This window comes from Atractosteus spatula, chromosome 9 (genome assembly GCF_055471065.1).
Source record: "Atractosteus spatula isolate fAtrSpa1 chromosome 9, fAtrSpa1.hap1, whole genome shotgun sequence".
In the NCBI taxonomy this organism is placed as follows: domain Eukaryota; kingdom Metazoa; phylum Chordata; class Actinopteri; order Semionotiformes; family Lepisosteidae; genus Atractosteus; species Atractosteus spatula.
In genome coordinates this window covers 36502730-36642251 of record NC_142714.1, presented here as the reverse complement: position 1 = coordinate 36642251, position 139522 = coordinate 36502730, and the positions used below count along the sequence as shown (strand labels likewise).

The 139522-nt window shown below is 36.7% G+C and overlaps 1 protein-coding gene across 1 annotated transcript; it reads right to left on the bottom strand.

Moving 5' to 3' along the window:
• Nucleotides 1-18161: 18161 nt before the first annotated feature.
• LOC148828512 (neuronal migration protein doublecortin-like) lies at nucleotides 18162-97655 on the bottom strand. Its single transcript, XM_088924724.1, has 8 exons — nucleotides 97601-97655; nucleotides 89795-90202; nucleotides 77596-77939; nucleotides 37921-38023; nucleotides 32377-32430; nucleotides 29434-29532; nucleotides 25566-25660; nucleotides 18162-24844 (listed from the first exon to the last, which is right to left on the bottom strand). Exons 2-8 carry the CDS (start codon nucleotides 90156-90158, stop codon nucleotides 24788-24790), a joined length of 1116 nt encoding a protein of 371 aa, XP_088780850.1. The 5' UTR covers nucleotides 90159-90202; nucleotides 97601-97655; the 3' UTR covers nucleotides 18162-24787.
• Nucleotides 97656-139522: the final 41867 nt, after the last annotated feature.

The following is a 139522-nucleotide window of genomic DNA, read 5'->3' as shown; positions in this document are numbered from 1 at the left end:
GTCATTACCTTGCCCCAGTGTTACATGTTCAACTTTTGTGTTCTTTTTGTACCCTTCTCCTGTTTATTACTCTTGTTTTCCCTTATTTGTCTTCCTGGTTCACTTGTGTTTTTGTGTGAACTTTTGTATATAAGGTTAGTTTAGGTTGTTGGATACACTTTACACACTTAGTTGACTTTGTATTAGTACACTAGTTTAGTACGGGTGAGTGCCATTTGTCTTGTATGGTTTTGGGTAGTCAGTGCAGGTTAGCTAGGGTGTTGAAGACGCCGAAGACCGTGTGTTTTGGGTTTTCTTTTGTAGTCAGATTAGCTTTCCCTCACTGTCCTAGCAAGCTCCATTTTGTTTGTTATTGTTTGTCCCTCACCAAAACCCCCCCTGCTTCCAAAAGAATTATCCTAAATGTTACACCCCTTTTCCCCTAGACACTTGGGGTCGTAACACCCACACAACCGCCCCCGGCGAACACTGGCTCGCTATTTACCTACCCGATGACGATGGAGCAGAATTTTTCGACTCCTACGGATTTTCACCCGAAGCCTTTTTTCTTTCCCAAGAACATTATTGATTTCTTAAACAGAAATGCTAATTCCATATTTTACAACAACAGACAATTGCAAGATTCTTTTGCAGTGACCTGCGGACTACATTGTGTCTTTTTTCTATACCGTAGATGTAAAGGTTTATCTTTTAGAAACATTTTAGAACTTTATTCTACGAATGCAATCCAGAATGATCGCATGGTTGAAATGTTTTTGAAAAACCGACGACGTGTGAGACAGAGACCCCTGTACCCTTTTAAGCCATTTGAAAATACGAATGTTCAATTATGCGGGTGCTTACGCCAATTTAAAACATGTTATAAATGTTAATCGTCCGTCTAAAATAAAAATGAAATCGAACCATTTCATTGTCTGTGTGGTTATTATTTAAAAAAAGAACACAATATATTAATTAAAATCAATACAATATTTTTATTATACATTCACTGTTATATATGGTTATATTAATCAAGCTTTTTTTAATACACATTACATCCAAGCCATTTTATTACAAACATTTTTAACGTAACTATATTGCTCACGCTTTTTAATATACATTTCAATATACATATACCGGGGTACATCTGCCAGGACAGGGTTGTAATCTGTAGTTTATCTCTAGGGTTTTTAAACAGCACCATGTACTTTGTATTTAACGCTATAGTTCTACTTTTCCGACCTTGACAAAACACATTTTGGACGATATACAATGAGATATTTCTATCTCATTATTTTCACACGTAGACTCCATCAAATCATCAACTATAATCAAATTTACTCTATCGGGTGGCAATAGCTGGTCCTCGGAAAACGACGTCAGTAGCCCTTCTATAAACTGAATGTATGGAAATTTCACAAGCAACTCAGCATATAGAGGTTGCCAGCAGCTGTAACACCAGACTATGTTTTCGGGTTTACGAGTCATAACGGTATCGCCGTTCTCCAAGAGTTGTTTTATAAAATAACTTTTACCGCAATTCGAGGGTCCGGACAAAATGCATGAAAAAGGGTGTTTTAACCTGACATCCATCGTGTTAATATCCGTAGGGCAACGATGTAAAATTTTCTTGCAGCACCCGCTTGTCGTACACCACCTTCTGGGTTTTCTTTAAGGTCCGGGTCTCAATGCGCCAATCCTTTTTAACACGCACAATCATCAGCTGTTGAATAGAAATGTGTTTAAACTCCCGGCACTCAACATAAGGGTTAACGCCATAGTCAAAAACCAAGTCCCACAGACTCTCAAAGTTAACTTTTTCACAATCGATTTCGTTGGTCAGCTCACCCAAGTAGTCACCCAGTTTCGGATTCCACTCACCCTCCCGGCTCACAAAGATAACGGAATCTGTGTCGTGGTACAGACAGGGGTCTTGCAAAGCATTTAGCAGCTTGTATAACTCCAAGCGGGCATAGGCTGTTGTAAAGCTAGAGATGAAAATGTTAGTGTTTGAATGGCCTGTATAGTGGTCTTTAGTGTGTTTCCATGTAACACAGGCTGTGTTTTCATCGATAAACTCGCAGGCTGGCACCTCATGATAAGCGCAAATAAGTACCTGAACAATTCATCGGGGTTTCTCACAATGGTGGTCTGTGGTAAATTGGGTCTTTGCCCGTACTTGCCCCACAAACTGTTCAAGGCAATTTTTGAAAGCTGTCTTTTGGCCGGGTTCTTTTTAATGTTGCCGGGGTCCAATCGGACACCCTCTTTTTCATGATATTCGCCGATATATCTTTGTTGTTTCGCGACATCAGTACACCACTCTGGAAACCCCGAAGCTTCCTGTTTCCCTTTCAGATCCAGCTTGATGTAGTCGGAAAAAAGATCATGTGAGGACTTTTCAAAATGCCAAATTTAGTCAATTTTACCCACTCTATACCCCAGATCTAAGGCCGTCTGTAATTCCGGAGTGCACCAGACACCAGTCAAAGCGCGATCTTCATCACTGCACTCGCAGGGAATGGCCTGTTTTGTTTCAGCACACATACGACAATACGTATGTCAATTTTGGTTGGTAGAACTGGAAAGTACAAACATCTGGGTGGGTAAACTTTCACCTTCGCTAAACCGAAATATCATTTTAAATCTCCAAAGTTGTTATAAATTATTTGGGGGGTGACCCAGTGGGTATTTTTTAGTTTTGTTCACAAACAGATACAGACTGGTGAAATCATAGTAATGAATTTTTTCACCAGGTTGTGTGATGTAATGCAAACAAATAGCATTTGTTCTCCCCCCAAAAAGCGAATTGCGCGGTTGCAGAGGCTTTGGTAACTGCGCAACTGCTAGAAATTTCCCCAAGTCTCCATTTTCAACAAGCATGTCTCTGAACTCATGCTCCCACAAAACATGCATGTTAAAACCTCTCATTTTGAGAAAATTAATTTTCACCATCGTCTTTCTGTACAACCAACCAAAAGTAGTGTTTGTCAGCGGATTCAAATCGTTTTCACAATAACAAACGCTACAACCATGAAAAAAGCAACCGTTGAACTCAAAGGCTGTCTGCACTCCGTCAATTACAGCATAACCCTCCAGAAAATATGGTCCAACCTTGAACTCACCAGGTGCGGTTAATGCATGTTGGATTTTAACGTGCTCTGTGTGTTCGATGTACATAAGCCATTGAATGCTGGGTGTAAAAAATCATTTTTGTTGGCTGTGGTAATTGTCATGGGATAGCAAAGCGATCGTCTCTTCATGTAAAAACATAAGTCTGAACATGGCCATGCATACACTAGCGATGGTCACAAACTGAAAGGGGTCAATGCACACAATGCAGGCAGCCTCCGACTCAGTTACATGCGCCTGTCTGGTCATATTCATGACCTCGTCCTGAAACCTGACACAGCCTTCTCTTAGAATTGCCACATCCAGCTGGCAGTAGCGTTTCAACTCTCTCTGTAAGTTAAACACAGTTCTCTTGCATTCTTCATACCGAACCAAAAACTTGGCTTTCTCGCTCGGCAGCATGTAGTTAACACCGTAAAGTTCTGGCGGTGGCAACGGGCCTACATAATTTTGGTTTTCTGAAGTGTTCATCAAGTGTGGAAAATAACCCTTAGCCCCGGGGAACCCCATGCCTGATGGTAATTTGCTTAATTTCATAGGAAGAAAGTTTAGAGAATCGATAAATCTGTTGTTCAGAGCTTTAACGGTCATACACATTATCTTACCACCCTGATAATTAGTTCAACCTCCATCTTTTCATCTAGCAACTGTCTGATTACTAGGTAATTGTCATAACCCTTGCCATTGTGCAATATGAAAGTATAGTTTTTGAAACGCCCATCGATAAATTTACACACAAAATCCTTTAAACAAGTTTCACCATAAAATTCCCAGCTTCGTTTATTGTTAATATGAAGGGCGTGGACGTAATTTGGTATGTGTGTCCCAGTTTCTTGCATGCATTCAAAGTCGAAAAAAATGTACTTGCTTGAAATTTTGGGTTTGTCCAAAGGCTGTATGTAGCACAAATGTGTGTCAGGGGTGTCGATCACATTGTTACAACGCGAGCACAGTTTCTCTTTACATTTGTGACACATTTCTCACAAAAGGACCTCACACTTACTAACACCCATCGCCACATTCTGATAGTGTCTCGCCAAACACTGAGAGCTACGACAAAAGACCTTACAGACCGGGCAATTCTGAATTTATGCTTCAATTTCACAACACTGGGGATCTAAACAAGTTTTACAAGATTTAACACAGGCGTGTGCGTTCTTGTGACTAAACGCGGCATGGCAGTTACTGCAAAAATACGCCACCCCCACAAGAGCTTTAAAATTTAAAACCCCGTAGAAATTATCTTCAGTAGAACAAAAAGTATTTTAGAATTTGGCGGTGTGGGACCCATTGTAAGATATTTCCAATCACCCTGATCATGGTACAAAATTTTAATTACTACCTTTAAATGTTTTTCAAAAGCTGTAATGTCTGACAACCTAATTTTACGATTCTCTGGAAAACCCAACTCTTTGTGCATTCGTTTAGCGCCCTGTAACATTTCCCCATCGGTACAACCTTCATTTAACAAACCGTACACACTCCCAGCAAAACACAGATTACCCCCTGTGTAATGTAAATCGATAAGGTGCGCTTTTTTCCCGCTCAATTACCCTGCTGTACAGAACGGATTTAAATCTTCTGCGAACACATCCCTGCATATTCCTATCGTCACCACTAATCGGAGGCTGTCAGTGAGAACTTCTGTGTGGCTCTGTAAGAGGTCTGAGATGTGGTTTAAAAAATCGCCAGCATTTAATTTCTCCGGGGCGTCTTCTGCGTGAGAACAAGGGTTTGTTAAACCCACCCGAAGACAAACGCAACTGTACAAAATCATTCGCCCCTATGTTTGGAGAAAGTTAATCCAATATTCTCTGGACTGCACCACGCACAGCGTCTATAGCCTGTACATATGACGCTATTCTGTCAAGATTAACAAAACGAAATTCTTCATAGTGCTCTGTTGCTCTAAAATTATTATAAGACCTGTTATAACTACGTATATGCTCCAGGAAAACTAAGGGGCCTCTATTCGCACCGACACCGCCACCAACCTGATTCACATTGTTCATCACAACCGGTTCTCGGTTTTCAAAGTTACCGCCATCCTGTTCTGCTACAGCACCCCTGACTGCTAAGTTATTTTCCACTAATGCATTCTCATTGTGTGGTTCGGGCTGCCCTTGGGAAATCTGAAGCCTCTCTCTGAATCTTTTACGTCTCAACAAACATGCTTTTCCCAGTTTAATTCTTTTATTAACGTACAAACGCTTGATGTTGGTAAGAGTTCGGTCTTTTAAACACTTTTTAGACCGCATGCTTAGTCATTTATCACTGGGGATATTCGTCAATGAACCATGAAATAGTATTATCAGGTTATGAAATCCTGAGTTCAGAGCGCCATCCTCTTTAGAAATTACGTCTAAGAGGCTAGCAGCGTAAACCTGGATCGGTTTTGGAAACACGGAATGTACACTTGCTAAAGCTGCTCTTAGACGCTCTAAATCTTGCTTTTTATCCACTGCATTAGTGCTCACCGTTGATAGTAACTGTGTAATATACCGCACTGAATCTAGCGCATCACCAAACACCAATTCTCTAATTGCGTTATTATTTCTCTCCAAAGGCTTGACACGTTTGGATTTGGTCAGCGTATTAACGGCAGTCTTCGACGCTGTCACCACCTTAGGTCCCGACGTTTCCTCCACATTTTTTTCATCGCTCGTCGATACAGCTGCTGTGTGAATAAAATTAAAAGACTTTTTAATACCACGCCAATGCGTCATATCTCAAAATCAGAAAACTACACTAAATAGGATAAAAATAAAAATAAAAGACTTTTTAACATACCACCCAATGTCCCTGAAGAACCGCCAGGGACTGGTGATAAAGCGTCGCTACAAATGGTAAATATTAAGCCGCCGCTGGCGCGGAGGAAGCGAAAAACCCTTACTCAAAAGAGGCGTTAAATGGTAACTATTTTAGGTACAAAGCATGTCTATTTATTTTGTTAAGCCTTCCTTTTCTTTTTCCTTTAATAGAATAACGAAGAGGTCGACGCATCAATCTTCAAACTACCACTGAGCTTGAATGTTTTGTGTCTATGCTTGTGTGTTCGTCAAAATTTTAATAATGATGATGCTCAACCAGGTTTAGCTAACGATGTCCCTAATACGCGTGATGTTATGGCCCAGATTGTGAAGACGGTAGTTTGTTGCATCTTCAAACACTGTTTAAAGGGGGTTCTGGTTGATGAATGTCCGGCCTGTTTGATTGACCACCCCGGTCAACGGGGTCACACATGCCTGGCTGTCGGCTACACAGATGGGTTTGAAGATGTGACGTTTGCCGCGTTAGAAATGTATAAGTCTCTCAGTTTAGCCCGAATTTTATCGGCTGTTCTGTACATCGCCAGGTGTCTGGGTTCATACACCATTACAAATGACACTGAGCGGAGCATAAAACACTTGGTGAAAAACATAATTGACGACCGCTCGCCACACGAGCATGTGCGCTCCATACTTGAACAGTTAGATGAAAAAATACTAGACGTGACTTTTGATGCTTTGCAAAAGAAACATTTACAGATGCAAAAAAGGATCTATGTAAAACCAGGGCTGTGAAATACACACCATGTGAATAGAGCTTTCACTCTGTTTTACAGACCCGGGTGTGTCATCGTCCGAAGAATGAAGAATTTCAAATGTATACGTCTAAATTCTTACAAAGAGTGCTTTACACACTTCTTTCTACAAAGCTTGATATGAAAAACAAAGAGTCGAATGCTAATGTCCTTAAATTTGTTAAAGAGATAGATGTGTATGTCAAGGACATGAGTGAAATTACTGCGGATCTGATGTTTTCAGATCAGAAACGGAAGCCTGGTGGCTTCTGCAGAGTGTATTCCAAAATAGAACCTGTGGTAACACCATCCCGCTGACCCTGGCTGCAACCGCTCACACCCCGGGATCTCGTGGCCCTCACCAGACTCCCCACGCCGCTGTAACTCCCAGATTCCCTAGGGTTATAATAGAGCGTTCTCAATCCCGCTGCAGACATGGTCACCTTCCAACCCTAATACACGCTTTCATTCACTTATTTATAAATCGAGGGATGAGGGGGCCGGGGCTTTTGGACCCTGAGACTCAGGCCCGCCCGGCACATTTGACCCTTAACGACACACCATTGGCTCCTGAGGGGGCGGGACATGCGCCCATAACAACGCACCATTGGATGACAAAGGGGCGGGACATCCTCCCACCGTGGACTCCCATTGGCTGAAAAAGGGGGTGTGGCACCTGTCAAAAAAGTTTGACGAAAGATGTCGCTTTATACTACTGTGGAGTCTTTGACGATGCTTAGAGCTTTCCTCAAGCACCGTCTGTCATAAATGTCCTGTATAGATGGGAGGGCAACCCCAGTGATGGACTGGGCAGTTTTCACCACCCGCTGTAGGGCTTTGCGGTCACCAATACTGCAGTTGCCATACCACACTGTGATGCAACCTGTCAGTGTGCTTTCTGTAGTGCATCTGTTAATGAGGATCTGGGGACATATCTTAGCCTTCTTCAACTGTCTTAGGAAGTACAGGTGCTGTTGTGCTTTCTTGATCAGACAGGTGGCATTGAGAGACCATGTGAGGTCCTTGGTGATATGGACGCCAAGGAATTTAAAGTTACTGACCCTTTCCACTTCAGTCCCGTTGATGTGGATAGAAGCATGTCTGTTTTGAAGTTTCCTGAAATCAATGATCAGCTCCTTGGTTTTGCTGACGTTGAGGGTGAGGTTGTTGTCTTCACACCACGTTGTAAGGAGATTGACCTCCTCCCTGTAGGCCCTCTCATCATTGTCTATGATCAGACCTACAACTGTGGTGTCATCAGCAAACTTGATGATGGGGTTGGTGTTGTGTTCGGCCTTACAGTCGTGGTTGTAGAGGGAGTAGAGTAATGAACTAAGCACACACCCCTGGGGGATCCCAGTGTTCAGAGTCAGTGTGCCGGAGGTGTGGTTTCCTAGCCTGACAGCCTGAGGTCTGCCTGTCAGAAAGTCCCGAATCCAGTTGCAGAGTGTGGTGTTGAGACCCAGTGCAGTGAGTTTCTTGACTAGTTTCTCTGGAATGATAGTGTTAAAAGCTGAGTTGAAGTCGATGAATAGTAGTCTTGCGTATGTGTTCTTTTTATCCAGATGGGATAAAGCAGTGTGTATGGCAATGGAGATTGTGTCATCTGTGGATCTGTTGGGCCGGTAGGCAAATTGGTACGGGTCCAGTGTGTTTGGAATGGTGTCCTTAATGTGCTTCATGACCAGCCTCTCGAAGCACTTCATGATGACAAGTTTTAGTGCCACCGGTCGGTAGTCATTAAGACATGTCACCGTGGTTTTCTTCAGTATTGGGATGATGGTGGTTGTCTTGAAGCAGGTGAGCACTACGGCTTGGGCCAGAGACATGTTGAAAATGTCTGTGAATACACCTGCCAGTTGATTGGTGCAGGCTCTGAGGACGCGACTGGGTATGCCGTCGGGTCCTGCAGCCTTGCGTGTGTTCACTTTTTGCAGAGATCTCCTTACCTCATCTGCAGACAGTGAGAGCAGCTGGTCAGCTGTGGAGGGTGCAGCTCTGATGGCTGGTTCTGTGTTGTTGGCTTTAAACTGAGCATAGAAGGTGTCGAGCTTGTTAGGCAGGGAGGCATCATGGGCAGGTGCACAGATGTTCTTCCTCTTGTAGTCTGTGAGGGCCTGTATACCTTGCCACATGTGCCTTGGGTCATTAGTGGTGAAGTATTCCTCTAATTCCTGTTTGAGCGTGATTTGAATGCTGCATCCCTTGCTTTGATTAGGATGCGAACCTCACTGTTCATCCATGGTTTCTGGTTAGGAAAAGTTCTTATTTCTTGTTTGAGTGTGACATTGTCACCACATTTCCTGATGAAGCTAGTGACTGACGATGCATATTCCTGTATGTCGGTGTATGATCCCTGTGTGATCCCCAGGAACTATTGCTGAACCTTAAATTCACAAATGTTGTGTGGAGTAACTAAGTTGTGAATTATTGTGATCATTAATACAATACCACTGCTGGAGATATTCAACAGTAGTTACAGAAATTATTCAGTGGAAAACATTCTGTGGATTTAGCATCAGAGGAGTCACTGTACTCTGGCACAGAAGAAGAATCTGTCTCTTTAAAATCTATTAAAAAAGCTTATTTTTCCATTATAAACAACAGGGGTGAATGCCAATACATTTTAAACTGCAGTTACATTGTAATAAAACAAATAAACCTGACTCAGTCTTTTTGCCATAACAAACTAAGACCAATTTGTGAGAGGCTCAGCCCAGTTAAATTAAACCAAATTCTGAAGGGGAGTTTATATAGAAGTATTACATATGCAAGTGTCACGCTCAGTTAAAAACTTGGATAAACCTACTGTGAATGTGCTCTTATAAAGTTTATGCTATGTTATTTTTAAAAATATCTGAATTTCGTTATCCTGAAATGTAAATTATAAGGGATTTGTTTTATTTCATTTAATTGAAGAGATATATTTATTTGGTTCTTTGCAATGTCTGCGATCGTTTCTTTTTTATGTTTTTAAAACCACATGTGATACAGGCTAATTTGATAAGAATGTTTCTAAACAATGTGTATGTGTAGAATCTGCTGTAAGTTATAGTGTGAACATTTATGTTTAGCATCTGATTTCTTGCTACCAACTGCATTAGTATCCTAAAATACTACAGCAGATAAAATAAAGCACTGGGCTGAGAGCTTGTTAGATTCAGCTTTAATTCCTTTTCTTAGAAGGCTGTAGTTTAAATACTATTTCATGTGCTTTTGGAAATGTTTAAAGAAAAAAATAATTAATGTAAGATAAATATTAGTGTATAACACCCAGTCATAAAGTGCTTTATGATCTCTTCAGAGTTACAAAGGGAAATATCATTATTTTCATTATAAAAATATACCTAATTGGGGGTCCCACTACACAAAGTCTCCTTTTCTTTGCAGCAACCATGTGTGATAGTTTGACTCTGGAGCAGAGGTTTTCATTAATGTCTGACTATTTGTCTCACATTGCAATGTGCACCATCCTTCTGAATGCAGGAAATGGGGCAATACTGGAAAGCTGGAAGATGTTTCCCCACTCCAATATTGCCTGTATGCCTGAGAGGACAAATAATGCCCTGGATAATAGCCACTAAATTTTTACTGAGATTATTGTAGGAAAAGACTTGGAAAACACATGGTTTCCAAATTTGGAAATTCTAAATATGCCATTAAGTGATTTTTTTACAGTCCCAGATGTCTGTTACATCCAAATTGCTTGGAGCTATTATGCTACTATGCTTATTTCTGGTGTAATACACTAAAAGAATAATAAGGAACTGAATGAATTATAAATGAATCAAATCAATGCAATACAAACCAGACATGTGGTTGGGTTCTGATCTTCTAGTCCCCAAGTAGTTTTAAAACGATTATGATTTGTAACTTACTTCATAAGTAAATTCCTTCCTTTTAACTTGAGCATACCATATTCACTTGCTTGTTTATTTGTTGTTGTTTTCCTGAGGGTTTACTTATAGTATATCTCCTGGGAGCTAAAGGGACACCATAAATCTCAGTTCAAACTCAGGCTGTGTTACACAGCTGAAAGGCTGGGAAATATCCCCATCCACCCACATAACTAAGGATATGTTCCTTTTAGGATTTGTTTTAATCTCAGAATTTAAAATGTGAAAAGGTTAGTTCCCACAAGTTTCCGATTTTACAGTTTATACTGTTTTATAATAATAATTATTGCTTACACTTATATAGCGCTTTTCTGGACACTCCACTCAAAGCGCTTTACAGGTAATGGGGACCACCACCAATGTGCAGCATCCACCTGGATGATGCGACAGCAGCCATAGTGCGCCAGAACGCTCACCACACATCAGCTATCAGTGGGGAGGAGAGCAGAGTAATTAAACCAATTCATAGATGGGGATTATTAGGAGGCCATGATTGGTAAGGGCCAATGGGAAATTTGGCCAGGACGCCGGGGTTACACCCCTACTCTTTACGAGAAACACCCTGGGATTTTTAATGACCACAGAGAGTCAGGACCTCGGTTTTACGTCTCATCCAAAGGACGGCACCTGTTTACAGTATAGTGTCCCCATCACTATACTGGGGCTTTAGGACCCACATGGACCACAGGGTGAGTGCCCACTGCTGGCCCCACTAACACCTCTTCAAGCAGCAACCTTAGTTTGTCCCAGGAGGTCTCCCATCCAGGTAATGACCAGGCTCACACCTGCTTAGCTTCAGTGGGTTGCCAGTTGTGAGTTGCAGGGTGATATGGCTGCTAGCAGTGAAGTGAAGTGAAGTACAGTGCAGTACCGTAATGTGAATGTGTTTTTCGTTTTACGTACTAGTACAAAAGTGTCAGACAGCCGGTACATTACAAATTTGTTACTGTTTTTCTAAAGTCACAGCACCAAATCACTGCCATTGTTAATCCAAATGGTAACATCTATTCATAAAATCCCTTACAACACTGGTTAATACCATGATACATCTGTCTAGTTGCCTAACACTACTTTTGCCAAAAGGAAACACACTTTTTTGTATTTCTTAAATGTTCTGTTTGAGTTGAGGTTTCGCATCTAGAATGAATGAGATCCATTTGTTTCAGGTGTGAGACTCCTGCTGCATTGTCAGTTATTAAATAAAATAAAAGCGCCCATTGTGTTCTATTCAGATCGCATTCCTGGAGCACCAATGCACTGTAATAATATGAAAACCATGCATCTACACTCACACCAAACTACCTGCCATACAGGAAAAAAAAACAAAAACACGCACACAGACTTCACTCCATACAAACTTCAGAAAGAGGAACATATACTGTATCTGCCTTGTGGTGTGTACTGTACATCAGCCCTTGATAGGCTGAAGACAGTAACTGCAATCACACTACATGACATCATCCTCCCTGTTACTCTGTTCTGTGTTCTTTGAAACAGCACAATGTTTCACCTAGTACATGGCGAACTCAGCACCTTTTTGATTTTTTAAAACCATGAGTGAGAAGGTGGACAGGTAAAGGTCCTGTTGATATTTATTTATCCATGGTTTCTATTAGTGAAATTTCAAAAGAAATTGTTATGAATAGTGATAGCTGCCGCAGTACAGTACCCAAAATTATTTTTCTGTCTTTGTCTCACTAGGCACATGCATTCAATGTACTGTATGTAGAAAAAATATGATTTCTTAAAGAATCAAAAAAATATTATCCCCAACCCAAAAGAGAATCTTTAACAATACAGGATGCTCTAATGTAGAGGTTTGTGACATTAGATAAGGGGCACATTGTAAATTACTATGAGCAAACTCAATGAAAATGATTGTGCTACTATGGCAACAGCGCTGCTGCTTTGCTGTAGCATCACATAACGGTTTTCTTATGAGAATTAGAAAGACGTGGTGATCTAGTGCATGGCTACATCATTAATAAACAGTTGTTTATTTTAGTTTTAAATTGGTGCTCCAGGAATGCGTTCTGAATATAACACATAATCCAGACCTCTGTGTGTATCTCGATAACAATATTTTAAAAGCCCCTTTGAAGCTCAAGGATTCTTAATTCTCAAATTTGAAGCATTTTCATGGATTATGGATAATGCAGTCATAAAGAGAAAACAGAAGAAAAGCTTGTAAAAAAATGTTAAAATGTTACTTGGAGCTAAATGCTATTAGCAGAAGATATAATTAAAGAATTCTCTGGGGCCATATTATCTTATATATTTTAATTATGATTTGAATATATTTAATAGTCTAAAGCTGGTCAAATCACTGGTAGTCTCAAAAACACTTAATGAACAAAATATTTGTAACGCTCACTTAATAACATGCTTCACCCCTGTGAGTAGCAAGAACAGTCTGAACAGATGCTGGCTGTATTCCACAAGGCTTGAAATATTTGCAATACAATCATATCTCATTTTTTCTACTAGGAAGGTTTTCTACTATTTTATATATATTTTCTACTGGCTTGAGTTAGCTTGATGGCTTGATGATTGAAATCTTGGGTTTGTTCTATCTGGGAAAATGTGATGGAAGTTTGTATTATACTCATCAAGCCATCTATGCAATTCCAGCTACTATAAGTCAATTAATTTGACCTGCTGGTCCATATGTGTCAATTTAATATTAATATTTCTATTTCCATTAAAAAGTGATTACATTTTTGTTAGCTTTATTAAAATAATTGATATATATATAGGCAGTGACTTGTATTACAATGAGATCTGTGTTCTGATAATGAATACCATTTTCCAGGTAATTGGCAGCCAGAATACTGTATATCAAGGGAAATCTGTCTGTTATGAAACATTTGATTGTAGGGGTTTCAGGTGATAGAACATGGAAATAGAATCTGGCCTTCCTCTCTACATCATCCACTCTCTAACAAGGAAGCTCACATAATTAATTTAAGGATTATCCTGTTAACTCACTGTTAAGCATTTCTCTGATTTCCAGACATGGGTTGAAGTGAATGCTGCCAGACTCACATGAAAGTACTCACATGAAAACCTAGAAAATATAAGCACACATTCTAGATTTAATGGATGCAGTCTAACTTATGGGGTAATAAAGCTTTTACTGTAACTAACTTCACAACATTGTTTACACTGGTGTATAAAGAAACAAAAATAATTATTTGCCAATATTGTTGAATATACTGTAAAAGACAGAATGAACTACACCCAGGTAGAACAATGGAGACCTGGACAGACTAGGTCATAAAATAGATCAGAGTAAAAGCCAGCTGTTTGAAACATTTTGGCAAAGAAATTGCCTGAACTTTTCTAACCTCTCCCTCGTGACCTACTGTACATTTTGCTGAATTTCTTTTGGTGCTTTCAAAAATATGTGAGATTACAATGAAATGTTGTTTGTATTGTAGTGCCATTTGTATTACCTTTGTATTGGCATTTATGATACACTGAGAAGATAACTTTGATCACCATCTCTCTTGTGCTATACCAAGCTGAGGAATTTTATATTTTAAATGATATGCCAGTGTTACTGAACACTCATGCACGCCTGTCATGTCTATAACTTGGATTCTTACATGCTGCTGTTTCCCAAGTAGCCACTGGATGGAGATACAACACAAGGTATTGAACCATCCAGTAAATCCTTGTGGTGAACAGATTACTCTTATGCTTTCATTCCATATCACCCCATATTACATCACACTTTGCAGTACTTGAAACTCAGATGTTGTTACCCTCTGTCTGACACTAATTAAGAAACTGGCTGAGATGAGATAGTTCTTTCCAATTAAGAAGCATTTGTGGTTCCTAGATGGGATCTGTTTTCATTTAGAAAAAAGTGAACTCTTTTCTTCAACCATCTTCAGTTAAAGTTTAATATTTTGCAAGGCTGTGTGCAGTTTAATGGTAATAAGAAGATGTACTGTATAGGTGTAAACACACACATTCACCTTGAATAAATGGAGAGTTTTCATCAGCAGCTGCCATCAGATGACCCAGATTCTCTTCTGTGGTGTGAAGGCGTTTCATACATCTGCTGTAGATTTAAAATATTGCATAGAGTACGTAGAATTCATTAGGGTGTAGAGAACATACTGGGATCTTCTCATTGACAAGCAGTTAAATGTCACAGCACTGATAGGGAAAAGCCAAACAGGCTGCAAAATGTATTTGATTTCTACTCAAATAACTGTGTGTACTGTGACTGAAGCAATAAACTCAAGACAAAAAAGCTGAAGTTATGCCATTTTTAATAATTGTATGTTCTTGTGTGTTTGAAAAGCAATTCATTTTTTGTGACTCTAGCAAAGGCTTGAAGAAATGTTCTGTGAACACTTAATTTAAAGATGGCTACTGAAAAAGGGAGTGTTATTATCATATTTTATTTCTGGCCACTTCCTGGAAGTTAAACTACAAAACATTTTACACATTTAGAAAGAAAATAGTAGGTTTTTGAAGTCAGAATAATGTGTTTAGGTGAATCCAAGGACAAGAATATAGGTAATTTTTAATTTTTCAACTGAGCAAGAACAATCCTGATTATCAGCATTTCTGTGGGAATTTTTGTGAGGTGGGAATCCTGGAGTTGTGAGCAGTGAGATCATCCAATTGTTCCTATTTTTATGTATTTGTGTAAGGATTATGCATAAAAGTTCCATAATTTGATGCTTTCAAAATCTGCCCCACAGTTTTTGAGTATTTCCAATGCACACATTGACTTTTGTTGTGATTGCCTTTGAAGCAGTTTTTGGTTCCCACAATGCTGAGGTTTGTGAAACCACTTTGGCTTCAAAGAAATTATCTATTGAAAAAAAGGCTTTGACATTGTGTAAAGCCCAGATGTAAAGCAAATGCATAATAGTATGCCATGCTTGCAATGATTGGCCCCAAACAGCCATAGACAACTCTCCTCTTGATATTGTATCTTAAAGTTCTCAAGTAATTACCTAGAAAAATTACAGTTGCTGTACAGTATTTTGGTGATTGGAACTGAAGTTAATTGCTGAAATGTTGAGCTGAAGAACTCCAGAGCAAAAGAGACAGAACAGCACAAAATGGACAGAGAAAAGACTTTATATTATTTCTTCAGGGAGATTTGGTTTAATACCCCTACACAAAAATATTCTAAAAAAAGATGGGGATTCCACTTGTACATAAACTCCCTTGGAGCATAGGTTTATTCTTGTAGTCCAGATATACTCATTTAATGTCTGCACTATGTCACTATCTAACTGGGATTCACTGAACAGCAGTGCCCCAATTGATTATGAGTGTTGTTATATATTGATATAAGTAAGCCAGGTGTCCTTGTTTTGCACTGATCCCTGAGGTCAGTAATTGCTTGGGAACTGCCAGATACTTGTGAGATTGCAGTGTCATCCACGAGCACTGCAGCACTCCTACAATCAGTCTAAACTCTCCTGTAAAGAAAAGGAGAGCAACAAAAATGTGTGTTTCTCTGAGGACAGCTTTCATAATCCTCAAATCTTCCATGCTGAAACCTGCTGTAGCAGACTGAGCTCATCAGTCTTATGATGACAGAGTAAAAAGGAACAAAAGTTACAATATTAAGATAAAAGATCATTAAACAATCATTTAATTGGATGCATCAAAAATCCAATACCACATATTGGTGATAAGATGAAGCACCCAAATATGAGATTTTTAAAACATCTTTTGCTATAGAACTCCTTGGTCGCATATTGTCTGTAGCACCATGCTAACAGTTTAATCAGGTAATCCCATTAGGGTAAAGATGTGCAGACAGATTAAAAGTTCTCTGTAAAACAGTGTTGCATTGTTGTGTTTTCTTGTATATAACCATCTGATCTCCTTTAGTTTTTCTTAGTCATTACTCTAAATAACATTCCAGATAAAAGAAAAACACTTAAGGGAATTTATCTAGCCAGCAAGTTCAAAATTAACTAATGGAAATTAAAGTAATAGATGTAAATAGAAGTCACATAACAAAAACATCACTGTCTCAAGGCTTAACCCAGAAGATCTGCACACCCTGAGCTCTTGGTTGGAGGGACTTTCTAAAAATAGTTTCCAAGACAAATGGGAAATGAGCAATATTTTAAGTCTGGCTTCACTGCAGCTGTTTCGTTGATATCACTCCAGAGTAACATAAGTTTGCACATATATATAACTTTGAATCATGATCATGTTTCAAAGAACCAAAGCATAGACAGCGCTGCTCTTTACTGAAGTTTACTTTGGTAAATGTACCATGAGAATTTTCTTCATACCACAGTTTAACCATAGTTCTTGTTTTGTCACATTCTGACTATATTCACATAGTTTAGTGTAAAACACAGTTAAACTGCAATAACCTAATAGGAAATGTACCAAGACCTGTGGAGAAAATTTAAATTTAAATACTTCCATTTAGGCCTGGCCTGGTTAATACCTGAATAGAAGGTAACTTTACAAGATTAATCTTTAGAAAATAAAGTTAAGTTCTAAAGATTATTTAAAGATATTCTTTCGAGATCAGGCTGTTCTTTGGCATCATATTGTTAGTCTTACATAATAGCTGGGCCTGCTAAGGTAATATTGTAAAATACTCTGCAGGACATAACTAATTTGTGTACATTCTCTAAGATGCCTAATTTTATGTTACATGTGTTTTCTATACAGATGCAATAAGATGAAATATTTAACAGTGCAGTTATACAGCAGTATTTTTCCTTGTGCTGTGAAGTAACCAAGTACTGGGCCAGGTTTGTAGTCTTATCCTGACAATTCTATAAACATGTTGCTAATATCCTTATGCGCCATACAATATCTGTTTTAATGGATATTGCATCTTCATTGTCTGCACTCTGCAGAGTTCCAAATAAATGCGAACTAGGAAACAACTACTGTACCATCAAATACAAAATGATTAATTGTGATAAACACCACAGGAGACAACACTGGTAGTCTAAGATAACCAATAACTGACTAGACATATTAACTCCAGTCTTTCATTTCACACATTTAACACTTAATGATTTGCTTAAATGCTGGTGCAGTGCACTTTTTGCTATTGGGCATAGTCTATATGTGTCTCATTGGGATTCTTTACTTAATGTTAATGGGTACTAAAACACACTAAAACTGTCTGAAATACAAGGGGTAATGTGAATCCATGAAAAGACCCATACAACTCCAGATGCAGTTGCAGTTTCAATATATCTTCAGTTTACATGTTCTTTGGGTTTCCAAGCAATGATGTAGGCGCAAAACATAAATTGTTCTGAGCATCAGATACAAACCTCCAACACAGAGAGTATATGTGCTGGCTCCATATTACTGTATAAGGATCAGAACCTCTTACATGGCTGTTATTTGTGTCTTCTTGTGTGATATATGTGCAACTACTGACATCCTGCTGGGATCACTTTAAGAAGATGTTCCTACTTAAGTTTAATATCATGATGTATCAAGTTTAATGTCATGATGTATTTATCGCATATTAGGTCAACCAACATGACACAACTAAAAGAGAAAAATGTTATCAGTAAGATAACCAAAACAAACTGAGTGTATTAATTAAAAACCAAGCATTTACAATATTTGTAACCAAATTTATTAATTATTTTGATATTACAACACACGCTGAAAATGTACATTAAAAGGAATACAGATCTGAATAAGAAATTCTGCATGGTCACAATTTAAAATTTGCCATCTTCATGGATTGTTAAATACAAGAGTTTCAGTTTTCACTTGTATAGCCTTGTGCAGTTATCTCTGAGCTTTTGAATACTGTACATAAGAAATTTATACTGTTTTGAAACTTTTAGAAAATACCTGTAAGGTAAAGCTGTTAATCTGAATTTGATTAACTTTCAGCGATGATGAAGATAAAGTAAATTTAGTCTGAAAGAAGTATAGTATACAGTATGTCGTTCCATGAAAGACAAACTATCCCAGTACTGTGACCATGCCACAATAAGATATGGACCATGCAATTCGATTCTCTCAAATGTAAAAAAAGCGAAGAAAATGAAGCAAGAGAAAAGCTTGTTTTATTTGCAAGCAACGCGTTTCTAACTCCACAAACCACCTATAATCTAAGTTACAGCATACTACCTATAACAACATACCAGAATTGTTCTTCTTTTTGCATGTTTGCTTAAAAAGTCAATAATAAAATGTTTTTTATGTACAAATCAAATGGCACAATGGCAATTTAAGAAAAAGCGTTTTTTCACCACTGAGAGCAAATGTAGCTAAGACGTGCACGTACAGTATACAATCAAATGAGAGATGAGCGATCCAAAACTGCCATATTATGATTTTGAAAATGAAGTACAATTTTGGCACTAACTTGCTTCTGATGTGTGTATAAAAGTAGTGGCTTTAAAATGTTTAAAGGGAACGCCTTTCTAATACTTCAGGAACCATTTTAAACTAGTATTCGAATTGCTGGACATAGTTACCTGAAGTAAAAAAAAAACATTATCAAAAAAGGGACTGGACCTTGACATGCAGACACTCATACAGTACGTACACACACTCTTTCAAACTCTGTTCACAATAAACCAATACTTAAGAAATCCAATACAGGTGGATTTTTGGACACCCTTGTGTGAGAAAATATGGAGGCACACACAATACATATTCTGAAGAAGAAAACTAAATCCCAAACTGTAAGTTCTTTGCAAGGGTTGAAATGTTACTTTAACAACTGCTTAGATTTAGGAACTCAATACTGCTTTGGTATGAATTTCTAGTTCTACAGAAACAAACAGGGAACTTCTTTGCCTCAAACACAGTATCAAGTAAATAGTATGCACAGAAACCAGAGGGCGTTTATGAGTATTCTTTTCTGTGTAGCAATTTATTAACTAATTAACTGAATAAAGCTGTAGATCTTTCCAGATAATCTGACTTCCATTAACCTAAAATGATCAAGTTAATAGAGATTCCTATTTTACACATATGAAATATGAAAATATGAAAACAAAATTATCTATTAATGTGGTGTGATGCAAATTATAGTAACCAGGCTAGGAATGTAGGTTGCTTACATATTTACAACCCTGTTTAACCTTTGCTGCATTGTTAAAAATCAAACAGTGCATATTTTTCTAGTGCACGGTACTATATAATGTAGTGCTTTAACACAGACAGCAGTCTATCAAACCTTTATTCATTACCTTTATTGTAAAACAAGCAGAACTTGACAAAGTGTTGATCTTTTGATCAGTCCTGAATGGTGCGAAGCTCACTCAAGACCAAACACTGCATACTGTCAGATTCCTCTTAGGATGCAGTCTGTTTTCAAATGTACAGTATTTTACATACTACAAACTTTGACGGACTGCATATTGTATATTTTTATCATCTTTTTTTTAATTGATTGATTTTTCAGATATTTGAGACTATAATAATAACCTGCCATTTTCATTCATGTATCTAGCACTGTGTATATTCTGTATATCAAAGAAATGTTTAAAGACCTTCGGGCAAACAGAAAGCATGTCACTGATTTTTTACTGAAAAAGTAAAGTGGTCCTTTTTTCCTCCAACAATTTGCTTTTAGTACTGTAGAACAGTATGTAATCATTATTTGTAAGTTCACTAAAGGATGTTGTTAACTGGCATTTTAACATTTCAAGTTGTTTAAAAAGAAACAACAATACAGATCATCAGTACAAATGATGATCATTTAAAAATGAATGGTTGTATGATATATTGGAACATCCAATCACTTGTTTTTAAATATTGTCACATTTTTGAAAAAGAAATACTGTACACTTACAATAAGCTAATATGAGGATATCCGGGAAAAGGAGAAAGGAGTGCATTAATAAGCATTGAGCATATGAGAATTAGTGAAGTACTGTAAATATGAACTTTTTATGCTGTTTTATGACTTGACATGATAAAAGAGAATGGTTGTGCTGAACTTTTAATTTACAGTATACAGAGTATGAATAGACCTCTTTTTATGCTTAAAATTTCAAGAGCCAGTGAAATACAGGCTGAGTATGAGGTCAAGGTAATGGAAATAATCAGAATCTGCTTTTGTGTTGTTCAGATTATTTTATTTTTGATAAATCCACTTTTACAATTTAGCACTTGAGCCTTATATTTTTTTTTCATTTTTGATGTAAACCGGGAGTCATATCTGAGCTGTTTGTACAATGTATAACAGTGCAATTTGGAACATCACTAGGATTAAGGAAAAGTCCAGAACCGTTTTCTGCAAAAATGCTTCTGGCATACCACATTGGTATTTTGTGCACCTAAAGTAATGCTATGCATTTGAAACCATCAAGGATGATCCATAAGGATCTAATAGCTAGATTTTATCATAAAACGGGCTACAGGGATAAACCATTGTAATGCTGATTTCAAATGCCACATTCTAAATAACGTTAAGCCTTGGTTGACTAGATGATATAGGTTGTGTTGTATATAACACATAAAATCTCGCACTGTGTGTTTCCACAGCATCATTATACAATCCTCCATCATTTTGGTTTTCAATATATAGTGGTATCGTGCGAAGAAAGAACACAGCAGCATCCATTTTTTTAAGTACAGCTCTGTTTTACAGGTGCTGTGAGATGCTACAGCTGTATGCCAGAACAGACCAAAGTAGCTCAAAGCACCTTTTCAATTTCCAATTCTCCATTCCTTATCTTTTTCATACATTCAATACAGTACAGCTGAATCACAAGCTAACAGCTACCAATTAGTTTACAGTGCAATTAATTCTCTAGACATTCCTGTTTATACTGGAGATTAATGTTTGGTGTTAAAGCAAACCACCATGTTGCCATGGTGACAGGGACGACTGAATGGCAATGCGCTCATGGTTAGAATAGTAATATCACTTTTTGCTGTGTCTGCTTTTTATTTTTTCTGCAAAAAATGCTCTTTGTATATCCAAAAACATTTTAAGGTAGCAGTTTGTTATAATGTTAATCAAAGGAGGAGAGGATCTTTTTATTAAATTACTATGGCAACCTGGTCTGGAACATTGCTGAATCTGGTTAATCAGGAATAAAGAAAAGAGAGTGTAGCTCGCTACTCTATTTTCAAATTCATATAATAGTCAAGGTCAGGCGTCCCCCATTGCAGTCTCAATCATTGCAGAAAGCAGGGCAAGTAAGGGTATACCAGAATAAAAAACCTTACAAAGAGACTGCTGATAAATAATGAAACAAACTAGTCTGGACTGCTAAGCAAATATTACTGACTACTCAATCTCCTTTTGAAATAATAAAGATAAACTATTTGAATCAATTTATTATATTTAATTTCCACATCATGTAGATATTAAGACATGTTGCCACAAAAGGGAATAATTCTAAGAGTCATTTATTTTTTTAGAGGGTCTCAGATGGTCAAGTGTTAAACAGAGAACTGCAACAGAGGTAAATAAACCAGTTATTGCCTGAAATGAAAAAGTCAAAACTCCTGATCTACTATCTTTGATGTACTGTAATCTGACTCAACTCTAGCCTTAAATGTTACAATTCTCTCTATGCAGAAGGTGCTTGAAATCAAAGTGACCTCTTTGGTCCATGTAGGAGTAAAGAAAGACTTGAATTTTAATTCTATTCAAGACTAAACAAATGAACTGCATTAGAACAACCGTTTCCATGTTTTGATTGCAAAATGTAATGGGTAATTCCACAATAAGGTGCATTTGCAAAGGACTAAACAAGGCTTGAACTCCAGTATAGCAATGGATAGTAAAGAAGATATCTCAAATGTGTTTCTAACATCAGAAAAGAACTAGTTTTATAACATTAACACAGCAGACCTACTCTATAACTTGTGTTCTAGTATTCCACAAACTAAAAAAATAAGGTTTTAACAAATCAGACAACATACAGTATGTTGTATTCACTGCTGTTAGCCCAAAATTCCAGACATAAAATACGTTAAAATATTTTACAAAACAAAATGGTTTCCTGTTTACTACAGTATATAAAAACACATACAGTATTGTACGTCTTAAAAAGGCACCTCAGGAAGTGAAATATCTTCACTCTCCACGTTGCATGGCGGTGCTCTCCTTGAGGAAAATTTTGACATTTAATTCATACAAAGTGTAGAAAAAAATATTCCTATGAAAAAGGGTTAGACATTTTACAAATGAACTTCCAAAATGTACTGAAATGATCTCTTTACAAAGTTTGGAGTTTCGTAGTTTAAAAAAGTAACCTGCTTAAATTGTCGTACAAATTTCACAGTGTTCTGTGTTCATTTTAATGTGGGTTTAATTGAAAGACTAATATTAGCTCATTGTTTTCACTGTTTGAATTATGCAAACATTATGTGATTTATTCCATTTTTATATCACTCACATGCAGTGTTAAACAAATTAATAGTTTTAAAGATTTAATCTGGAGGAGGGGGTACTCCAATCGCTTGAGACACTTCTATTAATGCAAAAGTCAATTTGCGTTTAGAGATGATTGTAAAAACATTAACAACAACAAATTGCAAAAACATAATATTCTTAGCATATGCATTTTAAATGTATATAAATGTTTGTATTGCATACAGTATGTCTTGTGTACTCTAAACTACACGTTTCACATTGTGTTTGTTTTGTTTCTCTATTGTTAGCAGTACAACAGAGGAGGTACATGTTTTCTATTGTAGTTTGTAACTTTTTCTCTTGTTTCAAGTCCAAAATGTAAATATTCTGCTGTAATCTATATATACTGTACAGTATATATTAATCAATCAGTTTCATAGTGGGTAGGTTTCATTGTGGTGAAAAAATATTTGAGGCAGAATAAAACAAATTTCTGTTTGCATATTTCACTCATCTGAAGAGGGAACCAAAAAAAAATGGCCTCCTTTACCCTAGAACACTTCATTATAATGGCTGCTGTTATATAAACAAGAACATGATCAGAGTAGATCATAGTTTAGGTCAAATTACTCAACAGCTTGGGAGATATATCTGGCCTGGAAAAAATAAAAACATTCCAACTGTAGCAATGCCTGGAGAAGTAGAACTTACAACATAATAAATGTGAAATTTAAGCCTCCAAATGAAAGTTTAATTTCTATTTAACAAATCAGGGTAGTTTAACTCTGTAGCCTAATGCTGTCTTTTCCCAAAGGGAATCTTAGGAATACCTTTGGTATTAATGAAACTTGTTATACATGTACACTGTGTTTTTGTTTTTGTTACAAGAAAATTCTTTTCTTGCTACTAATCTGTCTAAGCATTCAAGACAGTTACAATTCATTTGTATTGTTTCATTGTTTCTCCAAAAGCGAAAGCATGAAATTTAATTCGATGTAGTGGTTTTACATGTAAAGTAATGAAATCACTGCTGTAGACAGACACTCTGTGAGGTCTTTATGAGAAATTAGTACTGAAGCCCTCTTGCTTGAGAATAGCTTGTACAGCAGATGAGTGTCCTGTAAGTGTAATGCTGTACTCAATTTATGCTATTTACAGTAAATTTGGTGTGCCTTATATTTCATACATATGCACACCATTAAATTTGTCTTATTAAATTCACTGCAGAGAGATACAGCCTTTCCAGGAGTATAAAACAGAAAATGTCACACTATAAACTTAACAACTCCTGTGCCACCAGACAAGTATGCCTTATTAACATTGCTTTAACTCCTTTGAATCTAAGAATCACAAATTGTGCCAGTGATGCTAAAAATGCATGACAATTTTAAACAGGCCTTTTAAGGGAAATGTTATATACTTATATAATATGACCGTAAAGGACAATTAATTTATGGATACAAATATTCCTATAAGCAGACAGTGGTATCTTTTTGTTTTGTTTGTTGTAAAATGACTTTTTAGTCTGATAATCTGGTTACAGCTGACACAGCATAATGGACAACAGTTCTTTAAATCATCATTTACAGTACCATAGTTATGATTTGAAAAAATTGATTTCATGATTTGTTTCCAAGATGATCACGTACTGAACTGCATAATTACCTTTGTACCTCAAGTAAAAACATTTTGTTTAAATTCCTAAGCGTCAAACTGTTTATCAGGCAGTGTTATTAAAACCGGGTAGTCATAGCGTGTGACACAAAGACAATTTATAAAGAAAGTCTATTGGATGCTTCATTTTGGCATTTTCAAGATGGTGAGCACCAAAGATACCTCTGCAAATAGCAGGTCAGATTTGAATTCAACTGCAAGGGTGTTTGTTGTTTTGCTTTCTGGTGATCTGCTTTACATGGAGTCTCCAAGTGAATCAGAATCATCCAATGAAAGGGGTAGATACAGGTCCTAAAGTGAGGAAGAAAGAGAAATAAAAATAAAAGCATTTGTTTTGCACTCTCCCCCAGATCACCTGTTATTGAATTACTTACATGACAAGATTTTCACATTTTCATACAACATTTACAGTACCATCACACTTTATACCTTTCCCAACCATTTGTTCATAATATGGAAACTTGTGAAAGTTGTCAATTGACAAGTTGACAAGCTTTGATGTCAAGATGTGCTTCTTCACACCAGCCATCCATTTTGTAAACAGATTAATCCAATTCAGGTTCACGGGGGAGCCGGAGCCTAACTTGACAAGCAACTTGCTGGAAGTGACTCTAGTCCATTGCTGAGCAGACATACAGACACAAAAAACACCCAAATTCACACCACGGCCAAGTGCCCCAGAAGACAATTAACTCACTAGTATGTCTTTGGACAGTGGGAAGAAATGTCACAGAAGTATGGATTTGGAGGAAGGGCTTAGGGCTTAGTGTGGCATTTGGGACACGGCCTGAGACACCAATTAAACCACTCACAATACCTTGAGAAGGTGGGGGATCTTTCCTGTCAAAAACCACATGATCACATGCTGAGAACATGAACACTGTGCAAAGAAGTTGCCCTTTTCCATAATGCAACCCAGGACTCGGGTACCAGCACTGATCGTCATTCTATCATGCTGCCATTTTTGAATTCAGTGTCAGACAAAGAAAAGCAAACATGCAAAATTGTATACCTTGTGCTTGCGGAGGCAGCCAGGGCTAGTGGGTGTGGAGATAGGAGACTGCTTTGAAATAGGAGTGGAAAGCTGGCTACTGGATGTGCCATTGGCTGTGTAAAACAAAGAAAGAGACAGTTCTGTTAAACAGCAGTTAAATCGTAGGCACCCCATGCTAAGAACTCACAATGAGTGATGATGCCTCCAAAGCCCATTACTCCAATGCCTTGTGTTTTTCTTTTATTTTTAAGATCCCCTTTTTGACCAGTACAGTGTTTCATTCTTTTTCACCCTGCTGGCCAATGCACAGACATTACTCTATTGCATTGGTAGGTTGCTAGGAAACTGCAGGCATCTGTTTACAACAGAAGGTGGTGTGATGGGTGGTGTGGTTGCCTCAGTCCACTAACTGATAGTAAAAACACACTCGAAAAAGAAACAAGAAAAGAAAAAAAGGCTTTTATTTATATAATGAATCAGCTCTCAAGCAAAAGCAAATTCTTCAAACATTGAAAAAGGTCTAAAATGATGGAATTTTGGGTTCTTCTCATAAGTAACTGAATTTTCCCACATAATCATCTGAAGGATCATTAGGCTTCCCTATTTCTCTGCTCTTTCCTACTCATAAATTAAAAATGTCTGAATTAAAGATGTGTTTTATTTTTTAGGCTAAATGATTTATTCAACAAATTCGTTTTTGACCTAATAATTTCAGACAAATCCTTGCTAAAAGAGGACTATAAAAAATTTGAACCAAACTGGTATCTCTCTTTTGGATATATTTATTTATGAAGAGCTTATTTATTTTCTTTCTCTTGTTAAAATGAATTTCACATTTATTTTTTTATTTTATGCTGACCCAACTTGGAACTGTACACCCCTGTACTGCAAAGAAGGAAAAAGAAAATGCCATCCTTCAACATGTCTGTCATAGGCATTCATTATTTGACATGTTGCGAGCTTCATAGTGCCTTACAGAGGTGTTGGTACTGATTTGCGGAGCAGGACATTTCTTCTAGATATGCTATGTGGAATAAACTTTTTTCCTTTAATGCCAACACAGCCCTTGTGGTACCACACTATTGGGAATCCAACATCAGCCCCAGCTAGAACCAGAATCACCTGGACTAGGTTTTAACTAGCAAATTGACTGTGCCTGGCTTTTCTTTTTTTAACAAACTCCACTAGTACAGGCTAGAGTAACAACTTTAAAGTAACCTTAAAGTGCAGTACTCTGTCCTGTCATTTTACACATTTTGGACAGTATGTGGCAAGAATGTCACTTAATGCATCTATTGAGTTGGAATGGGTTTTGAAAATGAAAATGAGAATGAAAATACAACACTGTAGGTTTTAAAGAACACGTGTTGTATTGTGTTTTTCAGGCACTCCAGAGAAAGAAGCACAATGGGCAAATAAAAACAAGTGGAACACCTGGGTGGCTGGAGTGGCCCATGAGCCGTTCCTGCCTCATTGTGTAGAAACTTAGAGAGTGAGTGGACTTTTAAAAATTTTTTCTTCAACGCATTTATTGTAGGTTGTTTTTTAATCCTAGGAATACTAGTATAAGCCAATTATATCACATGGATGTACACTGGCTTCATTCATTCTAAAACAGAGTCTGTTTGAGCCCTGGAGAAAAGACTGCTTATCTTCTCAATAGAGCTTAGCGAACAGCCACCAAAATTTCCAGGACCTAAGCTGAGCCAGCCAGACATTGCCAACTGCTGACTGTCTGAATTCAAACTAAAGATTGTACCTATTCAATCAAAACCCTTTTCCACAGAAAAAGTCTTAAACAAGGAAAGGGGGCAAACAGGAGAACAGACTAACATCAAATTGAAAACTCAATTTCTTTATTTTGAAAGAAAAAGCAGTGCATTTAAATCGAATGTACAATTACAAGCAAAGACAAAACGTTATAGTGCAAATGTAACAGGCTTTCAAAATTAATAGAAACAATGTTATAATGTGCAAACCAGCAGTGGGAAGATGTAAGGAAAGCGTACTCTTCACTAAAATAATGTGAAAGATTGGAAAGCTGTAAAATGGTCAAGGTACACCTTAAAATAAAGAGGAAGTGTACTGTAGCTGAAACTGACATTTAACAAAGTATCAGTTAGATGTCACAAAGAAAACAGTGCTTCATTTCCATGTAAGTTTCCTGTCATGATTCTAACAATATAATGGCTCCAATTTCAGATATAAACAACGTCTGAGCTCTCAATACTTAGCTCTAGGATTAGCTCTGCTTTCCTTGCTGACAGCAGACACATTTCTAGTAAATGATGAAGCATATCAACACATGTTCAAGGTCATTTCACAGCTCAATTTAAAATTATACCTAAAGAACTTTTTTTTAAATCTTGGAAACATGTCTGGGCTAAAAGAAGGCTAAAAAACAAATATTTGAGAACACTGGGCATCAAGGAGAAAAACTATAATTTTATATTTTACGAAAACCTTTCAAAACTAACATGCTTATACAGTGTACCCATTATATACTTTGTATATTGCTCCCACAGCAGTTATCCCAATTTCTTTCAAACTTTGTAAGAAGAGTTAAAAAACATCAAACTAACTGTACATACTGTACTACCTATATACTGTACCACCTTAAAATATAAGACAGAAATGGTACGTGGTTTTATTTATTTCAAGAGATTAACAATATTGGGGTTACAATTCCAAACCTGTGGTTTGGCAATGTTTCCCCTCTGTAAGGTAAGGCTGACAGGACATCTCCCTTCAGCTCCTATAAACTTCACCCACTCTTTAAATTCTTGAATGTTCCCTGAATAGACCTTAGGAAGGACTAGCATTTATTTATTCATTTATTTAGTTAGTCGTTTTTTTATCTCTGCTACCAGCTTTAAATGACAGAGAGACATTGGCATTTGCCTGATGGAGCCACAGAGTGCCACACTGAATCAGTGTAAGGCCATGAGCAACTTGTAATAGATCAGAGCTTCCCTGGGTGCAATAAGAACAGTGCAAAGCTGGATCTTAATTAATGCCCTGTTTTATATTTTGCATCTTCCCCAGTCTGGCCCTTTCTGCCTCCCTAATTTGGTTTGCATGACTGCAGTCTGCAAGCCTTCAAGGTGACTTCTTCATTCAGAGCTGTTTCCTCATAGACATTGTTACAGAGCCTTTCTCGTGTAGGCATTTACTGTACCTTTGTCTAAGGGTTTTATAGGAGAGGACCCTGCAGTCCCTTGTTTAACAAAAATGGTAAATAAACTTAGATCATCTTCTGATCATTTGGAAATATGTAATATACACTAGTTAATATAGATCTGGTCTGTTGTCAAACATAGTCTGGATTTATCTTACATTTGTCTGCAGGAAAACAGGTTTGCTGGAATGTCATTACCATTTTAGTGTTAAGTGAACATGCACTTACAGTACAGTCTTTAAAATACAAAATATTGTCAAAGTACCTCTAAAAGTCCTGTGCACCAAACTGTTCTTTAATATTTTCTTTTTTTTTAAATGAAGCAGAGTAGGTGGAAAATGCCGACTGTTCAAATGTGCCATATTGGCTGATATGTTGAAATTCAGGACAGCAATGTCCGATTCTAGTAAACGAAGCCAATAAAGTTTCCAATCCACCATCAAATTAAGGAGAAAAAGAGAATGACACAATAAAACATAAAAGGAATACTATTATAAAAACAGCAGTTGTGCCATGCTATGTCCTGTTACAGAAGTTTTGCTGAAGGATGGTGTGCACGTACAAAGCAGTTCCTGATGTTTACCCACATCAAATTTACGATAGCTAAAGAAATGAAAAAAAGAAATCAACAAAAATTTAAAAAATGAAAAAAAAGTTCCATTTGCAGTCAGCATGGTGAATCAATAAATCAGAGGTTAATCGTCTCACTCGATTCAGCTGGTGACTTGCTGCGTCTGGCAGGTCCTGGACTCTTTGCCATGCTCTTCTGAGCACCTCCTTTAGGGTTTCCCTTCATGACACGGCACTCTGGAGGAAACAAAAACCGCAGGCAGGGAGTTCACACATCAGGATAAAAAAATGGCCATGCCTCAGGAAACAAGAAAAACAGGAGCAAACATTAAGCTCCACACCATTCAAACAGACATTCATGACAAAGAAACATGGCTGAGTTCATGTGAACCTTCCATCCATTTGTTCTTGTGAAGTGTATACCCATCTGTCCAGCAAATTACTGATCACATGAGGTGTTGGATGTTATCTAAAGATATCGTTTTGGGAAGAAACCTCCTGAAACGAATTTGTATTATTGCAAATCCACCTGACAGACGCTGCAATTGAGCAGCTTAGTGAGCATATTGGCTTTAACCCACTTGGCTAATTGAATGGCTGCCTGTCTATGGAGATGAGCAAAACGAACCTCTTGTCCCTAGTAGAAGGTTTTAGCCAGGAAACATCTGGAAGGACAGTGATGGAATGGAAGAATGCAAAATGATTAACTTTGGGAAATCTTTATTTGATACCCATATTTAAAGTTACATAGTCATTCACATGATAACACCCACCTTCTTATTTTTACACTAATAAGTATTTCAAGTTAGCATGTTGAGATTGATGGAATTTCCAACACCAGGTCATACTTTCCTGGGGTACTTACAAATTTCTTCAGCAAGGTTATCTACTCCTACCCGAGAAAGGTGAATTGCATGTTTTTTCAGAAGTGTGGTCAAATTCTAACAACACTAAATGATCCAACAAATCTGAAGGGAGTGTACTTAATACTTTGGAGATGATGTGTCCTTGCCTTGCTGAGGACATGGCAATGCTGGCTGACGATTTGTACAAGTTATGAGCCAGAAAGGCAGCTGCAAGGGGGTAGAGGGAGAGGTGCTAGAAAAGATGATCACAGAATTCCGGGCAGCCTGCTGACGCAGCTACCCACCTGAACGTATTTATATGTAGGAGAGTGGAAGTGCAAAATTAGAATTTCTGTTCCTTAACATCTGTTAAATAACACTATTTTAGTAGTTCAGTCAACTTCTAATAATAAAGAAATAAGCCAATGAATATAATAGAAGGGTATACTTAATACCTTGACATTAACTCACTTGGCTGATAAAATGACAGTACTGGCTGAAGATGTTACAACCTCCAAATGTTTCCCCAAGAGTGAGTTGGTTTGACAGCAAAGTTTCATAGGAACTGATCGTAGAGTATTGAGCTGGAGAACGGAGTGAGCAAGAAGCAAATACTGTATGATGCAATTTTAAGCTTTGTTTGATCGAGTAGATTCATATTTGCAATTTTTTATAGGAACACCGATAGAGAATAAAGTGAAAGAAAATCATGTATGATGCTGGTGATGTAATGCAAGTCAAGGACAATGTGGCAATACTGCCAACAAACCCTAGCTTGTTTGAGAATGGCATCCTGTCTTGGGCAGTGGAAGATACTGTGGTGCCCGGGAAAAATAGCTGGAGGTGACCAGGATAGGAAACAGTTGCTGGACTTTGCTAGAATGGATGAGGATGGATTCCAAGTAGAACCCCCAGAAGAAGAAGAAATATTTGCATGTGGATGCTTGGGGGGAGTCTAGGGCAAACACTGCACCAGTTGGACACCAACAGGGCAGGTGACCAGGGTTCAAGCACCATGGACAGCGAAGGCTGAGAGTGAGGAGGCTTGGACCTAGTGCAGACAATGTCATGCTCTCAGACCCTGGGGCAGAGTGAGCATCAGCAACTGGGCGATCTCCTGTGGATACAGTGTAAAACTGGGGAAAAGGAAGAGACATAATTAAAGAGACATAAAGTAACATTAAGAGACAAATAATTAATATTGACAGGGGTCACAAGTGCAGTTGGTTGGATACTCAACCAGAAAGAGAGAGATAAGGGGAGTTGGAGGGAGATAGTGGAGTGTGCAGAAGTAGGAGAAGAGAAAAGGAGACAAAGTTGATCAGAATTCCAAGGGGGGTTGATGGCATCAGGTGAATTGAAAAAAAAAGCAGACAGTATGGCAGGTGTACAGCCGGTTGTTTTCCGTAGAGAATTTGTGGTTGAAGAGCTGCTTGTTAGAAAAGAGGCAAGAAAGTGACTATTGTCCTGTCTGGTACAAGCCAAATGTGATAAAGGTAACGTCTTAGTAACACCAAGTGTTGAAGAAAGTGTTTCTAACGATACAGAAATGTTGAGTGCTACAAAAGATATGTGGGGAATTTTGTGCAGCCAGTGAGTATTAATAAATAAGGGAGCATAGTGTGAGATTAGGATTTGATCTCCTCCTGAACTTCTGTTACATAACACCATACTGTAAGTGTCAGAGAAATTGTTTCTGTAACATTTGAGCTGGTACTGATATACTGCAAGAGAGTTATAATGAGAGACAAAAACTTTTTGTTTCATTTTTTTATTTTATATACATACGTTCAGTTTCTTATTCTTTCGACAAATACAGTATCATACAATTTTGTTGCTATGATCTGCGGATGTGCAAAAAGTTGGTGGAGAAACTCCACTCCTTTTCACAAGGCTTTTTTCACATTTTCATATCGTAAATTGTTTCAGTCAGGAGTGGCAGCCATGATCCATTCCAGATGTAGCTTTATCATTATCATTTTAATTTCAACTGGGGTACTGCTCTTTAAAACTTAGAGTAATGGATATACAACAGCATAAATACACATTCACCTTTTGTGCCACCCTAACTTCCACAATACGTAATTCTAGGATGCCTGGTCTACTTCAACATTATACATTTGCAGATAAAGTGTGTTCAATTTTGTAATATTGCAGTATATTCAACAAAGGGACCCCATCTCTCTGTAGATCTCTTCAGACATTTCCTCAGTTTTTTTAACAGATTTCCACTAACCTTGGTTATACCCCCCCTGGGCTGTTTTGGATTTGGTTCCAGAGGAAAAGCGTGCTGAAAGAAAGTAACCAAATAATTAACGTGGCAAACTTATTTCTTCCGTTTTTACATGTTTAAAGAAACCCAGTGTCAGGGTTTCACACAAGGGGTCTTCAATGCCAACATTATATTTTACAGCTTACACCTGTTTACAACTGCTAGATACATGACTCATGCTTCATATTGGAGGAACAACAACCACAAAAACAGAGGCCTTGCACTTTTTTTTGGGGGGGGGGAGGTTTAAATGTCAGAACTACAGATGTGTCATCTTAAATTTCATTCCACCCTTGAAATAAATCAGACTCCTGCAGAGAGAGTGTCGTCTTGCTAGAGGAGGTAGGCCAACTGTCTGAGGCCTCATGTGTTCTTGTTCTCTTTCTCAAAATGCAGGCATGAAAAGCCACAGGGGATTGACAATACTGCAAGCAGAGGTCTCATTATCTGTGCTGAAGAGTAATGCCATAGTTGCTTTTGCCCTAAACCTGTCATTGAGAAATTCATGAGAATCTTTTTCCTTTTATTTATATTTGCCAAGCACAACACTTATTTCATTCCATATTTTTAAACAATTCTGCAGCCAATTACTGAATTAAATCGATACTATTGACATGAAATCTAGCAGATATGGCAGCTCCTTCCACAATGAATAATGTGAGCTTGTTAAGGTTGCTTGTACTTAAAGAAAATACAGAATAATTGTAAACAAGTGACCAGAAGAGTATTTTCAAACATACTTATACCCTTTTCTTTATCTCTACATTCAGATTGACCACTTTTAAAGATATTGCTAAAATGTACTGCATATTTGACTTTCTACATTATATGCATTTTTAAAATGTGTTCACCTATATTGTCAAACTTGTGACCAGTTGTGGATGTGAGAAAAATGAGCAGGTCTTGATAACAGATGGGTAACTATGCAAACAATTGAGAATAAAGTTCTTCAAGCAAGAAACATTTTTTACACAAATTTTTATTTTTATTTTTTGATTTGGAAGATGGTGATACCACAAGGAAGAGAAAGTGGTATTAACACACTGAGTAAGTGCTGTCAATACATAAACAGTGCAACCACACGAGTGTCAAAAGAAGTGCTACTAATTAATGTGCAACATCAGTGCTAGACCTGTTTTACTGTAGTGTGAATCACCTGTCCCTTGAATGATGACATACAGTACTTTAACTGTAATGGTACATACTTTAGGAAGAGCACTAAATTAAAACAGACAGCAGGTAGGGCCCTTTCCAATCTTTTTATTATAGACCTAATGGAATTTGGCAACACAATACTGTTGTCTTCCCTCCCACACCACTCATAGATCTAATTAATTAAATTTCTTTGAGGTCTGCTTGGTACTATATTTGCATAAATTAAATGTGCATTAGACTAACTGATATGGGTGCAGATTAATTTTTTTAAATTTAATTACTGTATTTTAAACTCACATTAAAAAAATAATAAGAGGGGATTAAAAAGTACAAAATCAAGATCTCAACTACTAAGTCAAAGGCAGAGCAAATATCACTTTTTAAGCTGCTGATGCCCATTTTTAAAAGATTTGAAATATTTGCTCTGCTTCCTTTTGTCAGCTGTAGGCCAAATCTGAAAGCAGATAGGCGTGTGTATCCCACAATTTGCTGCAGAGTTCAGTTGTGGGTCATGTGGCACTAGGAAAAATTGACAGTAAGCCAAAATGTTTCACAGCAGACCTCCCCAAGGCCAAGCCACAAACAGAAAATTAACTGAGACAATTTCCTGAATTGTAATGTGCTCATTAGTGCAAAGATTTATGTTCAAATGGTATCACAAAAACAGTGGCATTTGGCTGTTGCTACACAAATGATACACGGCAGGCACAGAATGTCAAGTGAATTAAAACCTCAGACTATCCAATTCAATTCACCATCTTAGTCTCTTTTTTTAAAAATGTAACCTGTAGAGCTATTAATTTCTTACCGTGATTGGAACAATGCTCATTTTCCTAACATGTTTAAACATAGTTTTGAAAATTAACGAATAACTTATGAATTTTAAGGTATTTTTATACGTAAAAAATAGACAGAAATATCTGGAAAATTACTAATCTAGAGCTTTCTAAAACACAGAGCAAATGTCAGCTAATAATGAATCGGTTCTAGTATGGAAAACACCATATACTGGATTTGATTTTTTTGGGACCTATTATTTCCTGTAGAGAAAGTTTTATACCTTGGCAAGTGAAGCCTTTTCTTTCTCAGAAGTAAGTATTCTGCATCCCTCACCAGTACAAACAGACTGAGAATGGGCAGATGGATGTAGAATTAAATATAGTTCTTGGAAGAATTCTTCCAATCTCTTGGAACTGCAGTAAACAAACCATCACTGGTTCAGTAGCGGACAGCTGAACTTTCACATAGATGTACATAAATGTCAAAGTGCTTAGAGTAAAACTTGTACAGGCCCAAATGTCTCTGAACCTTTTTTTATATTCTAGCACATTCTGAAAATGTATTTTTATATGAGGTCTAGAAATGTATGATAATTTATCAAAAGTGTAGAATGACAAAGAATGGTGAATCTATTAATCAACTCACAACTTGATTTATGAATTTCTATTTAGAGATATTTTCGACAAATTGTATTGCAAATTGAGGCCTTTAATCTTGACCTCTTCAAGACACGCCTAATCTGCATTTCAAGAACTTTCCTTGAATTCAAATTTGCAGCCAAACCTAGTAATGTTAATTAGTAACAAATAAATGCATAACCTACAGTACTTGAACCAAGACAGTGTAGCATAATATTCTTATTCATTCTTCTGAACAGGTCTAAATGTGTAATTACAAAAAAATCTAAATAAGAAAAAAAAGGTTAACCTTAATGCTACAGACCTCATAAACAAATCTGCTGAAACAAAAAATTAATCTGCTGATTTTTAGACCACAGTCTAAAATTCATTGCAGTCTTAAACAATTTTCTCATTCTGAAATGCTGCAAACTCATAAGTGGAATTCTGAAATAAAATGAACTTTTTATTCCTTTTGCCTTTCCCTGCTCTTAATTGTAAATAAAACTATGGTGTATTAAGGGAGAAGTACTGTATAAAGAAGAAGCTGTAGGATTTTTGTCGTAATATCCCTTTTCACATAAAATGTAATGTATTGCATCTAAACAAGACTTTGCTCTTCTTTTGGCATTCCCATGGATTTCTCATGGATAAAAATAAGACACTACAAAATCACTTCATATTCTGGCTGCTGTATCTCCTTTTATTGAAGCAGAAAGAACGTCCTAGGAGCCCACGTATTACATTCTGTGTGGAACAGATCCTCTCTAATTTGCTTTTGATCTTCTTTCAACAGATGTCTGTCAGTGTCGGTGCCAAATGTGATTTCGTGTTTAACGTGAATTTACAGTACATTTGGTATGATGAGCTCCATGGCCAGTTTATTGGATAAAAGAGAAACACCAGCAAGTGATTTAAGATGCAAAAAGACTGGGAACAAGTGCTGTCAGGGGCACATATCATTTCAAATGTGACGCCAAACCAGATTATCCACAACTGCTGTTCATAAGATCTTGTGAAGATGCGATTTAAATTTATGAAACAAATTTTAAATTAATGCATTGATTGCCACTAGTATTTTCTTCATCTGAGTTTCCATATTCTCAGAGAGGGGAATGGGAAGCTATGTTTTGTATTGTATTGGTTTATATTAGGACTAAAGGTATTGAATCAGCCTCTTAGGAGCAGGGAGAAACTGTTACATTGACACAATTAAGCCATTGCTGATCTGATTAAGGTAATTAAAAGCTGGGTTGTAATGAAAACCCACAGATAAGCCAGCCCTCCAGGACCAGAATTGGAGATCTTTGGTTTAGTGTATTTTTCAGATTTCAGTATCTACACTGCTATGCACAAGAGCTAGACAAAATTAGCAATGAATATATTGTATACTCAGTGGTATTAAAAACAAAAGTTGTTGGCTCCAAAGCCTCCACAAGTGTTCTCCGGCATTATGACAATACTGATTATTATTGATATAGTTTATTTTGGGAGAGAAGAAACCAAAGCTTGTCATTTAGCAATCTTATATTCATATTGTTCAGTAATGTTCAGTCCAGTAAATTTACAAATCAAATATTTTTTTTGTATTCATTGTAAATTGTTCCTCAAAATTAACAGAATTTGTTCCTGTCTACACATCCATGAAGCTACATTGCAACTTTTGCACCACAAACTGCAGATCTATGAGAATTAACTGTTGGTTTCAAACTAAATAAAAAACATCTCAGTAGAAGTTTACTATTTACGTTTCTGTAAGAAGTATAGGAGGAATAATATTGCAGAAAAGAGCAGAGCAATGCCACATATTGAAGACTTCTCCCAGTGATGTATATCCTGGTAGATACTCTGTTTTACAGTACCAGAACAGAAGGCTGTAGATCAACAATTTTTTTGGCTGTTCTGATACTAATTTTTACATGTATTTTTTTTTCCACTGATACCGACAATAGATCCAGCTCATTGACTTCCTGGACACATCAAATATTTTTATAACGTTCTATGTAATAAACAGTTCTTTTTTAATTAAGCCATGGCTTTCTTCAGCCAAATGGGTTTTAAGACTATTCAAGCCTATTCTAACTTCCATCTGCAATGTCAAAATCACAAGATTAGTACTAACAGAAGTGAAATTCCATGAAGGGCAGAAAATAGTACTTCTCTGAGAACTGTAAATACAGATGGTATTCTCAATGAAAATATTATTTTTTCTCTTCATAGTGAAACAAAACTGTCAATGTGTTCTGAATTAATAATGTAGAGACAAATATATGTCACGACTATCAGTAAAAAAATTGGAGCAAGAAAAAAACTTATTTACTTTGCTTTTCTGATTGTTCTCAATTTAACAATTTAAATAATTGTGTCTCACGATATTACATGCATGGACCAATACAGAAATATGACATTTATGTATTCATGAAACAGAATATGAAAACAAATGAATTGAATGTATTGAGGCTCTAGAAAACCACATGGCTCTAATATTAGGCTAGCAGATCATTGCTAACAAGAAAAAAAACCATGAAATACATACAGTATATTGTAATTATTTTGTGTTGGTCTTCCTTTCTGTGTTAATTTTTCAACTTTTTCAGTCACCATTCTCTTGCTATTGCTATAATTGCTATTGATCTATTGCTATAACTTTTTACACTTTTATTTTACTTATTTAAAATCCCTTCCTTTTTATTCTAAACTAAGCTCAATTAATGTCAGCATTCCAAGAACATAATTGTGACATCAGGAGACCCAATAAGAGCAGTTGGTAGAGAATTAAATTTATATACAATAAATTTAACACAAAATCTAGACAAATACTATGCATAAAAAGGAATAAAAACAAGAGGATACTTGAAAAGCGATAGCATACTGATTGCAGTTGACATGAGTAGTGCTGAAATCATCTGTCATGCATACTGACTCTTGTACTTAAGATAAAGTAAGTGAGACTTACCATTCTCATCCAGTGAAAAATCATCTTGGGCATAACGAAACTTTTCAGGGCCACATGCAATAAAAACATCATCATCCCCAAAGAAATCCTGGAGGCATGTTACCTAAAACACAGGAAGGAAATTCATATCTATGTTAATCAGAAGCAAAGTAAGAAACAAGCCAAAAAAACCTGAACATCCTGTAGCTGCCTAAAAACTGGCAACAGTTACAACTTAATTACAATTAAAAGCAATTGAGTTTGCTTTGTAAATAAGCTACTGGACACCAAATAAATCAGATAGAGCAAATGGCATTCTCTCTTGGGCTTTTAAAACTGTCGAGGCTTAATGTCACCATCCTCACACTTGCTGTGACACGCTTAACAGAACTGCTATTAAAGTAAGAGAACTTTTTCAAGTATAGGCAAATATGCTGAGAACAAAAGCAAGACAAAAGTGCAGGATAATTATATCATATGAGAAAAAGTAATGGTATACCCTTCAAAAGTCTATAATTGGAAGACTTCTTTTTAAATGAATACGAACATTTTTAATTGAGGAGTAAGTGTATTGAGGGAGATCAAAATTCAGTACAGTACGCTAGAAAGGAATGACTTTCTTCTCCATCCCTCTGCCAAGTCTTCAAATTAAATTTCTAAGAGCACTAATCTGGAGTCTATAACATTAGTAGTGTCAGATTTCTGTGAATGCTAAACAAACCTTATTAATTCTGGCCAATCGACAAGCATATTTTCAATTTTGTAATAAATTATTATATCCCACTGTTTGTGTCCTCTTACATGTTTTATCACATTTCATATGTGGATGTCCCTTTTCTGCATCTTTTCAGTACCTTTAGCATAATGCCTGTTTGATCTCTGTAAAAACCCAAGAGGGCATACAGCATGGTTTCTACCTACTGTAGATGCTTTACTTTATTAAGCGTTAATTAGAAAAAGAGACTGTGAAGAAGGCGCCATAGCTGAAACACTGTTTTACTACATTCCTTTAACTTTTCAACATGGTATTAACCCATAATTGTACTGTATATGGTGCACTTTTCATTTCATTGCATTTTCATTTCTTTTTCAAATGATTCTAAATCTTGTGTTTCCAATATTTCTGGGAAATTCAATTATTATTATTTTGGCTTTGCTTAGGCTACAGCTAAGAACACACAGAAACTAATTACTCAGTATTAATGCAAAGGCTTTAATACATTCATCCAATTTACGACATAATCCCTGGTCCCACCGCTTGTTGACACTTGTTGAGCAGCTTTGTGGGATGATCAGTATGTTGCCCTGTATTGTATGTAGTCCAGTGTTCCATGTAATCAAGAAACACTAATCTGTTGGGCTAGTGAGTGCCTGAGCCCTAAACCTCAGATCCTCTCACTGCATCGTGGCAACAGGGACATCAAGGTCAATGGCTCAGTCAAGTACTGACCTCCGTCATTTTACATTTTTAGGCTCACTTAAGCTAATCCAGTCTCCCTAGTTCTAACAGCTGCCATATTGTTTACAGACAAATGAATGCTATAAGTGGAGAGAGGGGCTGCCTCTGTGGCGCCAGTCAGCTGTGTCCATTTTCAATCATCTTAAAGCATAACAAGGCCAGGGTGGACACATCAACATCTTTAGAGAATTACTATAGTGTTTGTGCTTGTCTTGTATAATCCTCTTCACTTACCAGGGAACATGGTATTATCATGAGAATAAATATGTAGTTGGGACAGGAACTCTGTTAACAGAGTAGTATCGTATGGAACCTAATAGTAAACTTGTAAATACAATGTAAGTGAAGTTCTGTTTAAACTGGCCTAAACTAATCCAGTTTTGGGTGTGTATATGTTGCAAAGCTTGTAGCATTGTTTAGAAAATGCTTTCTGTGTTCTTAAAGAAAACAAATTCAAGGGAAAGATAAGAGTGTTGTTTTCAATATCGATCCATTTTCTTTCTGCTTTATCTATGGAGCTGAAGCCTATCCTAGCAAAGCAACGAACACAAGACAAGATACACCCTGGACAGGAAGCTAGTCCATTGCAAGGCAGACACACAGACACAAAACACACAGGCATTCACACCAGGGCCAAGTTTCAACAGAAGACAGTTAATCCACCTGTCTTTGGACTGTGATAGGAAAGCAGAGCACCCAGAGGAAACCCACACATACACAGGGAGAATATACAAACTCCACACAGCTAACCCTTCCCCAGGTCTGGAATTGAACACTGGGCCCTACTGCACAGCAGCAAAGTTAACCACTGCACCACGGTTCCACCCCATTTTCAGCATCTGATGTAGAAAATCCTAATACAGAATACATATACTGTAGTTTTTTAATAAATTCAACTTGATTTCCTGTACTCTTTATTATGGTAATAATGATCAATTATTTTTAGACAAATGCAGTTTTTTTAAGTGGCATTTAGTTAACCTATGAAATGGCTCACAATGGTGGTAATTAAGTGCTGCCTATCAGGCTATCAATTACATTGCTGACTGACGGCAAAGGAAATCAGCTTTCCGTCCCTGCAGACTGATTATATTCCCTTCTGAGCTTCCTTCCAGCTGTATCTGCAGAAATGGGATGCAAATTGTGTACCCTAGGGCTCTCCAGTGACTTTCACCACCCATGAACAAAACATAATCAAGCCTCTCTCAGAGCTGATTTTAAATGGAAATGTGGCCTTGTCTGAACCAAAGGTTTCAATTCTGCAAGTGCCACAAGTTAATAATAAAATACTGTGTGATTCTAAAAAGGAAGCTGAGAGCAGTTTTAGAAGAGCAAAACTGAAAAAGACGTATTTTTCTTAGACACAATGAGTCATAATTTATATATGTTATCAACAACAGCAGTTTATTCAAAACCAACAGTAGTGTTCACCACTATTATTGAAGTAATTTAACAATATTTAATTCACATTGAAAACTCAATTTAAACTGTATCTGAGCAGCAAGTGTGAACTGACAGGAGTTGCCTCATTGTCGTGTTCATTCATTAGGCTCTACACATCTATAAAGTGTAAAAGCTAAAGATCTATCAAGATTAGTGCTTAATTTTAAACAATAGAGTTTCAGTAGAAGATCTCAATGTTGTTGTTTTTTTGCCTAAAGAAGGAAATATATATTGAGTTAAATAAAACATAACTGTACATGATTAAAAATAAATGAGTAACAATTCAGTTTAGGAATTGCAAATTATACTTTATAAAAGTTTAACAGATAAGTTATTAACACTAAAATATTTGTAAATAAAGAATTTATGTTACAAGTTTTTACAAGGACATAAAGACTCTGTTAAGGCTGAATTTAAGTATTAAGTATAACAGTAAGGAATTAATAACTCACAAAAGAAATCTGAAGCCAATAACCTAAAGTTCACTCATACTGTATATCTTACTTAAATACAGTCATTTTAAAAGACATTTAAAATTTTAATGTCTCATAATACAAAATTGAAAATAGCTGATAAACTGGTTCTCTAGTAAAAAAACAGCTATAATAACTTTCTTTCTTTAACCACGTTATTAGATAATGATTAGAACATGGTTGCATGATCTTGTACTGATAAGTTCTGTTCGATACTTCTGTGACTTAGTTACAATGTTCATGCATTTAACATTTAATATGTCACATATTTAAAATTCAGTTTTGCAGCATAAGTTGCATACATGGAACATATAATTTAATATAATTGACTATTTTTAGTATTTTAAACAAACCTTTGTTTTGAAAAGAAAAACACCTTCCAGCCGTTCCCCTTTGTTTTTCATTAATGTTCTCCTTCAGAAAACTAATGTAAAACGAACTTTTTGTCCAACAATAGAAGTATGATATTTAATAAAGGTAATCTGAAGTATTGCATACTGTTCATTGGTCCAAATGTTTTCCAGGGACTTTTTAATTTAATTTGTTTTATCATGAGACTTCTGGACTGAGCGCTCATCATAATGATGGATTGTCCAGCCATCTCCAGAAATTTTAAAGATGCCATGAAAAATATCAAGAGTGTTAATGACATTGCTGTGTTGAACCTTATTTTCTCTTTCTCAATTTGAGCATCTTTAAGACTATATTATGCACAGTACATAAAGCCTTTGTGACCAGAGAGTAGCTGATATTCATTAATCAAAATTCGTTGTTCTTCAGTGAACTACCAGTGAACTACCAGTTTTACAGTTCAACCTAAGTTTAACAGATTTTCAGGATATCTGCAGATTGCAGAAAAAGAGTCCTGATGTTGCAGAAATGTTTCATATTAGAATTGTTGGTGTCCATTAATTATTTGATTACTTAATGAAAAAGGGATTTGTGATATAAGTGAGCTCCTTATTGTTGTCGATTACAGGACTCTCACCAAAACTGCTTCAGCAGTAAACATAATTAATCCAAGTGCTACTAAGGTGTACCTTGTTTGAGGTACCTTGTGTTCAACACCCCAGCTCAAAATAGAGATCAATTGTTGTGCACAATTTTTAGGACACATTACAGTCTTGTGTTTTTCTAGACACAGCTGTAATCACAGCAGTAATCACTATTCACAGAAGATTTGCAATTTTTTATTAGCTAAAACAATTAAAAGCCATGGTCTTTTTGGTATTAAAACAGTTTATATGAATAAATGAATGGGTAATTAATAGGAATTTATAACATTAAACAGAAAAGCTCTCAGCCCTCCGGCAAAATGGAATATTCAATTCACAGGTGTAAAAGCTGCACGAAACAAAAAAAAAGCATCTTAAAAAGTGGAATTTTAATTATGATAACATCTTACAAAAAATATTCAAAAACAGGCAAGGTTATACAGTGTAGGTTGCTTATAAATAACTTTAAACTCAATGGCATCTTTACACAACTTGCAATGAACAATGAAAACGTATACAAATGGGATCTTGTTTCTATTGAGAACAATTACATAAAACCAACAGAATTCTGGAAAGTGTGCTACTAATTTCATAATTCATTTCTTTGTAGGTCCTGGTAATGTCATTGCTCTCTGGTATGTAGTGGTTTTGTATATACAGTACATTATTTTATAGCTCTGCTGTGTGCAGCTGTCAATATGTACTGTAGTAGCTGCATCAGTAAGCATCAAGCACATAAAAGGAACATTATTCTACCTGCCAGGCACTCATATAGTCCATTTATAGCTTCTTTGCTGTCATGTCTTTGTCTTTGTGAATATTTTGCATATGTTCACTAAAAGCCAAGTCATTGCAAGAGGAAGAGAAGCCCTTTTAAGTTTCAAAGCCAAATATTACACAAATTTGCATTATGACTTTGTTTGAATATTGCCCTATACTCAAAAACAACTGCCTAACCTAGTTAGCTGCCCTCTCTGTGCCCTTCAGAATGACTGGGGCTTTGGGAGGCAAATAAAGAGCTCAAGCATGCACACAGAGCCTTCTCAACATCATTAAAGAACTGATATTATGAAACCTAAAGCAGGGCAATTTCCTGCTTTAGGATCAATGTAAAAAAAATACATATCATGTCAAGCAGAGAAATATATCCCAGTTATTTGGGAGGAAGGCAACAGCAGTAATGCTACAATGAGTCATCAGTTTGATTTTAATTTCCAACTCGCACAAAGAGTAGGTGTTTTCTTAAGCTGTAAAGAACATGTCTTTTATTTTATTTCACCTGAACTCTTACCAAATTAACCAAGCAATTGTTGACTTCCTTTATGTAATTTCCACTGTTTCCAAATGCTTAATATTTTAGATTTTTAGTTTACCCATAAAGCCTGTCTCTTATTTTTATGACTTCATTAACCTTTGAAGTAATTCATCCTATTCGTCTTTCACTTAAGAATATATGTTCATGCTCTCCAGGACTGGTCCAAATTTAATGAGAAGTCAATTCCACTACACTGACAGCACAGTAACATCCCCCCAAAAGAAAAGATAAAAAAAATTGCACACACATCTATTTCAAAATGCTAAATTCATGCAAACATCAAAGAAAGTGTAGAGACCCGATATCTATAATGGTCATGAATAATTGCTCTCATCTAAAACAGAGATGCACCATCAGAGATCTGTAGAAAATGATGTAGTTTTGTATTAGTAAATGATTAATGACACAGAAATGGCTTGGAGATTATTCAGCAAATTGGTCCATGCCACCATCCAGACTATGTAGTTATTGCCAGTGACACCAGTCACTGAGTACACTACTTTAAACATTGTCTTGGAAAATTTGGTATTTCACAAATGGTGTTTGATCAGATTTGAATTGAGAAATGAGAAAAACAGCCAATCAGAGTAAATCAGAGGCACATAGAAATAAGTGTTAGGGTCAGTGCAAGGGTTAATCATTACAAGAAAGAAGATGCTGTCCTTCTGTGATTGAAAACACAGTACAAGCAACAATAGGTCTGAAAATGAGGGTCACATGGGTGGAACACATCACATCACATATATATTGATTTTTTCCATTTTTTCCTTGCTCTGTGCACATTACATGACAAATATGTATCTTTTCTTACACAAGCAAAAAAAAATCTAGAAGGTGTAAAATGTAAACTAATCAATTGGGCTAACGTTAGTCTTTGTTTTACATCTCAAAGTAATGTGAATAAGAATAAATGTTTTTTGTTTTTATTGAAATATTGTATTTAGAGAAGAATAAAATAACATTAAATTTAAAATTTACCTCACAGTTAAGTGGATATGCAACCAATGGAAGACCTGCCTATTTTTATTTTTCAGGGAAAGGCAGAAAATAATTGTATAAGCAGCCATAAAAAATGTTTTGTAAAATACTGTTATTATTTTATGTTTACAAAGATAATTAGCTTAACATCTTTTGATTCAGTTCCCACAAGCAAAAATGTGTAGGTTTTTGATTTACAGTTTTACTTATCCAAATTGTGTGCAAACTAACAAATGAGTCTGTGAAATACAATGTTAAAAGCCATAAAATACACATTTAAATAAGTAAATATACATTTACTTGTATGTAAAAAAGATGAGAAGATGACACTTGAGCAGCAAAAGAAACATAAGGGAGACTGTAGTTCCATCTGATTCTGGCTGCTTAGAGATCCAAACTAATTTATATTCAACCCATGTCTGCTGTTAGCTCTGGAGCGGGCAAATTATTTTTGGAATAGCTCCCAGATTCAGCTGAATTTCTCAGGGGGTGTCTTGACTTAAGAGCTTGATAAAGGCTTTCTGTTTACTCTATCACCAGAGACATTTGTTTGTTGCATGAGATGAGACTGATATGTAGAATTATTGCTGAGAAGGTTGTTGGAGTAGTTTTGTATCCAGTCACTTTGCTAGTACATGTATAGGTCTCTCTTTATGAAGATTCATAAGTACAAAATGTCAAGCACTTCCCAAACGAAGCAGAGCAGAGTGTTTCTCCCTTTAAACAATGCCAACCAGTCCCTCATCCCATTTAGAAACCAGTGCTTATGCTCTGCCATGTAATCCCATTAAGACTAATCCTTGCCCTTCTTATTGTTTAATTGTGACATATTGCACTATATTCAACAGTCTCCTTATGCCTTTGTTGTTATTTTGTGTTGAAAACCACATTTAAGGTCACTGATCCAACAACATCCTGGTTGGGTGTGAAGTTTGCACATCAACCAGTATTTGTATGTAATTACACTTTACACATTGCTAATTTGTTTTTCGGACAATCCAAATTTGTGTAATCCTATCATTAACACATATTATATCATTGTGAAAGCATTTCAACTAATAATGTTGCAGCATAATGGAAGTCCTTTGAGGTAATGCACAGGAATTTCCTTTTAAAAGAATATGATTCTGAACAGGCTAGTTTAACCTTACATAAAACAAACAATGCCTACTTTTTCACAGTTAAGTAGTGTTAATAATAATAATAATTCACTTCTCCTTCCCCATGCATACAAACCATACAGTAAATAAACAAATAAATAACTTGTAAATGACCAAGTAGAAATAATGAAAAATACAGAATATGCAACATAAGCATGGTTAATTCAATGACGTCATTGGCAAAAATTCAGAAATATACACTCTGAATTAATTAACCATTAACTACTAATGTTATATTTCACTTTAGAGTAAAGGCACATCGACACTATCAAAATAATAATTCCAGAGGAACAGGATAACAAAAAGAATGAGACTGCAGCCATTTTTGTTCTATGAAAATGCAGACTTTTTCAAGAGACATGCATTTGCATTTGCTTTTTAATTTCCTTTAACTCATTCCTCCATCGCCCATACAGGTCTCCCTGTATTGGGCTTCTAGTGAAGGACCACTAAGATGAGTCAGGCAGTTAATACAGAAGCTTCGTATAAAGGGCTGTAACTGCGTCTGCAGCCGTAGCCCAAACTACCATTGTCCCCTTCATGGATGCTCTCCATGTATGCTCTCAGTCTAGAGCTCCATATCAATTCTGGGACCTGGGCCCAGTGAGGCCAAGGAAGGGAAGGCAGAGGCTCCAAACACAGCACTAGTGTCTGTTCAGTCACAGTCGGACCAGCAAATCAGTTCCATTTCTATCACTGTGAAAGGCTCATTATCCAGAAAGAGCACTAAGTGTATAGAAGAGTACCAGTAACAAGAGTATCTTTACAACTGAAAGTATATCTCTTAATTTTAAGATTTTAATTTTACACTTGGTTTGTAAAGCACTTTGAGCTGCTATTTGTATGAAAGGTGCCCTATAAGCAAAGTTTGTTATATATTATTATTACCAAGGGAATTCAATATATCTATTTATAAAAACAAAGAAAAAGATACCTTTTTTTTTCAAAATGCAGCAAAAGTACACCTCTGAACTCTCTCAAAAAAATAAAAAGGAAAATGTTAAAAGTAGGCTGCAATTCCCACCCACCTCCAGACAGAGCAAACACAGAGTGAGGGGGTAGAGTCGTATGATGTCAACAAAGAGTCAGATACACTCTGGGAAGGGCATACGAGTGGATGATTTTAGAGTTACTGTTTTTGGCAGTGAAGTCTAGATCATCCAACAAAAAACCTTTACCTGCAACTTTAATGGTTTTCTTCTATTGATTGAATGGAATAATGTATTATGACTCTTTAGTACTACAGATTCTAGACGATACATGTGGTATGCGATTGCATGGAAAATAAATATTAAAGCCTTTCTTTCTTTCGCTGGGGAGTCCATTAAGCAAAATCTAAATACATGCTCAGAGACGCAACAGCCTCTTGTATTGGTAGACTATAGCACTACAGCAGTCTCATCAACCAGACTAAATGGCCTGTTGAATTGGGTAGGATGCAAAATGATGAAAACCAGGAAAGAGGCAATTGCTACTCATACAGTATTTATACTGAGCTGTGCATGTCCTAAGTTTAGGTCCTCTCTCCTGATCTTTTAAGACTGTAAATAATTTCATAACACATTTTGTACACAAAGTAGTTTATGTGTCAACGGTATCCCCAACAAACAGTAAATTACAAAATTTTCTTTTAAATATTCTATTTGAAGTGCAAATTAATATGAAACCCCTTAAAACATTAGTAGATGGAAATGGAAATCCTGTGTCTTTCATAGCCTTTTTATTTATACTGGTGATAAAACGTCTGTTATTTAGAATCATTCTGAAGAGGCTTTGTAGAACGCAGTCACAAACATCTTGAGCAGCAGACCTTTCCACAGCTAACAGAGTCCCACATACAGGGGAGACAATGTTGGGATTGTGAAGGGACAAAGAGATATCTCAGCTAAAAATAAATACACATTATGTGCTTCAGGATGTTACTTTTCATCTGTCCTCAAACACAGTACATTTTATACTTTGTTAAAAACCTGTACTGTTGTTTAGAAAACATAATCATTATGGAAATGCAAAACAATTAAAAACATTTTTTAATCAGTTTTTAGTATTACAGTATGTTGCTCTATGTAGATTCCCAGAGATGATCCTTTTTGAAGCAGAAGGCGAATAATTTGTCCATAGTTGTCAAACAGTTGCTCAATTGCTCAACTCAATGTCTGTGCTACTACTTATTTACATAAAAAAGCCAGGCTGGAATTATGTGCTGTATTTACTTTGCATACAGTGGACTGCTGAGCCTAGCACAGATTCCACAGCTACTTCCTGTGGAATTAAAGCCCTGTTCCTATTTCACTTATCTCATTACTTTTTATTTCATAAATATTTTTTTTTAGAAAATGGCAAACACCCCAGTTTCAGACCCCAGAATCCTTCTGAATTAATTCAGCCAGAAACTGTAGGGTATACAATATATTGATGTTTCCAAAATACTACATATGCACTGGTATAAAAAGTTGTGTTATAAAGATTCAGCCCTTACATAATTTAGAATATTTAAAAACTCCAATATACAGTATGTCACCTTACATTTTTTAATATATATTTGCCATGAAAGGCATATCACCTCAGTTTGGACTGCTGAGACACATTAGGTAATATACAGTATTCCACCTCCAGTCTTTATATACCGTAATTCATTTCAGCAGAACTGCTACCTTTCACTGTGGTCTTATTGTAACATCCTATGTATTTATATGATACTTTAGCCAAGAAATGAAAGAGGCTTAGTCATATACTACATGCTGCTAATGTGAGCCAGTTGTTTCGGTATAGAACACAGAATTTAAAAGAGGCTCTTTATAATCAATCCATAACATACACTTTTTGTCATGTTGCCTCACTTCGGGACAGTGAGTTACTGTATGTAACCTCTGTATAATGATTTCATTACTTATTTTTAATGCCCCTTTCTGTGTCTATTCTAAATTGTATCCATGCACTTTTAACAGAAACCATATCATATTTGAGCAGCAGCCTAAAAGGAAGACAATGGGGACAAAACAGGATACAACTTGTATGTTATATATGTCCATACTTGTGTTTTTATAAACAAAAACAAGTATTACATTTTGTTCAAAGGTTTAACTGTGATATGCTGTGCAGAAAAACCCTATATACCCTATAACAGGGATTTTCTAATATTCTTTGTAGCAGTTCCTCATAATAATTAATGAAGGGATTTTTCTTTAATTAATTGCTTACACTTATATACAGTAGCACTTTTCTGGACACTCCACTCAAACCGCTCCACCTGGATGATTCGACGGCAGCCATAGTGCACCAGAATGCTCACCACACACCAGCTATTAGTGGGGAGGAGAGCAGAGTAATGAAGCCAGTTCATAGGTGGTGATTATTAGGAGGCCATGATTGGAAAGAGCCAATGGGAAATTTGGCCAGGATGCCAGGGCTACATCCCCTTCTCTTTTTGAGAATTGCCTTGAAATATTGGAAGGAACTCAGTTTTACATCTCATCCAAAGGATTGCACCTTTTTTACAGTATGGTGTCCCTGTCACTATACTAGGACATTAGGACTCACATAGACCACAGGGTGAGTGCCCCCTGTTGGCCCCACTAACACCTCTTCCAGCAGCAACCTTAGTTTTTCCCAGGAGGTCTCCCATCCACGTACTGACCAGGCTCACACCTGCTTAGCTTCAGTGGGATACTAGATGTGAATTGCTAGGTGACATGGCTGCTGGCAACTATTAAAAGCATGACAAGACACAGAACTAAAACAGCACCAATATTTTTTCTAGAACTCGTACTGAATGAAACTGGCAGAAAATGATGGAAGTCATTAATACATAAAAGTACTGATAAATTAACTGTGTTTTTGTTACACTGCCATTATACTGCATTAAACATTTACACATGTTCTAACGATAATAATTTTGTTTTGGAGTCTCATCTAGTTATGGTTCTTTTTTAAAAATATATTTCATATATATTTTTAATAATTGGATAAAAAGAACATTAATTTTTTGTAGAGTTTCTGGATGAAATCTTTACACTCTAAGCATTTTAAAATCACTGACCTTTGATGTTAGAAGTAAGTCTTGGAAAGTAATAGTTTGTGCATAAGGTGGCTGCATTTATTTTAAATATCTTAAGTATGAAAATGTATTAATCCTTTTTTTATTACTAGGAAGAGAAATTCATGGTTGCGTGAAATTGCCCATGTCTCACCATTATCTCGATCTTTTTTCAAGGTGACTGCCTTCCAAAATTCCACAGACATAGAGGATTTAGTATTTCTGTAACTCATGAATAAAGAGAGGGTATAATAGATGCTCAGCATCTTAACATTTGTACTGTATAAGGTGATCAGAGAATTAAGGCTACATCCCAGACTCCACAGTCAGTCAATTTGTGGGTATACAACACTAAAGCACATGCATCATTATCTCTATATTTAAACCACTATAGTCTTGTATGGTAATGGGGGAGCATGTTGGTTCTATGCTGTTTTCTGTATATTTAAAACATACATCACTTTCTTTTTCTAGTACAAATCAGTACAAAAAAACTATACACTATTTATTAATAACAGAACTGCAACATACCTCTCCCTGCCCTATCTTCAGACCTACCATTCTCCTGAAACTTCACCTTAATTCTTGTTTCAACAGCTGTTCATGTTTCCAACTGAAGCTATACTCAAGTTGTTACATTAAAAAAATGGTTCCATACATGATATAACAGTTAAATTGGAACAACAATCTCTAGCTCACAGTAAACGAAGCAAAAACATCCTCAACCAATGTTCAGATCTTAATGCTAGCGTCAGGGCTTGCCATCAAAAACTGAACAGCAACTGAAGAACGTAGATTTACTTTGCACACACCAGTTAGTTTTGTGTTCAAACACTTGTCAAACCTTAGCTTTACAGTTGCTTTTAGTGGTCAAAGAAGTTCTGTCATGCTACGTTTGAAAAGTACTTACAGCTATAACCTTCTCTATAACACCCTTGAGTTCTAGGTTTATCTAACCAATAAAAAACGTATTGTGACATGTGAGATCACAGAGCTGAATAGCTGGTTTTATGTTACTGTTTTTTAGTCACAATCAACATTAAGAAACAAGAATCTATTGACATACTGTACGTATGGATGACTAAAACAGTTTCAAAGTTCTTATGCCTGCTGAGGGATTTTTCATGTTTTTTTTGTTATAAAATACTGATTTCAAGACAGAGAAGGAGGTATTCCAAGCAGTTCATACAGTTATTTCCTCAGGGTGCAAGTTGAACCCTTTGGTCCACAGGACTCCAGTTTGAGCCTGAGTTGTCATTAGCTGACAAGTGATTGTGCAATGCTGGCTTACGTTAGCTGTTTAGGAGCTGCTACCACAATTTCTGTAGTATGTTTGGCCACCTGCAAGCTCCAAGGGGTGTCAGTGTAAGACAAGCCACTCCTCCAGTCACTAATAATTCTCCTGTAGAGCACTATGGAACTTGCAATATGTCAAAAACATGAATGGCCCTGGCTTTTTGATGGCTTGCAAAGCCTCTTCTCTTAAGGAAACCTTTTCACGTTCTTATGTTGAATGCCAAATTAAATGTGTAGACACCAAAAAACTGTATTTTTGTACAGTATTTTCCAGAAAGAAAAATAACATAAGCTTATAAAACAGCTGTCATCTTCGTACCGCCATTGCCAAATTAGCTTTAACTTTTGTCTCAGCCTTCAGCTTTGTGTGCTAGTGCTGACAGATCAGACCAGAGACGTGAAGAATCATGAGGGGCAGGGGAATGGCAAAGTGTTGAATGGCTGTAAACTCATACTATATTACTGACTCCAGCATTTATCTGGAAACTGCAACAGCCCACACTAACACAGCCAATTCTCTAGTTAATGGAAAAACATTCTCAGACTTAAACAAGTCTCTGGGTCTGGCACAAACTGGAATATGTATTCTTTTCCATATTATTAAATAAAAAGCCAAAAACTGCTTCACAAAGTAATATCTTATTGTAATTGTAACAACCACTGCACTTATACATGGGTTCTTATAAAGACCCAGAAGGCAGTAATTTACTGAAATTACTAATTATTTGCAAATGTCTTCTGCTCTTGAGTAAGTGGTACTGTGCATAAAATATGGTTATGAGATGTAGAAGAAACTCCAGGATCCTCAAATAAAAAAACAAAACAAACATATATACTTTATCATTGCCTTTTTTAGTCATATATTGTGATATATCTCTTAAATTACATTTTATTCAGTATCCTGTATGTGACTGACAGTATAGTCTTTAGCTATATAGTCTACTAGTAACTTTAATAAAAATTCTCAAACTAAATTTATTTTACTTTAAAAAATGTCTTCTCAATGAGACAGTTGACTGAGAGCACGGATCTTGTTGATGATGTTTCATGTTTAGCTATAAAAGAAAAATGCAAATGAAATGCAATCACTTCATTTGCACAACTTTCCTAGTGCCCAAAACAGGCTCAGCAGTATTTCAAGCATGCATTACCTATATGATTTCTTTTATTATTGTTCATAGAATATGTTGCTGGCTTAACAGCATTTTTTAAAATAAGGAATCCAGATTCCAAAATGTGATCAAATATCTAATAAAATATAAAACATCACTGTTCACTAAGAAATGAAAAAGAGAATATGGCATCAAAGGCATTACCCTAAGACAACAATCTGAAACCACAATTTGTGCTCTTAATATTGTACTTAACTTGCTAATTTTTTTTCTGGCAATAAAAATCTATTGTTCTTTTCTTAAATAAATGTATGTATTCATATTTTAATTATAGTTGAAAATAAATTAACAAAAGACAAATCCCAAAAACGCTGTCAGAGCCTCTTCATGTTCTGTCGCCATCTCTCATTGACAATTTAGCCTTAGGCAGGCATGTTAATTAGTCTCCATGCACACTTAATGCAGAAAAATTACTGCGGCTTTTTGACTAACTAATCTTTATTGGAAGCCTGCCACAGCCTTTCTTTTATTCGAAGAAAAGACTTTTATTTATGCAACAATCACAACGTGCATTTGTCCTTGCAGGTTCTCAGCAAGAAAGCAAAGGTCCGGGAAAACAGCAGTATAGGAAGTACAAAGAAAAGTATTACCTGATGAGCTGTACATTGTAAAAGAAATATATTTTAATATCTTGACTGCAGCTTTTTTGTGAGTTGTAAGGTTATATTTTTTTATGTTTTGCCCACTAATGTGACTATCCACACATGTATCTTAAAGATCTATGAATTCATTGGGATCTACTTTGTAGTTCAGTTTCAGTAATTGGGGTGCTGTCCACAAAGTTACCACCTAATGGAACAAGTAATAGGTTTATTCCATGCTGAAAAAAAGAAGAAAGAGAACCTTCTTTTCTTCTTTTTTTCAGCATGGAATAAACCTATTACTTGTTCCTTTGCAGCCTACGCATGCTGACGCAGCTACCCACCTGAACTATTACCACCTAATGTACTGAACTATCTCAGCCGAGAACTCTTTTTGTCTGGCATCCAGCAAAAAATGTCACATGCATCACTTTGCAAAGCCAAGCGGTGCTCCTTAACCAAAGAGGCATGATATATCATTTTTTTTTTCTGGATGCATATTTGACATTTTGTTCTATTTGGCTGCCATTAACACCAGATATGCCATTAAAAGGAAGCAACAGTAACTAAAACATTTAAATCCCAGAGTAGCACTCCTATCAAAAGTGCTCTGTAGCATTTAACATTTATTACTATCGAAAAGCTAGGTGGGATAGTTTTATCCCTCCCCCAGGTGCATTAAGGCAATAGAAAAAAGGAACTGCAGCGTTACCTACTGTATATGAAAACTATTTTATGTTTTGACATCTTCATAATAGCACTAAGGGAAAAAAGAAACTTGTTTTAGTAGGCTATATATTTATATATATGCCCAACGTCTGACACTTACTTGAAAGAAAGATCAGTTGTTCTAGTGCCATATGAATCATGCAGTGAAATTCCAGTGACTTTGTATTTAAACTATTATGCCCCCAAGAACAGCAAACATTCAGCTTAAAAAACAAAACAGTATATATAAAATTAATAGCTTGCTAATATAAGTTTCTCCTATGATTCTATTAATTGATGTATAAAATTACCTACCTTATGAGTGAAAACAATTATTTGAGTGGCTTCTGTTTGTGTGCAATAATAGTCGTTCACTTGGTTTCAAAATTAATGCATTTATCTCTGTAAGGTCCCTCAGTCGGGTAGGGAATTTCAAGCAAATATTCCACCATGAAAACCAAGGAGTTCTCAAAACAGCTCAGGGATAAAACTCTATCAAGGTACAGGTAAGGAGAAAGTGATAAAAATATTTCAAGGACAAAGATCTCTTTGAGCATGTTGTTGTCAAATTTATAAGAGGTGGTAAACAACGTTTCTATAAATCTTACCCTAGATCTGCAACCTCAAAACCCACGTGAGGTTTACAACAAAGTACTTAAGTGATATTGTAAACATGTTGCAAAATATGGCAAAATGTATTTTATGATCACACAAGACAAAATTTGAACTGTTTGGTTTAAATGCCAAGTATAGTATAACGTCTGACACAAACCTAACTAATGCATCGCTCAGTCAGCACCCTAGCTTCTGTCAAGCATGGTGGAGGCAGAATTATGTTATACTGTAGTTTCTAACACTGGGAAGCTTGTGAGGACTGTTGGGAACATTGATGGAACAAACTATATTCAAATCTCAGAGGAAAACCTGCCTCACACCTGCTTCATACCTAGAATTGGAACGAAAATTCACATTTCAACATCCAAAGCACAAGGCCAAAGCTTCACTGGACTGGCTTAAGAATAAGAAAGTGAATGTCCTTGAGTGTCCCAGACATTACTTGAATACTATTGAGTATCTTTGGAAAGACTTGAAAACTGCTGCCTGTAAGCACTTTGAGATAGCTTGAGCTTATCTGCCAAAAACAGGCAAAAATTGCATCAAGTGAGTATACAAAGTTGGAAGAGATTTACTCCCAAAAGACACGTGACAGTAATTGCTGCAAAGGGTGCATCTACCAAATATTTAGTTCTCAAGGCTGTATATTTATGCAATCAATACATTGAATTTTTCTTCAATTTTGTTTTGTTGATATTTGTTGTAACTTAAAATATTAAGCTTAAAAAAGGTATGCAGGTGTAATTTAATTTAATGAGACATCTTGAATACGTTTAAAAGCCACTGTATGTGAGATATGTGTCAGGAAACCAATTGGTAGAATACAAGGATCCTTATGCGTAACCGTGAGTCTCGCAGAATGAGGAGTAGCACAGGGACAATCCAAAAGACGTAATCCAGGGGTTTGGTGAAATAGGGAGGCAAAGAGTCCGCTAACGAGGGAAATCCAAAAATGACAATCCAAAAACAAAATCCAAAAGGCAGGAGCAAAATTAGGTACCAAGAGATCAGTCAAAAGGTTTGGAAATGCACACAAGAGAGTACAACTGGAGGCTTCTCAATAATGAGCAAGGGTGGGTGTGCGAGGGAACTTTAAATACTGAAAGGAAAGGGATGTGGTTGGATAATTGGTTCAGGAGTGAGAATTTGTGGAATCTAGTACATGTGGGAATGCGATGGGTTCAATTAGGAATGAGATTGTGAAACAGTGGGTTTGGGAATGCAATGCCATTTGCGAGGGAGAGTGTGGGGCATGACAGGAATGGATCAGCGTTTGCGAGGGAGAGTGTGGGGCGTGACAAGATGAAAGAAATGACAAGGCAGCTGCACTTGCCTTTTACCCATTCATTCATTTTTTCAAGCACTTCATGTAATTTAGGGTCATGAGGGAGCCAGAGCCTATCCAGCAAGCAATGGGTGCAGGGGTACACACTAAATGGGATGCAATTCAATTGCAGGACACAAATATACAAAGAGATGCACACACTTACACCAGGAGCAATTATTTCTACAAACCGATTAACCTAACAGTATGTCTTTGGATTGCGGAGGGAACACAAGGCGAACATGCAAAATCCAAGCAGATAGTACCACTGATCCAGAATAGAACTCAGGGGTAAATACTCTGCCACCTTGCTCTTTGTAATTTGTGTTAATTAGGATATAAACTGCAAATGGATCAAATCGACCAACAAAAGAATAAAGATAGAAAAGCTGCCACTGCTAAAATTGAAGCATATCTAGTTGAGATAGAACTCAGATGACAAAGGACAATTGAATTTCAAAATCAACAAATGCAGGTAAAGTACAGTATATTAGGCTTAAACGGGATATAGTTTTAAAATGTGGTCCTTTGTGGCACTTATTTTCCACTGTAAATTGAACTAATGTAATGACAGACTCTCATAATAAATGAATTAGATGGGCAATTTGCTCACAGTTTGCCTGCAGTGGAAAATCTGTCCCCTTATGTTCTCATGTCAGTGCTGATAAATAAATAAGCTTTCTGAAGTGGAATTATTTCACAGATGACTTTGTGTATGATTTGAGAAGACAAAAACCTTCTCAATTTTTCAGACTCTCGATAGATATTCACAACATATACTGTAGGTATATGGGGTGGGGCGGTGGCTCTGTGGCTAAGGATCTGCCCCTGTGGCTGGAAGGTTGTGGGTTCATATTCTGTGGCCAGCAGAGGAATCCTACTGTTGGGCCCTGCATAAGGCCCTTAACTCCAGGGACACCATATAAATGGCTGAGCCTGTGCTCTGACCTCAAGTTTTTATCCCTGTTTGTGTGTTTCATGGAGAGCAAGTTGGGGTATGTGAAAAGATAAACTCCTAATATGAGAAATTGTATATGGCCAATGAAGTGATCTACTCCTATAGGACTTTCTGTATTTCTCTGACTTTTTGGATGTCCTTATTTATCAATATTTAATTGCATTAAGTACTCTTAATGACTTTGAATGAACAGCTGAAAATAGCAATTAAAAACTTCCATTCATCTTATCATCCCAGCTATAGATGATAATTACCAGGTTCCGTAGCTTCATTTGCACTATCTTAATTCAATGAAATGGTCTTTCATTCCTCTTAGTAAGGGAAAAACATTAATTACATTCATTTCTTTATGGAACATTATTCTGTATTTCAGCTTTCATTAAATATATTCCTTTAACATACGCAAATGGAACTGTTCGAATACAGACTTATTTCTATATGAAAACACTTAAAGGAAAGATATAAAGCTTTTTACCAATAGCCAAGTTTCCAGATGTTTAGTTTTAGGAAGATGTAACAGCTGTGCAAAAATCTTAGACATCTTAAACACAATTTAGAGTTACAATATGTGTTTTATTATTTGCATCAACAATTGACTTAAAGCCTCCATTAGGGTTTTTACTATTATGTTACCTATAACTGTTATTAATTCAGCTTCATTTAGCAATCTTTATTTCCTGTTGATTTTTATTTCAGATTGATCAGAATCTTGACATTTAAAGGACAACAACAGAAAAGCAGCCAATATGAAGTGCTGTAGCAACTAATCCCTGACATTTGCCAATCAAATCTCCTTGACTCATTGTCAAAGAGTCATTGTCAGGTCATTCTCATCATTAATTTTATATTTTTCTCTTCACACATCCATAAAGCTAAAAGGCTTCTTTCTGTTCTAAAAATACAACTCTATTTTAATTAATTCATCCATTTTCTGGGCTTTTTATCCAGTACAGGGCTGTGGGGGACACTGGAACCTAACCCAGCAAACAATGGCCTAAAGGGAGAGTACACCCTGAATGGGATGCCAGTCTATCACATACACACACAGACATGCTCACACTCACACCAGGGTCAATTTTCCCAGAAGCCACTTAACCTACCAGTATTTATTTGGACTTGGAGAGGAAACCAGAGCCCCCAGAGGAAACCCATATGAACACGGGGAGAATGTACAAACTCCATGCAGATAGCACCCCAGGTCTGGAATTGATCCTAAGGTCCCATCCCCATAATACAGCAAAGCTAACAACTCTGCTTGTCTGCTGCCCATACACATGTCTTCAAAAACCCATCCACCTAGTTTCTAACCACTCCTTTCAGTTCAGGGTTGTGGGGGAGCCAGAGTCTATCTCGACAAGAAATAGACGTAAGGACGCAAGCAAAAGACTCACCCACGCATCACTGGAACATGAAAGAAAACATGTTAACAAGGAGATCATGACTGAGGATGCATCAGTCCAGAATTTAATGCAGGCGGGATCCAAGACCAGGGAAATAGTAGTCCTAACAAATGTTCCCTCTAAATTCTAATGGCCTGTGTGTGCAAAAATTTCAAGTTGTGCAAATTTTTTTCACCAGCGACAAAAACTTGTCCACACTAAATTGAGTGTATGTAAAATTGTAAACCTGAAATCATTTTTTGTTAATATAGTCATTCTCATAGAAGCATAGAGATCCAAAAGACCGGGACAGCGATTCAACGAGCCCGGTCATAGAGACTGAGTGTCGAGTGAGCATGAGCAGTGAGGTTCGAGATTACGAGAGCATAGATATCGATTATCGAGTAGCAGTAATAATGCACACAGCCAAGTTGGGCCTCTCGCAGCCAGTCTCGTGGTCAATTAAGCATCTTTCAATTGACAACCGTGTTTGTCTTCTTATTATCATCTTTCTTATTTAATTTTTTGTGTGCAGTTCAATTTCCTATGTGCGCTGATTTCATAACCTGTGTGTGTGCGCACCCGCGCACAGCTTAGAGGGAACATTGGTCCAAACCATCTTCAGGATAACATATTCTTCATACATCCTGATTTCTGTCTTTCTGGTGTTAGCAGTACTCTATTTAAGGGATCTCCAGCAGTGTTCCTCAATATGATCTTGTAATCTTATAATTTGACCTCAGAATTGATCTACAAAATGCCCTATTAGAAATGATGATTCCATCCCCTTGACCTTTCAGTGTGAATTATAACTGGATAAATAAACCTCTGGAATGAACAGCAACATGTGCATACCACATTTCATTCCTTTTTAATTGTATTTTTATTCTTGTGGGATGGATGTGATTAAGTAATCCTTGAATTTTATTTTAAAAAATCACAGATGCTATACAGAGCCTAAGTCACATTTTTGCTGACCCAGCTTTAGCTGGGTCTTCTCTAGCAAGTACACAACATAAGGTTCACTGGAGAACAAGAGACACACAAACATTACCGTTTCTGCTTCACAGCCATCATTTTTTTAAGACCACATTACCTCTAATAATATTTTGCTTTTACGTAGTACTCTAAAAATCCTTTTTTGGAACGAAAGTATTTTGTTAGGTCGTCTCCCTTTTGGTATCCTGAACAAACATAACCATGGCATACATTTAAAACATTTTTTGTTTACTTATGAAGCAAACAGAATCAGAATGAAACTTTGAAAAAATAATGTTCATAACAAATATCTAGACTAATTATTGGTGATATCCTACCAAAAGTAAAAGCGGGTATTACATTTGTTGTCAGGTTTTTAGCCAAAAGAGACAACAGAACTATTAGTGTTAGGATTATATACAAGATCAAATAACCTTTGAAAATAATTAAATTAAAACAATGCATGAAATGATGGACTGTTTATTCTTTCTGCCATCCATTATCAGAAAGGTGCTGCCACCTGGTAATGGATACAGCAATCTGTTGCTAATCAGGAACATTTTTAAACTTTTAAACTCTTTTCAACTGGTCAGAGTGAAGGACAGGGGGCTTATGTGGGTGACAGCTGATTGTTCATAAGTTTATTTAAATATTTATTTAAAGAGGTGGGAAAAAGAAAAAAAAAGAAAGAAAGGTGAATTGTGAGTTAAATACATTAAGAGCAAAATAAGAGATATATGTTTAATAGTCAGGTTTTACAAGAAGAAAATACTCCAAAAATGCCTTTTCAAACAGTTAAAAAGATGGGGGGGTGGTATATTCTACATAAGATATTATGAAAATAGCATAGGATTTTTATTGAAGTTTTGATGAGGGAAAGAGATTGAAGAAGATAAACTGAAAATGTTATTGGGTGGGATGATGGAGAAGATGAAAATAGAGTCTGATTTAATAGAACATTTAATGATGGAGAATATGTTTCTTTCTTAAAGACTTTTAAACTGGGAAAAACATCTGGTGGTGATGGGTTTCCACTTGAATTTAATCAATATAATTATAGTAGGAAATTAGAGGCCAAAGAGGCCAATGTCTTCTAAGTTTTGATTCTAACTTGTTTGGTAAAATGTTAGCATTCAGTATGAGAAAGGTTTTAGTGGATATCATGTACATAGACCAAACATGTGCTATGCCAAGCCAAAGGTTAACTCTAGCATGAATATTATAAATTGGGTAAGTCTGTTGTATAACAGTGTTGAATGTACGTTTTTGATAAATGGGATTTAAGTGATTAAGTAAATAGAAGTGTAGTATCAAACAAGACAGTCCAATGTCCTCTTTTTTATTTTTGTCTGGCATGGAACTTATTATGCAGGCCTTAAGAGCAAACAAGGATATTAAAGTTTTTTTTTTTTTTTACTTCGGGGCAGTAAAGGACTGGAGGTAAAATGCATATTGTACATGGATGATGTTATACTTTTATGTCCTGATACTGGGTCCTTTTGGAGGAACTAGAGGATTTTGGAACTGCATCAGGGTCCCTGTTGAACAGAGACATTTCTGAAGTGATGTATTATGGAAAATGGGTGGGTGGGTCAGATTTTGGTGTAAGCGTCAAAACTGATCTTATTAAAACACAGCACTTCACAGTTTTCAAAATAAGTTCAAAATGGGAAAAAGATGAAAAAAGACACAATTTGTCATAGTAAGATAAAATGGGTGAAAGATTTGGAAAACCTGATCTTGTGACAATCGTAACTGAACATTTTATTTTGTTTTACAGGCAGGAATGCGAGCATTTTATTTTATTTGTTTATGGGGCCCTGCTTAAGATTTCTAAAATTAACCACATTTCCATTCACTGTACCAGTTTGTTTTTCCATATCTTTACAAACTCTACTGGAACTTAATTGTTTAATCATAAGGCTTTACTTTCTGTTATACAAAAGTGAAGGAAAAAATATGTCCATACAAAATGAGCAGACTTAAATTGAAAAATACTGAAGAAGAAAGAAACCAAAACTGTAACTGTTAACCAACCAAGAATGATTCACCCAAGAAAGTCATGTACATTAATAACCAAAACTTTATCAGGACTATCCAAGAACACTCTAAAACAACTGTTGGTGAATATTTATATATAACATCTTTTAGAGTGCAGAGCAGAAGGCTTTGAAATCTACAGTTTACAAAAACCTGAGGTTTCAGAATTGCAAAAGGGAACACCACAGGTTTTAAAGCTTTCATCAAAGCCACAAATTTGCTCACAATTTTAAAGATGAGCCAACAGAGTTTTGAAGTTTCTTTTGGACAGATGAGACCAAGTGTGCAGAAAGAAAGGAACTGCTGGTGCTCCAAAGAACACCATATCATCTATAAAGCTGTAATGTCATCTGTATCATCTGTAATCCTGAAAGTAACTTCCTGGCCTAGGCATACATTATATGGCTACCTGTGCAACTGGTTCACTTGTCTCTAGTGATGTAACTATGGCAACAGCCAAATGAATTCCTCAGGAGTGGAAAATAGTCACCTTCCCAATTTCAATCCAATTTTATATATACTTATATATAGAATAGGTAAGAACTCCACAGGCCTTGGCAAAGCTTTTCAAACAATTGCACACATTGTACTGAAATTTACTTCAGGTGAATATGTTCCAGTACTTATGGCCACTTGAAATTACTACGTTGTACACAAAGTATGATTTTTGTTCCAATATGATTAAGTGTATGCAGGGAATTAACCAGAAAAAAACATATATTACACTGCACTTATTCAGGTCAATGAAACAATTTTTAAATGTAAGGATTCTGTGGAAAGGAATATTGCGCGCAGACACAGTATCCTATGAACATTCTTCTAACGTCAATACTTTTTTGCAAGAAGGCAGAAGAACAAGGACCATTCAGTAAATCACTTTCTTTTATCCAGCTGTTAAGAGCATCCCTTTTTTCTGTAATTAATTTCCAACACACCATCCCACACATTCACACAAAATTGGGAATCAGCAGCTTTGCAGACTTTAGTTTGGCTTGCCCACAGCCATTCCAGCTCCCCCTTGTCAGCACTGTTCTAAGTTAAACATGGTATATGGAAGATACGAGAAGCGTGACATATTGTTTGCTGTTACTATGAATACAGAACAGAATGCAAAACACTTCATACCAAGAAAAGCATTAAATTCAGTGATGAAAAGGGGATTAAGAGGTTTTAACTCAAAGGTATGAGAATACACTATCTTGACAAACATTCTTCATTTTATTTATTGCCTTATTTGTGTTTTTAGCCTCCATCTGAGCTTTCATATTGAAGTCTTTTATGGACACAAAAATAAGAAGAAAGTGTAGTCACGTAATAGAGATTAAAATTCAAATTTCCAAAGATATCACAAATGCACACCTGTTTTGCTGCCAAAGAACGAGAATATAAAAAAATGACAGATCTCCTATTGAATTTCGGAGGATACTGCAGATATGTTAATGGAAAAAATCCTGAGTAAGATTAACACAAATCTACCAATTTGTTTCTCTTTTACTTTGTTTCAGTGTTACAATCTCCTTTTAGTACTTCTCATCTATTTGCCGTGTAGCAGACTTTCCAACGACAAATATTGAAATTACACTGTACTGTGTCAGCATACATAGGCTGCAAAGGAACAGGTAAAGATTTATTTCAATATTGTCAAGAAAAGAAAACAGACACAACGTATCACACCTGAAGAAGGCTCCGCAGCTGAAATGTTGTGTGTTTTTTTCTTTTTGACATTGTACTTTGTCTCGTACATGCATTACTAGGAGTTGAACAGGATATTATACAAGAAATGAGCTAAGATTTCATTTTGACATCTTTTTATAGCTATCAGATAAAATCATGTACAAAATACATCGTGAAAATGTGATAATGACAATACAGAAATCTATACATTCTAGAAAGGCAAAACATTTTCAGACATTATTTATTATCCCGCACTAACTAATCAATCTATCGGGGTCGTACGTACCTGTAAATGTTAAAGCTCACAATTCATTTTAGACATTTGTGTTACCTCCTGAATATGAATTGCCAAAACATTCTTTGGAGTTTATGTTTGCAAAGGTGATAAAGGGCAGATTGGTCTGCCCTGTTTTAATTAACAAGAAAGAATGATCTCTCGAATCATTGCTGGTAGGAACACCACGCCACACACAAGCAGCTATACTACCTACTGAGAGAAAGAATCCATGATCAACTCAAACTCAAAACAGGATCACCATCTAAGAGATTGTTTGCAGAAAGTGAAAGCTTTAGGTGCTAATACAATTGTGTGTATCATACTATCATCATTCAACTCATAGCTGCAGGTATCCTATGTAGGTGCCTCAACAACAGTATCGTTACTGTAAGGAAGGAAACGCAATGTGATCTGAAATTCTATGCTAAATTTAAAAAAATAATAATTCTGCTCTAGCTCAATTTTATTAGTGCTATTTTTCCTGTGAATAATTGTTTTAAGTAGAGTAAGATTAAGGATGGAGCCACCTCCTTCATACACCAGAAGAGTTTGTGTCTTCAAAATAAGGTCAGAAAGAACAGAGTGTTTGTTAATGCAGAGTGACACATCAAACAGCACCACAAAATAATACTAATGCACTAACACAAAATAGGTTAATTGCAAACTGAAAGCAGCATATTAACTGATGATGAACTCCATGTTAATACGCAGCTCTGTACTAAACTACTATAATAGGTAAAAACAAATTGTAATGAACTTAGCTCTTGCAATTACCCAGCTCCATACAAAAAATATTTGAAAGAGTTGAAACGAAACCAAAGTAACTGTAGCTGCTGCCCTCAAGAGGATACTAAAGTACGAGATTGTTAGTACGACGTTTGCTATAAGCAATTTAGTGGTTTCTTTTTTTATATAAGTCTGTTACATAACAACTCTGTAGTGACTGCTGTGACTTTGTAAACAGTACCGTAAATTGTGTTGTGGTGTACATTCGTGGTATAACCACCACAACAAATAAAAACATCAGTGGCAAAGAACTCAGGGTTAACAAAACTTGGAGTGTAGTGCCCAAAGGGTGTCTCCCTCTAGCCTTGGATTTTTTTGGAAAATCAAGGTCATTATTTAGAAAAACTGAAGAGACCCAGCTACTCCAAACAGTCAAGTTCCACAGACATAAGTTAGAAAACATTCTTAGATGAAGTGCAACAAATGAGGCAAAAGTGTACGAGGTTTGCTATTATATTATTTTGTAAACATAAATGTAGTCTATCATAAAAAACAGTGTGTTCTCTTGAGAATATAGCATTAAATTATCATGAGTATATAATTCAAATATTCCCATTCAAAGCTTTTCACTTCCAGCTTGGTAGAGCAACAGCTTAATCATTAGTACTATACTAAGGAAGGGTGTAGCTGGTCTCTAACTTTTTTTATGCTGGTTTATTTCTTGCAATTGTGCAGGTATCTGGGGATGATGCAGAGACAGTAGCACACGAGCTAGTACTCAACAAAAATCAGAAAGTTTGTTGTAATTGACCCACTGTGTGTACAGACTTTTTGAAATGCCCCAACTGTATTTTGTTACAAAGCAATAAACAATGCAAAAAATAAATTTCTATGTAAGACATGGCATGTGCTGAATATTAAAACTGACTGACTGACATTTTTTTTAGAATATACAATTTCAAAATGTAATTTACAAAACATGTATCAGGGATTAATATGAAACCCTTAATAACAAGGTATGAAAATGATTAATTAAAGAAAATGGTACAGATCTCTACAGTCATTAAAAATGCTAATGGAAAGGTAGCTTTCTGTACATATAAATTTTCATAGTCACAAGATTTGTATTCTGGGTTCAGTTCATCCAGCTTTGACTATATTGCGCTTTATTTATCCAATTAAAAACAAAGAATAATACAAAATTGTTCAGAGGTTAGCCTTCCCTTTATAGTTAAATAAAATGAAGAGCAAACAAGATACTACAGTATACCACATAAATTAAAATGAATGCACATCAATCAGTAGAGGGTATTGACTCATAGATGTAAAACTCAGGAAGGGGAAATACCAGAAGATTACATTTGAAAGAAGACTAACACAAAGGCTTTTAGACTTTCAATAACTAGAAACAATTTTGAAAGGAACAGAAGTATATTAAGATTGCATTACGTTTTTCGGTGCTGGAAACAAATAAATTGTGATGAAAGACATAGAATTTAATTGTTCATCTTTCCTAGGAAGGATATAGAGCTGTACAGTATGTTTACTTAGCATAGTAAGTGATTTGCTTTCATAGAGTGTATTTGTTCTTTTCATGTGTGTATATCCCATGTGACTTTTTGCTTTTTAAATGTTCACTTTAATGGCATAATTAAGGTAGTACAACTTTATTTTATAGTTCTAAGTATCTACTGTATGTTTCCAAATTTTCCTCACCCTCAGAAAACATGTATTTATTAGTCCTTATCTCACATTCTTGTACATGAAAATGAACTTTTGCAGAATTCCCTTTTCCGTCTCTGTTTCCTCATCCTTCCAAGCACAGCCTTTTTAATAATAATTAATTAAATAATAACTATTAATCAAATCTGGGGTCTGCACTTTGACACAATACCTGATATACACCAGTTCTACCCATTCCTATGATCTATACCAGCCTTCCCACAAAAGGCTATTGAGGAAAATTAAATATTTTCTTATTTCCTTCTGCCTTCAAAGCTGGCTCAGAGGAACACAGCTGTCCAAAAGGGCACTGGGAGGACTCAGTACCATGGACAGTACTATGAACAGAGAGTCCTCTTTAGAACATAATGGCATTTGTCCATAATTTTCTTATAGTATTTTTAAGTTATGATTATGCTGAAACATATTTAGACCTGAATAAAGTCTGTCCTTTTTTTCTCAACCCTTATCGCCTTATCGTAAACATATACTTATTAGTTAACACTATGAAAGTACACAAATCAAATAATCAAATAGAGAACAAATTTGTGAAGGCCTTCAACATAAGCAGCTGACTGATTTACATTAATTCTGGAGTCGTTGTTACATTGTGGATAACATCCTTTCTCCCTTTGCATCCAACAATTATTGAACATAATAACAATCCATGTTACATACTCAAAAAGATATGAATGAACCTCAGTTTAATTCTGCATTTTTCTGGTTCGAATATAGGTTCTTTTACACCAGTCTTTTCAAGTATAGTCTCAATAAAGGCATTGACTCTGAGCAAGAGATCCAGAAACTCAGTGTGCTATAAAAATTGAGAACTTGCTCTTAATTTTCCTCCATCCTTTCCTACCATGTTTAGAGGGTCAGAAAACCAATCTATGGAGTCAGTGCATGAGATCTCCAGAGCAAATGCCTTTTGGGAATGGCTGGGTAATAAATCACAGACTGCACTGGATGCTGACTCCGACTGTAAGCCACGACCAATCTCCAGGGGAGCCATGTGCCACAGGGACAGAGCCATATTAATGAACAAATGATCTCAGAAAAAAAGTAGATCGGGCCTCAAAACGATGACACTGCAGCAGAGAACGTGACTTGAATCTGTTTTTATCTCCCAAGAGCAGGCTGCTTGCCATAGCCCAAGAAATCCACCACATCATCACCACCCTTTAATCCTGTGAATCATCATCTGTAGCTCTTTGTTGGGTTTAAATGCCGTATGTAGACAAACACCTTCAGAGAATTAAAGGCTGCCAAGATGGAACATTAAGATGTGTCATTCATCTCTTTGCAGCCCTCTGTATGCAGTAGTGTTGCTGTTTCCTCCTGTCACATGCAATGTCAAGTTTTCTGGATGTCATAAAATCTGGTGTGTGAGTTTTTTAAAGCATGTACATATTATGGCTAAAGTCCAGAAGTACATCATGTGCTAACTGTATTATTCAGCTAGTTTAACAAATTATAAACCCTTCAGTTAGTTATCAGCTAAATAATTATTTTGCCTTATCTAATATGCCCTTTTCTCCTTTTGATTTATCAGGATTCTATCCCTGAAACTGAAGGGCAGGGAACCATATAAGACAATTATGATGCACAACTTGTGGAGTTCATGGATCGCAGCTGGTACCTGATGTTTAAATGCCCTCCAGGCCCACTCTGCTGAGGTGATGTCATACAAATGGTCTGAATTGTCTCCAGCTCCATTAAGCATCCTCCTGCAAGTGTGTCATTGAGCTGTTGCTATGGTGACACCCTATCTCTGTTAAGTTCTAGCAGTTAATATGATTGATGCTATTGGGGCATTATTAGGAATCTAGCAATTTCCTCATGGGCTTATCTCACTTGTAGATGGAGAGGTTGATGCAGGGCAAGAGAAGAGTCCAAATAATTGTGAAAAATTTAGTTCTAGCTTGTTGTCAATCAAATTCAAAATCCCCTTTTGATGATTTTTAAAAGCAGGCCTCATTTTTCTTTGTTCTTTTAGGTGCTTTACAGTTTGAAGACCTTTCCCATATAAATATATATTGTTGATGCAGAACATTTGTGACCAAAGGTGTAATGCTTCAAAAGGTGGGATTAAAAATGTTTAAAAAGCATCCAGCATGTCTGACATGATGCAATGAAAATTCTTCACATGAACACATCTCCATTTAAGCGTGTCCTGCCTTTCACTGCATATTAATATTAAGGATAGTCCTAAGAGCAGACTCAGCACATTGTGTCATTGTCACTGATAAAATTTACTCCATTACTGAGAAGCAAATCACCATGGCAACCCCATCTGCTGTCTGCTTTTACCGATAGAGTTCTTTCTACTGAACCACCCAAATGTCTAAAACCGCAAAAAGTGGTTACTCTGTTCAAAATTGATCATTATTAAAATATTACATTTTTGGTCCCTTATTTTTTCCTTTTCTGTTTCTAATTTTGAGAAAAAGAAAAATGCCTGAGGATTTCATTTTGAGTTACAAAACAGACAATTAAAGTCTCTTCATTTAAGAAAGGCTGATTCACAGGTATCGAAGATTTTTAGATACCCCATTCACTTCCCTTTCATACCTCTTTTTATTTTTTCTATTCAAATAGAAAACATACTGTAGAAGAAGAAACTAAAAACAACTGGGCTAAGCTACTGTATGATAACGGTTTAAAGCCCATAAAGAGAGAAGACACAAGAGGAACATAAAAGACAGAGAACACCAGCAAAAATGTCACAAAAAGTCACATCCAAACTGAACTTTCACTTAGTGGTAATACTGATGAGCTGCAAAGAATACAATGACAAGTACAGCTGCCCCAAGGGATGAGGGGGTGGGGGCATACTAGGGACTGTTGTCCTTGTAAAAGGTTAAAACCTTATAAAAGGTTGCCATTTTTTGTTTTCAATCAGAATTGTTTTTTACTGTAACCCTAACTACTGTATATACTGTATAGGTATCTTAAAATCTGACAATTTCAGAAAACAGATAACATCAAATTAAATAGATACTGTAACATAGTGGTGGTGGTACAGTATATCTTAATTTGGTCTAAGGAAATCAATGACTAGCTTTTACGATTACCAATCCATTGATCTGCTCAAAGATGGAGCACTAAAGAGTATAGTTAACTATCTAAAGTAATTTGCTTAAAAAGACATACTGTATGATCAAATGTAATTTTACACAAGGCAACTGACCATTGGATCAGAGGTTGAAAAGCAGATCTTTGAAACTGCTCAATACAAAGATGAATGAATAAGGATGCCATAAATTTTAGTATGATTCTTATATAAGACAATTCAGACTAAAAGAAATGTTAACATTGGGAGGACTTTTAATCTCTTCTGACTAAGACTGTACAGTTCATTGATCACTGTGAATATCCTGTATCACCTTGTATAAATGAATACGCTAAATGAAAATTATACATAATGATCATTTTCAAAAGGGGTCTTTAACTGATGCTCAGTGTAACATTGTAACATTGTCCAGCAGTAGAGGAAAAATGGCTGCTAAATAAGATTTTCTGCATTCCTCTTTTATTCATCATGCAGTGGAGTCTTCAAGGACAAAAGAAGGAAATGTACATCACTACAGTAGGGAGATGAATCATTTTGCATTGTTCTTGATACTTAACGACAACTATCTTCACTGCATGTTTTAAAAAATGAAATCATTGCTAATTTTCTGCCAGCTGAATGAATTTGCATGTTCTGTCTGAGTGCACAGGCTGCTGATGGCTGATGAGAAAATAGATAGAATTTGCTTGCAATTAAAACTGATTGTGCCAACTCCTTTCACAGCAGTGGTGAATAAAAGGAAACAAGTGAAAAAAGTACCGGGCATGCGCTCACGCACACACACATGGGGATGAGGTGACTGACAGACCAGCCCCCTCCAGCTGGGGTCTCTTTGTGCTGCGGATGTGGTTCCCTAGCAACCAGTCACACCAGCTGTCAGAGCGGAATGGGGAGAGAGCATTGCGGAAAAGCACAGAATCAGAAAGGGGTGGGGACTGCATCAGACTCACTCCTCCAGAAAGCACCAGCAACTGGCTGGAAACAAAGGAAAGAATCTCTGAAAGACATTGTCTAAACTCACACATACTGCAGACACTCGAAAAAAGAAAGCCTTCACTTTACAAAGGTCCTTCTCTTTAAAAAAATTCCTGTGGCAAAAGGAAACCTCAGAAATCGTTGGTTAATCAGCTAGATACTACGTATTGTGTTTTAAAACGCTAGAAAGGATAGGCACTTACATTTTAGTATCATGCAGCAGAAACAGTATTTTGCAGAGATATCCAGACCTTTCATATAGTGTCCTATTTTGTGAAATCAAAAAATGGTCCACACACATTTTTTAAACATAATATTTTAATCAAAAGTGGAAGGCACAATCTGAAGGGCAGGATAAATTATAGTAAATGTCAGCAAAAACTAAAGGCAAAAAACTGAACTAAACAGTACTTCCTCCATCCATTTTACTCTGACAGACTTGACATGTTTCCCAGTGCCTGCTGATGGGAAGCAGAAGGATAACATAAGGATGCCACCATGCTTGAAAGTACAGGGTAGGTGTGGTAAAGACGCTCCTTTGTACAGTGACTGGGATATTGGTGACCCATGGACTTTTTCCAAACTCTAGCTCTTTCAAAGTCACTGCTGGCCTCACAACTCCTGAACCTGTTTCCTCCTTGTCTGGTTACTCAGTTTGGAGGGGCCGATTCATGCAAGTGCCTCCCACTTCAAATGATTGACTTCAACAGGGTCAAACAGACATTTAAAGAGTTTGAAATGTGTTATACCCTTATGCTGATCTGTGCTTTTGTACATCTTAATATCAACTTCTTATTGATTGACAACAGAATGCTCAAAGAGATATTTATAGTCTTTGAAATGTTTCAATCCCTTTGTCCCTTACTTGTGCCTTTATACAGTTTTATCCCTGAGTAATTTTGAAATCATGTCATTCTGAAATCATGAACCACTATGACAGACAGAGCAGACTTAACTAATTGTGTGGCACCAAAAGGAAATTTTTTGGACCTAAATAAATTTAGGTTTGCCACACCAGGATGTTTGAATACAAAAACAATCATGACTTTTCAATATTTTTCATGTTAGTTAGTTTCATCTTTCGTTTTTTACACAACAAATAGATTTACATGTTTTACATAACAGATATGAATTACTACTTTAATGTTTCATGACTGCAAGCTTTGTCCTCTTTCATGATGGTGACAGCTGAACAAAGAGATAGCTTGAGTGCTTTTTGACACTCATTGAACCTAGTAAACTCAGATTAATTTTGATTCAGCAATGACCAGTACATTATTTTATTACTACAAACATAACAGGAATAGTATACAGACCAATACAAATCTGGTTTTGTAAAATATTAGCTTGAGAGCCCACTGTCTGGATGATACCTAGGAAATGTGAAATACTATAACTATTCATTACTGAGCATATTTTAGGAGTATATTTGTCCAACAACGAGTTTTACATTTGCCACTGTATGTGGTTCTGTTAATGATTGAAGAACAAAGCTCTGATATTGATTACAAATCAAAGTAATTTTTTAAGGATATCCTTGAGTGCAAGTTTATATGCTTTTAACAGGCTGCAAGAACATAAGAAAGGTTCCACACAAGAAGAGGCCATTTCCATACTTCGCTTGTTTGATTGTTTACAGCTTATAAACCATTGCTTGGAGGATTTTTGTCTTCATTCATTAACATTGCTGCAGAACCTGTTCCAGACAATCGTTTTTTGTGCAAAAACTTATATTTCTACTGTTATACTTAAAGACCAAAATTCTTTAGATATTGTGACCTAAACTAGCCTTTGTTAGGACAAATGTTTTATAATACGTGCTACAGAGAGTCATTTATATGCACTTTTGACAAAATTTCACTTCAGACAGCAGAATAAGAAAGCCTTTTAACCTTCATTATCTGGTCAGACTGAATTGTCTTATTAAGTAAAATTTATTTCTAGCTTGAGGTTGACAAAAGTTTTAATTTGTTTCCTAAATCTTCCGAGCAGCTACAGTAATGATCTGGTAAGCAGGTAATGTATTTGTGACAAAAAAGCATGCAGAGCAACTTTAAAGAGTGGCACTGTATGTAGTTTATGCATCTTCCTCCCCACTGAAGAATCTGCTACACTCACCCAGTCAGGGAATGGATAATCTATTATTAGGCTGGTGCGCCCAAAATTTTTTATAAGTGATGGTATCTGAGTGTGGTAAGCAAAAGGATCTGTTAAATTTACCATGTCAAAGAAGCAAGGCTGGTTAACAGTGCTAGTGCGATTATCTGCCCACTTCTTACACCACAGTAAGCAAACAGAGCTTGACAGTCTTCCCAGCAGAACACAAAAAGCTAATGTTAACAATATTAATAATTTATTTGGCTGACACTTTCATCCAATGTAACTTACATTTTTACCCTTTTACAGAGCCAGGTATTTTACTGGAGCAATCTGAGTTAAGTACCTTGTTTAGGAGTGCAAAATCAGTGCCTCACCCGGGATTTGAGCCCACAATATTCTTGTCACAAGTTAAGATCTATATTATAGTTCCGTCCATCCATTTTCTTCATGTATTTTAGGAATGGGGGGAGCTGGAGCCTTTCCCAGCAAGCAACAAGTATATACTCATGCCATGTGTGAAAGGAGGCGGAAATTGCAGCACCCAGAAAACATTCAAACTCCAGATAGCAAGCTCAATTGAAAGGTAATTGCAGTTCCCACATTGCTTATTCATATTTTCAAGTTTCACAGTGTTTCTATAATGTGTTTCTAACAGCAATTATCTTTAGATAATCTGTCCTGGGTATGTGTTTAAATGTTATGATGAATTTAGATGCTTCGTGTGCTCATTTAGCATCTTTTTAGCTAAAACTAAATTCTACATTTGTGTCTTTCAAAAATAATTCCCACACAAATTTGTGTTTTACCCATCCAAGAGTCGGTGATGTCCTCTAAGAAAACTGTGAAACGGATTGTCAGATTTTAATGCTTTAATAGGTTTATGAAAGAGCAGAAATTTACTGACGCTGTAAGACTTTGATTGTGTAACACAGTTACAGAAGGTAACTGTAGTCTGCGTCAATGTATTTCTAATTCTTAGAAGTAAAACTAACCTTCCTAATGTTTTCACAACATCCCAGCACATGGTATATATATATGATATACAGTATGTAAACTTTAAATCCATTTACATGTGTAAAAATGACAATGGCAGTGCCATATGAAAATAAAGGATAGACACAGGATTTACAGTTATCATAAGCACAGGACATTTGCAATCCCAAATTAGATTAAGCAGGTAGAAAATGGATTGATGGGCACAGCACATTTCCATGAATGTAGGAAACATACAATATAAGATGTTATGAGTCATCTTAAAAAAATGACTTTAAAAGGGGCTTGCTAAAATCTAAAAGAATCAATTCTGGAAGCCAAGGTTGAAAACAAATAAAGCAGTACAAAACTCAATCTACAATGTTTGTAAACACTTATCAAGAGTGTTATGCCTTTTTTCCACACTATCCGATAAAATGGCATATTGCATAACCTTCAGCAAACTTCGCAGTTTCCAGATGACTGACCTGTCTGGCCCATTCATGGCAGCTCATCACATAACCCACTAACATTTCTTACTGTCTAGGCTAGTCAAGCTTTTCCCAGGGAATGCAGTATACACATCTGTCAAACACATTCCACTTGAGGACAAAACCTCATATTATTTATTGTAAGCACCCCAAGCCCACTGACTCTATTAACAGGTGTATCAGATCATCTAGAACCCTATAGGTGTGGCTGTATTTCATATTTTCCATTGCAGTGCTTAGCAGAGGACTCACAAACAATATAAATAAATGCGAAAATTCCTAAACCAAAAGAAAGACAAGAATCATTTCATCAGCTCTTATACTTTTCACTAGTTGCCAGTTTACATTATTGTTATAAATATACTGTAGATTTTGTGTTTGTGGCCCAAATAAAAATAATAAGGCAGTAGGAGCTGTTTTGTGTGGAGGTTGAATAATGCCACACCCCTCAAGCTTCCATTGCTTCAGTTATAAAATATTCTGTAATAAGGATGGCGAAGTAAAAGGAGTGGCATTAAAAAAGGTTCTAATACAATGTAAATTATTAATACATCGTTTTGAGCAGTGAGAAGAATGAGAATTATCTCATTCAAGACCATTCAACAATGCCCTCAAAGCCATTCAAAATACAGTGTAAATATAATCACTATAGCAACCACAAAACATAGCCACAGCTAAGATCAAACACTGGAGTTATTTTCTGCATCTTTTATCCTGCTTATTGCATTGACCTTTTGAATATCAAAGACAGGCAGGTTAGCATTTTATTGTACCTGCAGCTAAAACCAGCAAATCTCATTTTTGGATGAATGCAGTAACACCGTGATAAAAAAAAATACTATTTCCTTTGTCCAGATGATATCTTACAACCCTAATATGTACAGCACTCTGAGAAACATTTTTTATGTACTTCGATTTTAATGTTGTACAACAGTTTTGATTCAGAGATCCTAGTCCTGGTCCTGGTGGACTTGTGTGTCTAAAGATTTTCAGTTCAAGTGAGTTTATAATGACTAGTATCAGCTCAGCTTTTATAGCTTCTCCCACCTCTTCATCTTTTGATGTTTTGAAGCCAATTCAACCTACAAACACACCAGCCATTCAAGGAACAAGGAAGACTGGTAAAATCATGTGTCTCAGTCTGTCCCTGGCTTGAACATTTGACCCTTGTGTACAACATATATAGTTGTTTTTTTCAGTCATTTATTTATCTACATTTCTTTCAAGCTACTCTCCTTATCTTGGCAAGTTTTTTTTTAGCACACCAAAGCCTGCATGTACCGGTAAGAGCCAGACACAGTTGATTGTCTTTAATATTAGATCTGGTATCTTCTATTTTTCACATTTAAAATAAAAAGTATCTGGTCCAATAAAATCATGAAGAAATACTGAAATATTGACCATAAGCAGTAGAAAAGGGTGGTCTATAACATTGTTTCAGGTCCTTCTAAATGTGCAGTGTACTGTAGCTGTAGTATGTTTGATTATTACAAGCTTCCTCTGTTGTAATCCCAGTAGGTCACCTTTGTAAGCCAGTGTTGCATGAAAAGATTTTGCTTCAGAAAGCGAAAGGCTCTGAAATAGAAAGGGGACCCTCTGCACATTAACTGACAGGAGGTCCATGAGTGGGGATTGTCAACATGGGATATTTGCCTATGGAATCATGAGACTCATGAGAAAGCAGTCAGAAAATGACAAATGACAGCTCTGTCATGGATCTTATTCCCAGTTCACAAACCAACACTAATAGGCAAAATATCATCCAGTTTATAGTGTGCCCTCATAAAGCCAAATAAAATCTACTTCTATTAAAAATAATTAGTATACATAGAAATGCACTACGTTATATTTTAACTACTGTATACTGTATGTATGGAATTATTACAGTACTTATTTTGCTAATATAATACAGTACAGTACTTTATTTGTAGGAAATAACAGTAAAACCACCAGCTGGTATCATCAGGCAGAACAGATTCACGCCAGGGACAAACTATCACTACTGCCAAACTGAATACTGTTCTCTCACTAAAAGTAAAACAATTAAGAGAACATGTGTACTTGCTGGAAATACTTTATGCACAAAGATTGCCTTATATTAAAACTTAAGTATTATGAAAATGCAGTGAACATTGTAAAAGACTTATGTGACACAAGTACATGAATGCCCTCCAACACTGACTTACTTTAGATTACTAAGAAGCACTTAAAATTGCAAATAATGAATTACAGCTGAAAGACACAGACTGTAATCTGTGGTTACCCTGTGTACAATGGTATTATTGTTAAAGTAGTGCCAACCTCATATGGCATTTTGAAATAGAGATCTTGTTTACTTCTGCATGCTATTTGCTGTAAAAATTATAAAGTTCTGTAAAGTTGTTCTGTAAAGTGGGCCTGGAATAAACCTATTACTTGTTCTAATATATTTTATATTCACTGTCATAAATAAAGGTTTAAATTCTGCTTACAACCAGAATCTGAAAACAATTAAATGTCAGACTTTCTAAATAACAGACAGGTAAAGATAAAATATAACATAAACGGAAGAAGTAAATCAAGTTTAAGGCTCTACCAAGCTAATCTAGGACATTTGCAACACTATTGCAATCTTGGATAAAATTAAACAAATAGATTTGTGTTCACATGATCCATGCAAATCACACGACAGCCTATTGTTTGAAATAAAAAGGTTCTCTGTTCTTTTAAACATGTAACAGAAGAGTACCCATGTACCCAAAATAACCATGATGCAGTATAATTAATTCTACAATCCTAGTCAATTGATAATGCTGTTCATTATCATAAGGGGAAAATAAAATAATCACAACATCACACCAATGGAAAACACTTCCTCCCTTCTAGCTACAACAGTATAGTTATTTCTGGGAGCCCAGTCAGACCACAAAACAAACATCCCTCAAAAGATGTCTCAAAATAACTAACAAGAACATAAGATGCAATCAAACGTTTCTGTAAAGCTTCACTGATGCTCATACCAAAAACAACTGAAACTTCTAAATCATCAGCAAAGAGAAATAAACTGGATTTTAAGCATGTTAAAATGGATAATATACAGTAAGTGTTCTGTTACCCCCAGACTGTTTAATAATACAAGGTTGGATGTTTACTTTTTGGCATCACCACCTTTATTCAATATGGTGTAGCTAGGTAGCACACAAAAACATAACATATGATATAAAAATATAACAAATATACAATATACGGTAACAATCAGCACTTTCATAGGCTTATCCTGTGAAAGATGATCCCTCTCCACACATTGATCTCCAGACACCATAGATCAAAATCATGACCCAGCCCTTCTTCCCATGCACATGCTGTACATGCATTGTATTGTCTGGGGGATGGTGAATAATTGTCAAAGAGCACAGAAATCACTTGTTGTATGGCTTCCTGGTTAGCATTTCACTCAATGACATCTACTTCATTATTCTGCCTCTAAAGAGACACAGACCACCATTTCACTGGGATGGTGTTGCTGTAGTCGATCCCTAATTACTCGCACCTGTAACCATGTCCCATTACAACTCTTTAACTGTTGCATGGTGTTTTGGTTTGTTAATAATATTCTAATGTCAACATAAGGGTCATTTGCAGATGTGTTGTACCTTGAATGACTTGTCTTTGCCATCTACTAACACTCGGGAGAAGCTCTTGACCTTTGAGAAAACACTTAAAATCTATGGTTGACACTTTGTCTTAAAGAAAATTCAAAGATTATGTAGACTGCACTGCCTTTTTAATAACTATTGCTCTCAAACAGGAAATGTTTTTTTTTTCCTGACATGCTAAATTTTAAAAGGTTACTTGTTCCCTTTAGAAATTAATTAATGAGACAGTAGTCTGACCTTTTTGACGATAAATAAGTATGAAGGAAGCATTAAAACAGTTCAGATTGTTTTGTTAATAATTGTAAGTATGTTTCTATAATTGAGTTATACATAAAAATCTTGAACTGTACATGCCCTTGATCTTCTCTTAGCTGAAGCAAATTTCCATTCTAATTTTCATACATTTCCATACACATTTCCATATCAGTGCCAGGGTAACTTTACTTCCTCAAAGGTCCCTAAAATAACTATGAAACCAAGAATATGTATTATACAGTTTATCTCTTCCTTTTTACAAATCAAAACCCATATTCATTATGCTAGCCTACATACAGTATTGCATGTATTTGTGAAAGGAAATAATAAAGGTTTCGTTTTTGTTATGTAGATTGAACTTTTGTGACATTGCAGACAGCTTCAGTAATCACTGCCTTCCTGCATTTGACCATCTAAATTGTATAGCTTAACAAATGTGGTTTGGAATTTTTTACAGATGTTCTTCACCATTGGAGTTTCAAGAAAATCACATTATTCACCAGATGAAAACATCAACCAGTTACAAGTAAATACATGATGTTAATACAAAGTACGTTTAAAAAGCAACATTACAATTTTTGATAAGGCATAAATGATGTTTTATCCCCTTGCTCAGGTGTTATTTTAAAGAACCTACTATATGTTGGTGTGTCGAGCAGGCACTTTAAAATCAAAGAAATATATCATGTGAAATTGTAGACCTATAGAATATATGTAATACATTGCTTATAACATATTTAAAGACTTTTTCTACAACTACGTGAAATATTTAAATTCTATTAGAAGTAGCCTAATAAGTTTTAATGTATAGGAAGTGTTCTGCTTTCTTTCTAAGTCATCTTGGAAATACAACCTATTCATTCCATTCATTTGCAATAGAACATACCTGTTTGCCATCGAGTGTGTAAATTCTCTTGACCACCCCACTCTCCAGCTTGATGGCTTCTGTGATGTCTGTGAGGACTTGCTCGAAGGAGTGTGCCGTCTTCTTGTTAAGGAGGACTCTCACTGCCTTCCGCGGCTTCACACCACTACGCATCACCGTGACCAGCTTGGGCCTCACAAAATCCTTGCTCTCCTTCGCCTCATTGGCCACCTTCCCACTGGCCAGAGACTGCAAGCCTTTCTGGTTGGCTGAAGCCTTGACGTTCACTGACCAGTTGGGGTTGACATTCTTGGTGTAGTCCACCTTCTTGTAGTAGTTTTCAGAAGCACAAACGTAGCTCTCCCCTGCAGACAGTGAGAAACCTATCAGTCAAGTTTAAGTCTATTAATAAAATGCATGAAGTAACCCTGTGATGGACTAGTGTCCAATCCAGGGTGTAATCAGTTTGTCACCCATTGCATGATGGATTGGCTCTGGCCCTTCTGCTACCCTGTTCTGGATAAAATGGTTAGAAAATGGATGGATGAATGAAGTAACCTTTAATTGCACCCCATGCTTTTGTTTTGCTGATTTCTGATAATTTTTATGTTTGCCAAATTTGTCCTTTTCTGCAATATAACTTTAGTGTTTCAATAACACAATATCAATTAAAATATCAACAGGCAAAATTGAACTGCCTGTTTACAACTATTGCATTAATTATAAAAGTGGCAAAAGATTAAACAAGCCACAGATTTCAAACCTGCTACAGTACTTCCTGTTTGCTCGAGCAACTGTTCCCAGACCTGGTCCTGTGGGACATTGTGCTGATTTATCTTCCACTGAGCTTCTAATTACTCTGATTGATTAATTGATCTACTTGCTACTTTCATTACTGAAAATACCATACTTCAAGGCTATTCTTCGAAGAACATTAGCATGCACACCTTTTTGCTGTCCTTTCTTCCTTCTCTACTTCTTTCTTAAGAGTTCGCTCCCTAATTTTTGTCTAAACATCTCTTAGCTGTTGATCAGTTTATGAACAGACACAGATGGGAATTCCAATGTATCTAACTTTCCCACAATAAACTTCTCTTTCTGCAGAGGTCCAGCTGGTAACATTTACTAGACACTGCTTTTTAATTCTGAAATCTGAAAACAATTTTTAAAATGTTCCTCAAACAAAAAATTCAAATAAATTTGACTGATTAGGACCTTGGCTATAACAGAAAGCAGCCATCCCATCGGACAATTGGGAACAACTACAGTATGCTACAGACTTCTTGATTCCAGTCAGTAACATCCCATCATCATCATGTATAGTTCTGATTTAATCCTACATGTCTTTACTGTACAAAATACAGTATATCAGTGTTCCAGATTAGATACAACTACTGTACCTCTTGATTTGTATGGAGTATTTAGCACATGGCCACATGTCATTATGTATAAAACTCTACATCTGGAGATTAAAAGAGAGATTTATAAAGCCCAGTAAGCTTTAAAAAGTTGCAAGCAAAATAAAATAAAGTATTGAACAACATTTAATTAATTTAGGTTTTCACTAAAATTGTGTAATATCATGTATTTAAACATTGTAGCCACATTAGGCATTGTAGACATGCTTGCATGTGAAAAGTGAGAGGAATTTACAGGGAATTCAACTACGGATCTATCACTAGAATGAAATCATTTAGTATGCAGGTGTGAGCCTGGTCAGTACCTGGATGGGAGACCTCCTGGGAAAAACTAAGGTTGCTGCTGGAAGAGGTGTTAGAGGGGCCATCAGGGGCGCTCACCCTGCGGTACATGTGGGTCCTAATGCCCCAGTATAGTGGCAGGGACACTATACTGTAAACAGGCGCCGTCCTTCGGATGAGATATAAAACCAAGGTCCTGACTCTCTGTGGTCATTAAAAATCCCAGGGTGTTTCTCGAAAAGAGTAGGGGTGTAACCCCAGCGTCCTGGCCAAATTTCCCATTGGCCCTTACCAATCATGGCCTCCTAATAATCATTGCTGTCCTCCCCACTGATAGCTGATGTGTGTTGAGCGTTTTGGCGCACTATGGCTGCCGTCGCATCATCCAGGTGGATGCTGCATATTGGTGGTGGTGGAGGGGAGTCCCCATTACCTGTAAAGCACTTTGAGTGAAGTGTCCAGAAAACCGCTATATAAGTGTAAGCAATTATTATTATTATTTATTTATTTATTTATTTAATTAAATATACAGGCTAGATTCAGGTTCTAATACTGTTGTTTGTACCTGGTATTTTTAAAAGACTGTTTTGAAATCTTCCAGTTTTGATCAAAAATGTCAAGTACAGTTAATCATTTCATAAAACCGCATTTGAAGGGGACACAACTTTTAGTCTATTCAAATTTCATGAATTATCAATTAATCCCCTGATTAAAGATTGGATAGGTTATTGTTAATCACAGTGTAAACCTCTATAAACAGAAAGACTTATTTTCAATACAATACACAGGTTATAGAAAATAGCTTGTATGCAGCAAAATTGAAAAAATAACAAATCAACATAATAATGTATTAACTGTCTATATAAATTAGCACTGGCTGTCACATACTGCTGGCCAGGCTTGCATTATTATGGGAATGAAGAAAGAATGAAAGGATAAACCACTTCATAGATCACTGCAAACTTGCATTTTCACCATTGTTTAACCGTAAAGCTGATCACTGCACAAAAGGAAGTCAGGGGATAAAATGTTGGCAGCTGTACTTGTTTTGCTATCACATCAAACAAAGGAATCAGCATTTCTTATATTAAATTAAGGACATGTTCTTCTGTTAATAGATACAGATAAAATAGCCTGTTCGTTTCCTTGTGGTTTAGACAATAACAAATGAAATGTTGCTCATTTCAAAAAAGATTTGAACCTATTTATTTCCAATCAAGTCACAACACAAAAGCACATTTCTCTCTCCTAATCTTTCACTTTACAGCAGAATAGGGATGGCTCAGCTGTTTCATGATGGAATATTTCTGTAAGTGGACAGCACTTCCTTTTAATCGAGCTAACATATTCCTCTGAACAAATCTGCTGACACACATCTATACACGCTATGAAATGTTCTGGTGTTCTACTGTATGTTTCCTGAGCTTACCCTGGAGAGAGTGAAGTCTAGGCGAATTCGACATATAGAAGTGGACCCACTTCAACAACCTGTCAAGCGCAGCACCCAACTACAGTAGGTGATCCAAAAGCCCCAATAGAGAATAGATGAGGTAGAGCAATGAGACATTCTTTCACTAGTTGAATTAATGGGGATATTAGATAGGCTTTAGATTTGTTTAAGACAAGTGGAATTAATGCAGGACGGCAGGCATATCACCCTTATTCTTACTAAAAGTGCCATGGGTTCTTTAATGATCAGGTACAGAAGGTAGCATCTCAGTTTAATGTTTCATCTGAAACATGGCATCTTCAACAGCAGTGTCCCCAATCAATATACTGCAGTATTGGTTTGTTAATTCTGGTCAAGAAGAAAGCATGGTCCACCAGCACCACTTATAGCAGCTACCTGGTTTTCCTTATGGTCTTCTTTGTAAGAACTGACTAGGCACAACTTTGATTAACTTCTGACATATGATGCTATAAGGTGGTAATGCTATTGTCAAAAAATAATTGAGCAAAAAGCCAAGCAACAGGAATGAAGGGACTTTCTGTCTCACTACTTTTGAAGCTGCTGGAAACTTAATTAAATCTTGACGTGCGAAACTATACAAATAATATTTGTCACTGCTTGTACACCACCTTGTATTAAGAGTTATTATATTTTTGTATCTGCAGCTTATGTCTCTGACTCACAATACTGTGCTATTCCTGTTCTCTTATTTAAAGGATAGAAAAAAAGAGTGTTGAGATTTTATTTCTTGAGAAGTATAAGCTGAATGTTAGACTTGAAGATATGGGAAGTTGCTCTGATACAGTATATATGTTCGATTGAATCTAAATCACAGAATTATTTAGTTGATCACCATCATATTGTTGATTTTATTGTGTTTGTGAAACAGGAGCCACTGGCATGCAACATTGTTTGGTTTTATTAGTTTAGTGCCAGAGGAGATATGGCAGGAATGTTTGAAGTAAAAGCATACAGGCTGTACAGTAGTTTGTTGTGTTAAAATGGTCAGTTGGGAACTTGGTTTAATTTCCTAACATAGTAAACCCCCAAGGCTCTATGATAAAACCAACAACACTGCATTCAGTGAATAAACGTGTACTTACTCTCTGGAGATCTCAACACTACTGTGCAGTTTAGGTTAAAGTTATTGCATTGACAGAAGCTATTCTCTTATTATTTAGCAAACTGTGTATTATTAGGAATTGGTATGTATAATTTCTTACAAATTAGCATTAGTGGTATACCTGCATCTCGAACCATATTTTGTTTTCCTTTATTAGTATTTCATAGTACTACTGTTTCTTTATGAATTTGCACAGGATTATGTACTAGGCAATGCATTTTTGCAAAAAGGATGTAAGGTTAAGATTCAGAAAAATTAAAAATGGATATTGAAAATTGGATGTATGTGAGGCATCCAAACCCATGATGGTGGATGTGTATTTGGGATTTTTTAGGATTTAGGGTTTATTTAAAGGATCAGAGGTTTGTTATTGTACCTCTTTTCTATCACTTTGAGGTTCGTTTTCTAGATCTGAGAATCACTGAACTCTTAAGTCTTGTAAAAAGTAGGGTAGAGGTAGAATTTTAAAGATTATTTCCTCCACCAATGAAATAATCATGTTTCATCTAAATGAAAATTAAAAATGTTTAGTTTTACTATTTCTTCTGTCATGCAAATGCCATGTACTGTAAATCCTAGAATGGTTAACTACTGTGTATGTACAGTATTCCTGTAAGATAAAGTAATTTCTCAGCAAACCAATGTCAAATTCAAGAGTTACAGTACATTTATTCAAACAGCAACAAGAAACCTTGGTGAGGATTTAGTGTGAATTATCCCATCAAAGAGGCTTTATTTTTTAGCTGTTTAATCCCTTTAACTAAAAGTTTCTTCATTTCCAGCAAGCAAATGTTCACTTTCAAGTTAAGGGTTGAGTTTTACAGTAACCGTGCCCTACTTAGAATACTTAAAAATGGTTTACCATGACCTCCTAAAATTGTATTTGGCTGTTTTAAAAAAGAGAGCAGCAAGATTTAATACTGTATGGCTTCAAGCTTTGACATCTTTTTCTAGTTCAACCTTGTCGATGACTCCATTTATAAGTTTGCCACCACTTCTATATTTAGGAGGTCACCTTTCAAGATTACTGTCTCTTAAGACCTTGTTCTGCCAACAGCTCTCCATTCACAGCTTCACAATATCTCAGGAGCACATTCATTTCTAAAATGAGCAGGTTAACAAGAAAACCGCTGATAGGCAAACATCCAAAGGAAGTTTCATCTGAAGATTCACTGTTATTATACATGTAGATATTTTATATACTTTTAATTTAACTAACTTACAATGTTTACAAGACAAAAAGATAAAGAAAGAAAGACAAATAGATTTCTTATGAGTTCCTTTTATTTTCTAACACAAAACTGAAGAGAGATACTGCATTAGGGAGGAATGTTTGGTTCAATTAAAGATGATTTTCAAAGCTCTTTACTCGGTCTCTGCAAAGTCTCCTTGTGTTAAGCTGTGGAGGGTTATTTTCTTACAGTCTCCATTTAGCTTTAAGTGGTGGTACATTGTAAAAGAACTCTATCACTGGAGAAAAAAAAATGTTCAATAGGATATATTGCAAAAGAAAGCATGTAAGATCTAAAAACATATAATAACATGAAACATATTACTCCCAGAAAGACCATTAACAAATCTGTTCAGACATTAGTGTGGATACTAGATGGAAATCATTCATTTTCTGGATATAAATTCTTAGTAGTACAGGTGTAGGACTAGAGGTTCAATGGTGCTATCAAGAATCATGGAGCATAACAGGTAAAGACAGTTTCGATTTTTGTCTTTAGATTAAAGGCTTAGGAAGTGAAGTATTGTTATTTCAGTGGGCAGCATAGAGAGGCTTAAAGAGTGACATTGACTGTGGTAAGTTGAATTGTTTATGAGTTACAGACATCTTATAAGAGTCTCTAATTAATCACACAAAATTAAGGAGCTTTAGTTTGTATCTCTCTTGGAAGCTTGCAACATTTGAGTTTTTTTTATTGCAGTTCTTTTTAAGTAATTATCTGCCCCAGGAGGTGCTTGTTATTGGCAGGCAGGATTACTTTTCTTTCAGCAGAGGATGGTGGGTGTATGCTGGTACAGCAAAAAAAGGAATACATTTTTTGCATCCCTGCAACAATTGCTGCTTTCCATTTTGGTCTGAAACCAATTAAATTGATACCATCTTATACTATCATTCCTCATTTTAAGCGTTTGATAACATTTAATGACATTCAATGGCATTTTAAAAGCACTGACAAAGAAAAAGGAAAAAAAATGAAGACCTTGATGAGCAGGAATTCTGATGCTGGATTCATGAATATTTTCAGCTATTTTATTTCATCTGTATCTTTAAACCAGCACAGAAAAGCAAATATGGAATTGTTAAAAGTCAGATTGAATTTCTGCATAGTACTATTGCATTGAAATGAATAACTCATGCATGTCTTCAGCTTGTGTGTGTCTTAAATCCTTTTCAATGCTCTATGTCTCTATAGAACTAATTTTCACTTATGCATCTGCCTTTATCAACATCTGACTCTTTTCGGATACTTGCTTCTCCTTAGCGGATGCCGCTAGTCCCTCCCCATTTTGTCTGTTGCCTTTTTGAAACTGTTTTCCACACAGCATGCAGTATAAAAATGCTTATTCATTAGATGGATCAGTGGTTGTTTTAAAATAATTTCAAATGGCAGAAGGACCCAAGGGGGTAGATTATAGAAAAGCAACAAAGAGTTAAATCAGTGCTAATTCGATCAAAATGAGGTGATCATCTCTTCCTTTTGAGCTGCTTACAAAGAGGATAAAAAGACAAGGGTGGGGGGCTTCTTTCCTCAGCTGCTCTTCTTTTTGGTATAATTAACTCCTTTCTTTATTCCCCATCCTTTGTCTGTACACGCTGGGCATGGTGAGTTCATAAATGGGTTCTCGTGTATTCAACCTTAAATGGCTGTTATGAAACAGGAGTGTCCTTGATGGGCATGGATGACATGCAGGCTGATGTGAAAGAGGAAATTTGATGGGGGGTGGAGAGAAGAGTGCTGTTTAACGTGCTAAATTGGGTGATCAAGCTTAATTCCACACAAACTCAAGAAGCTCAGAACAGCACATTCCAAGGGTGTCTTCAGAAGCAGACTTACACAAGATTGGTATACCTTGGGCATGTCAAATTATCAATTTTAGAATTTAGAATTTTAGAATTCAGGAGATATTTTGAATTTATATTTTGGATGAGAGCATTATTTGCTTTGCCCTTATCAATTTCATTCTATAAGAAGGTCTTTATTAATCTTTTTGTCTTGTAAACATTGTAAATTAGTTAAATTAAATGAAAAATTAAGTTAAAAGTATATAAAATATCTACATTTATTAGCATCAGCGCTACAGACCTCTTAAAAACAAGAGTAGGCTCATGCAATCATAATCATATAGATTTCCTTAAATCCAGACAGCAGTATTAGATAGTGAGATCACAGGAACCATTTAGGCCTTGAATCAGGATTCTAAGATTCTACCACAGAGATCAGGGAATTCTTCAAAACGTGCCACCAGCAATACTTCAAATGATAACATTCCATCCAGCTGGGGTGTATTTCGGTTGTACAGTATCTGTGGGAGTGGGTGCAAAGCAAAATCTATTGATTTTAACTTTGTTATAAGGAAATGAAAGTGCAACATTTTTGGGGGTGAACAATTATTTTGATTTTTTTTTAATGTTTTCCTTCTCTACACATAAATACAAAATAGGCCAAAGTTCTCTATTCACTTTCAACAAAATACAGACAATGGAATTTTGTGGGTGGGTGGTACCTTCATCATGTGCTGCACTGATAATGAAAGCTTAAGGGCATGTTGAAATTTTATCATATCATTTATATCACTCTGTTTGAATCTAATAACTGATATAATAATGATTTATATCATTCTATGTGAATCTAATAATCTAATTACTAATAACCTAATAGAGTAATATCTACAAGCTTTTGTGAGGCTAAGTATAATTTAAAGCCACCATTTAAGATTAACTTGTATGTTTGTATTGGAATAACTTCTACATAAATTCATTTACAGATAACTGAACCCATGTGATTATAAAAGAATAATTAAAAAAGTACCATAAGAAAATATGTACTGTGTTTTGTTGTAAATGAGAATTTCTTCTCAAGTTACATGCCTTTTAAAATAAAGGAAAAAAATCTGACCCATTATTTAATCTATCACCATTTGTTACTCAAATCAACACTTTTAGACACAAAGCCAATTGTGTGGAAAGCTGGTGGCTTTTCAATTCTGGCTGCCAGCCTTCAGTCTTTGCTTGTGAACCAAATTGTATTCATCTATTTTTTTTCTATCAAGAAAGAACAAACAAAATATAATTTCACCACCCCGTTCCCAAAATCCTATGCAGTATTCTTAAAATGACTCAAGCAGGTGAATGACTCAGTCAAGATGGACTCCAGTTTTGAACTCATCAAAAGCTCAATTGAAACATGTCGCTTAATTATTTTTCGGGCAAACGGTAATTGTAAAAGTCTGAATTATTTTTGCATTTTACTGAAAGTTAGTGGTAGGTACATATAACTGGAATAACATACTGCACCTTGAAAACATATTCAGACTCTTGAGCAGTGTTAATATAGTGTTATTTTAAAGCTTGACATCATTTTGAAGTAGAAAATATATTTTGCTATGCTGTACAATCTACCCCACATATTCAAAGCAAAAAAAATAAATAAATAAAATGTAAAAGTCTTGATTGCATAAGTATGCAAACCCTTTACTGTGGCACACCTAAATTAAATGAGGTGCCAGAATTACCTTAACAAATCACACAATTAGTTGTCAGTGTGTCATAATATTTGTTATCATCATATCACAATAAATAATAAATGTAGTGCAGAATGTCCCTCCAAACTAAACTGTTGGACAAAAAGGAAACTAGTTATGGATGCAACTGTGAGCCCAATGGTGACTTTTAAAGAAAGATTGACAGAGTTCAGTGGCTGAGATGGCCGAAAATGTTCATGGGGCAACAATATCCCAGGCATTCCACAAAGGAGGTTTATATGGGATTGAAATTAAAAATATCTCAAATCCCACATTAGAACAATTAGAAACCTGCAACAAAGCACCTGAGTGATTCTGCAAACATGTGGCAATAGGATTTATGGTCAGACAAGTCAAAACCTAAGCCTTTTGGCCTAGTGTATCACTCAGTCAACACCATCTTTTCTGTCAATCTTGGTGGTGGCAGCATTATGTAATTGTTTTGTATTGTGAGCAGGGTGGTGGAAAGCAAGACTGGTGGAAACAGATGGAGCAAAGTACTAGATACTAGCAAACTAGATACTAGCAAAGTACTAGTCAATCCATATATCCATTTTCTAACCACTCTTCCAATTCAGGGTCCTGGAGGAGCCTATCCTGGCAAGCAACTGGCACAAGGCAGGGGACACTGTGGACAGGATGCCAGTCTATCGTGGTGCAGACAGACAACCACAGACATGCACACACTCACACATAGGGCCAATATCCCAGAAGCCAATTAACCTACCAGTATGTTTTTGGATGGTGGGTCAAAACCAGAGCATCCAGAGGAAACCCACATGAACATGGGGAGAACATACAGTACGAACTCTATGCAGATAGCACCCCAGTTCCAGAATCGAACCCGGGGCCCCAGTACTACAAGGCAGCAATGCTAACCACTGTACCATTAGTACTGGATTATCTTTGAATCTTTCAGACCTTTCACTGAGACAAATTTTCTCATTGTTCACCTCTTAGCAGAACAATGGCACAAGGTCAGAGGAACACTGAAGTGATTTGAGATAAAGTAGATACAGTATACTTAAGTAGCCTGTCCTGATTTGAATTACATTGAGCCTGTGGAAAGACATAATAACTCCTGTCCATAATCAACTTGAGGAACGCTATGACTGGGCAACAATTTAACTAAGTAGATGTGTGAAGTTGGTAGAGACTTGTTAAAAATATGTGGGTGGATCTAAGTTCTTATGCAATCATCATATATAGGTTTCTCTTTGCCACAGTTTTGCTGGTATTTATTGTAATCTAATTCACCTGTAAAAGTCTTCATTTTGAAAAATTTCAGCCTTTGAATAAAGTTTAAATATGTATATGCATTTACTTTGGAATATCAAAAAATGGAATTCCGTAGAAAAGGTCTGAATACTTTTGCAAAGCACTGCATTAGAAGAGAATCAATAGAATATAAAAGCTGCTTGTGTATGATTTCTCAGTAAAAGTGGCTACTATTAAAAGGAAAATTATAATATTGTGTAGATACGGGGTATTTTAGTATTACCTGCACATTCAAAAAAACATTTGCAGTCACTAAGCTTTTCAATGTGTTGCTGTTGCTGCAAGACCAGAAATGCATAGTTACTCTGACATTTTATTCTTTGTTCAGTGCCTCCTAATAGAAAGATAGATGTCTTTTATTAATTCATATGCAAATACTCTCATGAGCAAGAAATCTCACTTATGTACTAACATCCTAAATTATATTCATTTAATCATAGACAGGAATTTACTATTATTTAAGGTATTTTTTTTACCTTAAAATATTTTCCCATCTGCCCAGACTATAACACCAATTTGTTGAAAGTCAGCACATTATTTCAGAAAGGCGGAATGTCATTTCAGTGAGGAAATGAATTATGCTACACAACATCCCTACATTGTTACTCTGATTGAGTTTTTTTCTAGTATCCTGCCTTTAAGCAGTTCACACATATAGCTGTGTGTGATGCAGCAGCAAAGCAATGTTTTTATTGGAAATGTTATCAATAGTCAAATGAGGACCACTCCCCCTCTGTCTTTCCTGAACAGTTTATCTCTCTTTCAACACCATCCACTAAATTTTGTCTAATTCCTGTAATGCTGATAACTCTATAAACCTCTGCATTCACATAAATTCCAAAGTCTAATACTTTGGGATTAATGTTTCTGGCATTTAAACATATTGATGTTAGAGTGCATTTTTTCCGTAGCTGTATTACCCCTTTTAACCTCTGAAACACGGCCAGGTTTTGTTTTTACAGACAACCCATTGGTGAGGTTGGTGCAAAAGTGAGCACTCAGCTTTTTCAAAGGTGGAGGCTATGGTCCAAAAGCTGAGAATGGAAAACTTTTCTACCACTCACTGAACAGAAGACCTGGCCACATGCTTCATTTTGTGCCACTATTGGCACATTTGTGGTGCATTTGAGAACCGCAGACCTAAACTCTTCCTTTATAATCTCTGCACGGGTTGGCGTGAAAATTGAACAAGCAGCTGCTACCATGCTCAATCTGAAAACTAATTAAATCAATTGTCTTTTTGCTTTAAAAGAAAGACCACTGAATAAATTACCTGTAAGACGGCTGCTATATTAGTAACAATCCTGTAAATGATACTGATTTCTGGATTTACTCTTTTTCATGCAAAATATAAGTACTTGTTTCTCGGCTTATACGAAAAGGGCACTGGTAAAAGCTTGCATCAAAGTGTCTAACAACTCTGCCATAACACTGTTATATTTTTAGATTAAAGTAAGCATTAAATAAAATTTTATTTTTATTTTAATGTAAACCATAGCTGAATATAAATGTGGGAATTCCTGCCACGAAAAACGACAGAGAAAACTATAGTAGCTTAAATAAAGCTAGGGTTTACACAGAAATAAAAGACTCAACCTTTTCTTATTACATTTTTACATAACATTATCTTATGCAGAATTTTTCTTTCTGATTTTAAAATATAATTTTAAAATGTTAACAACTGTAACTAGGATGTAACTGCAACAATCTCCTTGCAGGATACAATTCCCTTAAGATAAACACTGCTGCACATTCAGTGGCTGTCAAGGTTAGGGTGATGATTAAGGGTAAGGATAGATATGTGTGAAGATACACAGTATGAGGAATCACATCTCATGGATTTGGAGTTTTTAAGGGGATGAATTGAAAACATGTGATGTAAATGCTGGTCTCCATTCCCCATTCCCCGAAGCTTACCCTCCTCCAGCTCATCCATGGAGGTGATCTTGCGAGATCCGTCGATGGTGAAGATGAAGCGCACCCCCTGTGGCAGGTTGATGTGGTCAGAGAGAGAGCGGGTGAGGTCTGCTAGCAGGGCGTCGAAGGTGCGGAAGCGGTCAGTAGCAACTGCGTAAACGATACCCTTGAAGTACCGGTCGCCGTTGCGATAGAAACGCACTTTCTTGGCTTTCTTCTCATTGGTTAGAGCCTGCAAGGTGCGAGTGCGGTAGAAGCTGCAGTGAGCGCTGTGCGTGGGGCTGGGCAGCCCATTCATGCGGGCCCCCTTTGTGGTCCTGGAGGTCTTGTCTCTTTCATCGAAGTGTCCGAAGTCTAGCTCCATAGTGACACACAAGTTGTGGAATGTCTGTGGTGGGGTTTGGAGAGCTGAGGAAATATGGAAAAGAAGCAGACAACTTGGTCACTGACTGGACTGAAATAAATGGATCCAATCAAGACACTGATACATTATAGAGAAGAGAAAAGGCTACTTTTTTACTGTTCTGACTGTACTTCAAGTAATCGTTCGAAAGTATGAACAGCTTCATGATCCACATACTCAAAACACAGGTGGTCTTTAACACAGACTGTCAGGGGCAACTTTATTCAACGGTAAAAAATGAATACAATTTGAAGCCTCAATTTTTAAAATGACAGAAAGGGCAGGAAATAACAAAAGGGAAAGAAGTTCAAAGGAAAATGTCACTGTGTTTGTCTCCAAGATATAATGTGTTCCAGAAGACAAGTGTGTTCCTTAGACGTTCCAATCAAAGCTCTTGAGTCTAAAGAGACTATTTTAGTGCAAGTTTTAAAGATATGAAAATAGAGTGAAACTAAGGATCACTTAGCTGTTGCTGCTGAAGAACTGCTTGCTAATTTTAGTTTATCTGAGGATTTAATTTGTCTTTTAATTGCCCTACATTTTTCACACCCCTGAGCAGACATAGCACAGCATTTGAAGTTTGTTGTTTTTATTTTTATTTTTAAAAGACTGGACTGGTTAATCTTTAATATGTTACCAAACATATTTTGAAGCACAAAATACTTTTTCAAACCTTTACATTTTTCTTCATACATATATTGTAACACTCCATACTTGTCTACATTACATGGCATCAGCCAGGTGTTTTCCCTTGAATGTGTTGTATTCTAAATATCATCTGTAACTATGGGTTGCTAACTATGCTGTACATGAATCTAGATCACTGATATAAATTACAAAGAGCAGTTGTCCTAATTCAGAATCCTGATTCAGATCTTAACTACATTACCCCAATTTACTGTAAGTAGTTCTCAATCCAGAAATATGCATTACGTTTATTGTACTATATTATAATATTATAACTATTATACTGTTATAAAGAACTTTATTCTAAACATATACAGTAAACATACGATATCCAATGAATTGATTTAGTCCTACGTAAGACCTACCTTTTCTCACTCCATTTTAGCTACCCCCACAATTCTATTTCCATAAAGATGACCCACCTCTAGTGCCTATAGTAATTGTGTTAATATTATTTAATACCGAACTTTGTCTTTTCTTAGTCTGAGAATTGCCGTAAATGTCTTTCTTAGTAAACACCAATTTAAAAGACTAATCATTTCCCTTTCATCTAATTAAAAAAATAAATTTTTAGTCCCACTATTTTCATAAAAAATTCATGAAAAACATACTATAGTATTTTAATATTTTCTGTCTAAGGAATTAATATCCTTTTTACTGCCAACTTACTGTACTCTCTTTGGCTGTTTTGTTTCTTACTCTTTAAAGCATTTTCTTTCTCCTTATATTTGTATGAATTGATTCATTATGTCTGGGAATATCTGAAATCTACACTTTTATTTACTTTTGGGAATGATTTTTTTGTGCTTGAAGCTGAGTATTTTTGGGCTGTCGTTCATTCTTTATTGATCTATGTTCTTATACCATTCTATTTCTCTTAATCTCATTCCTTCATGGCCCTTCCTGAAATTTTAAATCTTTCTTTTAAAGCATGCTATATTATGATCATAGTTCCCTAATGGTTCTCACACCTTCGTTTTCTTCACTCTATCATGACTCTTTGAAAAGACTGAATCAATACAGACATTCCCTCTAGTCTGTGTTTTGGCAAACTGAATAAGAAAGCAGCTTTCATGTATTTCAGTCTCAGCTGCTTATACACCTGTTGTTTTCCCAGTCTATGTGAATAAAATTAAAATGTTTCCTTATAACCACTCTTTTTTAGCACGTGAATTCTTGATTTAATTATAGAACATTACTTATAATTTTTATCTGAATTATGTGGTCTATTGCACATACTCATCACCATCATTTCAAAAATAAAATAATAAATAATGGCTGGTAAGGGTCACATTGACCTGATAACTATCCTAGAAGCACATTCCCAAGAAGTGTTTGAGAGCACAAGTGGGGTACCAGTCCATAAGGATATACTGTATAGAAAGAGAATAGCTGAACAAGGAAGAAAGTGGAACATCTATAGAAAACAAATGTGAGAGAACTCCACAACCAACAACAACACATGGGGAGATTTCACAGGTGCTTTAGTCCAGAATCAATCCCAGAACCCATGATCTAGGATGCATTAGCCCCAAAAACCTCAGTATTGTGCATTAGATAAATCATCTTCATATTCCTAAAAACTGACAGTAAGGAGACATAAATAAAGTAGAAGTGAAGGAAAAATGTCATGTACAATAAATCTACAGTATCAAATAATGTATTCTGAGAGGTGTTTGCAAGTGTTTTTTTAAGACAGGTTATTATTTCTGATAAAATGATATTATGTCCTGTGAGTCACAAACTTAAAAAAGTCAGAAACATATGAGTATCAAAGAGTTAGAATAATTATTTTGTAAAATTTTGTATTTTTCTTTCTCCCAAAGAGCAAAGTAAGCTCTGCATACAGGCTGAACAAAGTTCTGCGTTGAACAGTGTCAGTGCCAAAGAAACCCTTCACAAACATCTGCTCCTTTTAAATACAAACAGTTCTTCAATTGAAAATCAAGCCCTTTTTCTTTACAAAAAAAGATGTGTTCCAGGGAATGTCTGCTCAGGCATTGTCTGTGATGGAGCTCCCACTGTACTTTGCTCTGGCACTTTGAATAATCAAAGGATTAGCCTAAAACGTTTATTTCATTCATAGATCCTTTTTCAAGTGATTGTCTTACATTCATTTATTTATTTTTTTTAGATACAGTAGACCTATCTATTATACTGTCAGTACTTCAAGGCCCAGTATCAATTCTGGAACCAGCAAATCAATGTAAACTAAGAATTTAAAAAAAAAATATCTATAACAGCTTTGTTGAGTTGTCTCTGAGTGTTTTATTTGCTCATTGATTCTTTCATTGGCTATGCAATGGAAAAAAACTCTTAAACAAGTCTTCATGAAATGAATCAACCTTAAAAGTCTCAGTTCTGTTCAAATGTTCATTGTCTCTTGTGCAAAGAGAGTGAAAGATACTGTTCCCTTTGAAACAATATTTGTGAGAACCCCTAGTTTTATTCATCGAAGTACTGTATCTTTCTTACTGTACATAAATACCTCAAGCAAAGTCAAGGGCCAGTATTCTGGCTGAAAAGAGAAAGCACCTACTTGCATTTATAGAATTACGAAATATTATTTACTAAAGCAAAAGATAAAAATAGGACATTTGCAAGAAACCCCTAATAACACTTAACACTTATTTCCAGCATCAGTGTCACAGTCTTTAATTACTAACTACATTGTGTTTGATAAGACAAGAAATCCACTGTTCCTACCAGCATTCTACAGCTTCCATGTATGTACTTAACTATCCAAAGTATAATACATTTTTCAAACACAAAAACTTAGTTTAAACAAAATATAATAAACGTTTCATAATCATACAGGTAGGAGGAGGCTACTTCAAATACAGATAGTACCCAAACAGTATATCTTAAGTTCCCAATGGTATGTAAATTGTCACAGTAAAAAATAATGAATCCTGACTAATTACTTGCATACTTATAATTTTCTAAATGAAATGTTCTATATTTTCTATAGCAAAGGATTGTAAAATAAAGAAAAGGGACAGAACTGAAAAAAAAATTATATGAAAAACAGCTGGCCTAAATTAACCAGACTAGAAAATATAAAGTGAATTCAGATTTTGTTACAACTGACAACAGACACTTACGCTCTGTATTAACTAAAGAATGTAATTACGTTAACAAATTGATCAGATTCTATTATTTTATGGTTATCAATAACATTAGCTTTGTTCAACTTAGCACATCTCATACTATACATTCCAAGGCCCTATATACCTGTAATACAAAGTAAGCCAACTATTAACTTAATCTTCATCAAAAAGCTTTGTTGCTTATAATCCAATTTAAAACTATACTAAACTAAAGCACAATGAGAAATGTTGTAATAGTATTTTAAAAACACTTACCCAGAGCCTTGCATGCTTATCAAAGCAATGCATTATCCCAAAACTCCAGTTTTTAAACAATAAATGAGCACTAGATAAGCACAGGATGTTCTTTCTGTGTCTTATAAAGTCATCAAACAATCTGTTCTAAATTTAAAGACATCGCAATGCAATTAACCTAATATAGAAGGTTGTACATGAAAAACTGTCTTACTGTAGATTTAGTACTTGGTCATGATTACTAATAGTATTATTTTGAAAAAAATAACATTGTATTAATTAATTCCAAGAGAGATTACTAATTTATGTGTTTTTGGTAAGGAGAGACAAGGCCATTGTTAGGCAATGTGAAAAGGAGCATCTTCCTGACATTTTGAATATGAGACTGTAATGTTACAATATGTGTAACTTGAATGGCCATTAATTATCATCATACCTAAGAAATTATTTACAATAAGTAAGTTAATGTCTGAGATACAAAGAACCAGCCAGCATTACTTTGGTCTTATAAGGGCTTAAAGAAAAGCAGATGGAATTCTATTATTTTATTAACTGGTATTTAACATCATAACCCTTCCTCCAATGATTTGTCTTAATTTAATGATAACCACTAGTCCATGGCAGGGCAATGGAAAATGGTTATTCTCTTTACCCTTCCCCCACCACATCAATGGCAAAACTCAAAGCTTCTCCAGACAGAACTGAACCATTTTTTAGAGAGTTTCATTTTTCCCATTGGGGATGTGGCAGAAGCTCACATTATGTCATCACATTATGAAGTAAATGTAATGGACCAGGGGGAACCTACATGCTTTTGATTACCCAGGGCATAATGATATTCCCATTGTGTGCCATATAGGTAGGTTTATGGAAAAGGAACCAACTACATAGCTCTCTGTTACTTATTAATATAGATCAATGCACAACACTAGCATGGGATAAATCTTTAAAACATGGGCTGGCAAAGACCTGAGAGGACACAGCTGACACCAAAAACGTCACACAGCAGCAATATGGATGAGCTCAGAGTGGAAGCTGTCATTACATTTCTCTCAAGGGGGTTAATAAATGGAAAGTAAGAGGTTTGTCTCCTGACAAGTCCTGCAGTGTTTGCATTGTCAAGATTTTTGAAATAGTGCTTATTGTGATTAAAGCACTCTGTACAAAGGCTCTGCTTTTCACTGTCCTGGTTTATTAGATATAGTAGATTAAATAATACTACTTATATGTTGTAAATGTTTGTGAAATTAGAACAATTAGATTAATCTATCTGGGTTTAGGTGATTGATTTGACCAGATGGTTTAGAACAACTGATCAGACTCAATGATAGGCATATCCTCTTAGTTTACCATATTTAATCACAGCTTTGTTTATAATACTAGCATTAGCCATTTACTCAACGTTTATTCTGATTAACAATGAGATAATGCAATCATTATTAGTAAAAGGTAAACAGGTACTAAGAACATACTGACAAATGTTGGATGAAAGTCACATGATTCATAAGGCTGTTGAAATAAATGACTTTTTAGCACTATGACTCCAATATGGATCTGTAGTTAGAATTAGGAAGGGGAATTCATTCTGTCCGCAGGTGACAAAGCGTGTTAAATTTATCTATCACATCATCAGTACATCAGTACACTCCCAACAAAAATACCTGTTTCACACGACACAGAAAGAAACTGTTCACTTTTTATCTATTTTTAGAACACAATTAGATTACCATGTGCTGTCCATGTCCCCTCAATTAAATTAAGAGCTCAGCCTTATAATATAGAGTTTGGTGTGCACAACCAATGAAACTGATTTATATAACAATATATTTGCAGCCAAAACAGCGAAGATTGATTACTGAATACCTTGATTCTAAAAACTGTATATTGAGCAAGAGAAAATTATCTTTATATGAATCTTCACATGATTTTGCTTTCGCTGTTCATCTTTGTGTTACTTGGATGCTGTCTTTAACACATGCAGATCATAAAAGGCCAGGCTCAAAGCCACTGGATAAAGATAGGGATTGGACACGCTTTTTCCATTAAAACCCTTCAGCTCAGCTCAGTCCTGACCTTATATCACTGACCAATTGGTTTAAACAAAGAAATGTCAGCCAAAATGTGTAGTGTTACAGCTTGCCAAGCACATTACAGCTTGGATGGCCTTTGTGACCTGATTTGAACCCAGTTCTTAAAAGATTTACTATCACTTTGTGAATCCCAAGCCATTCTCTGAAATGTAACATCATTTGAATAGGGATGGCTTTATATCTTGCATTGGTGTTGCAGCTTAATTTGTGTGCTTAATCCCATTGCTTCACACACACCTCACTCTTCATAAAGCCCTGTGAGCCACACAAAGCTCCATAGCTCATTCCAAAAAAAAAAACACTCAGACATCGCCAGTTTGGAAGCACTGGTTTGGTTTTCTCTCAAAAGGTATCTCTTGTTTCTGTAAGTAATAAGTTGCCATAATACCATTTTAGTCAAAATCATGTTGGGAGCTTTTTTAGGAAAATACATTAGCATACAGTAGAGGATGGTTTCCATTGATATGATGAAGCAGCAAGATTTCAACTACAAAACCCTTTACTAAGTTCTGTGGGTTATTTTACAACATATATTGTAGCAAAGGGAATTTGGTGTATTCTCCAGTGGTCAACAGTATAAAGCCCATCTGCTCCTATAGAAAGAGGTAAATCACTTTGACATTACCCTAGGAAGCTAGTATCCCATTGTTTAACAGAAGACAGAAGGTTCCTTCTTTTGAGCAGCTAGAATATTTTAAACTACAGTAATATGAAGGACAAGTACTGAATCAGAGCAGAACAGGATACTTAGTTTAACACTGACACATTCTTTACATTAAAATGACACCTTGGCTTTAACAGAGCATTCGCAGCATTTGAGGGAGAGGAAGCTACTGTAGCCATGCACAATAGAAAATCACTGTCTTACAATCAGCACACAACCAGGACTTTCAGATTAAAGGCATGACTTATGATTATTGCTGTGTTTAACCACAGACAATAGCAAGGGTAATTTTAAAAGTTTCAGAGCTTCAGCTATTTTACTTAAATTTCCTGTTTAAAAAAGCACTATGTGTATTAAAAGAGCAAACACAGCAAATAAAATATTCCCTTTGGCAATACGAAAAGGTGTCCATATATTTTCCAACCACCTGCTTCCACTCCCAACGAGATGCATTCATTAAGTAATTCTTTTTCTTAAGGTTTAGAATATCTCACAGACAGATTTGCAGTGGTTAATAAATAAATCTTTCTGTGAGTCATATGACTATAAGTACGTAGTAGCTTGAGATTTACATGTATTCCATATCATCTAATTTGCTTTTCTTGTGTAAGTACTCACCCCGTGTCTTGTGCTGCGAGGGTGTGGATGCTGCAGGATAGAGAGACAATCTCACACTGCCTTTGTCTGAGCTACAGCCTGGAGAGCTCTGCTTGGCTGGCAGAGCTGGCTGCTGGGTCCTAGTGTCTGTAAAATTCAAACCACAGATGATCGATATTCACAGTCAGAGAAGCTTTCTGCAGTTATAGCCACTGATGATCTGCTCAATGAAGCAATTGGAAGCAACAAGAAGGACTTATATGAATATCTCTGAAAATATCTTTTTAAGAAGAGATTGAAACAAATACAAGTCTGAGGTAAATCTCAAAGTTGCTCAACTCATGTAAAATGCAAACATACTGTATGCATGTTTTTCTTTCTATATATTCTGTGATGTAATCACATATGTAAGGCCTAGATCGTAATCTCTGTTTAAAAAGCTTTCCCTAATGTTTTGTAGAAAAAAAACAGTATGTCTAATTTTATAGTAATGTACAAAATGTCTTACCTACTGTATAATACATTTTTAATCATGCATCCAAAAATGAGGAGAATGTATTAGGATTATCTCAAATCTTTCTGATGACATTACTTTTAAGATATTAATGTATTTCATCTACCTTCTATGTTGAACACAACATACAGAGAAAAATCAATACTAAACTCATTACTCATTACTCAAACTTTTATATCTAAGGGCAATGACCCAACACTACTGTTTTCCCCCAATTCTTCAATAAAATAACCGTCTTTCAACAGCACAACACAACCAAACATAACATTTGCAAAAACAGAAGCACTCCTTTCACTTAAAAGGATTTCAGGCTCCCAGCATCTATTTCTTTCAGCATAACACTCTGATTTTCATGTGAAATCTTAAATTAATCTTGTTTATCATCTAATCCAAGTAATCTCTAAAATCACAAGACTTTTAGTATCTATTTTGGAAGCTTGTTTTTGTTTTGAACATTACATTAAGTATTGCTTATAAATACTGCAGATAAATGTCTTCTGAATACATCTTAATTGTCTATTTATTTAACAGTATGTAACACTTCCAGTTGTGTATATAACGAATTTGCATGCATTTGAAAGCTAGAAGGAAAGTATTTAGCTTTACTTTAAGTAGAAAGTTAATAGCTTTGATGTTAACATCTTCAATCTTCAAAAGCACAGATTCTGCACTTCAAATCAGTTCAGGTATGTTATTCCATCGATCCTCAAAGACTGAAAAGCATATCACCAAGTAAAAGCTGATCTGAACATTTTCACTACGATGTAGTATTTTTTAAAAACAAAAGGCTTTTAGAGTGTACATATAGAAAGGGACGTAGTTACAAGTTTCTCCTTATTTCAGTTTCCTAGACTTTTCCCACATTTAAACATTTCTCTTTTTTAATTTTACTAGGCAACATATTTTGAAAATGACCTTTGTATTCTCTGATTTTCAAGATTGCTGCAAAGAATATCTTTTTCACAAGGGTTGCTGTTGGACTGACTAATCCCACATAATTTTCCCTATCACGAGCATACAGAGGCTAGTTCAGAACAAATACTTATATTCAAAGAAAAGACTGTTGTTTTAAAACAATCATTAATCCTTCTATCCATTTTCTATCCACTCTATCCAATTCAGAGTCATGGTCGAGCCAGAGCCTTAAAAGGCAAGCAATGGGTGCAAGGTAGAGTACATACTGGAAGAGAAGTGTGTCCCTCACACAACACACAAAGACACAGACACATACTGTACACACTCACACCAGAACCAATCTTTCCAGAAGCCAATGAACCTACCGGTATGTCTTTGGACTGTGGGAGGAAGCACCTGGAGAAAACCCACACTCATGTGTGGAGAACATACAAACTCCATGGGCCCCAGCACTGCAAGGCAGCAATGTTAACTGCTGCACAACTGCATCAGAATTTGTAGAAAGCATGACTATACTTGTAAAGTGAGATGAAATATACAGTATAACAGGAAGATGTTTTTAAAGGACACACCGGGTCTTCAATTGGGATTAAACAATTCTAAAGTGTTTTGACTTATTTTAGTCACAAATAGAGCAGGATTAACATAGGAGTGATCCAGATATTGTCTTTGACATTCTTAGATACCTTTATATTCCTAAAATGGTTTGTTTTGCTTTTGCTAAAAAGAAAAGGAAAGCAAAGATTTTAATAGGAAAAAATTGATCAACATTTTTCCCAGCTACTTTTCATTTACAGCTTTTTTTCCATTTAGCAGTATTCTAGATGTCATGCCCAGAATAAAATTTCTTGGTTTTCAGCCAATTCTGATATAATCTCCTCATGAGCTGAAAGGCAGTTTTCCATATGAGCTTACTCTGCTTGTGTGTGATGTATCATGAACTCTTCACTGCAAGTTAACTATCAATATTACATTAAAAATCACTTGAAATAAAAATAAAATCATCGCGTTATGTGGTTTTAAATGTGACTTTTATATTGAAGTTAGTTGGTGTTGTATGTTGGCAAGTTAAACAGCACATGTTTTGTCTAAAATGTACTGTTATGTCATGTTATTAACTGCAAGAATGTTGTGACATTAGAAAATAAATCTTAATATTACATTATTCTAAAGACATGTTTGCTTTATAACAACGCTATTCCCATTATTATTGCCTTATACTTAGTGCCTTATAGTAGTGCCAATGATACAACAAAGTGAAACCTTACAATGCAATAACACCATCTAAAACCTATTAGTGTTAATAACAGCACTGGGAAAACAGTTTGACAAACTTATGCTGCCTTCTACCATTCCTCAGGGCTTTGTCCCAGATAGAAAATCTAGGGTTTTTGCCTAAGCTGTGATGGTCATGGTGTGTATAGTTATATCTCCAGTGACATTATACCAGTTGTGTGTTAAACCATTTGTATTTAAGGATTTATGAAAAAAATGAACAGCCAGCATATGCCTATTAAGAACAAAAAAAAATGAACATGGAATTTAGCCTGAAATGATAATCATGTAATTCTCATGAGATACCTTACAAGAGCATGCTTTGAAATGCTCGTCGTCCTACTGTATATCATGACTCAGAAAGGTGGTAAAGGATTTAGCTTAGGTCTATAAATAACACCTTAATAAAGAAACAGAGATTCGGGTTTCCTTGTGTTGAACAAATTAACCAGCTTTGTGATAAAATGTCATGAAACTCGGAGACAATTACTCTGCAATTACTCATGCAAATGTAAAAACCTAGTTTCATCAAATTGTGCTGATCTTTCTGACAGGGAGGTACCATATCTGGGATGTAGTGTAAAAATATGCAACAAAAGGCAAGTACAAAATAATCTAACCCATTTAGCAGATTGAAAACTCATTTAAGCAACATGCACCCACATTATAAATACTGCTTTTGTCAAGCTGCCATAACTAAACATATTCTTTATCACCTGTTTTTGGCTATTGGTCTGAGACATTTGATTTTAAATACATTTGTGTACAATGTGTGCAAAATGTAAAAAAGTAAACTGAGTAGCATCTCTGTCTTCACTGATAAAGAAGGACCAAAATACATGTTTTAACATAAGAAGGACAATATATTTTGTGACAATAGAAGCAATTTTAACAAAAGAGCTTGAATTTATCTGGGAAGGTTTTCTTTGCATTTAATCTACACTAAGATTTCATTACTCTGAAGAAAATTATCCAAAAGCTCTGTTAAGGAATAAGCAGAAAAAATAGAGCTTTTATTCCTCTCTTTTGTGTAAAACACAAGCACAACATGCAGCTGTTTTCTGCAGCATTTCAGTTTATTGAGTGGCAGAAATGCTTTTTCTTGATTTAATTTGTGTTATGTGTTTTTGAAATATGCAAAGGAGGCACAAATATAGATTAATATAAAATAATGCTTTGGAAAGTAAAAGTCAGACAAGGTGAAGTCTTTTTTTCCTGTGTATGTTTTATACCACGTCCAAGCAACAAAATCAACTAATTCAAGAGCTGTATTTCATCGAGCTGGACAGTCCAGTTTACTGCAGCATATTTTCCGTTAAAACTGTTACTTTGTTCAGTCAGCTTGCCTATGCGCATGATTTAAAATAAAGCCCTTTATCTGTTCAGGCAGGGCCACCAAGCAGCTCATTCAAATAGCTGATGTCCTTTTTGATAAGAGCCAATGGAAAGCTCTGATATAGTTGGACCGAGAAATGGCACACTCACTGTTGATGTACAAAGATCTGTATACTGCCTGCAGATTCTTAATTTCCCAGAGACAATGCCTAGCTCTCCGAATGATGTGTAGCATGTGGGAATGCTTTACATGTAATGTTATTAAGAAAAAATTAATAAAAGGACTAATTTTACACAAGGCCATTTGTGCCAGGCCCAGTCTACTGTAATCAAAGCCACCAGTGTGCCTTCAGAGACTAATCGTTTCCAATTAAGTTGTGATCCCACCTCCTTTCGACAGCAGATAAAAAGCTTACTGCTTCACAACGGCTGGCTCTTCAGTTCAAACTTGAGGACACTGAGGGATCTCCTGATTGTTCTGTATAGAAAAATCATTCTTGATGTTTTTTCCACGTAAAGCTTAGATCCTGATGTACTGTACAAACAAAAAAATGGATCACACTTCAAAACAGGTCAACTGGTCAAAATGGTATGTATAATTTGATATCCTTATATATACTGGCATATTTAAAGACACTTGATAAAATTACAAAAATACAGACTTAGCAAAATGCTGTATTTTTATTATTTTAACAAAATATTGCCAACGCCATGAAGACAACTAACTATACCTAATCAGCTATAACTATTTTTTTATATTTTAAGGCACCCATAAAATATTCATGTGCCCAGTGTGCACCGAGAAATACGTTTATGAAATAGTCATTTTTAAAATCCATGATAGTATTCTGTTTCAATCCAACAAAATGCCTGTTGCAAGTCAATGATTTGCATAAGTATTCTCTTTCTCAGTCAGTCAGCATTTTTAAACAAACTGAACTGCTGTTTTTAATAGACGTCAGAATGATGTGTTCTGGGTGGACTGTGAGGAATTTAGCACAAAGGTATTTTATATTAAATATGCATCCCCCTTTTTCCCCCAAAGCCTCTTTTCCTAGTGTTGGTCAGAGCCTGTCCCAGAAGCTTGAGATGGGACTGCTCTCCCCTTGGACAGGACACAGAATAGCCAATCAAACCTATCTATCTATGATTTGGATTTACAATAACATTTACAATATTTTTCAATTCCTGTCAGAGTTCTGATACACACAGATCTAAAAAATAAACAGTATGTCCTTGCTTCTGGAAAGCCAGAACCAATAAAACACAGTTTCTGTAACCTTTCTTCCTCCTATGTGACATAGTGGACTTGGGAAATAAAAAAAAACTACAGCTCCTCCTGAAAACTTGCTCTGGCAATTCCTTTGGGGAAAACCTACCAAAAAGCTTGAGAGAATGATTAAAAGCTTGAAATATCTTGCATGACACGCCTTTTCTATAACATCATCTGTAAAAACATGGTTACAAAAAAGAGTGAATTTCTACAGTTATTTCTTATTTGCAGACAGCCTGTCATGTAATGGAAAGCTGAGGAAATTCTGTGGCACTTAGGACCCTGATGGAATCTTCTGTCAGTGGGAAGGTGTGTACTCACAAAGTGTGGTATCATTACTGGATTCTGGCTGAGTTCAGCTGTTGTGGTGACTCCGGACGCTGCAGCAAATATTACGCATAATTCTAATTCATTCTGACCACCATCTCATTGCAGGCCCTCCAGCTGTCAGACACAGTCCTGAGTGCAAAATGGGAAACATGGCTGCAACCTGTGAGTCAAAGAAAAAATATATTTAGAATTCAAGAGACCTACTCCACATGGGGTTTCAAAATAAAGCTGACAAAAGCAACAGGCCTCCCTCAAGTGCAACATTTCTGTTCAGGCTGGGTAAATGTATCCTTTTACTCCAACCCAGTTCTTAGTTACAAAATTGAACTACTCATTAAACTTGACAAAAAAAACACTGTGCCAGTTTCTTAAGTAAAGGCCCTTGCAGAATCCCCTCTCAATGACCAATGCCTAGGTGGGCAGGGTCTATTTTTTTCAAAACTGCACATTCTTTTGCTTACTGTATATGAATGAGGTTCCATAATTTTCAACAAATAAAAGCCCGCACCAGTTAAAGTTATCAGGATAAGTTATCTGAGACCTGACTTGACTTGAGTTGTTATATTGCAATAACCATTATCTATGAGTAGTCAAGTGCAAGAAGATATTCACACATGCACCATTACATTGACATTTGAAGATCATTATAGCTTTATTACAAAGAAATAAAGTTGCTTCAGTGGAAGATCTGGGGATGTTTGTTTTAGTAAGACACACAAAAGAACAATGTCTGAAGTGCTATGTCTTAATGTCTTTAAGAAAGTATTAGTAGCCCAGGTGTATAAACTCACTTAATGTATATTGTACAGATTTCAGTCACAAAATAATGTCTGCTTGTCATTGATCTTTTTATTTTATACAGTTTTTGTCTTTCTTTAAGTCCTCTTTTCATTGGTCAGCAAAACATTGTGTAACTAGTACAAAAGGAGCTGTGTGCATAGCTTGTTTAAATAATAAATTAAAATGTGAAACACTGTTTTAGTTATAGGAACCCACTATGAATTGTAAGGGACAAGACAGCAATTGAATACACTGTACTATATTGTCCTGGATGACTCAGAAAATAATACAGTCATGATGGAAGAAAACTACAGATGATGTTCTAACTTGCATTCTAAATAAAGGTATTACTCGATAAGTCTAGTGCTTTGTACAAAGATAAAGAATCAAAGATCTGGTATGAATCTCTTCTTCTGAACAAAAATATAACTTTTTCTCTTTTGAAGCTCTAGCCTAAGGGATGGTAGAAATCAGAAATTTGAAATGAATAACCTATTTCTAATACTACGGGGGATAAAAAGTCAGTCACCGGGGCAAGTCATAGCTACTGTTTGATAAAGTAATGATTTGCAGAGTAACCTAATAATCAGGAGCCCAAATCATGACAGATGTCTGCCATGTAATAAATCAGTGAAAAAATAATTACAGAGGCGTGCATCTTGGACTGCACTGATTTTGAATGTAAAAGCAGTGACAGGTCCAGCAGATGCATGCTTTCTTGTCTGGTGGAAAGCTGTCAGAACAGATTTGCCATCTTCAGGAGTGCTGATTTAATTAATGCAGGAAGCATAATATATTCTGTGATGATAGACGTAGTTTCTTCAATGTCCTGTTTTAGATTTCTTTAATCTTACATCAAGTCATTACAACAACAATCAATGTTGTTGGGGGACCTTGAGGAAACCTGCCCAACACTGGGACAGCAAACAAGACTCCACAAACAAGGTTCCCACTCCAAAATCAAACTCAGGAACCAAGTGACTGTAAGAACAATTATATTAATCTTAAACACATAAAAGATTAATACATTTAAGGCAAAAATACTATAAAATTTTATACTATGTGTTTCTTCTAGTTCAAACTCATAAGATGTTATTTTGCACCAAAAACGTAACACATTGAGCAGCAGAAAACAAAACCGCAGTGTATTTAACAGTCTTTTATTAACATTTGAATATTCCATAATACTCATTTGCTCAGAAATCACTAAAACTAAAAAGCATGTTTTTTGGTAGATCAATCTTTTTTAAATGTGGTCCAACCAACCTTTGCCAAAAGATTTTTAAAAAATCCAAAATGTGTTCCATCACCAGCCCAAAACAAAACCTTTCACAGAAAGCAGACAGCAGAAACATACTTCTCTTACAGTACAAATTGAAAGTGTCTGTTTTATCAGTGTTAGGAATATCAGATAGCTTTCAGGTTGTAATGCAATATAGCAGACAGATAAGGATATGGTGTATGGTATAACAGAAGATGATATAAATACATGACAGCTTGTCCCAGAGGTGGTTAGATTTAAGGTGGCTGGAGCACAACATGAAGACTGGTTTTTGGTATTAAATTTCAATTGTATTGCTGAATAAAGCCAGACTCCATAAACAGTACCAAGCCTCTATTTACAGTTGATACTTGTCTTGCCCTTGCAGAATCACTAAACATAGGTGTCACATAAATGTTTACAATTAGTTTTGCACAGTATTTAAATATTTTTAATGGCAAAATATCTAAAATGTTATTTCCCTCACATAACAATAAATCATCATGATTTGGATTCCAACAGCAAATATAACTCAGCATGCTAATTTTAAACATAATTTACAGCTTCTTGACTAGGGTAAATGATTTGGCCTGCAAGGATGTGGGATTATGTCTGAAGATTACCTAATAAAAAGATTGTGCTAGTTGGGTTCTCTAAAGACAATTTAAAATAAATATTGGTATTTACATTCGTTTTTTAAAATGTTCATGTGATCATTCTCATAACATTGCAAAATGTACAAATCCTATCAGTTATCATAAAACAGAGAAATAATTCCTGACCCCTCAGTATTAAATATGAAAGCTTAATGTTAATGACTTAATGTTTTGTAGACATAAGAGGCAATTAGAAAGAGAATTCTATTTTATATCACCTTTTAAAAATGCCCTTTGATTCAGGTGTTTTCTGTCATTTCCATCTAAATCTAAATCAATCCTTCCATCAATCCTGCATCCCTGAATCTCCCTGGTTTCTGTATCTGGTATCTATCTGTTGGTGTTTTTCTGTCCTGTATAGGAAAATTGTTGATCCATCCAGAAGTGTCTAATCCAGGTTTACACCATTACAATAAGGAAACAAAGAATTTCTTATAATTTTACAAAACAAAAGTTCCACAGAAACCAATTAACATCTACTTCTAAGCCTGGAAGAGATTTAAGTGTCACAGTAAGGGAACCCAGGGTAAATGAGGGAGAGAAACAATATGTATTGAGCACAACTTCAGGGATGATTAATAACATTGCCTCATTTATTTACCCACAACCTTGTTGTTGCACTAAAGAGTACAAGTAGGTTGGCGGTGAATTGGTTTAAACTGATGGAAAATGACTTTGCAGTTTCTTCTCTGACTTAACCACACCAGGTGATGATGTCAGCCATATGTCAATAGCAGCTCTACTGCATGGTAGATTAAAAACTCAACCCAGCAGGAGGCTAGTGTGGCTTCTTATTTACTGAGCAGTAAACAGCTGTTGTCTCTTCTGTGGGGGCAGGGCTCTTTTGTTGCTGCAGTCTCTAAGGATGAGGAGTGGCCTTCTGAAAGAACAACACAGCTCCTCAGGCACTACAGCACATGGTGTTCCCACCTGTAACTCCTTCTTTCTCCGTAATGGTTCATCAAGACCATTTTTTGGGTGGGGATATTAGTTGAGCTCTGCAAGATCAAAGCAAAACATGTGGTGTTACTGCTGGAACACAAAGGGGTTCAAGCTATGCTTTTCATTAAAGATTTTAACATACTGAGACATCTTGTGTTTTACATATTCGTTATATTTTGTCTCTGTCAGAGGAAATCAATGTTCACTGTTCCCACCACCCACCTCTCACAGCCCTCTTTCAATGTGTATTCATGTGATTCTTGAAAACACATACAGGTACTGTAGAAGACAAGACTAAAGGGCTTGAACAGACCAGTATCTGTTAACTTCACTGGGTGCTTTTTTATCACTTTGTGTCTTGGGTTACAAATTGTGGTTGTGTTTGAAACTGAGAAAAGCATTAAAGATCTCAGATGATCCAGTTGTCATACTGTATGAATAATGCACTAAAGCCTTTTTATTAATAGTTCTGTTTAAGAAATGGTCAAATGTTTTGCTTCTGTCTTCACTTTATATCATATATCATACAAGATAATGTTAATTTTATTCCATTACAAATCAGTATTGAAAATCCAGGCAGCAGAGTGAATAAATATTAGGGCACCTTCTGTGTGTACTGTATATTGCCTGTTCTTCCCATGTCAGTATGGGTTTGCTCTGGGATTTCTGGTTTCCTATCACTTTCCAAAGACATACTATTTTGATTGGTGCATGTGTGTTTTGTGATGATTTGCAGCCCTGTCCAAGGTAGAGTCTTAAAGTGTGCCTTATGGCAGCAGTCATATCACTCTGCAACTCACAACTGGCAACCCACTGAAGCTAAGCATGTGTGAGCCTGGTCAGTGCCTGAATGGGAGACCTCCTGGGAAAACTAAGGTTGCTGTTGGAAGAGGTGTAAGTGGGGCCAGCAGGGGGCACTCACCCTGCGGTCCATGTGGGTCCTAAAGCCCGAGTATAGTGACGGGGACACTATACTGTAAATAGGCGCCGTCCTTCGTATGAGATATAAAACCGAGGTCCTGACTCTCTGTATGTCATTAAAAATCCCAGGGTGTTTCTCGAAAAAGTAGGGTTGTTACCCCGGCATCCTGGCCAATTTCCCATTGGTCCTTACCAATCATGGCCTCCTAATAATCCCCATCTATGAATTGGCTTCGTTGCTCTACTCTCCTCCCCCACTAATAGCTGATGTGTGTGAGCATTCTGGTACACTATGGCTGCCGTCGCATCATCCAGGTGGATGCTGCACATTGGTGGTGGTGGAGGGGAGTCCCCATTACCTGTAAAGCCCTTTGAGTGGAGTGTCCTGAAAAGCTCTATATAAGTGTAAGCAATTATTATTATGCACTACAATGTGGGAAAGGCTCTAGGGTGCTGTGACCTTTGTTAGGATTAAGCAGCTCTCTCTAATGAGTTTCGTCATCCAGATTACTTTTTTCTGTTTATACAGTAAATATAATTAACGATGATATACAGTATACAGGAAAGCAAGTCTGCAAAATAGTTTTGATGGGGTTTGGCCTACATGTACAGTACAGAAACCAGTCTGTGCTGAGTTCATTTTCAGTTCACTGGAAAAAGAAGCTTTGCTGATGATGTTTAGTGAATCAGGGGAGATTAAATTATCCCCCACTGGCATTTTCATGTCCTCTGTTTCAAAACATCTGTTCCATGACCTTGTACTTCTGATGTTCAGTACTTGCATGCACTATAAAGCCTCTAACACTTAAGGATTCTTAAAGGATCCTTTAACTGTCAAAAGTGTGCCATGTCATTTTATTTCCTTTATTTTATTCTTGCAGTATAATACCGTTTGCAATAGCAGGGTGACATGATGGCTGAGTTGTTATCATTACTGACCTGCAGTACTGGGGCCATGGGTTCAATTTCTGGGGTGTTAGCGGGGTAGAGTTTATGTTCTCTTCCTGTTCGCCTGTGTTTCCTTTGGGTGATCTAGTTTCCTCCCACAGTCCAAAGACTGTAAAAGTAGGTTAGTTGGCTTCTGGGAAAACTGGCTCTGGTGCGTGTGTTTGTGTCTGTACTGTACAGTATGTACCTTGCAATGGACTGGTAGCCTGTTCAGCATGTTTCCGGCATTGAACCCCTGCTTGCTGGAATAGGCTCCCAGGTCCCCTGTGACCTGGGACAGAATAAATCAGTTAGAAAATGAATGGGTGGACAGTGATTCTATTGTGAAATAAACCCAGTAACTGCACCTGCTGGCATTTTTCGGTTTTACAGAACATTTTCATGTCCTCTTGAAAGTCACCAAGATCTCATCTTTTTATTTTTTTTAATTATCACATATAAACATAAACCCAGTGTGAATGAAAAGATTATCTCAGATTCTTACCCAGACTTCTAAAACTGATATGAAGTCTTAGAACACTTCTCAGTGGAGTGTGTTTTCTTGATCCAAATAGTAAGACATTAAGATATACTCCCAACAACAGAGATTACTTGGATAAGTCTTCCCTCTTCTTACATGGAAGTAACCAGCTGCAGAATGAGATCAGGGGGATGTTACCTCATATCTTTCAACAGCTTCACAGACACAGACTAGACACCAGGAAGCCTAGCATGCTTAACCAACCTGAACATTTTATCTCAAGGGAAGTCATAGGCTAGTTTGAGAGTGGGTATTATGGGCCATTCAAGCAAAATGTGAATGAAAAGTTTCTACAAGACAGTCAAACATAATACTGGAATGGCTGTTGGGTTTGGATATTATTAATGGGAGGCTTATAAAATGGATTAAGGAATTTTTAACAGATTGCCCATAGTAGGTTCTTATGAACAATACATTTTCAAATGAAATTATCTTAAATACTGGTGTTCCCTGGGGCTGTCTTTTGTCACCTCTATTATTTTCCAACAGTATGAATGAAATGAAAATGCAGGGAACTTTTGTTAATCTATGAAAGCACGCAGATGATATGACCCTAGTAAGATTGTTTACTGAGGGTGATAGGGAAGGGATGAAGAATTACTTGATCTGATAAGTTAATTGAAAGGGTGGTATCAGTCAGACATGCTTCATATTAATGTTGATAAAACCAAAAAACTGGCTACTTGTGTCAGTAAAAAGCTAGACTTTCAACCTCTCTACTTTATTAATCAACCTGTGGAGGTTGCTCACTATTTCAACTGCCTAAGAACAGTAACAGATGAACATTTAAACTTTGCAGAAAATACCAACTGCATTTTTAAGAAGGTTAGTCAGCATACATATTGGATCAGGAAGCTGAAAGGGTTTAGAATGAGTAAAAACATTTTAGAGAATGTTTATAGAATGTTGATGGAAAGGACCCTATCTTTTGGGATCACATGCGGTATGGTAGCCTGAACATTAAGAGTAAGGGGAAATTGGAAAGAGTTGTATTACACTGTACTGTATATTGCAGCTTAAAGGAAAACTCAGCTTATTGTTGATGACTGCTCCCACCCTCTTTATCCCCATTTTAAACTCTACCTTCAGGGAAGTATTTTACAAACACTATGGCCTAGAATAATGTATACAAGAAATCTTTTGTTCCCTGTTCAGTCCGTATCTTAAACACAAGTGACTGTTTCTATCAGAGTAGTGTAATGATAGTGTAATATGGACAGACTGAGGTGTGTGTATATGGACTGTATTGTTGAATGACTAGGACTATTGGTTGTTTTTAACATGTATTTATTTTATGTTGAGGATTATGTATTATTTATTTTTTGTTGCTTTGTTCGGTGATGGCAAAAACAAATTATCACCCTTTTCGATGGTTAATAAAGTTATTAAGTTAAAGTTAAACACTGAAACAGAGATACATCTTCCCAGTATGATGGAACATTTAAGGTTCTTAAAGACATGGAAAACTGTTAAACCATTTATAAATATCCCTTTCCCGTACGGCTTTAGAGAAGATGCAGAGAGAGAGATTCAGGGAAGTGTTTCAGAAGTTCTACATCCCTCATAACAATAATAAGCATGCCAAAAGTTACACTTCTAATGAAATTAAGTGTAAATCTAGTGAAATTTCTAGAAAGTATAACTCACCACAGCCCATTAGTATTTTATTAAGACATGAAAATCAGCTGCTATTCCACCATGTTTAAAGATCATTCTAATGACACAAGTATGGAAATCAACATTTAGAACGTATGCAAAGCTACCACATTGTATGTATGCCATAGCTAAACTCAAAATGGAATTCTAAAAAAAAATGACCTGAATTTTTTTTCTTCCTCATTGCTATGGTTACCTTTTCTGCAGAGTGTACAACTAGCCCTGTTTCTTGCAAGGATTTCTAATGAGGTGCTTTCGTTAAGGATGACAGCGCACTCCAAACGGACATAACAGGCCATCAAAGGGAACAAGCATTAGGATGTCCACAAGAGCAGCTTTGACTGGGAAGCAAGAAATCATGCTGAGAACTTGGCAAGATTTCAATGCATTAGCCTGTTATTTATTTCCTACAGAACGCCGCCTTGATGAAAGGTTACAATTTATAGGTAAAATCTGCAATGAAAGTTTAGGAGAATTAGCAGAACAAATTCATTTTAGTAATACAGTAAAAAAACACAGATCTATTTCTACTAGATTTAATTTCTAGATTTATGATGTTCTTCTTGTCTGTTTTACTATGGGGGTTATTTAATATGTCCCACAAACCTATATGGATTACCTGCAACAGTTATTGCTACAGTTATTACTATGGTGTTACATTTTAGTCTGTCTTCAGCTTTTTTAAATCTTATTTGAAAAATCTTTTAACAGATTAAAATCTTTTTTGTGAGAAAAACACAAAAAAAATATTTTAATGCTACATTTTACATTAGAGGCCTACCTAGCCAAGTCACCATAAACTCACAGTACATGAGAGCAACAAAATATTTTTTTCAGGCATTTCTTTCTTGTCAACAAGATAATTCTTATTTTAAACCTCAGATTAAGTGCAGACAAATGGTCATTCTCAATTTTGGAAAAGTATGTTTCATATTTCATATTGGACCAATATAGTAGTGATGACATTTGATCTGTCACAGCGTCAACAGATATATCAAGGCTAGAGGTTTGCATAAAGAGGAGTAAGGGTAGGTCATGATTTGATTGCTGGCCTTTCCAGAACTCAATCATTTGCATTTAAACTCTTTCCAAGAAAATATCAGCATGAGATCAAACATGAAAAAAGGAAGTTCTTTGAATAGGTACATTAGCTACATCCTGTCTACTGTCACTGTGCAGTAACAATTGTGTACTTGAAGACTGAGGACTAGCTTCCATACATCACTTATGGAAGACCATTCTGATGTAGAAACCAGAATAGAATTGAGACAAATACTGTCATCTTACATTGGCAAAAAAATAACACTTCAGATTTCTTTGCATTCTGTAGGAAACAGTAAGATCTAAGAAACATGCTTTTTAGTCAAAGTCAAAGTTTATTTATCAAATGCACAACAATACGGCATGCAGCGGTAGTTGCTGGCAATGAAATGTCTTTTTCTGCAAGCTCACAAAAATCACAAGAATCACAAAAATCACAAAAACACAAAAATCACAAAACTGAGGTTTCATTTTTGAAATTGAATAAAACTCAATATGAGTAGAGCTGTTATGTGTCCATGGTGTGTGCAGTATTTACATGTAGTGCAGTTATGCTGAATACAGTGAAAACTGTGTGTCCATGTAGCCATTACAGGTGATTTGCTAAAGGAGCTGCAGGTTGGCTATTTAGCAGTCTTATTGCCTGGAGGTAGAAGCTGTTCCGTAGTCTGTTGGACTTGGACCAAATGGTTTGGTACCATTTACCGGACGGTAGGAGGGAAAACAGTTTGTGACTGGGATGACTGGGGTCCTTGAGAATGGACCTGGCCTTCTTCAGACAGCTAGCTGAGTCTTATCACCAGCTGTGAGCTACCAAACATCCAGGATATCTATCCTGGATGTTTGGTAGCTCACAGCTGGTGATAAGCTGCGCTAACTTCACCACCCTCTGCAGTACTTTGCGATCCCGTGCGGAGCAGTTCCCATACCAGGCAGTGATGCAACCAATAGTGCTCTCAATAGTGCACCTGTAGAAGTTGGCCTGGATATGTGACGGCATGCCAAACTTCTTTAGCCTGCGGAGAAAGAACAGGCGCTGCCGTGCTTTCTTGACCACGATGTTGGTGTGGTGGGTCCAGGTTAAGTCCTCTGAGATGTTAACTCCCAGGAACTTAAAACTGCTGACCCTCTCCACTGCAGTCCCATTGATGTAAATAGGTGTGTGGTCTCCTCCCTGATGTTTCCTATAGTCCACAGTCATCTCCTTTGTCTTACTGATGTTAAGAGAGAGGTTGTTCTCCTGGCACCATGCTGTCAGGGTTTCAACCTCCTCCCTGTATGCAGACTCCTCACCATCTGTGAGGCCAATGACTGTTGTATCGTCCGCAAACTTAATGATGGAGTTTGAGTTATGCCTGGTGACAGAGTCATGGGTAAATAAGGAGTAGAGGACAGGGATAAGCACGCAGCCTTGGGGGGCTCCAGTGTTTAGAGTCAGTGTAGAGGATATGTTGGTGCCCACCCTCACCACCTGCGGATGTTCTGTCAAGAAGTCCAGGATCCAATTACAGAGGGAGGTGTTCAATCCCAGGTCCTGGAGCTTGATGACAAGCTTTGAGGGCACTATGGTATTGAATGCTGAGCTGTAATCAACAAACAGCATTCTCACATATGTTCCTTTCTTATCCAGGTGTGAGAGGGCAGTATTGAGGGCAGTGGCAATAGCATCTTCTGTTGATCTGTTCTGGCGATACGCAAATTGCAGTGGGTCTAGGGTGTCAGGCAGTGAGGAGGTGATGTATGCTTTGACCAGCCTCTTGAAGCACTTCATGATAACTGATGTGAGTGCAACAGGGCGGTAGTCATTCAAGCAGCTGACTCTGGGTTTCTTAGGAACAGGGACAATGGTGGTTTTCTTAAAACAGGAAGGAACTATAGACTGAGCTAGGGAGAGATTGAATATGTCCGAGAAGACATCTGCCAGCTGGTCTGCACATGCCTTCAGAACGCGGCCAGGGATGGCATCAGGGCCAGGAGCCTTGCGTGGATTGGTCTTTTTAAAAACTTTACACACATCCGCTCTGGATATGATCAGTGGGTTTCAGTCTTGGATTTCTGGAATCTTCCTGACTGGATCTGCGTTGCTGACCTCAAACCGAGCATAGAATGAATTTAGCTCATCAGGAAGAGAGGCAGACTGTTGTGCGATATAGCTGGGTTGCGTTTTGTAGTCTGTAATGGTGCGTATACCACTCCACATGGTCCGTGTGTTGCAGCCGTGATAATATGACTCTAATTTAACTCTGTAGTTGTATTTAGCTATTTTGATAGCTTTCCTGAGGTCGTATCTGGATTTTTTGTATTGATCCATATCGCCAGAATTGAAAGCAGCTGTCCTAGCTTTCAGTTTGGCGCATATCTCACCATTTACCCGCGGTTTCTGATTTGGATATGTGCGAACAGTAATCCTGGGAACCACGTCTTCAATACATTTACTGATGTAGCCAGTAACATAGTCCGTATACAAATTGATATTATTTTCGGCAGCTTCGCGGAAGATCTGCCAGTCAGTGATAGCAAAACAGTTATTTAGTATAAAATCTGATTCATCCGACCAACGTTGAATGGTTCTTAACACTGGCCTCTCCTGTTTAAGCTTCTGCTTGTAAACGGGAAGTAGCAGAATGGAGGCGTGATCGGATTTGCCGAAAGGAGGTCAGCAAACACTTATAAACATAAGATCGAATATTGGCACAGTTAAATCTACACCAATAATTACTGCCGACTATGCTACGGCCCAGCTTGCTTAGATCTAGGGGGTGAGGATGGAGAGGTAGACGCATTAGGTTTAATTTGGGTAGCGCCCCCTTTTCTTTTGCACTTTCCCAAGGTGCAAATGCCTACCTCTGGCTTGGAGTTTTGTTGGTGCTTCGGTTTCTTTGCCAAATCGCAGTTCATTTTAGAGCTGGTCCCAGAGTACAGCTCACTGAACAGAGGAAAATTCCTTCTGATAATCAGAGGGTGTGGCAGCCCCTGTACTACGGAAGCTGTAATAAATACCATCTGCCCTCTGAAATGGAGCCGTAGACAGGCTACTGAGCGTTTTCATTGTTCCCCATGAATGCAGCCTACAGTGATTTCATGGTATTTTTCTACCTGGTATGGTCGGACTTCATCAGGGGTCACCACACAGAGAGCACTCCCGGAATCGACGAGGGCTAGGATAGGCTGTCCATTTAACAGGATGGGTTCCACCGGAGGATTCGTATGCATCATCTCCCTACATGAGTTACGGGAGGAGTGGACAACGTTGCAGTCCATTTTTGCATCTTCAGCAAGACACTGATTGGACTCGTGTACCTCTGTGGTGCAGCGAGATGACCCCGGAATTCTTCTTGTGGCCCGGTCCACGAGGGTTGTGCACCTTGATTTTGGGGCGGACCCCGCGGTAGGTTTCTGTTGTCTTCCCCTCCTGTTGTGTACCTGTGCTGGTGGTGTCATCATCCCGCCCTGCAAGGTGAAATGGAAATGCGAGGATTTCCGCCATCAGGCGGGTATAGATCGAGGAGGACGCACTGTCTAGGTCATAATACGCCTTCTGGGCCTCTCCACAAAGAAAGGGAGCCACGATGCTGGCTCATAGGTTGCATTCCCATTGTAGGCGCTCCGCTGTCCGCTCGAAGGCTCTCAGGTAAGCCTCCACATCGTCTTCAGGCATCATCTTCTGCAAGACATGACTGGGCTGGACCTGAGCCGGTGCCGGTGATGCAGGCATGGGTGCGGGTGAGGTGGGTGAAATCTGAATGCTTTCTCCCATCTGCCGGCACAGATCCTGTAAAGCAGTTACTTATTCCTGCAGATATCTGGTTTGGGCAGAAGCTGACTCCTGGACGGTGGAGATCTGAGTCTGGAGGGTGTCCTGGAATTGTCGCTGTATCTCGTTGGTTTCCCATTGCATCGTTATAGAGGCAGTGAGGCCTTTTCCATAAGGGTTAGGCAATTGGACATGTCGACTACAAAACCAGGCAGCCCCACATTGGACGCCAAGTGTGATAGAGTCAGATCTAATAGGGTGCTGCCTGAGTACCGGCAGAGAGCTTCTTATTCCTGTGTGGTGTGCCAGTGTGTAGTCGTCTGCGGAGGTGACTGTTCTCCAGTATCCGAGATAATCCTTTTCAAATGAGGAGAATAAATCCTCTTGTAGATGAGAGCAATTGCTTGTGTAGCCAACTTGCGGACACATTTGGTTCTAGGACGCATCTGTGGACACGTGGGGATCTTAAAGTGTAGCCCTGGTTAGCGTCAGGTGTGGTAGCTGCACATTCCCACATGGCGCAGAGCGGGGAGTGCAGTGGGAGGTGTGTTCCACTATCACACTTTATATATTTATATAGAGATCATGTTTTGGAGGAGAGTTCTATGTGTACACAGTAGTTAAGTAAGAGTTACAAATAACATCAATCTATGTGCTCATCTTTCTAATAACTTGGCATTTCAGATTCTTCAGAACTCCATTTTGCTAGACCTTGCCTTCATTGTTCCTGCGCCTCTCCCACCTCATCATCTCCTCACACTCACCACCCTTTCAACTCAGTGATTTAACCATCATCCACCTCCTCCAAGTCAGAACAGGAGTCACTTTCTCATCACTGCTCCCTGGAACCCCTTAACAACTTATCAAAATTTAAACACTTACTCTCCCACTTCACCTCTCTTTTCCTTTCATCCTTTTCCCTTTTTCTCTCCCTTTCCCCAATCTTTTAATTTGGCTGTCCCTGTAGGACCTCCTCCTCCGGTGCTCACTCTGCCTGAGGGATCAGTCTGCACTGGGTCAAGGCTTCATGTTCACAATACGCACCATTCCTAGTGACCACTTTCCAGTCATGGCCCCAGCAGACACAGTGGATTCCCTCCCCCTTTAACCCTCCCCCTCCACTGATGTACAACCGGTGCAAAGTTGGCTCTCAGCTCCTCCTGCAGGTTTCCACCTGTGATCTCTTCAGCTCTGCAAATTCTTTATCGTTAGGGCCATCTCTTTAGCTGACAGTTTTCTTTTTTTAGGGGTTCCTCATGAAATGGATCCTTGTCCATTCATTTGTATCATACATCAACAAATAGTTACTACCAGTTTTTGTTCTACTTCCACATCAGCACAGTGACCTCAGTATTTTCTTCCAAGGTTGGCACAAGGAGAAGGTCAAATTGTAACCTCACACTTCCACTGTCTTATGTGTATATATTTACCTGCAGAGGCTACAGACCATGCACCATTTCTAGCACACCTACCACCACCTTATCTTCACCCTTGCTGCAGGCTTCCTGGTTCATTCCTCAAAAGTGAGATGATTTTGCTAACCTTAACCTTACATAAGGAGTGTAATTTCCCCTATAATTTGAAACTGTACAGGTATAGTCTCAATTAAAGGAATTAGAGTTTAAAAGAAGGAGAATTGGTTGGTGTCACGGGTATCGGAAGGGACGAACCATGGAGAGGCAGGAGAGTGGAAAAAGACCCATATGCGTAGCAGCGGAACGGGGGATTAGCCTGGGCTCAGCAGTTCAGGAGTCGTATAGAAACCAATGCCCTTAGGCAGCGGATGTGGGGCGACCTGGTGCTAGGCGGGACTCAGGACATCCGAACGTCAATGCTGAGCAAAGGAGAATCAGTGACCCGGAGATATATAGCCCCAGAGAGAGAGACACCGGAAGGAGAGCAAAGCACAGGAAACTAGGGACAGGGCAGAGTAGGAGCGCCCTCTGGCTGCAGAGGGCGTGACAGTTGGAACAGAGAGATGGAATCAATTGGGAATTAATGAAAGCACTTCAGAGATATTTTGCCTGAACCACAGAAACCCTTCATCTTAAATGTAAGTAAATAAAAGTCTATAAAGCAGTGGTGCAAATTATGCAATAAATCAATTTTGAATAATATAAGAAAGAATAATACCCAAGTAAAAGAAAGGGAGTATTGCATTTAAGGATAAATCTCTGGTGTGGTTCCTCTTAATTGTAATTCACCACTCAGGAACAAACAATGATGAGAAGAGGAAGGACTTACTCATTGACAATACAAAACTTTTGACCTTTCACTTCATTCTCTGCCCAGTAGTAAACTTATTCTGCACCACAGGGAATTCACCATCATTAGTTTTCATTTTGAAGTAGAAAGATCTTCACTTCATTCACATTAGGCACTGGTTTGAACTTTTTGGGAGAAAAGGAGATGTTTTGGCACCTAATGAATATGACAAACAACATTATGTTTATCTACATATATATTGATGAAAAAAAGAAACACAACACCTTCTCCTCCACGCTCTGGCCCTCCTGTACACGTGGAACAAGTTGAAGAGTAACTCATCCATGAAGAGGACCTGATGCCACTGCTGACGAGTCCATCGCAGACTCTGTCTGGCCCAAGCCAGTCAGGTGTGATGTCCAGGAGGTGTGAGCAGTTGGCCTCTGACAGGTCGCCTTGCTCTAAGGCCAGCAGCATGGAGCCTTACTGTCCTGTCACTGATGCGGGCTTTGTGTCTGCAGGCAGTTTCAGCAGCAGTACGGGTGGCAGATCTGAAACGATCTCTCAGATGGACCAGTCTGATGTATCGGTCCTGCTCTGGTGTGGTCACTTGAGGATGACCAGATCTTGGACAGTCATCTGTCCTGCTGGTCTGCTGAAACCTTCTCTGCAGTTGGAACACAGTGGAGCGGCTTACTTCAGTGTCTGGCAACACTGGCACATGACATGCCTGCCTGCAGCATGCCAGTGGCCCTCTCCCTTGCTTCTGGTGACATTCAAGGCATTATGGAATGCACAGAAAACTGACTAAGCGTGGCCTTTTTCTTGCAGTGACCTAAGATTTGAATTAAGACCATTTTAAAGGTGACCTGATCAGGCATTGTTCCACCTGGACCTCGTTGGGTAAAAGTGCACCTAACAAGCTTTCCCATGATTGGTAAGTTGCAATGCCTCACTGCACAAGCTGTACTGCTGGTCAGAGGGCTTAAAACAAATTGACAACTTTTTGTGAAAGCACATAAGCTATAACTATAGTATTCTCATTCCAGAAAATGTTGCATTTCTTTTTTCCATTAGTAATATAATAAGAAATTATTTGCAGTACCTCTTCATCATTTCATGGTCCTGGAGTGCTCCAGAATCATCTCCTTTTCATTATACTGTATGTGGACTCTTGATTGCTTAATTGAGTCAATTATTAACTTATATGGTCAGGATCAGCACTGTTTTCAAGTCCAAGGATTTTACTTACAAAAGTAGATTTTACTCTGTATGTCCAGGAGTACATTATACAGAGCTATGCTATGGTGACAAAGCAGTGGCCCAGATGAATACCATTATATTTTATTATAATAATAATAATAATGAATAATTGCTTACACTTATATAGAGCTTTTCTGGACACTCCACTCAAAGCGCTTTACAGGTAATGGGGACTCCCCTCCACCACCACCAATGTGCAGCATCCACCTGGATGATGTGACGGGAGCCATAGTGCACCAGAACGCTCACCACACATCAGCTATGAGTGGAGAGGAGAGCAGAGTAATGAAGCTAATTCATAGATGGGAATTATTAGGAAGCCATGATTGGTAAGGGCAAATTGAAAATTTGGCCAGGACGCCGGGGTTACACCCCTACTCTTTTCGAGAAACGCCCTGGGATTTTTAATGACCACAGACAGTCAGGACCTCGGTTTAACGTTTCATCCGAAGGATGGCGTCTTTTTAAAGTATAGTGTTCCCGTTACTATACTGGGGCATTAGGACCCACACAGACTGCAAGGTGAGCAGCCCCTGCTGGCCCCACTAACACCTCTTCCAGCAGCAGTCTTAGTTTTTCCCAGGAGGTCTCACATCCAGGTAATGACCAGGCTCACACCTGCTTAGCTTCAGTGGGCTGCCAGGTATGGGTTGCAGGGTGATATGGTTTTTGGCTGCATATTTTGGACTGAAATAGTCTTATAATAGTGTCCATTTGTTCATTTGGTGCACAGCTGATTCTCACATTGCAGGTGTCCCCAGGTTATGCCTGGAGTACGTCATTAGCTATCTGTAACAGGGATTTCACAAGCAATGCAGGAATTGATGTTGTCAAGGTATCCTCAGCATGCTGTGCTTCACTTTTGTGAATGGGTGCCAGTGAGCTTCACATCACTCACATCACATGAAGAAGATGTCTGCAGGAGTTCATAATTTGGAGCTGCCAAGCTTCGTAGTAACCGGCCGTTCAAATTTGGTAGGGTATTAAAAGAAAACTATTTGGCAATGTCAAATTGAAACATTATTGATCACCACTACAAGTTGCCATAGAAACCTCTCCTGTGCTATGATAAAACTTTTAACCCATATACAGTTCCAGACCTGGAAAACCACTAATGCACAGTTTACAATGCCCAAAGCATCTATAATACAGCAACTGAGGCAATATTTCATTACAAGTGCAATTGCCTTAAAGACTGATTCATAAAAAAGAATAGAAATGGTATTCTTTAAAGGTATGACCATATTAACTGAAATCCACATGAAGCAGATATAGATGATTATTACTCCTAATTTTTACTGTTTCATAATGTAAAAATTGCTACTATACTGTACATAACCTTTCAATTTAAAACCCTTTTCTTTTCACATTTCAGTGCATACCACTGATTTAACTGAATCTTTTAAATCAATGCCTTGGCTTCCCTACTGAGAAGTCATGCACATCAAAAAAATAAAAAGATATTTGTTTTAAATCTACTGTCCATGGCAGTCCAAACTGGCTGAGAAGCACAGGCACAGTCCTTAGCCTGTATAGGCATAAAGTAAACAATCAAAACACTGTTTATTCTCAACAGAATTTTTTAAAGTTCATTTTCAGGGTTACATTCCATAGCTAACACGTGATTTCCCTATTTTGCCAATACATACATTTTTACTGTGTACTGCAATCAAAAAACTTAGGAAATTGCCAACATCATCTGATGAAGGACCATACCTCTAATAAACTCACATACAATTTTATCATGTACTGTACATATTCTCTGAGGGTGAGCTGACTTTGCATTGGAAACCGATTTGTTAAAGAATTGTATATAAACAATCACTGCTTAAATCACTCCTTGATGAGTATTCCCTACAGAAACATACTGTACATATAGAAGATACAAATCATATGCTAAAACAATTACCCTTTTTTAAAAAGGCACACGCATGCTCTCGCACACCATACTGAGATTACTCTTAACAATGCAGTACATTACAGTATGTATATTTTTGGGTATAGCTCATTACCAGAAATGTAGATGTGTATATTTTTTGGATTTTGCTTCAGCACTTAATTTAATCCCTGTGTTGATACATAAGGACTGAATTAAAAGAAAATAAGAATGGTTAGGTTTGTCTGGTACATGTTTTTTGTAAAAAATTATCTGTTTTTCATCTTAGGGCTTGGGCATTGATTTAGTAAATAGCATTAAACAATGGGATTTGTGCAGTATTTGTAGTAAATGATGAGCTTTTGTTTCCATCTGAAATGTTATGCAAAGCTAGACAAAATCTGCATTCTGGTTTTGAACACACCAAACAATTATTTACTGAAATTCAGTAGCATTCAGGGTCACCCAGAGGTTGTGCATACAGTGTGAAGAGCATTTGAGTTGTGTGTGAGACAGATTTGAAAATGAATGTTCTGAGTTCTAAAGGTCTGTGAAGCAGTACTCCATGTTTTAACCAAGAATGAAAGCTCCCTCTCTTTTAATTCTGAAAATTGATAACCAAGGGTTGAAATGTTGCCATTGTTACCTGAACAATCCAGCTGAGTTGAGAAAACAGTAGGATAAAGGGGACAGGGCTTTTGCTGATGCATTTTGCAAGAGGGAGCCCTTGACTGTTATTGATATTTAAATATGTCATGTAGATGGTTGAGATTAAAACATTTAAACATATCAAGTGATACAAAAACTTATCAAGTGACCTTAGGAAGTTAGCAAAGTGGATTTACAGGGCTTTGTGCTAAGCAGAAGTGTTTAATGCATGAGCTCAGGCAAAATGAGTAAAAAAGTTAAAAATGGAGAGCTATGTTGTACTTAAGAACAGAACAAAAACAGAGAGAACAGAGGTAGTGGCTGGAGTAAAGCTGTACAAGTAAATATTGAAGATTTTTGTAATGTGTCCTAACATTTTCCATAATGTCTAGAGATGATTAAACAGCTGCATTTATTTTCGTAAGAATAAAAAGAAACGTGTTTCTTTAAACTGTATCTCATATTTTGATTCCTCTTCAAGTGCCCCTCACATTCAGCATCAAAAGGGCTTCCAGATTCTGTTACATGTAACCCAAGACCTCACTCTCTGGAATTAATGGTTTAAATGTGGTTAGTTATTGATGACACCAAGCATTCTTTCAACAAGATCTGACTCAGTCCAAAGGGTATAATTTAGCTTAACTGAAAAAAATGAAGTCTAGTGGGAAAAAATGATGCTCATCAAAAATACTGTGTAAATCTATGCCTCAAAATAAGGAGTTTTGAATCAATGATAGATAATAACAAAACTAATACTGTACATGCTGCATTTGAGTTGCAATTAGGCTACAGTCTAATTCAGTTCAACCTTGCACTTCAGTTTTGTATTAAATATAAAGTAGTTTCTATTCTAATACACTAAAATATACATTTCTCAGAAATATGCTTCTTGATTTTATTGATTTAAAATGCATTGAATAATAATATGCTGAACTTTGTGCAACAAGGAAAAACAGCAAGCAATATGCTTTCTCATGTAATACAGTAGCAATTTGTTAGACTATTTTGTCTTTGCTATGACTGTGATTCATTATTGTTCAGTGTTGATGGATTTCCTCTGCTCCCTGACAGTCTGTCCAGACCCCAGTTTGTCTCCTACTGCCCTGGCTGCAGTCCAGGCCACGATCTATGACCAGAGGTCTTCCTGTCCTCACGTGCCATCCACCAACCTGTATAGTGGTGGACTTCTACCACTACAGATAACATACTGTATTATTATTATTATTATTATTATTATTATTATTATTATTATCGTGGTGGCGGTGTTATGAAAGAGCTGTCCCCAAGATCAAAGACTTTCATGTAATACTTTACCACCACTTTTATGTTTCTTCAAATTAAGGAAAATAAAAGACCATGTGAGGAAAATGAAAGGGAGAGACAGGCCCTTTTTTTACCCTGACAATAACATTGTATAGGAGTAACAAAGAAAAGTGGGATTTCTAGCATTACAGAAGGTGATACGGACACACACAGAGAGCCAGCACACTCTACAAAATCCAATTGGGTCAGCCGTGTCCTTTACAAATACACAGATAGTCTTTTAATTTAAACAGGTGTTAGAAGTGATTCAGATGGTGAGAGTGAAACTTTCATTTTAATTTTAGGACATAGTAATGAAATCCTTGAGAACTTCTTTCCTACTAGTTTAATAGGTCCTTTTGCATCCTCAGTGGCCTAAGACCTGGAAACATTATACAGTAATTAGTTCAATTAAATATCTGAGAGCTAAGGGAGAACCAAAATCCCAAAGATCCCTCTGCTTCTCCATATAGATATGGACCTGTTGTATACATTTGCTTGTATCTATAATGCACCCATTCTGTGCTCTTTGTCCTCTTTGATGTTTTATGGCATCCCTACTTTACAATAGCACATAATTCTATATTCTTGCTAAGTATTTATTTAACATTTTCACAGTGTGCAGAGAACAGATTGGTGACTTGAAGCAGATTAACAAATATTGTGAAAGATATTCCCTCTTTTTATGTGAAATGAATGTATACACACAAAGCTAATATGACAGTAGTGGGAGAAGTGGGAGGGAGGAAGAAACATTTTACAGGAATATTAAAGCCTTTTTTATCCACTGTAAAATCTGATCCTTATTTACTTATAACAATTGTATAATATATATATATAATATATGTAATAATATCTGAAATACATTAAAGTAAATGAATATTTTTTCTACTTTAACAAACATGTGGAATTAATGTGGATCTTAAGGCACTGTAGAGGAGTGCACAGAGTTTAACGTCCAACGTCCAAATGGAAGACTAACTTAAGTTAGTTACTCCAATTCCACCTTCAAAAACCAGGATATGTCCTGGCATGGAAAGCTTTCAGGCTTGGAACTTATGTTTTACAGCTAATGGAAAATTTAGAAAAGTAAAGTAAATCTACACTGAAACAGAAAGTTGTCTATACTGTATATACAATCCGTCAATCATACTTAAAAGTAAAAAAAATACCTTTTTGGAAATTAAAATATCCTGTACTTGTATATTACAATGCACATAAAGAGTAAAGACAAAGATATATCATAAAGATCCCTTCTGGAACAAAAGTAAAAGCAGCACCTGAGGACACAAGCAGAAATGTAGAAGATGCAGATTTTGGACTTAACACAAGAGATGCATCTTTATGCCATTGGTTGTGGGTGTCTAGAAGGCTTGGGATCCTTCAAGGAACCATTGGTTACAATCAACAAGCTTCTGTGTACTAAACCATCAACTGTAGGTGAGCATAATGGATTGGTTTTGTAATCTTTATTATTTTTTATTACATTCTTGTATGCTTAATTTACATGTGCCCCTAAAATAAAAATAAAATCAGCACTATAGATACAGAGACATAGATTTAAAGGTTTGTAATTTATAATTGGATAAATACTCTGCAAAACAGAGTATCCACTGATGCTGACACTCAACCTAGGAATTTAGAGACATGTCAATAAAATTTAAAAAAACAGTGGTGTCTATAAAGTTAAGATAATTCAAGACTTTTCTGCCATAGCATACAGCATCGGTGTTACCAATCTATCTCTTGAATTACTGACACAAAAAAGGACAGAGCCTCGCTGTAAGACCCATGCCTTTTTATGGTGGAGGAAACCTCAATTTACCTAGCTGAGGTGGAGACCCTGGCTAGACACAGCAGCCTGAGTCATGGAGTCATAACCAGGGACACTCCATTTAGACTGTTATCTGGGTGCTGCTCTTTGGGTACTGTCCCAGTGGTCTGGACAAAGGCCACACATTCAATCTGCACATCTGCTCCTAGATACCTCTGTCCAAGCTCCACCACTGCTTCCACAACCAGGCTTTCCAGTTCCTGGACTGCAATTACCTGCAGCACATGGTCAAGGAGATTAATTTCATGTGCTTTACGGAGGTGTGCCTGCACTTGGAGATGTATTGTGTGGCTGCAAACTATATGGTGACTGAGAACATGAATGCTGTTCAGTATTATGCCAGGATAATTTGCCCAGGAAGGGTGACTTGTTCTGCCCCATAGAGAGAGGGGATTATCGCTGGCCAGAGGCCCCGAGTGGCTGATGGTAAAGGGAATCTCTTTTCAGCTCGCAGCAGGTCTTCAGGAGTTCAGGGTCCAAAACAGACTCCACCCAGTTAATGTGTGTGTATAGAAGATAAGTTGTATGTTGTATGTGGTTTTTGTACATAGCAATAAAAAAGAAGCATTAAAAAGGTAACAGAATCAGTGGAGACCAACCTGGCAGTCAGGAGGAAAAAAGAGCATTGTAAAACTTTGGGAGGCCTAGTTTGTATGCATGTTAGAACTGTCTATATGTCTTTGGCTTGGAATGCACAATTCAGTTTTCACCTAAACTTTCTGACAGACCTATGGAAGCCCGTTTCTGCCAGGGAGTAAAAAAAAACGTGCTATGGTATCTCAGAATTGTGACTTAGTAACTCAAAATTGCAACTTAGTATCTCAGAATTCCGACTTTATATCTCGCAATTGTGACTTTTTATCTCACATTTGCGACTTCAAAATAGCCCACATTTCATTGTCTGTCCTTTTGTTATTGTAACGGATTCAGGTTCTAGGGCTTGTATCCCTCACTGCTCCCACCCTACTTCGTGCCTCACTGCACTGGCTCGAACCCAGGTCTTGCCAGCTGAGCTAAAGAACACTTTCTTTAGCCCCGGCGGCCAGCATCCCTGTTATGCACAGGGGAGGGCGGTGCCGTCACCACACTGCAACCAGATCGTACAACCTGTATGTCGGCCATTCCGTTACACTATATTCATGAATCATACAGGATCATAGGATCTATAGGCCCAAAGACTTGTCTTGTACAGTGCCCTGATAAAAATCAAATTAATTACACTATTTTTTATGGAATCCCATTTCCACCAGTGAGGCTTCCATAGTACCTGGATGGAATAGTGGACGGTGGGCTTTTTAAAAAAGTTTTTATTTAAACACCAGAAATACAAAAACGGAGACAGAATATGAAATAAGATACAGAAATAGACACTTCACATCCAGAGGAATTCACAATTAGAAAAGCTGAAACTTATACCTTTTACATACTTCCATTGTATGTCCTTTTTTACTTAAAAAAGGAGGTCTTCTTTAGCTCAGCTGGCAAGACCTGGGTTCGAGCCAATGCAGTGAGGCATGAACTAGGGTGGGAGCAGTGAGGGATACAAGTCCTAGAACCCGAATCCGTTACAATAACAAAAGGACAATGAAATATGGGCTATTTCGAAGTCGCAAATGTGAGATAAAAAGTCGCAATTGTGAGATATAAAGTCGCAATTCTGAGTTTTCAAGTCATAGTTCTGAGTTTTCAAGTCATAATTCCAAGTTTTTAAGTCGCAATTCTGAGATATGAAGTTGCAATTCTGAGATACTAAGTCGGAATTCTGAGATACTAAGTCCCAATTCTGAGTTACTAAGTTGCAATTCTGAGTTACTAAGTCAGAATTCTGAGATACTAAGTCGCAATTCTGAGTTACTAAGTCGGAATTCTGAGATACCATAGCACGTGTTTTTTTTACTCCCTGGCGGAAACTGGCTTCCATACAGGCACCCCTTAATGGGATTTGATAGGTTTTTCATGAAACCATGAAATGTTCCTGAGGTACCATGACATTTTCCTGACATGACAACATGGAAAGTCTATCTCTGCTCCCCCTTTTAACAAAGAAATTCTCCAAATGTCCTGCAGTCTGCCAGTCTTTTACAGCTTGGATTGGGATTGTAGGAAACAGAGGTTTCTTTTGATTTTTAAGAACAATAATATGGTAGACAATTCTTTGTGGTACCATTAATCTAGATTCTGTATGCTTCTTTGCATACATTGTAAAAGCAATGCAAGAGCAGTATAACAATGATACATATGCTCAGCAAGACTTAGTCAGTCTGGGCTCTGTTGAATATCTTCTGGTAACACACCATGAAACTGTGTTGCAGTAGCACCATCTTTTGGTTAGACTAAAGAACTACAACTGTCTTAGGCAAAAGTAATGAATAAATTAGTCGTTTAATAGTGAAAAACTCATCCATCCATTTTCAAACCACTTTACCCAGGGTCACTAGAGAGTGAGATCCTATCTCGGCAAGCAACAGGCACAAAGCAGGATACATCCTGGATGGGACACAAGGACGAAACTAATGCCAACACAGAGAGAACAGACAAAATCCTTGCACACAGCATACCTGGAAATGAACCCAGTTGAGTGACTACTACTAGATAATAGTAACAAAACATGAGACTCCCTGAAATTATGAAATATTGTAAAAATTACTCATTTTTTTCTATAACTTTTTTATGGCATAACGTTTCTAGAAATTAAAACTGTTGCTTTCAAACAGTTGCAATATGACTGCATTACAATGTTTTCTATCCTTCAATAAGACAAAAGCAAATGAAATAATTTTGCTTTACAGAAACAGGCAGGCATTTAAACCTCAACACAGTAAACCAGTATTCTTTTCTCAAACAGCCAATCACCAGTAAAAAACCAAATTTTTTTAAGGAAAGCAAAATCTAGTTTAAAAATGTTCTTCTTAGTCACATAGGATGGCTATTCCCCTAATTCTATGACGTAACATAGCAGATCATATTAAAAGTGATCACATTTGTTATATTGTATCCTATTTTTCATTATTTCATTTATACATAGTGTATCTGTCAAAGTGAGGCACCGTGGTGCAGTGGATAGTATTGCTGCCTCACAGTGCTGGAGCCCTAGGTTCAATTTTGGACCTGTATGGAGCTTTTATGTTCTTCCCATGTTTGCGTTCGTTTCCTCTGAGTACCCCAGTTTCTTCTAAGGACAGGTAGATTCATTGGCTTCTGGGAAAACTGGCCAAGAAACTGCATGTTTGTGTCTGTGTGTGCCCTGCGATGGACAGCCATCCTGTCTAGAGTGTACTTTGTACCTGCTGCTTGCCAGGATCTTTAATCTGGTATTGGATGAAACGATTAGAAACTGGTCGGGTGGATAATTGTTAAAAGTAATCCTTTCAAAATTAAAAACAATAAAAATGCATTCAAGACAGTGACATGGTATAATGGCATCAGGTGTTCTTCTAAAGCAAAGAGATAATTTCTTATGTGTAATGAAATCAGGAGTGCATGCAAGTAAAATAGAGTAGAGAGTATACAGTAGGAGATTATTGCCATATGTGAATGTACATTGGAAATATTTATTTGTGCTGTTCACTCAGGACATGCACAGTACAGCAGACTACATCGTAAACAGACAGCACCACACAATGTAGACAGTACATTACAAAACGGTACATAATAAATAGTGATCGTATGTACAGTCAATAAACAACCAGAACAACAAATACATGGTAGTCATATCACTCTGCAACTTACAACTGGCAACCCACTGAAGCTAAGCAGGTGTGAACCTGGTCAGTACCTGGATGGGAGAACTCCTGAGAAAAACTAAGGTTGCGGCTGGAAGAGGTGTTAGTGGGGCCAGCAGGGGCTTCTCACCCTGCAGTCTGTGTGGGTCCTAATGTCCCAGTATAGTGACGGGGACACTATACTGTAAACAGGCGCCGTGCTTCGGATGAGATGTAAAACTGAGGTCCTGACTCTCTGTGGTCATTAAAAAATCTCAGGGTGTTTCTCGAAAAGAGTAGGAGTGTAACCCTGGCATCCTGGCCAAATTTCCCATTGGCCCTTACCAATCATGCCCTCCTAATAATCCCCCTCTATGAATTTGCTTTATTACTCTGTTGTCCTCCCCACTGATAGCTGATGTGTGGTGAGCATTCTGGCGCACTATGGCTGCCGTTGCATCATCCAGGTTGATGCTGCACATTGGTGGTGGTGAAGGGGAGTCCCCATTACCTGTAAAGCACTTTGAGTGGAGTGTCCAGAAAAGCGCTATATAGTAAGTGTAAGCAATTATTATTATGGTAGAGAACAATAAATACGTGGTAGTGAACAAAAATACATGGTAGACCAAGTAACAAATGTGATTAAATCTGTCCCACATTTGTTAACGATTTGTCTTCCATACAATTAATTGTCCTCTCCTTGAGTAACACCTTTTAGCTGACTGAAACTGTATAAAAAACACACTAAAACTTTTACACAAGGTCTAATAATGTGGCAGGGCAGTAAAAAGGTTTGACCCTGATCTTCACTATCTTTTTTTAAGCGATCAATACATCAAGTAATGATTGATGTTTAAGATGCTGTATGTTAACTCCACGCTTTACTGTTCTGATACATACAGTATAAGTAAAACTATAGTAATTATTTTATTGGGCATAATGTGTTTAATGAAAAATAAAAAATAATGACAACTAGCTCAAACACAATTAGTATATGCAGTTAGGCATTTTTCATAAGTCACAGTCTTGAATGAGCGAGGTATGCTGCAGTACAACGCGTTGGGCGTGTCGCATCAAAACGCGTCATAGTGCATCATATTTCGTCCTACCACACTATACCGCATTCAAATTAAATTATGTTAGATTAATCACCTTGTAAAACCACCTGGTGGAGCTAATAAAGCTTAACCTCTCCTGTACAGCATTTGAGCTGTCACCAGAAAACACCCGGTTATGAATCCCGATCACTGCTGTGGGACAATCTTTATTCAATTAAGAATTTAAGTTGTATACTCTTTAGACTTTTAATTTTAAACTGTATATTACAGCATGTTAATCATTAAACATTAAAAAGTTGGTATATTTTATAAAAGCAAGATTGCTAAGTTGGACAAAAGCACACAACCTACCACCTTTATCATAAATATTTTAATTATGCAGAAATATTTTATGCATCAATGTCTTTACTGAAGATTTTACTAATAGTATTAATAATAATAATAATAATGACCTTGGAAAAGCTGTAAGCTCAAAGTATTACCCTGGTCCACTTTCTTTGTAACCGTCTTTGTAAACGAAAATATTTTATTTTATAATTGACAAAAAGTAACACCACAGCATTTCGTTGATCCAATCACGTACTCGTTTCCAATCATACAAAGTAAGTTTTGAGAATCTCTGATTCACCATGCCTTTCACATGCTCATAAACAATATTAATTTAGGAACATAAACATATTATGTACTGTAAAGTGTATGTGGCTGGTATTGGTATTTTAAAGAAAAAACATACACCAGTATTCCACTTTCTCCCTAAACATTTTAAGCATCAAAGTCTTACATGTGGTTCATTTGGAAACGTTTTTACATCCTCCTTCTGACCATATTAAGTTTATATACTTTGTGAAAAGTGATAGTGTTTTAACCTTTTCTGTGAATTCGCTCGTTATCGGCATAAACAAAAGCATACTTTTAGAATTTGATTAACAGGGAATATAATATGGAATCGCGTATCTAAACAAATTAATAATTATATAATTATAGTCATATACTGTATCACAAACAGTAGTATAAGACTTTCTATTGATATGTGTATGGCTGTTTCAGTGCTTTCCACGTGACTGCGGCTGTAGTGTGATGGCTTAAGCGTATGCCTTATATGTCTGAGGTCTGCAGTTGCCATTAGTTTTCTTTTAACAAACATTTCTTTGAAAAATTAAAATAGCAAATATTATGGACACTATATTGACATTTTTTATATTTCTAAATATCACAATATCTTCGAAGCGAAGTCATTTATTAATAACATCGAATAATTTCAAACTGCTACTGATATTATTACTGATAACAAATATTATCAACACTATATTGAATTTGTTGGTATTTCTAAATATCACAAAATGCATTTTAAAGACCTCAACTTGTGAAACTTTTCACAGCCTCTACATAAAACTATCAGTGAGATAATTCTCTTTTTGTAAACCTCAGGTTTTTCATCGATGCGTAATTATGCACTAACTGGAACACTGGGGGACTGCTGTGTACACACGTTCACAAGACAAGAAATACTGCTCAGTACAGCTTTATGCAATAAGAACCATAGGAAGCAGAACAGAGCAGTCTCCAATTACCCAGACTGTAAGCACAGAAATAAAGCTTTGTTTGATTTCTGAAACCCTTTCTTTATTTCCTGTTTTCATTCAGCAGGAAAATTCATATTCTTAACATATGCTTAACAATCTTAGGAAGAACACAAAACAAGCCTGTTAACAGCCTGGTTTTTGCCTAAAAAATCACGCCCGAAAGTGAAGTAACATTAATTAGCAAAGGTGTTTTGAAGACGTAGGCATAGTATGTAATTCAGGCTTCATGAACTCTAATAATTAATAACCCTAATTAATTGAATCCGAGGTGTGAGTTCATAAAGCCTGAATTACGTTCTATGCCTACGTCTGCGAAACACCTGATCATCTACTCTAGAGATTTCAGTGCTTTGTGTATATTCTAATCGCAGTGGGGGCAGGGTGTGTGGGGACAGGTTTAGGCTGAAATTGAATTGGGGATCTGTATTCTTCACACCTGAAACATTTTCTCTGAAAGCATTTTCTTCCCTGTTTAGCTGATCTTTTGCTGCCTACACATGCTTACACAGCTCCCTAGGTGAATAATCATACTTGACTGAAAAAGCTTAAAAGCTAGAGAACTTAACATTTTTATCATCAACAAATGTAAATATGTAATAGTACTAATACTAATAGTTCCCTGGTTTCGCACCCGTTATACTTGTATCCAACTGCCACCTTATCACTGTGTAGCTACCCGAACAGACCCCAGTGTGTTACTCTCTCTCTTGTCTCTCTCTGGTGCTTGCTCGTTCTCTCTCACTTTCAGTCTGTCTTTTTCTCTGCTGGCAAGTCGAGGTCTTTAAAATGCATTTTGTGATATTTAGAAATACCAACAAATTCAATATAGTGTCGATAATATGTATTATCAGTAATAATATCAGTAGCACTTTGAAATTATTCGTTGTTATTAATAAATGACTTGGCTTTGAACATGTTGTGATATTTAGAAATATAAAAAATGTCAATATAGTGTCCATAATATTTGCTATTTTAGTTTTTCAAAGAAATGTTTATTTGTTAAAAGAAAGCTAATGGCAACTGCAGGGCTTGAACTACAGACCTCAAACATATAAGGCAGATGCTTAAGCCATCACGCCACATGGAAAATAGTGAAACACCTGTACACATATCAATAGAAAGTCTTATACTACTGTTTGGGCTACAGTATATGACTATAATTATATCGTTATTAATTTGTTTAGATACGCGATTCCATATTATATTCCCTGTTAATCAAATTCTAAAAGTATGCTTTTGTTTATGCCGATAACGAGCGAATTCACAGAAAAGGTTAAAACACTATCACTTTTCACAAAGTATATAAACTTAATATGGTCAGAAGGAGCACATAATAACGTTTCCAAAATAACCACATGTAAGACTTTGATGCTTAAAATGTTTAGGGAGAAAGTGGAATACTGGTGTGTATTTTTTCTTTAAAATACCAATACCAGCCATACACAGTTTACATTATATGTTTATGTTCCTAAATTAATATTGTTTATGACCATCAGATGCGTTATGCTCCTCTTCTTTTTATGCTCAGCTACTAAAATTTCCCTTTAGTTGTAAAATTCCATATAAATATTCAATACTAAGCAGATTCAAACGTGCACAGTAAAGAGATTAAATGATTAAATCTTTTCACTAACGACCAATGCTTCACGAGTGCCCCTGTTGGTCATTTTGGCCAGCCAATCACATACCGCGGTACACCGCGGTGGCTTCTGGGTAGTTCCGTGCAGTACGGGTTTGTACCTCACAGTTTGAATGGCTGCATCTGTATGGTTATAAATCATGTACAAGTCGGGGGTTATGAATAATTATTTAACTGATTGACTCTCTCTCTTTTCTAGCGTTAATCCCGCATCAGCAGGGTCCGCTTGTCGTCACACCAGTCTCCATTTGGTGGTTTGAACTAGAGCTGGGTGATAATACGATAACGATAATTATCGCAATATAATTTTCCTCGATATAATTTTAACAAAAGTTCGATAAATGTTCGATATATATGTTTATGCTTTGCGAGTGCGTGTGCGTGTTGCAGACCGGGCAGTTAACAGATTTGTTTAATGTTTCTGCTGTATGGCAAGTGTTTGCTGTGTTCTTAAAATAAAGAGTTGTTTAATTTACCAATTAACTGTCTGGTTTCTTCAACTTTCACTCAGGAGAAAAAATCTGCCTTTAAACTTGAAAGAAATAATGATTTGACATTTATCGTGATAATTATCGATATCGACTGATATGAAAATTTTTATCATGATAATGTTTTTGGTCATATCGCCCAGCCCTAGTTTGAACCAAATCTTTGAGCTGACATTGCCATTAACTGCAACCAAGAAATACTCCAACCAGCACATCACTCCGCCTGCTGTCAGAATGGGGGAGGGGGAGGAGAGCAAAGTAATGCAGCCACTTCATAGAGAGGGATTATTAGGAGGCATGGGGAATTTGGCCAGGACCCCTCACTAACACCTCTTCCAGCAGCAACCTTAGTTTTTCCCAGGCAGTCTCCCATCCAGGTACTGACCAGGCTCACACCTGCTTAGTTTCAGTGGGTTGCCAGTTGTGAGCTGCAGGGTGATATGGCTGCTGGCATTTAATTAATTGACTAAAAGGCTCAAATATTGATTTTCACCAGTTTCATAACCCCCCATTTGTAACAATATGAACTCTGATCTGCGAATTTCAAAAGAGATTAGCTGCGGATAAGAAGCCCACTGCATGCATAACTGATATATCATGTTCTGTTTTTTTATACTGGATAGTTCTCCCCATGCTTGAAATTCAATTACAGAAACAAAACAAAAATGTGTCATTTATTAAAGTGAAATTCAAAGTATAAAACAAGCTACTCTTTTGTTTTGCTAGGAATAAACTGTACCTATGTGTGCATTGAAACAAATGAAACTAAATCAGATGTTCCTATAAGTTTCAAGGCTATGCTGCCTTGGCTATTACCCTCTGTTTTGAACTTCAGCAGTGTTACAGAAATCTGTCAAGATGTTATTTTAACAGCACAAAGAGGTTTAGAGAAGTATATTTTGTGTAAACATAAATAGGTGTTTATCCTTTTTTCAAAAAGGTTTGACTGGCCTGTTCTCAATAGTCAGCACACATTACAGTATGTAAAAAGTATACAATATGGTTGATATGTACTGTAAATATGAGTTTTAAGCAATTACAGTGAACTAATATTACTAGTCTTTTAATGAAAATGCATCCTGAGATCTAAGTATATAGATCTATGAAAAGAAAAATTCTCAGATATTTGAGCTAACGATCATGAATGCACTGGGTCATCCCTAAGCAGATGCGTGTTTAGCTTTTGTTTTTTGTTAAGAGGACAGTAGGGAGCTTTAATGAAAGGGTAGCAGATCTAGAGTGCACTCTAGTTCAATTAGCTTTCATCTATTTGCAGCATCGAGATACAATCTATTAGCTACTGCGTCTTTTAAATTAAAACTCATATAAGTGGCATTTAACATAACTACAAGGCTCATTTTTATCAAAACAAGTACACCGGTGATTAATTAAGAATTTATTTGTGAATTAATACCAAATATTCTTGAAGTTGGTTTGCAATTCTAATTGCCAGTCTTTTTTTAGTATTTGATTAACACAAGACTAAGTTCTCGAGAACTAACTCCTAACATACACATGGCAGTTAAGATAATTTTTCATTAACTTTATAAGTTTTAGGAAGTGAATTCTAAAATTATAAACGTAAGTCTGATTGTTTTCTTGGGTGGGTGGGGAGAGGTTAAAGGTATATCTATATGTTTATAGTGCATTTACTTCAAAACAATAAGCATTCATGTTGAAAGAGAATGTACTTTCAATTTGTTACAGTATGTTTTAAAACATAAACTCCTTTTCTCCTTCCATGACAGTAATTTGTTCTTCTTCTGTCCTTAAATCTAATAAAATAAATGTACAGGGTATGTCACAATAATTATTCATTTGGATTAACCATGGACAAAATAATATTAATAGCAGACTGGCTCAAAATCAATGATTGACATTATAGATATATTACAGAACTGTCACAAAATTGGATGCAAATGATCGTTTTAGCAGGCAATAAAAACGCAAAGTAATTATCACTATTCTAGTCTAATTTGAATACGCCTTCTTTTCAGATTAAGGTTTATTACACTCACGTTGGTGAACACAAGTAGTTAAGCCCCAGAACACTTTTCATCGATCTCTATTTCATCGTGTCAAGCACATCCAAACTTTAAGAGAACAAACAATACTCATTAAAAGGAACAACAATTCACAAAAGAAAGAAAATTAAGAAAGTCGCCTGTGTCGATTTACAGGTAAGGTTTTAAAATGTTAAACAATTTCATCACAATATACCTCATAAAAAATGTTTCAATTAAAACCAATACAAAGTAATGATAAAAACATTTCTATTGGAATTAAGGAAAATTGTACAAGTGATTTCTTAATTAATCATCGAGATGGATAACTGAATCTTTTGATTTCTCTAATAATTCTTTCCTAATGACTCTTACCATTTCTAGAGTTCACATTGGGTGCTGTTCAAACTGATTTTTATCAATTTCACTACTCACATCTTTCCCATTCTTTCTTTGCATCCTGGGTTTCTACATCCTCTGGACTGAGCAATATTTAAATGTCTTTGAAAAATCTTCAGTACATTTGGGTGTTGTTTCAATTTGATTTTTCAATCTGCCTGTAAAATGAAGCACCAGACATTTGGAGGTGGTGAGATGTAGTCTTCATCTATGAAACAGTGACCAGAGCAGAAGGAAAGCCACTGGAAGTAATATCCAGCTGGACAGTCAGATGTGAATTGCAGGTATGGAAACATGAGTGAATTGCCACTTCCATACTTAGTAATCACTGCTGTACACGTATACTGGTTGGGTTATGGTTCTTCTTCTGCCTTGGGGCTCTTAGAGCTGGGAAGAAGGGTTGTCACGATGATGTTATAAAATGTGAAAAAATGTCAATATACAATAAAAGAGAAAGTATATCAAGCAATTAATGTAATGGTGTGAGAGCCTAAAATGTTTTTAAGAAGGTTTAGGCTTTTCATATGTCTTCTACATCAGAACAAAACACAACACAGAAAAGTCAAGATGTGCCATAAGTCACAAATCCCACATCTAAAACAGTGGTTATCAAACTTTTTGGACCAAGTACCACCCCTGATCAAACCAAAGCATCCAAGTACCACCTACAAGTCATCTTCTCATAAGAACACCAGAAAATCTCAATGACCAACATGAGCGTGAGTGCGTGCGTGCGTGCACACACTCACATACACATAATTAATATTATAATAAACTTTATTTGATATAGCGCCTTTAAAGGTGGCTTCTCAAAGCACTTTACAAAATGACAACAGGAACAACACCAATTAAAAACAAAGAATAAAAAAGCACCATTTCAGTGAGAGGGGTGAGCCTGTTTAGTCGAGCAAAACAGATGTGAATTCATTGATAGATCCTTGATACAATTCACAACTTTGACAGCAGAGTCTAACAGATTTTAAATCCTCGGGCATTTTCAAGGCCTCGCGGTGGATGCTGCAGTGTGTCCACTTCATATCTGGAGCAACCTCTAATTCGTGCAACTACACCACTTTGTCGGCTTGTCATCGCTCTAGCACTGTCTGTACAAACTCCGACGGATTTTATCCAGTCGATGCCATTCTCTTCGATACATTCATTCAGAAGCTGAAATATGTGCTCTCCTGTAATTCCTGTTGGTAGCAGTTTACAGAACAGAAAGTCCTCATGGGACATACCCTCAAACTCATATCTAACGTACACGAGCAAATTGGTCAAATCAAAGGCATCTACAGACTAAACTAATTGCAGTGAAAAGCATCTGCTCATCTTAACGTGCTCTATCAGCGTACTTTTGACATCATCCGCCATATCAATAATTCTACGAGTGACTGTGTCTTTCAAAGGGGGCAACAGATTGAGCTGTTTAACAGCTTTTTCTCCATACATAGTATGTGTCAGCTCTTTTGCCAACGGTAAACAAAGTTCTTCTCAAGTAGTGTGGGGCTTACCTGCTTTAGCAATCAGCAAGCTTGCATTGTTTTCCCCGTTTCCGTTTCAGAAGTCCGTCTCAGAAGTTAAAAGAAGTTTTTATTTCATGCGCATTGGAGCAGAACACAGAGACGCTCTGTGTATTTTTTTCAAATTAACCTAGAACAGTCCTTAAATATTTTCTGTTATCTATCACGCTTTCCTGTGCTCACAAGATTGCCAGTATTCCAAAACCATGCACATTCTCCTACCTTCCTATTTGCTGGAGATAACTTTTTTAAAATACAATTGGTCACTTGCTTTCGTAGCACGCATTCCTATACAATGTTATAGAATTACATAGTAGCTCTTGTGTCCTCTCAAGTATTAGCGCACTGTATCATAGTACGTAGGCTGCGTATTCAAAACAAACTAATTTTATTCAAATTGAAAATTTCCAATTTCCCATCCCAATTTTTCAGTGCACACAACAAATTTTCATGTCATATGGCATACCACCTGGCAGCGCTCTGCGTATCAGAACTGGTACACGTACCATAGTTTGAGAACCACTGATCTAAAACATTTATTTTAACTGAAAACATTTCCTTTTTTCTTCTTTCTTACCACAATTAGCTCTCCTAATAAATTCCACATTATCATAACTGAGGTTGATGTAACAACATAATGCTTTGGTTGAACTGCTTAGCACATACCCATTAAAAGCAAGCTACTTATTTCTTTTCAGAGCATTCTGGAGTCAACTCCAACAGTGCAGGGTGCAAGGCAAGCCTGCACTCTGAAAGGGACTCCAGTTCATATATACAGGGAGAACTTACATGCAAGTAGTCTACCATTCTTTTGAAGATTAGTAGAAACCAAAGGGCCTAGCGAGAATCCATACAAACTCATGGACAAATGAGACAGAAACTTTTACAGAAGATGCCCTTAACTCAAAATCAAAACCAAAGAACTGTAAGGCAGCAGTACCAATGCCTCACCACTGTATCACTTTGCTTGATAGTGTTATTTTTATATTCTTTGTTCGAAGTTAAGATTTGAAAGGATAATAATTGTTTTAATGGTATTAAAAAATCTACAGTATGCTGGGATTTTCATTCCTTTCTTAATAGTGGATAAATACTCATATATTTCAATTTTAGCATTATTATCTCCTGGAGAAATGTGTTACATGACAGGATCTCACAGAACCATACAACAAAAAACAGACGAACCTCACCAACAAATGTCAGGGTGGATTGGGATCCTATGCAAGGCACTTCAGATTTCGAAGGTGAGAAGTAGAGACGGGAGGCAAAGACGTGGTCGAGAACAAGTGCTGGGGTCAAAATCTGGGAAGCAGTTAAAGGTTCGTAGGTAACAAATCGGGAAGCGAAGACGTGGTCGAGTACAAGAGCTGGGGTTAAAATCCGGGAAGCAGTCGAGGGTTCATACTGTAGGTACCAAATCGGGAGGCGAAGACGTGGTCGAAGAGAAGCGTGGAGTCGAAATGCAAGGAGTCTAATTACTAGTTAAAGTCTGAGTCTATTACTGTTACACCTGGGAACACACAGGCATCTTCCAGATGGGAGCAGTTTAAACTTACAAAGAAGGGTGTGAGTCACACACTACAGAACGTTCTTGGCTGACTTTAGAACCCTCTGGTTGTACAGGGTATTTAGGTTTATAAATCAGTGATTTTGCTGCTCATGCTAACTAATTGTCCTAGCCTATTACAATTAACTGTACCTATATTGCCAAATCAAGCAATGTGACAGTATTTTAAGGTACAGTAATTTTACAATTTAATGTAACTATAAAAATATTAAAATACTTAAAACCTTATCCCTTATTGAATATTCTTATCTTTATTGGGAATTTAATTATTTTATATTTTTTGATTATATTTGTGATATAACCCAAACATTCTCAAACATTCTGGCATCATATAGAATGCTTTCATGTTTTCAAAGTAGTATGGCATTAATCAGTGTCTTTTCTTTATCTCTCTCCTTAAACTCTTGCAATCCAATGTGTACCTCACAATATGATATAATACTTCTGTAAATGACAAGGATGGACCTTCATATTTATTACAAAAGCCTTGGATCAAGGTTCCATATTGATGAAATGCTCAACTGCTTACTGCTTTTGAAAACAGTATGAATATGTTTATCTGACAATGTGTGAAGACATGAACAGGAGCTATGAGTCATTACTGTACAGCAAATCAAAAGATCTGTCTGAGCCAATGCACTACACACAGTGTTCTAATTTAATACCATATCTGCAATAAAATTGTGGTACTGTATGTTTTGCTGGAAAAATGGTAAATAACAATACAGCATTAAAA

Coding starts and splice junctions, on each gene's coding strand:
- LOC148828512 (XM_088924724.1), bottom strand. CDS start 90,158: ATGGAGCTAGACTTCGGACACTTCGATGAAAGAGACAAGACCTCCAGG. Junction 38,024..77,595: donor ACACACTCGATGGCAAACAG/GTATGTTCTATT, acceptor CCTGTGTTTTAG/GTAACATGCCTCCAGGATTT. Junction 32,431..37,920: donor TTTTTCACTGGATGAGAATG/GTAAGTCTCACT, acceptor ACTTTCTTTCAG/CACGCTTTTCCTCTGGAACC.